Source organism: Saccopteryx bilineata, chromosome 7 (genome assembly GCF_036850765.1).
Source record: "Saccopteryx bilineata isolate mSacBil1 chromosome 7, mSacBil1_pri_phased_curated, whole genome shotgun sequence".
Lineage (NCBI taxonomy): Eukaryota > Metazoa > Chordata > Mammalia > Chiroptera > Emballonuridae > Saccopteryx > Saccopteryx bilineata.
Genome location: NC_089496.1, coordinates 70,990,149 through 71,130,451, shown reverse-complemented (window position 1 = coordinate 71,130,451; position 140,303 = coordinate 70,990,149). Strand labels below are relative to the sequence as shown.

The 140,303-nt window shown below is 48.6% G+C and overlaps 2 protein-coding genes and 1 long non-coding RNA gene across 9 annotated transcripts; 2 read left to right on the top strand and 1 right to left on the bottom strand.

Moving 5' to 3' along the window:
* The first annotated feature begins 58,680 nt into the window (after positions 1–58,680).
* Positions 58,681–75,932, top strand: IDH2 (isocitrate dehydrogenase (NADP(+)) 2). The gene is made up of 11 exons (XM_066238813.1): positions 58,681–58,893; positions 69,178–69,269; positions 70,185–70,350; positions 71,842–72,002; positions 72,086–72,229; positions 72,689–72,825; positions 73,002–73,153; positions 74,571–74,683; positions 74,846–74,943; positions 75,035–75,127; positions 75,595–75,932. The coding sequence occupies exons 1-11, from the start codon at positions 58,779–58,781 to the stop codon at positions 75,674–75,676; spliced, it is 1,353 nt and encodes a 450-aa protein (XP_066094910.1). The 5' UTR covers positions 58,681–58,778; the 3' UTR covers positions 75,677–75,932.
* Positions 75,933–77,159: 1,227 nt separating this feature from the next.
* Positions 77,160–136,787, bottom strand: ZNF710 (zinc finger protein 710). 7 transcript variants are annotated; one of them, XM_066238528.1, is made up of 5 exons: positions 135,243–135,376; positions 85,644–87,135; positions 82,486–82,677; positions 81,773–81,947; positions 77,160–79,832 (listed from the first exon to the last, which is right to left on the bottom strand). In XM_066238528.1, the coding sequence occupies exons 2-5, from the start codon at positions 87,105–87,107 to the stop codon at positions 79,663–79,665; spliced, it is 2,001 nt and encodes a 666-aa protein (XP_066094625.1). In that variant the 5' UTR covers positions 87,108–87,135; positions 135,243–135,376; the 3' UTR covers positions 77,160–79,662. The 7 variants fall into 7 exon arrangements, with proteins under 7 accessions (XP_066094625.1, XP_066094621.1, XP_066094624.1 ...); XM_066238524.1 differs by lacking the exon at positions 77,160–79,832 and adding an exon at positions 133,789–133,870 and having other exon boundaries at positions 79,894–81,947; positions 135,243–135,377; XM_066238527.1 differs by lacking the exons at positions 77,160–79,832; positions 135,243–135,376 and adding an exon at positions 136,703–136,787 and having other exon boundaries at positions 79,894–81,947.
* On the top strand, positions 134,291–138,956 carry LOC136310227 (uncharacterized). The gene is made up of 2 exons (XR_010726533.1): positions 134,291–134,620; positions 138,353–138,956. It is a non-coding gene; the product is annotated as an uncharacterized lncRNA (long non-coding RNA).
* The last annotated feature ends 1,347 nt before the right edge of the window (positions 138,957–140,303 follow it).

Below are 140,303 nucleotides of genomic sequence, written 5' to 3'. Positions count from 1 at the left end.
TTTGTTCTTTTTAAAATTGTATTTGTTGATTTATAGAGAGAGGGGAGAAAGAAAAGGGGAAAAAGCGTGAAGCACCAACTCGTACTAACTGCTTCCTGTCTATACCTTGACCAGAGAAGCTCAGGATTTTGAACCAGTGACCTCAGTGTTCCAGATTGACATTTTATCCACTGTGCCACCACGAGTCAGGCTGAATGTATTTAGATTTTAATCCACATGAAGTCCACCTTTTCATGTGATGATAAATTTGGGATCCAGTTTTATTTTCTCCCACAACCAGTACCACTTTTCCCCAGTACCATGTTCCTGTGGGCCTCAAACTTGAGCATCTATCAAAATTACCAGAAAGCTTGTTAAAGCAGATGGCTGGGCCCAACCCAGCTGATTCAGTCAGTAGGTCTGGGGTGGGACTTCAAAATTTGCATATCTAAAAGTTCCCTAGTGATGAGGGGATGTCCCTAATTGGGAGGGGAGGGGGGAGAAAGCGCACTTTGAGAATGACTGCCATAGGCCCTGGCCGGTTGGCTCAGCGGTAGAGCGTCGGCCTAGCGTGCGGAGGACCCGGGTTCGATTCCCGGCCAGGGCACACAGGAGAAGCGCCCATTTGCTTCTCCACCCCTCCGCCGCGCTTTCCTCTCTGTCTCTCTCTTCCCCTCCCGCAGCCAAGGCTCCATTGGAGCAAAGATGGCCCGGGCGCTGGGGATGGCTCCTTTGCCTCTGCCCCAGGCGCTAGAGTGGCTCTGGTCGCAACATGGCGACGCCCAGGATGGGCAGAGCATCGCCCCCTGGTGGGCGTGCCGGGTGGATCCCGGTTGGGCGCATGCAGGAGTCTGACTGTCTCTCCCTGTTTCCAGCTTCAGAAAATGCAAAAAAAAAAAAAGAGAATGACTGCCATAAACTAAAACCTTTCACCTGACTGATGTTTTTCTCTACCTAATTGGCACCCTCCTTACTACCCTACAAGTCCTGGCTCTGTTGCATGTGCCCGGCCCAGCCCTCTCCAGTTCCCTCTGCTCCTGAGGTTTCACCTCATGCTCCTCCTGAAACACGCTCTATCCTCCAGTAAAAGCCCTCAGGTTGCCCTGGCCGGTTGGCTCAGTGGTAGAGCGTCGGCCTGGCGTGCAGGAGTCCCGGGTTCGATTCCCGGCCAGGGAAAACAGGAGAAGCGTCTATCTGCTTCTCCACCCTTCCCTTCTCCTTCCTCTCTGTCTCTCTCTTCCCTTCCTGCAGCCAAGGCTCCATTGGAGCAAAGTTGGCCAGGGCGCTGAGGATGGCTCCATGGCCTTTGCCTCAGGCACTAGAATGGCTCTCGTTGCAACAGAGCAATGCCCCAGATGGGCAGAGCATCGCCCCCTGGTGGGCATGCTGGGTGGATCCCAGTTGGGCGCATGTGGGAGTCTGTCTGACTGCCTCCCCGTTTCCAGCTTCAGGAAAAAGACCAAAAAAAAAGCCCACAGGTTGTCCACTCACCCCCTGGCCACTCCCTTGAAGTTACAGAGACTTTGGGATGGCATGTGGTTCCCAGTTTTAGTCTCCACCTACAGCCCTGTCATTGCCTTGGGTGACTCCAGCATCCACACGGAACATGTGTCTGCATCAATTTTCTTTGGTCTCCAAGACCTTCCGCTTCCTCAACCACCCTTCCATCACCAAGATTCCAAACTCAGGCATCCATGCCTCTGTCTGTGCTCTGGTTTCACATGCTCCCTCTGACACCCCTTGGCCCTCACCCCTCTCAGTCCATCAGCGTTTCCTTCTCTTCAGTCCCTCCTTATGAACATGAGGTCCACTATTAATTCCAACAACCACAATTCCCTATATTTCTCTCTGCTCTATTTCTACCGGCTGTTAGAAACTCTGGACACCACCTTCTTGCAACGCCGCCCTGAGCAGGGGCTGAGCAGCCTCCTCAGGGAGGAAGGTGCCACTGCAAATTCAGGTTACCAGTCTCAAAGGGACCTTCCTCACAGCCTGCTGGCCCACTCCTCTCTCTGGTCATTCTCTGTACCACTGCTGCAACAACTCCTTTAAACCTTCTCCCCCCCTTCCAACGCACTCCCCTTCCCAAAGTCCTCAAGATGGGGGATCTCCCTTATCTTTTTCCTATTTGCATTGAGAGAGATCCTGGCTACTTTCATGAAAAGAATGGTAGTCTGGGAAGTGAGAGTATGCCAAAACCAGGTGACAAAAAAAAAAAAAATGCAGTTATTTTAAATATTTATTTATTTATTATTATTATTTTTTATTTATTCATTTTAGAGAGGAGAGGGAGAGACAGAGGGAGAGAGAGAGAGAGAGAAGGGGGGAGGAGCTGGAAGCATCAACTCCCATATGTGCCTTGACCAGGTAAGCCCAGGGTTTCGAACCGGCGACCTCAGCATTTTCAGGTCGACGCTTTATCCACTGCGCCACCACAGGTCAGGCCAAAAATGCAGTTATTTTAGACACATTAAATTAGTGCATCTCACACAGCCACACAAATACAATGGCTATTGGAACAAGTACATTTGGCAGTGACATCCAAAGTCTAAACCTGAGGCCTTCTTGAATGTGAGACCCAGCTGAAAAGGGTCCTCCCGGTCCTCACCCACTTCCAACCCTTCGCCCTTCAGCTCCTAGTATTTTCTCACCACTGTACTGGTTCTCAGCCCTGGGGGAGCTGGCTGCACCAGCAGTTGGGTAAATGAGTCCCTGGATATAGGCCCAGACATCACCATTTTTATTTATTTAGAAATTTTATTTATTTATTTATTTAAATTTTTTATTTATTGATTTTAGTGAAAGAGGAAGGGAGAGAAAGAGAGAGACAGGAACATCGATTTGTTCCTGGATGTGCTCTGACTGGGGATCAAACTGGCAATTTCTGTGCTTTAGGACAAAGCTCTAACCAACTGAGCTATCCAGCTAGGGCTTATTTTTTAAATTAAAAATAATTTTTTTCCATTGATTGGGGTTGGGGGGAGAAAGAGAAGCATCAACTCATCTCACTTAGTTGTATACTCATTGATTGCATCTTGCGGTGCCCTGAACCCCTGGCACCCTGGGTCTACGCTTTTTCCACTGAGCCATCTGGCCACAGCAGGCTCAGAGCATCATCACCATTTTAAAAATCTCCCCAGGAGGCCTGACCTGTGGTGTTCCAGTGGATAAAGTGTGACCTGATAAAGTGTGACCTGAGATGCTTGAGGTCACGGGTTTGAAAACCTGGCCTTGCTTGCTCAAGGCACATATGAGAGTTCATGCTCCCTGCTCCTTCCCCTCTTCTCTCTCCTCTCTAAAATTAATAAATAAGCCCTGGCCGGTTGGCTCAGTGGTAGAGCGTCGGCCTGGTGTGCAGGAGTCCCAGGTTCAATTCCCAGTCAGGGCACACAGGAGAAGCGCCCATCTTCTTCTCTACCCCTCCCCCTCTCCTTCCTCTCTGTCTCTCTCTTCCCCTCCTGCAGCTGAGGCTCCACTGGAGCAAAGTTGGCCCAGGCGCTGAGGATGGCTCTGTGGCCTCTGCCTCGGCGCTAGAATGGCCCTGGTTGCAACAGAGCAACTCCTCGGATGGGCAGAGCATCGCCCCCTAGTGGGCATGTCGGGTGGATCCCAGTCGGGTGCATGCAGGAGTCTGACTGCTTCCCCGTTTCCAACTTCAAAAAAAATACACACAGGCCCTGGCCAGTTGGCTCAGTGGTAGAGCGTCGGCCTGGCGTGCAGAAGTCCCGGGTTCAATTCCCGGCCAGGGCACACAGGAGAGGCGCCCATCTGCTTCTCCCCCTCTCCTTCCTCTCTGTCTCTCTCTTCCCCTCCTGCAGCCAACGCTCCATTGGAGCAAAGATGGCCCGGGCGCTGGGGATGGCTCCTTGGCCTCTGCCCCAGGCGCTAGAGTGGCTCTAGTCGGCCCCGGATGGGCAGAGCATCGCCCCCTGGTGGACGTGCCGGGTGGATCCCGGTCGGGCACATGCGGGAGTCTGTCTGACTGCCTCCCTGTTTCCAACTTCGGAAAAATACAAAAAAAAAAAAAAAAACACACACACACACACACACACAAAAATAAAATAAAATTAATAAATAAAATCTTAAAAAATGAAATCTCCCCAGGAGGTTTCAGTTTGGTTCCAGTCTGCAGCAGCGGGTGAGAGGTCTGCCCTATGGGGCTTGCACCTCCTCATTGCTCTGTTGTCTTTGTCTCCCACTCCCTCCCTCCCCTTGGTTTATTCCTAAAAGCTTTTAAGTATGCTCAATTCCCTCCCACTTTAAGAAAGTTTTTTAATATATACAAACATACCAATACCCCTTGACTTCCATCCACATCCTGCAGCAAGCTCCTTCCCACCCGGGTTCTCCTCCACTTCCAAGCTGTGCCTAGGTCAACCCTGAGCACTGCCTCTCAACCTTCATGTCTGTACAAATCACACGGGGGAGCCCGCGAAAGTGCGGGTTTGGACATTTGCAGGCCTGGTGTGTGGACGAAGGTTCTGCACTTTCAGAACCTTCCATGTAACACAGACGTTATGCCCCATCTCCTAGCAGCAAAGCTTGAGATCCCTGCTCCCTGCTTTTCCTCTGGAAAAGCTCCCCCGACCTTCCAAAATGAAGTCCCCAACCCTGGCCCTCGCAGCCCTGCTGGCTCCTCTTCCAGGCACCTGACTAAGCTCGTTGTATTCACAGTTACTCCCCAGGAGTGAGTATCCACCAAAGCCCCCAACACATGTATCTGGATTTACCGGGCCATTGTGTCACCAGAGCCTGACACAAGTGCCTGGCTTTTTGTGTTTTTTTTTGTATTTTTCTGAAGCTGGAAACGGGGAGGCAGTCAGACAGACTCCCGCATGCGCCCGACTGGGATCCATCCGGCACGCCCACCAGGGAGCGATGCTCTGCCCATCCGGGGCGTCACTCTGTTGCGACCAGAGCCATTTTAGCGCCTGGGGCAGAGGCCAAAGAGCCATCCCCAGCGCCCAGGCCATCTTTTGCTCCAATGGAGCGCTGGCTGCAGGAGGGGAAGAGAGAGACAGAGAGGAAGGAGAGGGGGAGCGGTGGAGAAGCAGATAGGCGCCTCTCCTGTGTGCCCTGGCCGGGAATCGAACCCGGGACTTCCGCACGCCAGGCCGACGCTCTACCATTGAGCCAACCGGCCAGGGCCAGTGCCTGGCATTTAGTAGGTGTCCTGAAACCATGGGTAGGATGAATGAAGGAACATGGCTCTGTCAGTTCCTCTCAGTGCCTCTCCTCCCACCAGGCCCTCTGTCCAGTCGCCCAGGCCCTTTGTCCCTGAGACCTGGAACTGAGAAAATGACGCCGAGGTCTCTGGGCAAAAAGTCTCTTCTGTGCCTCCAGGTGTGATCTACCTCCCCAGACAACCCCCAGGAAAACAGGCCCAACAAATCTCTCTCGTGCCTTGGAAACTGATTTCTTTGTTTTGTTGTTCAGGGTTGTGTGGAAAGGGTTAAAGCGCTAACAGAGAGCCAGGGACCTCCCTCCAGCCCTCCCTGACAACTCTTAAGATGCTCTGCAAAGGTCAGATGTTTCCAGAATCTCAACAGACTGCCTGTGTCTGTTGAAAGGGAGAGACGAGTTCCCGGCCCCCAGCCAGTTCTCGTGGGCAGTTCTCGCCTGCTTCTGCAGGCACCCGGCCAGATGCCCGGCCAAAGAACACCTCCCCCTCCTCCTCCAGAGGGCCCTAGGCAGGCCTGAGTTCTGCAAACCCCAGCCTGGAGTCCGGGCCTGGGAAAGGCTGGCACCCCACAAATAGGGCACAACAACTGTGCAGGCCTGTGATGCCCCAGGAATGATGGGGGAGGGGCAGCTCCCTGTGGACACTGAGTATTTTCTGCTGAAAGGGATGGTATTCTGACCTTTCATTGTAGAGATGAGGCGCAGAGAGGGGTGGCTGAGATGTTATGTAGAAAATCCTGGACCTGGAATCAGATCAGCTGGGTTCAAAATCCAGCTCTGGCCCCAGGAGCTGTGGAATGTTGGGCACATTATTGGTCCTTTCTGTGCATATCTGTGTCTGTCTGTAAAAATGGGGACAGGCCCTGGCCGGTTAGTTCAGTCGGTTAGAGCATCATTTCAAAACTATAAGGTTGCAGGTTCGATCCCTGGTTCGGGCACACATGGGAAGCAACCAATGAATGCACAACTAAGTGGAACAACAAATGAATACTTCCCTTCCCCCTCTCTTCTCTCTTCTTCCTCTCTCTGTCTCTCTAAAAATCAATCAATGTATAAAAAATTAAGTCCTGGCTGGATAGCTCAGGTTGTCTGGAGAGGTTGCTGGTTCGATCCCCAGTCAGAGCACATACAGAACAGGTCAATGTTTCAACAATGGGATCATAGGGTATGTGTGTGTGTGTGTGTGTGTGTGTGTGTGTGTGTGTATGTGTATATATATATATATATATATATATATATATATATATATATATATATCCTTTCACTTGAAGGAAGCACTTTCTGGCTTCTCTTTGGCATATCCAAATTGCCAGCATCACTACTCTTGAACTTTGGGGCCATTATGAGGTAATATCAGGGTCACTTGAACACAACACTGTGACACCTCAACAGTTCATCTGACAACAGAGACGGCCACTAAGTGACTGAGGGGTGAGGGGTGTGTACACTGTGGAGATGCAGACCAGGGGGATGATTCCCAACGGGGTGGACTGGCGGAGAGCTCACCTCACTACTCAGAATTCAGCACTTAAGAATTGTTTATTTCTGGAATTGCCCATTTAATATTTTCAGATTGTGGTTGCCTGTGGATAAGGAGGGACTAATATATATATCTGGGATTAATGTGTGTGTGAATGTATGTGCGTGTGTGTGTGTGTGTGTGTATGTGTGAATTTTAGATTCAAACCTAGTTCTGACTGCAAAATCTGTTACATTTTTACTTTTATTTAAAATTTATGTATTTTTAGAGAGAGAGGTGGAGAAATAAACATTGATTTGTTGTTTCACTTATTTGGGCACTCATTGGTTGACTCTTGTATGCGCCCTGACTGGGGATCAAACCTGCAACCTTGGGCATCCGGACAACACTCTAACCAACTGAGCTACCTGACCAGGGTCATCCCTCTTATTCTATTTTTTTTTTTAATTTTTTTTTTTTTTAGCGAGAGAGACAGAGGGACAGAGAGAGGACAGACAGGGAGGGAGAGACATGAGAAACATCAACTCATAGTTGCAGTACCTTAGTTTGTTCATTGATTGCTTTCTCATACCATACGTGCCTTGACTGGGGGGGCTACAGCTGAGCCAGTGACCCCTTGCTCAAGACAGTGACCTCGGGCTCCAGTCAGTGACCTTGGGCTTCAAGCCAGAAACCTTTGGGCTAAAGCCAGTGACCATGGGGTCATGTCTATGATCCCATGCTCGAACCAGTGACCTCGCAGTCAAGCCAGCAACCTCGGGGTTTGAACTTGGGTTGTCCGCTTCTCAGGCCGACGCTCTACCTACTGCATCACCGCCTGGTCAGGCCCTCTTATTCTTTTTTTTTTTTTAAGTTTTTTCTTTTTCTAGATATTTATTTATTCATTTTAGAGAGGAGAGGAGAGAGAGAGAGAGAAAGAAGGGAGCAGGGCAGGAAGTGTCAACTCCCATATGTGCCTTGACCAGGCAAGCCCAGGGTTTCAAACAAGCGACCTCAGCATTTCTGGTCGACACTTTATGCACTGCGCCCCCACAGGTCAGGCAGGCCCCACTTATTCTCTCTCTCTCTCTCTTTTTTTTTTACAGGGACAGAGAGAGAGTCAGAGAGAGGGATAGATAGGAACGGAGAGAGATGAGAAGCATCAATCATCAGTGTTTTGTTGAGACATCTTAGTTGTTCATTGATTGCTTTCTCATATGTGCCTTGACCACGGGCCTTCAGCAGACCGAGTAACTCTTGCTCAAGCCAGCGACCTTGGGTCCAAGCTGGTGAGCTTTGCTCAAACCAGAGGAGCCCGCACTCAAGCTGGCGACCTCGGGTCTCGAACCTGGGTCCTCCGCATCCCAGTCCGACGCTCTATCCCTGCGCCACCACCTGGTCAGGCGGCCCCTCTTATTCTTTTTTTTTTTTTTTATTCATTTTTTTTAGAGAGGAGAGGGAGAGACAGAGAGGGAGAGAGAGAGGAGAGACAGAGAGAGAGAAGGGGGAGGAGCTGGAAGCATCAACTCCCATATGTGCCTTGGCCAGGCAAGCCCAGGGTTTTGAACCGGCGACCTCAGCATTTCCAGGTCGACGCTTTATCCACTGCGCCACCACAGGTCAGGCCCCTCTTATTCTTAAAGCCGACTATTTCCTATGTCACTTTTCATAGATCTACCCCATTATTTTAACAGCTGCATAGTATCCTATTCCCTGGTTATACCATAATGTACAATAACTGACTGCTGTTGAGACACCTGTAGGTTGTTTCTGGTTATTCACAAAATACACTCTCTGGCCCTGGCCAGTTGGCTCAGTGGTAGAACGTCGACCTGGCGTGCAGGAGTCCCGGGAATCGATTCCCGGCCAGGGCACACAGGAGAAGCGCCCATCTGCTTCTCCACCCCTCCCCCTCTCCTTCCTTTCTCTCTCTCCCTTCCCCTCCCGCAGCCAAGGCTCCATTGGAACAAAGATGGCCCGGGCGCTGAGGATGGCTCTGTGGCCTCTGCCTCAGGTGCTAGGATGGCTCTGGATGCAACAGAGCGACACCCCAGATGGGCAGAGCATCACCCCCTGGTGGGCGTGCCGAGTAGATCCCGGTCGGGCACATGCGGGAGTCTGTCTGACTGCCTTCCCGATTCCAGCTTCGGAAAAATTAAAAAAAAAAAAAAAGCACTCTCTAAGGCTATGGCTAGACTGCTGCAACATTTATGAGAAAGGAAGTACTGATATTTATTTATCTTTTTCTGTTGTTTTATTTTTAAATTTTATTCATTAAAGAAAGAGAGAAAGGGAGGAAGGAGCAGGAAGAAGCATCAACTTCCATGTGTGCCTTGATCAGGCAAGCCCAGGGCTTCAAACCAGCAACCTCAGCGTTCCAGGTTGACGCCCCATCCACTGCGCCACCACAAGTCATGCTACCCTTTTCTGGTTCTTATTTGGCAGTTTACAGCTCAGCACACTCAGGAGGGTGCACAGGTGAATAAGCCAAGCGTGCCCGTGCCCTTCCCAGGAAGTATGGCTGAGGAGCCTGTGAGCGCCTGTGTGCGTGTGCATGCATGAAGCTGGGAGCCGGCCCCGGGGGAGCTGGGCGGGAAAGCACGTACGTACACAATCTGACCTGGACTGACCCTAATATTGGTTCAGGCAGATCAGTTAACGGCCTGGAAACTCCAAAGCTCTGAATGAGTTCTGACTCACGAACTATCATCCTATCTCCCACAAACCAGTCATCTCACTTGTTGGTTTTCTCTCAACACACGGGTGCAATCTTTGGGAAGGGCTTGTGATGTTAATCATTAGAATCCTGAGAAACACCAGAGCTGTTCAAAGACAGTGCCAAGAGGATTATAATCGTTGGCCTTATTCATAGTACGCTGTCTAATGAGTCCTTATTACATTAATATTTGGAATGCCCACCAAGCGGAGGGTCCATGGGTGGCTGACACACATTCTACCTGTATTACATCCCCAGAGCGATTTGACTGAAAACACTGGTCACACATCTATCAAGCTCTCTTCCTGGTCTTTTTTATTATTATTTAATTTATTGATTTTAGAGAGAGAGGGGAAGGGAGAGAGGGAAAGAAAGACAGGAACAGCGATCTGTTTTTGTACGTGCCTTACCAGGAATGAAAAAGGCAACCTCAGTGCTTCTGGATGATGCTCTAACCAACCGAGCCATCTGGCTAGGGCTCTTCTTGTTCCTTTATTTCTATTGAGGGGCTTTTTTACAATTGCTTTTCAAGATGAAAATGACTTTCCTCCTCTGCTATAAAGAAAATGCTTGTTCATTGTAAAAAAAAAAAAAAATTTAGATGGACCCTGGCCAGTTAGCTCAGTCATTTAAGAGTGTTGTCCCGAAATGACAAGGTTGAGGGTTTGACCCCCATCTGGGCACATGTGGGAAACAACCAAAGAATGCACAACTGAGTGGAACAGCAAATAAATGCTTCCCTCTTCCCTCTCTCTCCTTTCCTCTGTTGCTCTAAACATCAGTAAAAATTAAGCCCTAGGCGGATAGCTCGGTTGGTTGGAGCATTGTCCTGGAGGATGGAGGTTGCCGGTTCAAATCCCCAGTCAGGGCACATACAGGAGCAACTTCATATTCCTGACTCTTTCTCCCTGCCTTTATATACATATATTATCAGACCATATCAAAATACATAAAGTAGAGAGTGAAAATCACCCAGAGAAGCCACCATTGGCATTTTGAAGCACATCCTTCCACACCGTCTCTGTGAAGGCTGCATATCCACAAGGGCATAGTGATAAGGCTGCTAGTTGTTTAGATTTCTGCCCTCCTGAGCAGGACTGCCATATGTTCCATCAGCCGGCTGCAGACCAGAGCATCTCACTTCCTCCCTCCCTGCTGTAGATTAAGCAGAACTCCATGGCAAGACTTAATAAGCCCTTAATGAGCTAATAAAGGCGTCTAAATGTGGCGTTATGATTTTAACAATTTATGCCATGAAGAACACCACCTTCTGTGCAGTTAGAAGTGACTTCACAAACAGACAAGTGGGGTGGGAAGGATGCCCTGCTTCAGTCAGACCAGCTGGTTCTACCGTTGAGTTCTAGATTTGCCTTTGCTACTCTCCTGGTGGGCAGTCCTTTCCCCTCTCTGAGCCTCATCTGCAGTTGAATACATATGAAACTGAGAGTGATGGATGACTATGTAGAGTACTAGGTACTATAGACTTAGGTACTAAGTAGAGGCACTACTGGGATTCCAGAGCGGAAGAAGAGGGAAGACACTGGGATTGCTTAGCCATGGAAGAGGGCAAGGATTCTAGAATTTTTCTAGATGAGACTTAAGGTAATAACACATATCACAGAATCCTAGAAAAATTTAGAGCAGAAAAGAATCTCAGAGATGAGAGTACTACCGCATATGTGGTAATTTTGAATATGTATATGTCGATAACATGACCCGATGGAAACACAGGTTTGAAATGTGAATTTTTAAAAATTGAATTTATTGTGTGTCATCTCTTTCCTTTCCTGTCTCTTTCTCTCCCATCTCCCCTCTCTAAAATCAATAAGTTTTTTAAACTTTATTTTATTTTATTTAATTTTAATTTTAATTTTTATTTCTTAGTGTGTGAGTGCAAGACAGACAGGAAGGGAGAGAGATGAGAAGCATCAATTCTTCATTGTGGCACTTTAGTTGTTCATTGATTGCTTCTTATATGTGCCTTGACCGGGGCGCTCTAACATAGCCAGTGATCTTAGGCTCTAGCCAGAGACCTTGGGTTCAATCCAGCGACCATGGGATTATGTCTATGATCCTACGCTCAAGCTGGTGACCCTGTGCTCAAGCTGGTGAGCCTGCTCTGAAGCCAGCGACCTCAGAGCTTTGGACCTAAGACCTCAGTATCCCAGGTTGATGCTCTATCCACTGTGCCTCCACCAGTCTGGCAAAAAAAAATTTTAATTCATTGGGGTGACATTGATTAATAAAATGATATAGGTTTCAGGTGTACAATTCTATAATACATCATCTGTATATTGTATTGAAATGTGAGTTTTTTCTCTTAAGGCATTCCCATGTCTGGCGTGGGGTCCTGGAAAGTACTTCCTAAGATTCTGCCATCATGACACATACGACTTTAGGCAAGTTCGGTAAGCCTCTGGGCGCCTCAGTTTTCTCGTCCATAAAACGGAGCTTCAGACCTCGCCCTACCTGTCTTACAGGTAGCTCCGCGTGAGGTGCCAATGAGGCACCCACATGTGAAAGTGTGTTTTCACTCCAGGAATGCTGCCTCATCACATGTTTGGTCCACTGCCCAGCGCAGAGAAGCATGCTGGGAACAGACACTGGGACTTCTTACACAGGATTTACGTGGAGGGAAGGTATTCGACAGAGCGGAAGCAGTGGAAGGAAAGACACACAAGACCCTTGCTTTTTTTTAATAATAGATTGCTATAATTAGTTTTCTCAAACTTTGATTGATTGATTGATTTTTTGAGAGAGAGAGAAGGAGAGGGAGAAACATCAGTTTGTTGTTCCACCCATTTATACATTCATCGGTTGATTCTTGTGCCCTGATGGAGGATTGCCCGTGGAGAGACAGACAACAAAGGGTGAGAGAATAGTAACAAGATACCTTCAGAGAGAGACAAGTGCTCTGAGTGAAACGAAACAGGGTGAGGTTGATGAAAAGGACCAAGGCAGGGGCTAGTCTAGGTGTGACCAAAGAAAGCTTCTCTGAGGAGATAACACCTGAGAACTAAGACCTGAGCGACAAGGACAGCCATGCCAGTGCCCAGAGCACAAAATGATCCAGCACAAGGGGACAAGTGCAAAAGTCCTGAGGCAGGAACACATTCCTGTTCGAGGAGCGCAAAGGAGCTGGCAGCTTGGAGCAGCAGCAGGAGAGGGTGATGGGAGGCGGGCCAGGGCTTGCTGTTAAGACCGCCCTTGATTGGGTTCGCTGTGCCATCTCCCACAGGCCGTGTTGGGCACTCTAGAAAAAGTTTAGGGCCTTGCAAGAGCTTTATCTGTGAACCAGCCCAAATGTCTGAATCTATATACTAGCAAAACTGATATGCACAAAAAAAGGCAGCTGTCTAGGGTCACCCTTCTGCTTCATTACTAGGTTGGCATTCAATCCCAGGTCTCTGATCCTGGTCCCTGAGCCCCAGCCTCTATGCCCAAGGCCACCCAATCAGGTGGGTGTTTTCACTGAGGTCACAAGGCTGGAAGGAGGCCCAGTGCCCCAAGGCTTCCTGCTTGGGTCTCGGCCTCTGTGACCCACAGGCTGGGCTCCAGAAAGGAAGTACACTGCCCAGCCTGGCCTTGTCCTGCATCCCCGGGCCCAGGCGTCCGCCCTCAGCTGGTAGGGGCATCAAGGAGGGGCCAGCTCCATGAGCCCAGCCAGCCAAGAGCAATCTGATCAAGCAGGAAATGGGGCCTCAGCCAGACAAAGCACCAGCGGAGCACCTGGAGCCTTTGTTCCCTTTATTCTCTTTGCAGACTTTCCCATGCTCCTGCAGCTGGGCCTCAGCAGCACCTGGGCCTGGGACAGGACTCACATGAGATCTGGTTCTCCTGCCACAGGGAGTGGCCCGACTCGTGACCCTCAGGGAGATGTAATGGTATTATAACAACAACAGCAGCAGCATCCACCTTGAGCTCTTACTACATGCAGGTGTCATTTCATTTAACCCTCACACCAAACCCATGAGGCAAGTACAATTATCATCTCCATTTTACAGATTAGGAAATGAAGGCACGCGGAGGTAAGGTGACCTGTGCAAGGTCACAGAGGGTAAGGAAATGGGCTTTGTTTTTTTTTTTTTTTTTTTTAATTTTTGTTTTTAAGATTTATTTATTCATTTTAGAGAGACAGAGTGTGGGGGGGGGGAGCAGGAAGCATCAACGCCCATATGTACCTTGACAGGGCAAGCCCAGGGTTTTGAACTGGAGACCTCAGTGTTCCAGGTCGACACTTTATCCACTGCGCCACCACAGGTCAGGCTAGGAAATGGGCTTTGGACTCAACGTATCCCCTACCTACTTGCATCTATGACCTTGGACAAGGTGTACGCATTTTACCAAGTCTGTATTCTGATTCTGACCTCAGCGGATGGCTGTGCAGCTTTAATGATTCAAGGTACTCAAAGCCTCTGTCACAGAGGTCCCCAAACTATGGCCCCGCGGGCCGCATGCGGCCCCCTGAGGCCATTTATCCGCTCCTGCCGCACTTCCGGAAGGGGCACCTCTTTCATTGGTGGTCAGTGAGAGGAGCATAGTTCCCATTGAAATACTGGTCAGTTTGTTGATTTAAATTTACTTGTTCTTTATTTTAAATATTGTATTTGTTCCCATTTTGTTTTTCTACTTTAAAATAAGATATGTGCAGTGTGCATAGGAATTTGTTCATAGTTTTTTTATAGTCCGGCCCTCCAACGGTCTGAGGGACAGTGAACTGGCCCCCTGTGTAAAAAGTTTGGGGACCCCTGCTCTGTCACATGGCTCTTAATCCAGATACATCTTGCCACCCTCCTCCCCACCTCCCACAGCCCTGTGACCTTGGGCACATGACCATCACTCAGCCTCAGTTTCCTCATCAAAGAAATAAGTACAATAATATTGTATTACCTAACAGGGTATTGAAAGCCTGGAGCTCTTCTGAGAGAAATGCCTCGTTTTTTGAAATGACCACACTCTGGAGACCATCCGAAGATGTCATTTTACAAAGTTGCCTTCTTTGCTTTCTACCAAAATAAACACAGAAACACAAATAGAAAAACCAGTCTCTGAGCCATTCCCCATTTGAGACAGAAAGCCAGATTACTCACACTGCTGGGCTCAGAGGGTTTTCTCAGAAGGAAAACCAGAAGTAAAAACTGAGGTCATAACATGGCTACAGGCTCTCTCTAGTTCCAGAACTGAGACAAGACAGATGACCCCACCCAAGATGGAGAGTTGTAGCTTCATGCCAAGTAGGGGAGATCCACCAGGGTTTTTGGCCATAAAACAACAACACACACAAAAAACCTTCTTCCTAGAAATTAGCCAATATCCATCAAGCTCTTATTGTCCATAAAGGCGCTATGGGCATGTATGGCCCCCGTCCCCAATACCAGGGAATAACGTGAAAACATAAGCACTACATCTGTTATAGGTACACCTCAGGGTGAGGGTCCCATCTCTTCCCAGTGGCTTTGTCTGTTTCTCTGATGCATGTTTTGGGGTTCAATTGCTTCTTCTCTAGTCTAACGCTGCCATTCAAGTAGGGGCTGCCAACCATCCTACATTACTGTACCTAGCCACAGTGCTTGGTTCAAGGAAAGAGCGTGTAATATATAAAAAAAACCCACAAACAAGCTTATCAGAACTTTCACCAGGATTTAAAAATTGGAGACGAAGAGGAAAACCCTATTCTTCCTGGATTGCTGAGCTCAAAGGACGTTAAGCTGGACTGGCTGACAGACATGTTCTGGGTGGAGAAAACTTGTTTGCAGAAGCAGGGGATGAGGACACGATGAGTGGCAAGACAGAGCCATGATGATGGCAGAGGGTCTCCACACTAGAATACCAGGTTCCTTGTGGCTCCTAAGGCAGGCTCAGCCCTTCCTGTCCATCCCCTGGTGGTGTGGTTCAATGAGCCAATAAATTCCTTTCTATTCCTTGCAGCTCAAGAGCTTTGCCTAACTGGACCACCAAGCATCAGTCGAGTGGTCAGAAACACAACAGTTCAGTAGGAGAAAGGTCACAGGCAGGGCTTGAGGATTTGCCAAGTGAAAGTTTTAAGCAATCAGGCTGTGAAGTCAGACACAAACAAGAACACCTCATTCATTCAAGTCAACAAATATTTATTCAGCCCCTACTTGTGTTACGCACTTAGGATAAAAACAGCGATTGAAGACAGACGAGGTCCCTGTCCTCACTTGGGAGTAATTAGAAGGGACTTCCTAGAATTGGAGAGGTTTGAGGAGGTCACTGAAGGATGGTAAAATCTGGCCAGGCAGAGAAGGGTGGGAAAAAACACAAATAGGGACACAGAGGCATAAGGCTGTAGTGTCTGTGAAGGCAAAGACAACATCTTGTATCTCCACAGTGCCTGGCTACAGTGGGCATGCAGTAAGTGCTTACTGCATACGTGAATAAGTGAATGAATGAATGAATAAATGAATGAAGTAAAGTACAAGTCTTTTGGGAGAAAGGCAGGTCATCCAGCTGGGCTGGAGAAGAGCTACTTTTAGAAGAAGGGAGATTGAAGCCAGGCCACAGAGGACGTCGCTGAAAAATGTGGACTTTGCCTGGGCCACATCACACAGCCCCAGGGTGGAGACGGCTGGCCAGACAGCAGAGCGGCTCCTCATAGGCCCTGTGCAGCCCCCATCTGTGTTGTGGTTGCCACACCCAGCCAGGCTCCACCCAGCACCCTAACTAGCACCACAGCACCCAAGGTCATGCCCCAGATGCCACCGCCCTCCTGGCTCCTGGGCAAAGCTGCCAGCACAGCAGTTCTGCCCAGGCTGTAATTTAAATATGATCTCCTCCCAGTCTGACCACTCATGGCCCTCTGTACCCCAGATATACACCCGCTGTGGGAGCTGCCTGAGTAGGAGAAGAGGTCTGGTGTCCACCCCAACTCTTGCACCTGGGCTGCAGAAAGGAGGTTAAGTCAGCTACGCTGAGAGGCTGGGCACAGCCAGAGTCGCCATAGTTGGCTCCTTAGCCCAGGACTATGTAGACAGCGCCCCCTGGTGGTCAGGAGCCACCCTGAACCTTGGTCTTCCTGAACACTTGGGAATTTGCACCTTGACTTTCATTTTTTATTAAAAAGAAAACACTTTTCTAAAAAGCCAAAGAACACAAATAAATCATTTAAATTATACCGCTATTTCAAGGATTCTCATAGTAAAGACTTTTAGAAAAAACCCTTTTAAAATCTTTTTTTTTTTTTCTTTATTCATTTTTAAAGAGGAGAGAGAGAGGGAGAGAGAGAGAGAAGGCGGGAGGAGCTGGAAGCATCAACTCCCATATGTGCCTTGACCAGGCAAGCCCAGGGTTTTGAACCGGCAACCTCAGCATTTCCAGGTCGATGCGTTATCCACTGCGCCACCACAGGTCAGGCAGAAAAAACCCTTTTAGATTTTCCAAGGCCCAAGCAAATTCTTCTGACTCTAATTTCTTTCAACATGTATGTACTAAGGCAGGAGGATGAGATGCCCGAAAAGTGTTATTTTAGTTACTTGCCAGCTTCATGAAGAGTCTTCCCGGGTCAATATGTTCCATGAGGTTATGCAACAGGCTTCCCACATGTTTTGTAATTCTAACATCTCTATCAGGGCAAACAGATGCTTGCAAACAGATGCAAATAGATGAAATGTACAAGAGCCCTTTTGTACATATTCTGCAGCTTTGAAAACTCAGCTTTTCACCTATATAGTGCTTGTTTACAGTGCGGGCCAACCTCTGAATGTCTGTGATGCTAACTCATTTACAAGCATTTTTATCTGTTATGTAATGGCCTATTTAAATTCTAGTTGGGGTGTGTATGTGTGTGTGTGTGTGTGTGTGTGTGTGTGTATAGGAAGGTGGCAATTCCAAAACAACTCAAGATAGATTCTTATCTCAGGGGCCTAGATCCACCTTACACATAACATCCACACAGGATACAACCTGCAAACAACCACAAATGAACGGCAGAGTATAAATTAAACATGCACGTGCTGAAAGCAATTATCAGAGTGGGTGGAAGGCTGCTGGCAGGACCCTGCTGGAAGTAGAGTTTGAGAGGAGTCTGGAAGAATGCCAGCCCCACAGACGAAGGCCTTCTGGGGGCTGGAGAGATGTCAAGGAGAAGGCAGCATCTACACATCTTTGGACATACAGCCATTACATCCCCAAGGCACTGAGGCCCACCTGGACATCCTCTGAGTGTTGTATTCTTGCCAAAGACCCCACATGCCTTACACCTTCCTTCTGCCTACCACTGGCTGCAACATGATCAAACATGAACTACTACCAGGGACACCAGGCCCACCCGTACACCTCTCTCTGCTCCCACCACGTGAGGACCTAAGACGTGGGGACATCAGAGTACCCCATGCCAATACAAACCCTGGTGAGGTTGCACTGATTATACCTTTGTCCTGGCCCACCTGCATCTCTGAATAGAGCAAACCATGTCCTTCAGATCCACAGAGACACGAAAACTCCCAACTCCAGAAGCCACGAAATCTCATTGTTGCTGCAGAGAACACTTGGGCAGGGTTCTTGTGGACCTAATGCGGATGGGGCTGCAGTACACACGTGCTGCTGTCCACTCTGATGGTGACTAGCGGGGGAGTTGGTCCTGGTCCTTGGGTTCAGTTTAGAGGGCATGGACTATGAAATGCAGTACCTGAGGCAGAGGAGCTTGAGGGCAGGAGCCGGCTGTCTTTAACCACATCTCAGACAAGGGGAGTTATTAGTGAGGAATGTTGTGTGTGAGGACTGTGAGATTCCTCTGGGCCTATCTGTTCTTCATTAGTGATATTTCAAAAGACAAACAGAAGGCCAATACACTCATTCACAGTGGTATGGCCTTCAGAGTTTGGGGATACACAGGAACCAGAAAGGGGCTCCGTGAGGAAGAAATTCAAATGAAGACGATCAGACATACCAAATAGCTGGACACACTAGAATATCAGGTCAAGAAGGATCAAGGAAGACTTCTTATCACACCAGGGTCTAAGGTTCTAAGTCTTAGGATCATCTCTACATTTGGATTCCACCAGAACTATGAACCACTCAGATGCAACCCCATCTCATGATCACAAGGACTGAATGTCGCCCTAGGCAGTTGCCCACCCACTGTTTTTGAAATGGGCTCACAGCCAGCTCTCTGGAAGAGATTTTGCCCTTAGGAATGATCTCAGCTTTTGGACCTGCTGTACCTGTTTGAATTTGGTTCATCACAAAATGATGGACAGACTCTGGACAGAACCACTTGGATCCTTAGCTTGAGGGTTTGGGGATAGGGACATTATTTGGTTGCAGATAATGGAAACCCTACTGAAAAAAGAAACCCTACTGAACCTGTCTTAGTCAGTGAGGACATTTATTGTCATTTCGTAGGAATCAGCACGGGAGGGTGGGCTTTGGGTCAGCTGATGCGGCATCTCAATGAAATCCTTTAGAGATTGTGCCATTTTTCTTTTTAATTTTTTCCATGGATTTGAGTGAGACAGAGAGAGAGAGAGAAAGAGGAGGAGTGGGAGTGGGGGGGATAGAGAGAGAGAGAGAGAGAGAAGCATCAATTTGTTTCACTTAGTTTTGTTCCATTTAGTTGTGTACTCACTGATCGCTTCTTGTACGTGCCTTGACTGGGGGTCAAACTCATGATCTCTGGTGCACTGGGTTGACACTTTATCTACTGAGCTACCTGGCTAGGGCTGATTGTCCCATTTTCCCCTTATTCGTGAGAGTGCCAGCTTCCCCACAGTCTCACCAACCCAGTATGCTTTCAGATATTTGGATTTTTGCCAATCTGATAGGTGCAAAGGGGAGTTATGATGTTATTTCAATTTTTTAAATACTATATTTCCCCATGTATAAGATGCACACTTTTTAAAAAAATTTGGGCTCTAAAAAATGGGTGTGTCTTATACAGTGGTTGTAGATCTTCTTACTTGCATTTCTCATTTTTCATGCTTGTTTTTTTTTAATTTTTTTAAAATTGATTTTTAGAGAGAAGAGAGAGAGGGAGAGACAGAAAGAGAAAGAGGAGAAGCAGGAAGCATCAACTCATAGTAGTTGCTTCTCATATGTGCCTTGACCAGGCAAGCCCAGGGTTTCGAACCGGTGACCTCAGCATTCCAGGTCGATATTTTATCCACTGTACCACCACAGGCCAGGTTCGTACTTGTTTATTTTTTGTTTTTTTTTTTTTATTTACTCATTTTAGAGAGGAGAGAGAGACAAAGAGAGAGAGGAGAGAGAGACAGGGGGGAGGAGCTAGAAGCATCAACTCCCATATGTGCCTTGACCAGGCAAACCCAGGGTTTTGAACCAGCGACCTCAGCACTTCCAGGTCGACGCTTTATCCCACTGCACCACCACAGGTCAGGCCTCGTACTTGTTTTTGCACTCACTGTTGAAGACAGTGATTCATCATCAAACACAGATGAGGACAAGCTAATGGATGGGAGTTTTGACAGTGATGAGGAGTTGTATGAATTATATGATGAATAAAACTTGAGTTTAATAACTTTATGTAATACTTTTTTTTTCAAATTAAGATGTGTCTTATACATGGGAACGTCTTATACATGGGGAAATACGGTAAGTCTAGTGACCATCTGGCAGCAAACATTTAAAAAATGTATTGTTTTTAGAAAGGATGGGAGAGAGAGGGAGAGAGAAAAACACTGATCTGTTCCTGTATGTGCCCTAACTAGGGATTGAACCCACAACCTTTGCGTATCAGGACAAGGCGCTAGCCAACCAAGCTATCCAGTCAAGGCAAATTGATGATATTATGAGAGTTGAGCATGTCTTCATTTGCTTAAGGGCTGTTTGTTTTTCCTTTTTTGTGAACTTTGTCCCCACCAATGTTGCTTATTTGTCATTTGAGTTGTTGGTCTCGGGCTCAGGATCTTTCTGTGTCTTTGCTGGCAGTGGAAGCGAGGTGACAGCAGCTGTCCTGGACCTTGAAAGGCATAGACATTAGAAATTTTCTGTGTGTAGCTAACCTCATTCCAGTTCTCCCTTTCCTGTTTCATCTCCCTTTTCTGTTAACTTTTCCCTTTCTTGTTTCTTCTAGAGGTAAGAGGGGCTAACCACTCACTTTCCTAGTCCGCCTTGCATCTCAGAGTGGCCATGTGACCCTGTCCCGCTCAGTGAAGGTGGAAGAGTGCTAGGGTTATTTCTGAGAAGCTGCTGGTAGGAAAAGGGACAGGTGTCACTGGCATAGTCCCTTACTTTCTGCCTTAACCTGGATGGAATGGCTGGAGTGGCAGCTTTCTTGACACCATAAATAAAAGACCAAGAGAGCCATAGATATGTTGATCCTAATATTACTACCACCACCAAACCAAGGCCAGGAACCACCTATTTGCCGACTTTTGCACTGGGCTCATTAAATACAGTGTGTCCGTAAAGTCATGGTGCACTTTTGACCGGTCACAGGAAAGCAACAAAAGACTATAGAAATGTGAAATCTGCACCAAATAAAAGGAAAACTCTTCCAGTTTCATACCTATTCAGTGCAGTTCGATGTGGGCTCACACACAGATTTTTTTAGGGCTCCTTAGGTAGCCATCCCGTATAGCCTCTACAGACTCGTCACTGACTGATGGCCTACCAGAACGGGGTTTCTCCACCAAACTGCCGGTTTCCTTCAACTGCTTATCCCACCGAGTAATGTTATCCTTTGTGGTGGTGCTTCGTTATAAATGAGCCAATATTCACGTTGCACTTTGGTCACGGATTCGAATTTAGCGAGCCACAGAACACACTGAACTTTCCTCTGTACCGTCCACATCTCGACTGGCATGGCCGTGGGCTGCTCCGCTGTATACACGGTGTTATGTCTTCATCTGCACATGTGCACATGCTGCCACATCATCCTACAGAAATGGGGAGGGTTTTCCTTTTATTTGGTGCAGATTTCACATTTCTATCATCTTCTGTTGCTTTCCTGTGACCAGTCAAAAGTGCACCATGACTTTACGGACACACTGTATCTTTACTCTTTTTTATTTATTTATTTATTTTAATTAATTAATTTATTTTCTTAGAGAGGAGAGGGAGAGAGAGAGAGAGAGAGAGAGAGAGAGAGAGGAGAGACAGAGAGAGAGAAGGGGGGAGGAGCTGGAAGCATCAACTCCCATTACTCTTTTTTTTTTAATTTTTTCTATTTTATTAATTTTTAGAGAGGGGAGTGAGAGAGAGAGAGAGAGAGAAGGGAGAGGGAGGAGCAGGAAGCATCAACTCCCATATTTGCCTTGACCAGGCAAGCCCAGGGTTTTGAACCAGCGACCTCAGAGTTCCAGCCAGGTCGACGCTTTATCCACTGCACCACCACAGGTCAGGCTGTATCTTTACTTTTTTTTTTTTTTTTTTTTTTTTTATTCATTTTTTAGAGAGGAGAGGGAGAGACAGAGAGAGAGAAGGAGGGGAGGAGCTGGAAGCATCAACTCCCATATGTGCCTTGACCAGGCAAGCCCAGGGTTTCGAACCGGCGACCTCAGCATTTCCAGGTCGACGCTTTATCTACTGCGCCACCACAGGTCAGGCTGTATCTTTACTTTTAAACTGTTGCTTATCAGGGTGTGGGAAGTGGGGTGGGAAGGTGTTCTGCTACTTGCTGATAAAAACATTTCTAACTGACAGTATGTGGCTTTCTATTTTGTTGTTTTATTAAAATTTCTTTTATTAATTTGAGAGAGAGAGAGAGAGAGAGAGGAATATCAATCTGTTCCTGTATGTGCTCTGACCAGGGATCAAACGGTAACCCCTGTGCTTCAGGACAATGCTCTAACCAACTGAGCTATCTGGCCAGGGCTTCTAAAAAATTTTTAAAGAATTGATTTTAGAGAAAGAGAGAGAGAGAGAGAGAGAGAGAGAGAGGAAGAAAGAGAGAAAGGGAAAGAGAGAGAAACATTGGTTTGTCATTCCATTTATTTATGCATTCATTGGTTCTTTTTTTTTTAACAAGAGACAGGGACAGACAGAGACTGACAGTAAGGGACAGAGATGAGAAGTATCAACTCATAGTTGTGGCATTTTACTTGTTCATTGACTGCTCTCTCTTTCTTTTTTCTTTTTCTTTTTTTTTTGTGTGTGTGTGAGAGAGAGAGGGACAGATAAGGACAGACAGACAAGAAGAGAGAGAAATGGGAAGCATCAATTCTTTGTTGTAGCTCCTTAGTTGTTTATTAATTGCTTTCTCATATGTGCCTTGACTGGGGGGGCTACAGCAGAGTGAGTGATCCCTTGCTCACGCCAGTGACCTTTGGGCTCAAGCCAGCGACCATGGGGTCATGTCTATGATTCCACACTCAAGCCAGCAACCCTGCGTTCAAGCCGGCGACCTCAGGGTTTTGAACCTGGGTCTTCTGCGTCCCAGTCTGATGCTCTATTCACTGCGCCACCACCTGATCAGGCTTAATGTGATTTTTGCAGATATTCTGATCTTAGTTTCTTAATTTCTGAAGTTTCCAAGTTTTCTATGAGGAACATATGTTGCTTTTATAATCACAAAAATGTAACATGTGTTATGGGCTGAATTGTATCCCTTTAAATTCCTGTGGAAGTCCTAACCCCCAGTGCCTCAGAATGTGACTATATTTGGAGACAGGACTTTTAAAGAAGTAATTTAGTTAAAATGAGGTTTTAGGGTGGGCACTAATCCAACATGACTTTTAAGAAGATGCGATTAGGACACAGACACACACAGAAAGAAGACCTTGTGAAAACACAGGGAGAAGACAACCGTCTACAAGCCAAGGAGAGTGGCCTCAGAAGAAACCATCCTGTTGACACCTAGATCTTGGGCTTCTAACCTCCAGAACTATAAGTAAATACATTTATGTTGTTTAAGCCACCCAGGCTATGGTGCTTTGTTTTGGCAGCCCTAGCCAGTGAATACACTATGTAATTAAAAAGAGAGAGAAGGCAAGGGATACAACAAGCTGCGGGCATTTTGAATTTTCATACTGAAAGGTTTTGCTGCTCCTGAGAAACCCAAGGGCTCAGGGAGTAATTTGCACCTTTTTTTTTTCACAGCTAGAATTTGAGCCTCCACCTGTGGGACACATAGGGAGCAAGAAGAGGATCCAAGAGAGCAAAGATGAGGCATCTCTACTACAAACCGCTGCCAGCCACCACCTGCACACGTGCCAAGCTTGCTCCGAGAGCCCTAACAGCAGGTCTCTTTGGGATGAATGGTTCTGAATGGACAGCCCATGGCTGGCAGTGACGAGTCAGGAAGTGGTGGCTCTTGGCCAGAAAACTCATGCCAGGTCCAACCTGGTGGCTGCTCAGGCCCACCGGACTCCAGACCCTTGAGGGAAAATAAAGAACCTAAAATAAATAAAATAAGGAAGTTCCCTCTAGGAAGACGTACATAGGTTTTGCTCAGTAACTCAGGGCTTGTTGTGTCCTCCCTGCCAGCTTTCATGTGCCCAGGTTAAAAACCTCTGCTCTAGTTAAAAACTTAGAAGGGCAATTTATGGAACTGTTTCAGTGGGACTGCTGCCAGTGCAGAAACTGCCCGCTGAGTAAGAGATAAACCCGGGCTGGAAGAGAAAAGGTCAGTCGGATGGAAACTGGGAGAGAGCCAGGAGCCTGCACAAACATTTCCACAAAGCAGGAGGCTGAAGGCTCCTGGGGCTCTGAACGCGGCTTTCCTGACAGCAGGGGGCTGAATGGAGGACCTGTAGAAGCACCTTTTTGCATAATGTGTAGATATAGGGGAGGCAGCTCTGGCCAACCCTATGGCCCCAGAAATATTTCCTCTTGGGCTGAAGAGCATCAGAGCAGGAAAGTCAGCGAAACCAAGCGTTGGATGCAGATGAACTTGGTCTACCTGATCAGAAAGTGAAATGATGAACGTGAAGCACCAGGGTTTTAAGTGGCCAAGTGCAAGGACTCTTGTATACAGTGGTGGCTGGTCAGGCTCAGAGAGTTTGCTGGGCTCTCTCCTACATGATTTGAACATAAGATTATAAAGTAGTGGATAATACAAACTTCTTGGATTACAGGAAAACAAATTTTTCAAGAATGTTAAGGGGAACACAGGTGACATTAGAATCTATATAAACACAAATTAATTTAAAAAAAGAAAGTTCATTGCAAAGCTATGTATATTAGTGAAAAATTGTCCCCAAATAGGGACTGTTGAAATAAATTGGGGTGAATTGTTTGATAGACACTTAGGCAGCCTTGCAAAATAATGGTATAAGCACTTTTTACCTTCCCAGTTCAAGCCATGGGGTCATTTTCCCTTTGAACTTTTCAAAGTGGACTTAACCTTCAGTGTGAGATGCAGGTGGCCACGCCCAGTTTTCAGTCCACATAGGTTCACATCCCAGGGGGACCACCGGGAGGGCAAGCTCCTTTAGCTTCTCTTATGCCCAGTGCCTCCTCTGTAAAATGAAGGTAATACCAGCAGGTAGCCTTTCTCTGTAAGTCCTCAGGGGTAAGAGCCATATCATGGTGACAGCACAGCACAGTGGTTAGGAGACCTGAGACCCACAGTTACTTGAGCTTGGCGGTTCAGGTCCCAGCTCAACTGTTTTCTTTGTGTGTTTAACTTTTCTCATCTATAATATGAGAATCACAAAAGCATGGGTATGGGAACTAAACGAATGAATGTAGTAGCCAAAGTGCTTATGTTTAAAATGAATATATCTGGGTTACTCTGCTCAGGAGATCAGCCACCAGCCGGGTGCACCTCGTCCACAGTGAGATAGGTGGAGGAAGCATACTTTCACATCAGATTTTCAAGACAGTACAAAAGAGGATATAAAATATCTCGCTAATAATTTCTGATATTAATTGCATGTTAAAATAATAATATTTTGCATTTATTGGGCTAAATAAAATATATTTTCAATTAATTTCACCTTTAAAAAACTATTTTTTTTGACAGACAGAGAGAGTCAGAGAGAGGGACAGACAGGAAGGGAGAGAGATGAGAAGCATCAATTCTTCGTTGCACCACCTTAGTTGTGTACAGTATTATATTAGTTCCAGGTGTACACCATGTGATTAGACATTTATATAACTTATGAAATGATCATCCCAGTGAATTAAGTACCCATCTGATACCATACATAGTTATTACAATCTTATTGACTATACTCCCTATGCTGTACTTTACATCCCTGGGACTGTTTCTGTTGCTTTTTTGAAAAATAAAAAACACTCTGTTAAATTTAATTTTCTAAGTAGAATTTTTTTTAAAAAGAAAAGAAACCCTGGCCAGAGAGCTCAGTTGGTTAGAGCATTGACCTGATATGCAAAGATTGAGGGTTCAATCCCTAGTCAGGGCACATACAAGAATCAACCAACAAATACAAGAATAAGTGGAATAACAAATTAATGTTTCTCTCTCTCTCTCTCTCTAATCAGTAAATTAAAAATAAAATAAAATAAAATAAAATGTAACTACTTTAAAATGTGTAATTGTACCTGTGGCATACATTGTATCATTGTACGTCTATTAGACATTGCTGGTTTAGATTCTAAACTTTAGAACAACGCCTGGCATGCAGCAAGGGTAATTGTGGCTACTATCAGTGTTTAGTACCCAGCACATGGTAAGTGCTTATCAGGAGGCAGTTTTTGTTCTGAAGACTTCTCATCGCGCCCTCTCTGTTCCCACTCTGCAGGTCTATGCCTAGAACGCCTTGTCTGTTTACCCGTCCGGCTTCTCACATCCACGGTAAGACCTTTCGGTCATTCCCTTCATTTCTCACCCCCCAGGCCTCTCCAGGGGCTTACTCTCTCCTCTCCCCCCCCCGCCCCCGTCATTATCATTCTCTGTTTCCTCCCTGGACTCTGTACATCTGAGGCTTGATATGTGATGCTCAGACAGATGGAATATTGCCAGAAAAGGCTGTTGGCAGGCTGCCAAGAGGCTGCCCAAGGAAGCCTCTACCCTGACAAATTCACTCCTGGGGCCCCCAGGTCTGCCCTCAGCCTGGCAGCTGGTAGAGCGGAGTTTGGAGTCTCAGCTGTGGAGTTGGACTCCTCAGTCTCTCAGGAGAGCAATGCACACACCAGATGGCAAGTTTGCAATGCAGTTAGCAGGGTGAGAACAGTTTTGTTTGGGAAAATATCTTGATCAGCCACTTTGCTTGAGGAAGGGGAGGTGCCAGCGACATTGCTGAAGGGAGATGGTTAAACATATGAAGAAATAAAGAACTTTAAAAGGTTTGTTTGTTAACAGGAATTTGGGGGAAAGGGACCCCAAAAGGAAAGACTATAGGGGAGAAGTTTGAAGAATGAAGAGGGGAGAGGGGACAAAATGGCAGGAGCCATAGCCTAGTAGAAATTCCAGTTAGAAATTCCCAGTTGCCCTGGCCAGATAGCTTGGTTGGTTGGTGCGTCCTCCAGAAGTGCAGAGGTTGCCAGTTCAATCCCTGGTCAGAGCACACACAGGAACAGATCAATGTTCCTCCTGTCTGTCTGTCTGTCTGTCTGTCTCTCCCTACCTCTCTCTCTCAAATCAATAAAATAAACATTAAAAAAAATTCCCAGTGGCAGAGACACCAACATATTGTGGTAAAACATACATAACACAATTGACCAACGTAACCATTTCTAGGTGCCCAGTTCAGTGGTGTTAAGTACATTCACACGGGTGTGCAGCCATCATCACCATCCATCTCCAGAACTGTTTTCATCTTCCCACACAGAAAACTCCGTACCCATTAAACAGTAACTCTCCATTCCCCCAGCCCCTGGCAACACCATTCTACTTCCTGTTCTCTATGAACCTGCCTCCTCCAGGTATCTTATACACGTGGAATTATGCAGTGTTTGTCCTTTGGAGTCTGGCTTATTTCACCTGTTATTACCTCCTAAGGCCAATCCAATTGTAGCCATACTCCACAGTGTCTGTACTCTTTACATTCTCACCAACAATGCATAAGAGTTCCAGCTTCTCCACATCCTCACCAGCACTTATTATTTTATGGGGTTCCTTTTCCTCTTTCTTTTTCATAGTAGCCATCCCAAGTGTGTACAGTGGGATTTCATCGTAGATTTGATTAGTTATGTAGATCAACTTTTTATATACTTACTGGCCATTTACATATCCTCTCTGGAGGAATGTCTTTTCAAGTCCTTTGCTCATTTTTTAAAAAAGATTTTACTGATTTTAGAGAGAGGAGAGAGAGAGAGAGAGAAAGGCAGGGGTGGTGAGTTAGGTAGAGGAAGCATCAATTTGTAGTTGCTTCTTGTATGTGCCTTGACAGGGCAAGCCAGAGGCTTTGAATCAGCGACCTCAGCGTTCCAGGTTGATTCCTTATCCATTATGCCACCACAGGTCAGGCCCTTTCCCCATTTTTTAATTGGATGTTTGTTTTTCTGTTGTTGAGTTGTAGGAGTTATTTCTATTCTTTGGTCATTAAGCCCATATCAGATCTATGACTTCTAAGTATTTTCTCCCATTTGATGGGTTGTCTTTTCACTCTGTTGATCATTTCCTTTAGCACACAGAAATTAAAAAAAAAATTTTTTTTAAGTGAGAGGAGGGGAGATACAGAGACATACTCCCACATGCACCTTGACTGGGGTCCACCTGGCAACCCTTGTCGGAGGCTGATGCTCTGCCCATCTGAAGCCATGCTTGCAACTGAGCTATTTTTAGTGCCTAAGGTAGAGGGAGCCATCCTCAGTGCCCAGGGCCAATGTGTTCGAACCAACAGAGCCATGGCTGCAGGAGGGGAAGAGAGAGAGAAAGAGAGAAGAGGGAGAGGGAAGGGTGAAGAAGCAGATGGTCGCCTCTTCTGTGTGCCCTGACTGGGAATTGAACCCAGGACTTCCACATGCCAGGTTGAGGTTCTACTGCTGAGCCAACTGGCCAGGGAAGACATTAAAAAAATTTTTTTTTGACAGAGACAGAGAGAGAGTCAGAGAGAGGGATAGATAGGGACAGACAGATAGACAGGAAGGGAGAGAGATGAGAAGCATCAATTTTTTTTCCATTGTGGCATATTAGTTGTTCATTGATTGCTTTCTCATATGTGTCTTGACCGTGGGGCTACAGCAGACCGAGTAACTCCTTGCTCAAGCCAGCGACCTTGAGTCCAAGCTGGTGAGCTTTGCTGAAACCAGATGAGCCCGTGCTCAAGCTGGCTACCTTGGGGTCTCGAACCTGGGTCCTCTGCATCCCAGTCTGATGCTCTATCCACTGCGCCACTGTCTGGTCAGGCAAATTTTTAATTTTGATGTAGCCCAATTTATCTATTTCTTCTTGTGTTGCCTGTCATATTCAAGAAATCATTACCAAATCCAATGTCATGGAGCTTTTCCCCTAGGCTTTAAGAGTTTTATAGTTTTACCTCTTATATTTAGGTCTTTGATCCACTTTGAATTAATTTTTGTAAATGATGTAAAGTAAGTGTTCAGTTTTATTTTTTTGCATGTGAATATCCAGTTTTCCCAGCACCATCTGTTGAAAAGACTGTCTTTTTCCTATTGAGTGGTCTTGGCACCCTTGCTGAAGATTGTTTGACCATATATGGGAGGGTTTATTTCTCGGTTTTCTCTTCAATTTCACTGACTTATATGTCTGTTTTTATGGCTTTGGTTACTGTCACTTAGTAGTAAGCTTTGAATTCAAGAACTGTGAGGCCTCCAACTTTGGTCTTCTTTTTCAAGATTGTTTTGGCTATGAAGAATCCCTTGAGATTCTATATGAATTTTAGAATGGATTTTTCTATTTCTGAAAAAAAAAAAGTCATTCAGATCTTGATACCATAGGACTTTTAAAGACCAGGATCTGTAATATTCCATTCTAAATTGTTTCTTTTCCTGCCAGGGCTACTCTGTTGCCCCATGCTGTAACTTCTGCAAGAAGTCCTGGCTAAGGGGCTGACTCCCAGCCTAGGAAGGGCACGCAGCAGAAGGAAGAGAAGGGACCAGAAACTGAGAGGCAGGGGCTTAGGAGGTCAGCAGCATAGGACTCCAGCCAGGGGGGATGGAAAATAAGCCCACCTGAACCCTGGAAACAGTGAGGCAGATGCTGGGGCTCCCACTGCCGGTGAGATGGGAATAGGAGAAGATTCTATTTATTTTTATTTAAAATTTCTTTCTTTCCTCCCTCCCTCCCTCCCTCCCTCCCTCCCTCCCTCCCTCCCTCCCTCCCTCCTTCCCTTCCTCTCTCTCTCTCTCTCTCTCTCTTTTTCTTTCTTTCTTTCTTTCTTTATTTCTCTTTAAATATTTTATTTATTTATTTTAGAGAGGGGGGAGAGAGAGAGATAAGGAGGGGAAGAGCAGGAAGCTTCAATTCCCATATGTGCCTTGACCAGGCAAGCCCAGGGTTTCGAACTGGCGACCTCAGTTTTTAGACCTCAATTTTTTTGAAAAATGGTGCATCTTACCCATGGGGAGATACAGTATACCAGGATGATGCTCTAACAAACTGAGATACCCAGCCCAGGCAGAAGATTCTATTTAGATCTCAAAGACCAGGGCCATGCTAGCTGGCACACAGGTCATTGACTAGGCACTTTGTCATGGGCAGACCAAGCTGGGGACCAGACCAAGAGAGAAAGGCCTGGCAGACTTGGGTCATGGCAAGGGGCGATATGGGACTGCACACGTGGTGACTGGCTGTGGTCGAATGAAGGCTTCTCAGTCAGGGGCCCTGCCTGATGCCCCTCCCTGGGTAGACACTGCCACCTTCTGGCTCTTTGTTGACTGAATGTCCTGCCCCATTTTAAAAAGAGCTTTCTCCTGATAAAGAGCTTTCTCTTTTACCTGCTCGTAATCCTATCTTCCTGGGACCCACCCAAGTCACCTGCACTAGAGTCTGGCTGATCCCAACCATTTCAATCTTTTGGTCTCCTCCCACTGATGGCTTAACACAACTGTTACTCTAACACCTTTGCAAATATAGCTTTGTTTGCCTTCCTTTTCAGTTGACGGGGGGCAGGGCTCACTGTGGACAGACACATCACTGAGATAAAGGCATCCAGACCACAGCACTGTTTCTGGTCCTTGCCATTGTTTCTCTTTTAGATGGTTGGTTGGCTTTGTTTTCTGGGTATCCCCTGTACCTCCTCACGACTGCTGCCTCTCAGGCGTGCCTGCTTGGTCTCTGTAACCAGTGGGTCTATTTGTCCAATTTATCACAATGGTTTTCTCCCTTCCCTTCTACAGGGTGTTACTTCTCTCTCTCTTTCTCTCTCTCATTACCTGTGAGCAAACACTTTCCTCCTGCCCCCCCCCCCCCAGAATCACTCTGACTTGACCACGGCCGAACACCCTCTGTTAGATTGTCAGACTCAGCGCGGATGCCCAACCCTCGGTGCCAGCTGGCCGGCAGCACGGGAGAACCCAGCTCTTCACCACTGGGCCTGCCCATACCCGAGGCCCCACCACAGAAGTGGACTGGGGCTACCATGTAGATTGGTGTCTTGCCTTAGACTCCGAAGATGTTATCCTAGCCTGTGCAGGGAGGCACCTAGTCCTTAGAGATTCAGCTGGGGGTAGTGGGCGACCTGGGGGAAAGGCCAAGGCTTCTGCGGTACACAGTCCACGCATGTCTGTTGCTCGCCCTCCACAGGACCCCCTTCCCTGGCTTGAAGGCCCTCTTAACACTCCATGTTTTCTTTCCCTCCTCTTCACAAGCAGACCTATTCATTGGGCACCCCCACAATGCATCCCTCCTCCCTGCCCCCCCCCCCATGCCACATGCTTCCTGCTTGGGGTTGGAGCACCTTGGAGGTTTCCATGAGGTATCAGTCTGCTGGCAGCCCAGGACCACGGTGGGGGGGCATGGCTGTGCTGTCCAGGCAGACCGTGGCAGGGCTCTCAGACAGCTCACCTTCCTTTCCACGCCAAACGTGGCCATCGGACATTCTGGAAGTGGGTGCTCAATCCCAGACTCCTGGACTCCTGGAGTTGCTAAGAACACTGAGGATGACCCAGGCCTTCCGAAGCTGTCCAGACCCATGAAGCCCAGCAGTGCAGGTATGGACAAGTCCTTCTGTTCTCAAAATGCTCTGTGGGGTGAACCTGAGTAACAGGAGTGGCTTAGCAGAGGGAACCTCTGTGGGAATTGAGAGGAACCACCCCTCTGTCCTGGTGACTGTCCCCTGACTGCCAGACCTAGATGGACCAGGTCCTGCTGACACCCCACCACCCCCGCCTCCGCTTGCCACCCTCGTTTTGGAATTTCATGCAAGCATTCTCCATACACTACCATAATGCTCTTTTCTGTTAGCCTCATTGAAAAGCATTCAGTGGTTTCCCACGGATCCTGGAATAATGGTGTCCTTGCCAGGCCTTCAAGGCCCATGTGAAGCAGCGTGCCCATTCCTCTGAGCTCAGCGCCCTCTGCCCTGGCTCATCACACTCCGGGCACACTGCTCTCCTCCAGGGTCTGGCATCCTAAGCCTCAAGGCCTTTGCACTTGCTCGGAACGCTCTTCACACAGATGTCCCTTCGGCCAGCTCCTTGTCATTTGGTCTGCAGCTCAGAAGTCAACATCCCCCAACTACTCCAGTCTAGAGTAGCTGCTCCTGTCCTTTATGTTCTATACATCCTCATCCCATTTTATTTTCTCTTCTACACACACCCCCTTCGGAAGCATCAGGGCCCCTCACTGGCATGGGCCCCTTTCAAGCCTCAGTACCTAGTTCTGTATTCTTTTCTTAAAAAAGAGCCCCCCGCCTAGCCAACCCAGCTGTGTAAGCTTCGGGCCCCACAGAATCTAAATCCATTTGTACCCAGAGCACAGGACCAGGCTGCACTTGGTACGTCCTGTGCCTGCCTCTGGCAGGAACACAAACTCACCATTCCTTCTGCCAGGCTATTTCAACAGGCCCTTGGCCTCCCTTGTCTCTTCAGGGCTGGGTGCCAAGAGGCAGCCTTGCCCAGAAATCTTGGTAACTGCCTTGCTCACTGTGCCCTGAATTCAATAGGGGGTGGGAGACGTACAGGCGCTGAGAGCTTCTGTTTGTCCTTCTCCATTCTGGATACCCCTTGCCCTGATGTCCCCAAATTGACAAGAACATTCGCAATCAGCAGCCATTGCACCACTCAGCAGGGAGACTGAAAAACCCAGTTTTCTGTAGACTCTTTCACAGCTTCCCTTTTTTTTTTTTTTTTGTATTTTTCTGAAGTTGGAAACGGGGAGGCAGTCAGACAGACTCCCGCATGCACCCGACTAGGATCCACCCGGCCTGCCCACCAGGGGGCGATGCTCTGCCCATCTGGGGCGTTGCTCTGTTGCAACCAGGGCCATTCTAGCGCTTGAGGCAGAGGCCATGGAGCCATCCTCAGCACCCGGGCCAACTTTGCTCCAATGGAGCCTTGGCTGCGGGAGGGGAAGAGAGAGACAGAGAGGAAGGAGAGGGGGAGGGGTGGAGAAGCAGATAGGCACTTCTCCTGTGTGCCCTGGCCGGGAATCGAACCCGGGACTCCTGCATACCAGTCCGACGCTCTATCACTGAGCCAACCGGCCAGGGCCTCACGGCTTCCCTTTCCAAGCTTCTCTGCAAAGCCCATCCTTGCCTATCACCTGCCTTACTCTGTCCAGCCTGGGCAAGGCTTTAGCACCTGGGGTTAACTCTTGCACTGCCTTGCCCTCGGCAGAACCGGCTAATTGATCACAGAACTCTTTTTTTTTTCTTTTTAAAGATGGGCTGTTGAAAAATGTATTGATTGATTTTAGGGAGAGGAAAGGAGGCCTGACCTGTGGTGGTGCAGTGGATAGTGTCAACCTGGAACACTGAGGTCGTTGGTTCGAAACCCTAGGCTTACTTCATCAAGGCACATATGGGAGTTGATGCTTCCCGCTCCTCCCCCTACTCTTCTCCCTCTCTCTTTTTCTCTATCCTTCCTCCTGCCTCTCTGAAATGAATAAATTAAATTTCTAAAAAAAAAGAAAAAAATAGAGAGAGAAAGGAATAAAGGACGAAACAGAAATATTGATCTGTTCCTGTATGTGCCCTGACTAGGGATTGAACCGCAACCTTTGCATATTGGGATGATGCTCTCACTAACCAAGCTAACTGGCCAGGGTGAGCACAGAGCTTTTTCTAGGTGGCTCCTGTGTAACTTCTACCCAGAGATTAGAGAGGAAACCTATTTGCGTCCTCGGGAAACTCGAATCTAAATTATTGAAGAGAAATCAGGTTCACAGGAAAAGGGCCATTGCTTGCAATGAATTTTTACAACTAGACTAGCCCAGGGAAGCCGATTCCAAGGCCATATTTTCTGTTTGACTAAGTAAGGGGAGGCCTTAGGAGACCAGGATACCTTGTGGCACATCCCGTGACACAGTAGGAAAATCGCTGACCTGGCACTGTAAGTCCAAGATCCAGGTGCTGGCTGAGTCCGTGCCTGGTAAGAGCCCCTTTCCAGACTGCAGAAAACTGACATCTCCTTGTAACTTTACAGGCTGGGAAGAGATCCAGAGATACCTTCATGCAGTTTTTACTGGGGGTCCATGGTGAGCTGTCCTTCAAAACTGGAGAGAGCATCACCTCCTGGTGGCAAAAGCAGTAAGAAAGGCAATGATGAGTAAGTTTAATGGTCACAGACATAACCAGCATCCACAAAGGTGCTTCTGGGGCAATAACACCTGAGGGGAACCATCCTGCTCACACGTACTACTTCCTAGTTCAGCTGCACATCTCAGCAACCTCCTTATCCTGTCCTTCCAATCTGGATGTTACAAACTCCACCACTAGGCTCAGTGTCCCCAACTACTCATCCCCCTTACTCTCTGCCTCCTACTTATCAGAGGACAAAGAGGTCCCCAGGCAGCAACCAGCTCAGCTCCCTCCTCCCCAGGAGAGGGGCGAATGTTTTCGTCTGCAGTTTGGAGCCCCCATGTGTGTGGGCTCAGCCACCTCTTGCCACCACTGTCCTCTCCCACCGGCACCTTCCATCTCACCTCTGCTGGCTCCCTTTCCTAAGCATATTCATTTCCTGAAGGTGTTCCCAGCTTATAAAAACCAAACAAAACAAGACAACAAATCCAACCTGAAACCCAAATCCCAAAGCCCTCTTTTTGTCTAGCATCTCCCTCCTGCTTTCTCTTTCTTGAAAGAGAAGTCTAGGCCCTGGCTGGGCGGCTCAGTTGGTTAGAGCGTTGTCCTGAAGCACTAAAGGTTGTAGGTTCGGTTGCCAGGCAGGGCACATACAAGACTCAACCAATGACGGCATGAACAAGTAGAACAACAGATTGTTTCATTCTCTGTCTCTGACTCTCTCCCTACCTCTCTCTCTGAAAATCAGTAAATTATAAAAAAGTGGGGGCCTAAGAAAAAAGAAAAGAAAGAAATGTCTACACTGGCAGACCCCCAGCCTTTCCTCGACCCACTGCTATTGGGCTCTGCTTCCCCTGCCATAGCCTCCTCACCATGCAACAGAGAAATGAGGAAATAGCCCCTGCCGTCCCTAGCCGGTTGGCTCAGCGGTAGAGCGTCGGCCTGGCGTGCGGAGGACCCGGGTTCGATTCCCGGCCAGGGCACACAGGAGAAGCGCCCATTTGCTTCTCCACCCCTCCGCTGCGCTTTCCTCTCTGTCTCTCTCTTCCCCTCCCACAGCCAAGGCTCCATTGGAGCAAAGATGGCCCGGGCGCTGAGGATGACTCTGTGGCCTTTGCCTCAGGCGCTAGAGTGGCTCTGGTCGCAACATGGCGACGCCCAGGATGGGCAGAGCCTCGCCCCCTGGTGGGCGTGCCGGGTGGATCCCGGTCTGGCGCATGCGGGAGTCTGTCTGACTGTCTCTCCCTGTTTCCAGCTTCAGAAAAATGAAAAAAAAAAAGGAAATAGCCCCTGCCGAGGTCACCAACGGCCTCAGGATTGCTAAATCCAGGGGGCCTCATCCGTGCTGGAGCATTTCATAGCCTTCTCATTGTGGGCCATCCCCTGGACACCTCACATTTCTGTCGGTGTCCTTCTGGGTCTCCTCTTCCTTACGGGCTCTTAGGTGTGGGTGGCCCCCGGGGCCTCACCCCTGATCCTTCCTCTCGTCCCCTTCTCCAACCTCACAGCAGTCTCTCCGCGAGCCATCTTCTCAGACCCCCTGGCTCCCACTCCTGTGTCTGTGCTGAGAACAGTCAGTAGTGAGCAACATGCTAAAGGATACAGGATAGCTGTGTCTGAAATGAGGAGGCCATGTGAGGGAAGACAGTTGAGAAAGAAAGGGACAATCCTGGGTCCTTCCTGTGCCCCAAGCCCTAGATTTCTCACCCGCCAAACCGGGGTAAGAATAGTACCTACTTCATAAGGCTGTCATGACACCGAAGTGGGTTAATTCTAGAGTAAGTGCATGTCATCATCAACATTATGACTGTCTCTGTTGTTTGCCAGGACAGAGTAGCAATGGAGAGAAGTGAGGTTCACAGAGAAATGGTCATTTGGATGCAGATTTTGAGACATATGAGGGCAGTGGACCAGTGGGGTATACATGCTCAGGGCTTTCCTAACCCAAGAATATAGATTTCATGAAGCAGAGAGCTGGGGGTCTGGCCACTCCTCCCCAAAGCTCTGCTCTCCTTCCAGCCATCTGGATGCCCTTGCGAGCACCTGACATGGGTTCAGCAACTGGCTGACCAGGCTGCTGTAAGCGCACGTCCCGGGCATTCTTGACATAGTCTGTCCTGAAGAGGGGGGAGGTGCAGGTGGACTGGCATGATACACAGCCAAGAGCCAGGGAAGGAAAAGGTCACCTTTTGGGCTGTGTCCTGGGGGAAGGGACACAGTTACCAGGGGAACAAGCACTGGTCCTTAAGAAGTTCACTGAACCTGTGCTTAGCACTTGTCCAGTTGCCAGGGCCTGAACTAAACATGAATGCCATTTGTCATGATAACAGGCTCTAAGCAAGGACCCATAGATTGAATCAGCGGTGGCTAGAGACAGCTCACACAGGCTCATAGAGACAACTGTTAAATTTTCAGAAATTGCCCTGGCCAGTTGGCTCAGCGGTAGAGCGTCAGCCTGGCGTGCGGGGGACCCGGGTTCGATTCCTGGCCAGGGCACATAGGAGAAGCGCCCATTTGCTTCTCCACCCCTTCCTCCTTCCTCTGTCTCTCTCTTCCCCTCCCGCAGCCAAGGCTCCATTGGAGCAAAGATGGCCCAGGCGCTGGGGATGGCTCCTTGGCCTCTGCCCCAGGCGCTAGAGTGGCTCTGGTCGCGGCAGAGCGACGCCCCGGGGGGGCAGAGCATCGCCCCCTGGTGGGCAGAGCATCGCCCCTGGTGGGCGTGCCGGGTGGATCCCGGTCGGGCACATGTGGGAGTCTGTCTGACTGTCTCTCCCCGTTTCCAGCTTCAGAAAAATACAAAAAAAAAAAAAAAATTTCAGAAATTTTGCAAGCCAATTGTTAAACACAGTCATTATTAAAAATTAAGTTATAGAAACTTACACTGAAATAAATTAAAAGACTCAAAACTTATCACTTCCTATTTATTTTACTAACGCCTCTCCTCTTAAGGATAGTCACATCTACTGTGTCTATATGGTGGAAGCGATACTGTAGGACTCCAGCCCTCTGGGAACGACCAGTGTTGCATGGAAGAAACCTACTCAACACACAAACTTATGTCAAGAGGAAGAGAGGGGGAGGCCTGCCAAGGGAGGCAAAGAAGACCTCCTGAATTTCCTTCTCCCTTAGCTTTTATTATCAGAAGCAGAACAGAGGTAACAGGATTACAACGGAGGGAGGCCAGGTGATAAGGCAATGGTTCTCAAACTTTTTTCCTTTTTTGTAATTTTAATTTTTATTAATTTATTGTGTTTACATAGATTCTAATGTCACCCGTGTTCCCCAGTACATCACCGCTGTCTCCCTCCTCATAACACCCTCCCCCCTTCCCTCCGGGATTTTTTTTTCTGCTCTCGTCCCATCCTATCATCCTATCATCCCCTTTCCCTCTGTCCGCTTTCCTTCTGGAAACTTTGATCCCGCCTCTGTCTCTATTCTGCTCCTCAGTTTATATTGTTCGTCGGATTCCTCATATGAGTGAGGTCATATATTTTTCTTTCTCTGCCTGGCTTATTTCACTTAACATAATAGTTCCAGTTCCATCCATGTTGTCACAAAAAATAATATTTCCTTCTTTTTCATAGCCCCATAGTACTCCATTGTGTATATGTACCACAGCTTTTTTTAAAAATTTTTATTTATTTATTTATTTTTACAGAGACAGAGAGAGAGTCAGAGAGAGGGATAGACAAGGACAGACAGACAGGAACGGAGAGAGATGAGAAGCATCAATCATTAGTTTTCATTGTGCACTGCAACACCTTAGTTGTTCATTGATTGCTCTCTCATATGTGCCTTGACCGCGGGCCTTCAGCAGACCGAGTAACCCCTTGCTGGAGCCAGCGACCTTGGGTTCAAGCTGGTGGGCTTTTCCTCAACCAGATGAGCCTGCGCTCAAGCTGGTGACCTCGGGGTCTCGAACCCGGGTCCTCTGCATCCCAGTCCGACGCTCTTTCCACTGCGCCACTGCCTGGTCAGGCTGTACCACAGCTTTTTAATCCAATCGTCCACTGATGGATACTTGGGCTGTTTCCAATTCTTGGCTATTGTAAACAATGCTGCCATAAACATGGGGGTGCATTTCTCCTTTTCAAACTGTGCTATGATATTCTTGGGGTATATTCCTAAAAGTGGGATGGCTGGGTCAAAAGGCAGTTCAATTTTTAATTTTTTCAGGAATCTCCATACTGTTTTCCACAGTGGCTGCACCAGTCTGCATTCCCACCAGCAGTGCAGGAGGGTTCCCTTTTCTCTACATCCTCGCCAGCACTTACTCTGTGTTGTTTGTTGATGAGCGCCATTCTGACTGGTGTGAGGTGATATCTCATTGTGGTTTTAATTTGCATTTCTCTAATGATTAGTGATGTTGAGCATTTTTTCATATGCCTATTAGCTTTCTCTAGCAGCTTTTAATATTTTCCTTTATCACTTAGCTTTGGTATTTTAATTATGATGTGTCTTGGTGTAGATTTCTTTGGGTTTCTCTTTAATGTAATTCTCTATGCTTCTTGAACTTGTGTGACTTTCTCCTGCATCAATTTAGGGAAATTTTCAGCTATGATTTCATTGAACAAGGTCTCTAACCCTTGTTCTTTCTCTTCTTCTTCAGGAACCTCTATGATGTGGATGTTGTTTCTCTTTAGGTTGTCACAGAATTCTCTTAGAGTTTCCTCAGATTTTTTCAGTCTCTTTTCTTTATGCTGCTCCACTTCCGTGCTTTCACTTATCTTGTCCTCTAAGTTGCTGATTTGATCCTCTGCTTCATCCAGCCTGCTTTTAATTCCTTCCAGTGTAGTCTTCATTTCTGATTTTGTGTTTGTCATTTCTGTCTGGTTCTTCTTTATGATTTCTGTGTCCTTTTTGATGCTTTCAATTTCTTTACTGAAGTTTCATTAAGTCTATCCATTGTAGCTTTGAGATCTTTAAGCATCCTAGAAATCATTATTTTATACTCTGCATCCAGTAATTTGATTACTACTGATTCATCCAAGACTTTATTAGAGGATTTATCTTGTTGAAGCATATGACTTATGCTTCTCTGCCTACCCATTATTTTCTATGACTTATAGGCTTCTTCCAGCTGTGATCTTCTTACCTATTAGAGTCTCTTTGAAGTCTTGATTTGTTTGTTTTCTTTTCAGTTTTCTTAACTCAGTGGTAGTCTTGTTTACTGATCTCAGCAGGGGCCTTATTTGGAGCTGTATCCAGGAATCTTGAACTTTTTGAAGTCAGGGCACATTTAAAATCCTCAAATAGCCTGACCTGTGGTGGCGCAGTGGATAAAGCGGAGACCTGGAAATGCTGAGGTCGCCGGTTCGAAACCCTGGGCCTGCCTGGTCAAGGCACATATGGGAGTTGATGCTTCCTGCTCCTCCCTTCTCTCTCTCTCTCTCTCTCTGTCTCTCTCATTCTCTCTCTCTCTCCTGTCTAAAATGAATAAATAAAATCTTTAAAAAAAAAATTTAAAAAAAAAAATAAATAAAATCCTCAAATAATTGTAGGTGCACTATATACAAATTTCTGAGAAATATGTTGTAATAATTAAGTCAAATATTAAAGAAAAAAATATGAAGTCCAAGCATGCTTTTATGGTAATTAAACAAAATAAATATGACAAAATTAAAGTTATTCTGACATTAAAAAACATTTTTATGTTACATTTTATGTTATTCTTTTTAGAATTCCTCAAAAAGAGGGGTTAAAAAATAAAAAACAGCCCTGGCCAGTAGGCTCAGTGGTAGAGCGTCGGCCTGGCGTGCAGAAGTCCCGGGTTCGATTCCCGGCCAGGGCACACAGGAGAAGCGCCCATCTGCTTCTCCACCCCTCCCCTTCTCCTTCCTCTCTGTCTCTCTCTTCCCCTCCCACAGCCGAGGCTCCATTGGAGCAAAGATGGCCCGGGCGCTGGGGATGGCTTCTTGGCCTCTGCCCCAGGCGCTAGAGTGGCTCTGGTCACAACAGAGCAACTCCCTGGAGAGGCAGAGCATCGCCCCCTGGTGGGCGTGCCGGGTGGATCCCGGTCGGGCGCATGCGGGTGTCTGTCTGACTCCCTCGGAGTATTCGGAAAAATATAAAACAAAACAAAACAAAACAAAAAACAAGAAAAGGTTATCTTTTTATATATATAGATACATTCTTAGTAAGATTTAGTAAATTTGGCAGGTCCTGGCACAAATGTGTTAAGTTTTTTCATTCTTGTGTTTATGAGAAACATGAGCCTGATGTATCCTAGAGATTTCTTCAATGTTTGGGCATATATTTGAAAGGCAAACTCTCATTTCCTCATCAATACATTGAAGAATTCCTCTCTTTTACTCTTAATTGTGTTGAGTGCAGAAAACTCCCACCATACATATCATCTTAACTTTATACCAAACAAAGGATAGAAGAAACTTGCCTCCAGTCTTTCCGGGGAACATGGGTGCAGTGTAAACAATTCAGCACCACAGCTTAACAGCCTTTTGGAACCTAATCAGGCAAGTGAGGTAGGGGGTTGGGCAGACTGTCAGTTTATAGCCAATTTCCCACACCTCTGTCCCCCCAAAATCTAAACTCTAAAAACCCTGTTGGTTTTTTGGTGCCCAACAGGCACATATTTCTCTGGAATACCATAGGGCACACCTGGAAATCTTCTAGGGCACACCAGTGAGCTCTGGCACACACTTTGAGAACCACTGTGATAAAGGAAAGAATGACTAATGGCCGTTTTGCCAACATGGAGAAAGGGCTAATTTGGTCAGTACGTTCTTTTCTTTTGCTAATTAACAAGCACAAAGGAATGGGCAATATATAATCTCTAGGTTAATTTTCTAAAGCCCGTTCACATGCATTCCTTTGCGTCTGCACAAAGGTCACTCACAGTTTTTTGGTGTTTGCATCCAAGAGACATTCACTCAGGGCTCTTAACTAAAGTTCCACAATCCAAGTCCTACAGGGTTCAAGGTTAGATGGGTGATTCCCTACATGATACAACTCTGTGTTCAGTGATGTTATGTTGGTAGTTTGAAGTTGGCCATAAGTATTTTCTTTTAATTTGTATTGATTTTAGAGAGAGGAAGGGAAAGGGAGAGAGAGACACACACACACACATCAATTTGTTGTTCCACTTATTTATGCATGCATCGGCTGGTTCTTGCATATGCCCTGATCAGGGATCAAATCTGCAACCTTAACATATCAGGACAACGCTCTAACCAATTTAGCTACCTGGCCAGGGCCAGGAATAGGTTATCTACACCACAGAAATCAGCAAAGCCAGAAATCAACACACACACACACACACACACACACACACACACACACACACACACTTTCTCTCCCTCTCTCTCTCTCTTTCTTTCTCTCTCTCTCTCTCTTTCTCTCCATAAAGTGGTTGTTAAATATATTTACCAGCACCTTACTGGACAAATTGATGTCAGAATTTTGTCTGATCTGACCTGTGGTGGCACAGAAGATAAAGCATCAGCCTGGGCCTGACCAGGCGGTGGCACAGTGGATAGAGAGTCAGACTGGGACGCAGAGGACCCAGGTTTGAAACCCCAAGGTCGCCAGCTTGAGCGTGGGCTCATCTGGTTTGAGCAAGGCTCATCAGCTTGAGCCCAAGGTTGGTGGCTTGAGCAAGGGGTCACTCAGTCTGCTGTAGCCCCCCCTCCATGTCAAGGCACATATGAGAAAGTAATCAATGAACAACTAAGGTGCTGTAATGAAGAATTGATGCTTTTCATCTCTTTCTCTTCCTGTCTGTCTGTCCTATCTGTCCTTCTCTCTGTCTCTCTCTCTGTCTCTGTCTCTCTCTCTCTCTCTCTCTCTCTCTCACACACACACACACACACACACACACTCACAGCATCAACCTGGAATGCTGAGGTTGCCGGTTTGAAACCCTAGGCTTGCCTGGTCAAGGTACATATGGGAGTTGATGTTTCCTGCTCCACCCCCTCTTCTCTCTCTCCACCCCCATCTCTAAAATGAATTAAAAAAAAAAAGAAACCCTGGCTGGTTGGCTCAGTGGTAGAGCATCAGCCTAGCGTATGGATGTCCCAGGTTCAATTCCCAGTCAGGGCACACAGGTGAAGTGACCATCTGCTTCTCCACCCTTTCCCCTCTCCTTTTTCTCTACCTCTCTCTTCCCCTCTCACAATCAAGGCTCCATTGGAACAAGTTGGCCCAAGCACTGAGGATGGCACCATGGCCTCGCCTCAAGCGCTAAAATGGCTCTGGTTGCAACGGGGCAATGGCCCCAGATGAGCAGAGCATTTCCCCCTAGTAGGCTTGCCGGGTGGATCCCGGTTGGGGCACATGTGGGAGTCTGTTTTTCTGCCTCCCTGCTTCTCATTTAAGAAAAATACAAAAAAAAAAAAATTTCTCGTGAGTTTTAGTATTCTCCTCCCTCAGGTAGGGCCCAAGCCCCACCCCAGCCTTCAGGTTTCCCCTCTCCAGTGTGATGAGAGCAGCCTCACATGTACATGCGCATCTCACTGGTCCACACCCTACTTAGAGTCAGCATAATGACCTCATTATTGACCACTTAACACTCGACATGTTGTCCCTCAGCTAAGCACTCATTTAACCCTCACAACAAAGTACTGAACTTTTATTCTACCCATTTCACAGGGGAGAAAGTGAGCCACAGAGAAGTTAAGCGACTTTCCCACAAGGCAACCAGCTAAGACAAGTTTGGAATGTCTCATAACCACTAGCTCTACTGACAAAGAATAATCTGATCATCTGACAAGGAATTTGATTAAGTGGTTCAGTTGCCACCAACCCTGACATTACGTTCACCTGCCGAGGGCATTCATTTTGATGTAGTTTTATTGTTTTTAGTTACAACCAATAAAACTGTGGCCTCCCAAAAGGTGGACTATTCGACATCTTTGAGAGACTTTAATGAATAAATAAGGCTATTCTACAGTTAATGATCCACTGTTTCAGTTCATGTCGTGTTTCTAAATCAATCATTAGTTTGGAATTGAGATCTAACTATGTAACCAAATCAATTCAAGACCTGCGCATCTCCCATGAAAGCTAAAGCCCAGAGTGTTTAAATACTTGTTAAGTTAGGGGGCTTATGAGAGACAGTAACCAGATGTGGGGAAAATGGCTGTGTTAGGCTTGCTCATAGGTTTACTGGCTGCAAGCCCTTTGAGCAAATAGTGCAGGAGCACGTGACAGCACTATTGTAAGATGTAAATACTTCCCCTCAGGCGGGATAAGGGAGATCCTGCCCCCCCCTCTGAGAGGTGCGGGATTTGGGTTTCTTTTTTTCCTCCCTGATCCTTTGCTTTCCACTGTGAAAAGCAGGTTGCTGCTTTTCTCTGGTTTTCTTTTTTGGCTTGCCTGTCTTGCTGAGATGCCAATAAATCAGAATGGCCCACCATCCTCCCGCTCCGCTGTTTCTTTACCATCTGCCTGAATTCAATGAGAACCTGCATGGCCACTCTGGCAGCTACTGGCCTTACACCAGGTTTCTCTGACTCCAGAGCCCCTGATCCAGGGAGCAGCATATGATGACTCTTGTAGAAGTATATGTAACGGCAGAGAAAAATATCTGTGAAGTATTAAGTTAAAAAAGAGATTATGCCTAGCTGGGTAGCTAGCTCAGTTGGTTGAAGCGTCAGCCCTGATACACCAGGGTTGCGGTTTGATCCCCTATTGGGCTCATGTAGGAGGCAACCAATGGATGCACTACTGGGTGAAACAGAGAATCACTGTTTCTCTCTCTCTCTCACTCTCTTTCTCTCTCCCTTCCTCTATCTCTAAAATCAATTAACACTGTACATTTTAAAAATTTTTTAAAGGTTAAAAATGACTGTATTTTATCAATTCTTGAATACACATGGTTTTTCACTTTTTTTTTTATTTATTCATTTTAGGAAGGAGAGGGAGAGAGGAGGAGGAGCAGGAAGCATCAACTTCCATATGTGCCTTGACTAGGCAAGCCCAGGGTTTTGAACCAGCTACCTGAGCATTCCAGGTCAACACTTTTTTTTTTTTTGTATTTTTCTGAAGCTGGAAACGGGGAGAGACAGTCAGACAGACTCCCGCATGCGCCCGACCGGGATCCACCCGGCACGCCCATCAGGGGGCGATGCTCTGCCCACCAGGGGGCGATGCTCTGCCCCTCCGGGGCGTCGCTCTGCTGTGACCAGAGCCACTCTAGTGCCTGGGGCAGAGGCCAAGGAGCCATCCCCAGCGCCCAGGCCATCTTTGCTCCAATGGAGCTTCGGCTGTGGGAGGGGAAGAGAGAGACAGAGAGGAAGGAGGGGGGGGGGTGGAGAAGCAGATGGGTGCTTCTCCTGTGTGCCCTGGCCGGGAATCGAACCCAGGACTTCTGCACGCCAGGCCGACGCTCTACCACTGAGCCAACCGGCCAGCAGGTCAACATTTTATCCACTACGCCTCCACAGGTCAGGCCTTGCTTTTTCACACTTAACATCTGAAATCAGGGTACATCAAAAGTCAATTCTAGGTGAATTATAGATATTAATGTGAAACAGTAAAGTTTCTAGAAAATACTATAGGAGAATAGCCTTATAATTTGGGGGTGGAAAAATTTTTATCAAACAGAACACAAAACATAACCATAAATGATAAGTTGGACTAAATTAAAATTAAGAATATTAGTGCATCAAAAGACATATTAGGAGAATGATATAAAAATGCTGACATGTACATCTGAAACTAATATAATGTTATGTCAAATTATATTTCAATAAAAATAAATTAGCCCTGGCTGGATAGCTCAGTTGATTAGAGTGTTGTCCCAATATGCCAAGGTTGTATGTTCGATCCCTGGTCAGGGCAAGTTAATGTTTCTCTCTCTCTCCATTCCTCTCTCTCTCTCAAGTCAATTTTTAAAAAGATTTTCTTTATTTTACAGGGGGGGGGAAACTTATAGTTACTTCACTGTAGTTGTTCATTGAATGCTAGTCGTTTGTACCTTGACCAGGCAAGCCGAGGGTTTTGAACCAGCAACCTCAGCATTCCAGGTCAATGTTCTATCCACTGCGCCACCACAGGCCAGGCTCTCTCAAATCAATTTTAAAAAAGGAAAGAAATGAGAAGGCAAGCTATTGAGCAAGAGAAGACATTTGCAATACATATATCCCAAAAGGGAATTCATATCACTATGTATATCAAACTCCTACAAATCACAAACAGGCAGACAATGCAATGGGGGTGAGGTGGTGGGGAGAAGACTTGAAACAAGAGAATATTCAAATAGACAATAAGCACATGAAAAGGAACTCAATCTCATTTGTCTCCAGGGAAATGCAACATAAAACCATCATGAGCTACCACTCTACACCCATGAAAGAATGACTGAAATGGAAAAGAATGACAGTGCCCAGTGTTAGCAAAGTTGTAGAGAAACTGAAACCCTCATATACTGCTGGTAGAATATAAATTAGATCATCATTTGGAAAACGGTTTGGCAGGGTCTGTTAAAGCTGAACGCTTCCATGTGTGTGTACCCTATGACCAGTAATTCACTCCTCGGTTATCATCCAACAGGATTTCATACATATGTGCAGCAAAAGACAAGCACTGGAACATTCACAGAAGCATCATTAGCAAAAGCCCCAAACTGGAAAGAACCCAAATGTCCATCAACAGTAGAACGGATACATAAACAGCAGCAGCTTCATAAAATGGAATTTCATATAGCAACAGGATTAATAAATCATTACTACATGTAAAACCATGAATCGATTTCACGAATGTAATGTTGAGAAATGAGACACAACAGAGGCCGCGTACTGTGTGATTCTGTTTACATAAAAACAAAAACAAGCAAAAAGGAGTCCATTTTAATAGAAGTTAGGATAGCAGTTACTTTGGGGGAAGTTGGGAAAGATAATGCCCAGGAGGTGACTGGAAGAGAGTTTTGAGGGTTGCTGGTGATGTTACATTTCCTGTGATACACTTGTGTGTGTGTGTGTGTGTGTGTGTGTGTTATACTTAAGTAAAAGGTTTTTTTTTTTTTTTTTTTAAAAGACTGAAGGTAAAATTAAACCATTTGAGACAGAGAAAGTTGATTACTCACAGATCTTTGTTCAAAGACCTGTTTAGTGAAGCCCTATAGTTATTAGGAAATTGCACCCTGGAGGCAGGAGGGGAATACAAGGCATTGTGCTAAGCTAAGAAACAGCGAACATCTTTTTTTTTCTTCTTAACAGCAAACATCTAGATAAATCTCTTTGATAATGACTTTAGAAAGAGAGGAAGGGAGAGAGACAGAGAAACATTAGTTTGTTGTTTCACTTATTTATGCACTCATTGGTTGATTCTTTTCTTTTTTTAATTTCTATTTATTGATTTTATTGAGAGAGAAAGAGAGGGACAGAGAGAGACAGGAACACCAATCTGTTCCTGTACGTGCCCTGACTGGAGATTGAACCAGAGACCTTTGCACTTCAGGACGATGCTCTAACCAACTGAGCTACTGGCCAAGGAAAAGGGAGGAGTCTTTTAATAGCTTTTTCAGATATTGAAGATATTACCTTTTCTCTTCCTATTATCAAAGGCCAGTTAATTTTTAAATATCAGCAATACCAAAAGCATAGAGTATTTAAAAACAGTATATAAGCAAAAATTAAAAGCAATCCCCTTAAGATCAGGAACAAGGCAGAGGTGTCCCCTTTCACCACTCTTATTCAACATAGTTCTGGAAGTCCTAGCCACAGCAATCAGACAAGAAGAAGAAATAAAAGGTATCCAAGTTGGAAAAGAAGAAGTAAAACTATCATTATTTGCAGATGATATGTTATTGTATATAGAAAACCCTAAAGTCTCAGTCAAAAAACTACTGGACCTGATAAATGAATTCAGCAAGGTGGCAGGATATAAAATTAATACTCAAAATCAGAGGCATTTTTATACACTAACAATGAACTGTCAGAAAGGGAAATTAAGGAAGCAATCCCCTTCACCATTGCAACCAAAACAATAAAGTACCTAGGAATAAATTTAACCAGGGAGATTACAGACTTGTACTTGGAAAATTATAAAACATTGATAAAAGAAATCAAGGAAGATACAAACAAGTGGAAGCATATACCGTGCTCATGGTTAGGAAGAATAAACATCATTAAAATGTCTATATTACCCAAAGCAATTTATAAATTCAATGCAATACCGATTAAAATACCAATGACTTACTTCAAAGATATAGAACACATATTCCAAAAATTTATATGGAACCAAAAGAGAACACGAATAGCCTCAGCAATCTTGAAAAGGAAGAATAAAGTGGGAGGTATCACACTTCCAGATATCAAGTTATACTACAAGGCCATTGTAATCAAAACAGCCTGGTACTGGCATAAGAACAGGCATATAGATCAATGGAACAGAACTGAGAACCCAGAAATAAACCCACACTTTTATGGACAACTGATATTTGACAAAGGAGGTAAGAGCATACAATGGAATAAAGACAACCTCTTCAACAAATGGTGTTGGGAAAATTGGACAGCTACCTGCAAAAAAATGAAACTAGACCACCAACTTACACCATTCACAAAAATAAACTCTAAATGGATAAAAGACTTAAATGTAAGCCGTAAAACCATAAGCATCTTAGAAGAAAACATAGGCAGTAAGCTCTCTGACATCTCTCACAGCAATATATTTGCAGATTTATCTCCACGGGCAAGTGAAATAAAAGACAGGATAAACAAATGGGACTATATCAAACTAAAAAGCTTCTGCACAGCTAAAGACAATAAGAACAGAATAAAAAGACAAACTATACAATGGGAGAACATATTTGACAATACATCTGATAAGGGGTTAATAACCAAAATTTATAAAGAACTTGTAAAACTCAATACCAGGAAGACAAACAATCCAATCAAAAATGGGTGAAAGAAATGAATAGACACTTCTCCAAAGAGGACATACAGATGGCCAATAGGCATATGAAAAAATGCTCAACATCACTAATCATTAGAGAAATGCAAATTAAAACCACAATGAGATATCACCTCACACCAGTCAGAATGGCGCTCATCAACAAAACAACACAGAATAAGTGCTGGCGAGGATGTGGAGAAAAGGGAACCCTCCTGCACTGCTGGTGGGAATGCAGACTGGTGCAGCCACTGTGGAAAACAGTATAGAGATTCCTCAAAAATTAAAAATCAAACTGCCTTTTGACCCAGCTATACTACTTTTAGGAATATACCCCAAGAATAACATAGCACTATTTGAAAAGAAGAAATGCACCCCTATGTTTATGGCAGCATTGTTCACAATAGTGAAGATCTGGGAACAGCCCAAGTGTCCGTCAGTGGACGAGTGGATTAAAAAGCTTTGGTACATATATACTATGGAATACTACTCAGCCATAAGAAATGATGACATCGGATCATTTACAACAGTGGTCCCTAACCCCTGGGCCGCAGACCGGTACTGGTCCATGGGCCATTTGGTACCAGTCTGCAGAGAAAGAGTAAATAACTTACATTATTTCCGTTTTATTTATATTTAAGTCTGAACGATGTTTTATTTTTTAAAAATGACCAGATTCCCTCTGTTACATCTAAGACTCACTCTTGACGCTTGTCTCGGTCACGTGATACATTTATCCATCCCACCCTAAAGGCCGGTCCGTGAAAATATTTTCTGATATTAAACCAGTCTGTGGCCCAAAATAGGTTGGGGACCACTGATTTACAACAACATGGATGGACCTTGATAACATTATACTGAGAGAAATAAGTAAATCAGAAAAAAACTAAGAACTATATGATTCCATACATAGGTGGGACATAAAAATGAGACTCAGAGACATGGACAAGAATGTGGGTGGGGTGAGGGGGAAGAGAGGGACGGTGTTGGAGGAGGGGAGGGGCACAAAGAAAACCAGTTAGAAGGTGATGGAAGACAATTGGACTTTGGGTGATGGGAATGCAGCATAATCAAATGTCAAAATAACCTAGAGATGTTTTCTCTGAACATATGTACCCTGATTTATCAATGTCACCCCATTAAAATTAATAAAAAAAAGTATATAAGCATGATTTAATTAAAGCTCTTTATTCTATGCCTGACCTGTGGTGGCGCAGTGGATAAATCGTCGACCTGGAAATGCTGAGGTCGCCGGTTTGAAACCCTGGGCTTGCCTGGTCAAGGCACATATGGGAGTTCATGCTTCCAGTTCCTCCCCCCTTCTCTGTCTTTCTCTCTCCCTCTCTCTCTCTCCTCTCTAAAAATGAATAAATAAAATTTTTTAAAAAAAGCTCTTTATTCTCTCCCACAGTAGTTAAGCATAAATTTAAAAAGAATAAGAGATAATAAGAACAGGCAAGTGCAGACCACAGTGTAGGAGGAGCCAGCAGTCTGTGGAACCCAAAGTTTCATTGTAACAGGAAGGAGACCAGACACATTCGCTTTTTTTTTAATTAAGGCAGTTACTTTATTTATTCATTTTTGCAAGTTTTTATTTATTTATTTTAGAGAAGGGAGGAGGGAGAAAGAGAAAGAGAGAGAGAGAGAGAGAGAGAGAAAGAGGAGAAGCAGGAAGCATCAAATCCCATATGTGCCTTGACCAGGCAAACCCAGGGTTTTGAACCGGTGACCTCAGCATTCCAGGTCAACGCTTTATCCACTGCACCACCACAGGTCAGGTGGCAGTTACTTTATTTTGAATGAGCAAGTGGCAAATGTCAAAAGCAAGTCAGCATGTACCCCTAATATGAGAGCTCTTCCCACTTAAGACTGCAGTTAGCCGCGAGGAGTCCTGGGCAGGTATAGGCCTTCCTGAGGTCCACAAGAGGCACAAAGAGTGAGGTCCAGAAGGGTCCCAAGCACAGGAGCTTCTGTCCCAGTGGAAATGATGCTCAAAGGGATTGCTTATAAATAAGAATGGACACTCCTATCACTCAGGGAATTCCAAGGGTTGTAGGAACTCTGTGCCAGAACTGGGGCAAAGACCAAATATATTTCTATGCCTCAACCTTCTTATCTGACTGATACCTGGCTTAAAGTCATAGAATCATGTCTATACAGAATATCTAAACAGGTCCATTTCAGGAGATAAAATTTTCACCTGGGTCAAAGTTGAATGCATATCTGAACCACTGATTACCACCCCACATTTTTATTAGTATTTATTTTACGCTAAATTTACTCCTGGGTCGTAAGTTTTTGTTTCTTCCGTTTCTTCTGTGCAACCTTCTCTTCTGGTTTAGGAACAATCTGCTTTTTTTCAGTAAGGATCATCCAATGTGGCAGGAAAGCTCACATATGGGCTAATCTCCCCATGAGTTCTGCACCACATCTTGGGAACTTTGTTTGCCTGGATGTGCTCAATGACCAGAGAATCTACATCTAAATCCTTATGTTCAGCATTACTTACTCTCTGCATTTTTAAGCATGTGCTGCAAAAATTCAGCATTTTTCTTTGGGCCACAGACCCTGAGTCCAGCCCCACTGTTTGGCCTGGGCACACCTACCAACGTTGCCATTGTGATGATGGAATGGCACACATTGCTTCTGTAAAGTGAGATCTTCCAAATACTTGGTGGCATTTCAGATGTGCATTCCCTTGATGGCCTGGGCAGTTTCACAAGTGTTCTTAAAGTGAACCCAAGAATTTGAACCTTTGATTTGCATGACTTTGTGGGGTTTTCTGGGTCAAGTGAATAGTGAACCAGCTTCCAGTGTACACCTGAAGGCTGCTTATGAAAAGAGTGAACCACAGAGCTTGATTGAGTTAGAAAAAGGCGAAGGGATTAAGGGAAAAAAAACTTACAGACAAGGACAACAACATGGTAAAAGTGGGGCGGGGGAGGTAGAAGAGGGGGAAGGGGAGATACATGGTAAAGAAAGGAGACTTGACTTTGGATGGTGAACAGACAATACAATATACAGATGATGTACTATAGAATTGTACAATTGAAACAAACACAATTTTATTAAACAATGTCACCCCATAAATTTAATAAAAATAAACCGCAAAATATTCTTTTTTTTTTAATTTTTTAAATTTTTTATTTATTCATTTTAGAGAGGAGAGGGAGAGACAGAGAGAGAGAGAGAGACAGACAGAGAGAGATGAGGGGAGGAGCTGGAAGCATCAACTCCCATATGTGCCTTGACTAGGCAAGCCCAGGGTTTCGAACCGGCAACCTCAGCATTTCCAAGTGGACGCTTTATCCACTGTGCCACCACAGGTCAGGCCGCAAAATATTCTGATAAAAAAAAATCTTGCAAAGGGCCCTGGCCGGTTGGCACAGTGGTGGAGCGTCGGCCTGGCATGCAGAAGTCCCGGGTTCGATTCCCGGCCAGGGCACACAAGAGAGGCGCCCATCTGCCTCTCCACCCCTCCCCTTCTCCTTCCTCTCTGTCTCTCTCTTCCCCTCCCTCAGTGAGGCTCCATTGGAGCAAGGATGGCCGGCGCTGGGGATGGCTCCTTGGCCTCTGCCCCGGGCGCTGGAGTGGCTCTGGTCGCGACAGAGCGACGCCCCCTGGTGGGCAGAGCGTCGCCCCCTGGTGGGCGTGCCGGGTGGATACCGGTCGGGCGCATGCGGGAGTCTGTCTGTCTCTCCCCGTTTCCAGCTTCAGAGAAATACAAAAAAAAAAAAAAAATCTTGCAAAGGAAAGATAACGTAGCTTCAAGTCTACAATATAAAGGCACAGAGGAAATAATTGATTTTCTGCAGTTATCATGTTCAGGCTCTTTCCAAGGAGTGTGTTAGCCCGAGGAGCACAGCTACACTGTCTGCACCAAAAACTTCATGTCCTGTCCTTGGACCTGGAAACAGTCATCTGGCTGGTTGTCTGTGGTCCCCGCTGGCTCACCCACAAACAGCGCATGGCTGTCACACTGCTCTTTCTTTCACCCAGTGTGAAGCAGTGATCAAGCACTACAGAAAGTTACCGTGTCTCCTTTTGCCACAAAAATCCAGAACCCCTATTCCTCTTTATCTCTTACATCAAAGTGGCCACTGCCACCCAAGATGCAGCAAATCTTACATCCAAGTATAAGTGCACCTTGCAAGACACCTTGATATTTTCTTCATAATTTGGCAATTTATCTTTGCATATGGTTATTATGTCCATTCTGGAATAGTTTTTTTTGAACTTTTCTAATTCTGGATCATTCTCTTGTTTGTCAACTTCCAGGAAAGGACTCTGAGCCTCAGCAGCTGCTCCAAACAAACCAGGCAGCCAGCTCTGGGCCACAGGGCCACCTCAGGTCATACTGGGACTTGTCCATGCACCAGGCCTACACCATGGTAAAGGCCAGGGGTACATCTGGGCAAGGTGGGCACAGCAAACTTCCTGTGTGGGTGTGGGCCCAGGTGGCCTTTCTTTTCCTGGGCCTCAGGGTGGTTCTGACCAGCATGCCACTCCCTGCCCTTAGTTTCCTGGTTGCTGAGACCTGTGTATGGTCCCACCCAGCCTATTCTTTTACTATAAAAAATGAACAAGTGATAGGTTCTTAAAGGTTAATTGCAATGTGGAATCTGAAACATCAATGTGTCTTTCCTATTCTGTTCCATTCAAATCCAGTCTTTTTTTCTTTTTCTTATTTTCCAAGTGAAAGGAGGGGAGATAGAGAGGCAGACTCCCACATGCGCCTTGACTGAGATCCACCCAGCAACCTTCTGTCTGGGGCCAATGCTCTGCCCATTTGGGGCCATGCTTGTAACCAAACTAATTTTAGCACCTGAGACAGAGGTTCCATGGAGCCATCCTCAGTACCTGGGCAGATGTGCTCAAACCAATTGAGCCATGGCTGCAGGAAGGGAAGAGTGAGAGAGAGAGAGAAGGGGGAGAGGGAGGGGAGGAGAAGCAGATGGTTGCTTCTCCTGTGTGCCCTGACAGGAATCAAACTTGGGACATCCACATGCCTGGCCAACACTCTACCACTGACCCAACTGGCCAAGGCTCAAATCCATTTTTTTGTGTGTGACAGAGACAGAGAGAAGGACAGATAGGGACAGACAGAAAGGGAGAGAGATGAGAAGCATCAATTCTTCGTTGCAGCACCTTAGTTGTTCATTGATTGCTTTCTCATATGTGCCTTGACTGGGGGGCTACAGCAGACCAAGTGACTGCTTGCTCAAGTCAGTGACCTTGGGTTCAAGCTGGCAGGGTTTTGAACCTGGGTCCTCTGCGTCCCAGTCCGACGCTCTATTCACTGTGCCACCACCTGGTCAGGTCCACATCCATTCTTCAATGGATCTTTTACTCATGTATCATGAATTGTCATTCAGAAAATATTGTATTCACTGAGTTATGCAGCTCTTCTAAAACTTGACACATTTCATTATACAATGTGAAAAAACCCTACATTTGGTAATACCCCTAATTTCATTAGAAACATCTTTAAGAATTGGATGCTCTCAAGCTCAGGGTAGTATACACAAGTTTGTTTGTTTTTTCCCCACACAAGTTTTTTTAAGTATTAGTTTTCCCTTGAAAAGTCAAATTTTATCTTTGGGAACAAATACCATCAGTTATTCCCTTTCAGTGACTAGCTCATTCAATCAATCATTTTTTTTCAGAAAAAAAAAATCAACCTAATTTTTAAGTGTGAATAACTATGGTTTCTCTAACAGCTATTCTTTCCAATAAACATGTTCTTTCCAGAAAAAAGCTTCAGCTCACAACCTTAATAAGCCTAAGTGCTTTCCTAGGCGGTGACCATCTCACAGGGCTTTATTTATACTTCCCATTGTTATTATATAGGACATTAAGAAGATGAATACCCAAGAGTTAAAATTTAATAAAATTATTAATTTTTACTGCTTTATTAAGGCTATCAGATTAATAGACTTTCTGTTTTTTAAAGATGGGGATTTGCTTTTGCAAATGTTAACACAGTGAGGAAGGCAAGTGACTTCTTAGTATTATTATGAAAACAATTTTGACCTCAGGGGTACTCCTGCCCAGCCAGCCTTGTAGACCACACTTTGAGAAACATTGCTCTAGGTCACACTATTTGGTCCTACTCTCCACCTTTAAAAAAAAGTTTTTGTATTGATTTTAGAGAGAGAGGAAGGGAAAAAGGGAGAGAGAAACAGAAACATCCATCTGCTCCTGTATGTGCCCTGACCAGGGATCGAACTGGCAACCTCTGTGCTTCAGGACAATGCTCTAAAAAACTGAGCTATCTGGCTATGACTCTACCTAATTTTACATAGTGTTCAAATCGTTCATTGTCCTGTGTCCCAGGAACAGCCCGATGGCTTCCTCTAGAGAATGTGTGAGACAGTGTGAGACAGTGTGTGTGTGTGTGTGTCTGCCTGCTTGTGAGAGAGAGAGAGAGAGAGAGAGAGAGTGTGTGTGTGTGTGTGTGTGTGTGTGTGTGTGTGTATCTGCTTCCAGCTCCTCACAGCCTGGGCTCTGAAGCAGGGTTCAGCTGCAGGACGCCTCACCCCTCTTTCCCTGACCTCACTTCCTTTTCCCCTCCCAACAGCTGCTTTAACCCTTTAATTCCCCAAGGATGAAAACAATGCAAAAAGAAAAGCTTCAATTTAAAGGAATTGTGCTGGACACTCTGTACAGCACTAGTTACCGTGGCGATTTGATAATTTTTTTTTAAAACTTGTATACCTTCATTGTTCTTTTTCTGGTTACAAAAATAACAGATGTTTGTTATGTACAGTCAAATTCCAAAGAATTGTCTAAAGGAGAAATTGAGAGTCTAACATAATCTTACCCCCATACACTCTTTTATTTATATGCGTTCAATTTTTCATGTGTATTCTTTACAGATATACGAATGCACAGTAAGATGGGATATTTCTCTACAACTTTTCCTTACACTTAATGTATCTCAGAATATTTTTCCATACTAGCAAAAATATACAGCTACTTCATTCTTAGTACAACCAACAATGGACAATTAAGTGATCCCTAATTCTTTTCCTTTAATAAATAGTGTTGCAGCAAATGCCTTGAATTGATGTCTCTGCACAATTTGGTAAGTATATCTAGGGCGACAGTCCCTCAAAGTGGACTTGCTTCCTGGAAGCAAGGGTATGTGCAATTTTTAATAGAACAAATGCTACCCAATTGCCACCCATATACACTGTATTTTGAAATGACCTGGTTACATAGCCATCTCCCCAACTGCCCCAGGGGGGTTAAAGTTCTCTGAGGAAGGGACTGTGCCTTCTTTTCCATCCCTGGGTCACACCTGGCATGTTGTAGGAGCTTATAAACGGGTGTGGAGGGTATGTATGTGAATGGATCATTTGAACACTACTACCATAAGTTTCAATGTGTGCCAGGTACCATTCTAAGCATTTTTATTTTATTTTATTCATTTTAGAGAGGAGAGAGAGAGGGAGAGAGAGAGAGACAGAGAGAGAGAGAGAGAGAAGGGGGGAGGAGCTAGAAGCATCAACTCCCATACGTGCCCCGACCAGGTAAGCCCAGGGCTTCGAACCGGCGACCTCAGCATTTCTAGGTTGATGCCCCATCCACTGCACCACCATAGGTCAGGCCCATTCTAAGCATTTTATCTGCATGAATCTATTCAATCCTAATAATTATTAGGAGTAGGTGTTACTATGCCCATTTGCGGATGAAGAAACAGAGGCTCAGACAATTGAAGTGACTTGCCCAGGCAATGAGACAATCATAACCAATGACTTCAGTGACAGTGAGCAACCTGTAGGCACCAGGAGCGTAATGTTACCTTTCAATCATTTTCCTTTTGCTCAAACTTTGTATCTCTGGTTTTATTAGGAATTTTTAGAACTAACTTAAGCAACCTGTGAGAAATTTTGATGAAGTTAAATAATAGTATTTAAAAATCTTCCAAATTTGTTACTGTCCATGGATTTAGTGTACAAAGTTAAAATCAGAGTGGTTTTTTTTGGTCTCTTTTATTATGAGGGGGTCTGGGGCCTTGTTTACCTTGGTGATGACTCAGGTATAAATGAATGCTGTGTGTCTCCCCCCACTCAGGTTCCCACCCCAGTGTAGGCTGCAGAAGATAGGTCACCAAGGATGAGTTGGGTTGGCCACAGGGAGTGGAAAGTTCCCTTGATGGAAGAAAGGGACAGTGCAAAGGCTCAGAAGCAGGATGATTCCAGGCAATGGCTAAAGTTCGGGTTCTTGGGGAGAGGAAATGTAGATGAGAAGGATGGTGAGGGAAGTGAAAGCTAAGAAATGGTCTAAGCTATTCAGATTTTATTGTACTAGGTTGTGGAGAGTGACTGCGAATATCTGACTGTGAAATAACTGCTCAGGGCTGCAAGCAGAGGCCAGGGTAGATCTGGAGGAGGGAGGTAGCACAGACTGCTAGCAGGGAAATCACTCTAAAGATGACCATAAATAGCTCTGCTATCAGCACCTCCCCCACAGCCCTCCCTCCTCCTGTGTTCTGATTTCTAATAATGGCATCACCATTCTTCCTGCCCCAGGGATGCACATCTGAGTCACTCTGACTCCTCCCCCTGCAACAGGTCCAGGGGCTGCCCATTCTATTTCTATACCATTTCTGGAGTCTTATCCTAGGGAAGGAGCCTGTGTCAGACCTGCTCCCGGTTCAGGAACCCTGGCCTTTCTTCCTTCCCTAGGCTTGATCCCCTAACATCTCTTTACCGTTGTTACCAGATGTTACTCCCTGCCCACAAACACACCACAAAACAAATACTGTGGAGTGCCCACCTGGATAAAATGCAAGTCCATCACCTCTCCCAGCCTGCCTGTCCAGCCTCCACCCAGAATTTAAATATCCTTGAAGAGCCAGCTTGATGGGTGTTCCTTCCCTAAGCTCACGGGTCTCCTCTATCAGAGCTGACTTACTCTTTGCCAGATGCCTCATATCATTTAAACTCCTCTTGGGACACTTCCCTCTCTGCCTGCTTTGTGGCGTCTGCAATAGATGCGCTCCTGCATGGTAGTGACTGGGTGATATGCATTTTTGTGCCTCCATAGGGAACTTGCACATGACCTAGACTCAATAACTAATTGGATTTGATTACAAGTGTGGAAGAGAGGGACTTTCCAATTCTGCTGACCAAACTGGAGAATCTAAGCCTCTTTTCTTTAAACATCATCTTTCTATGAAGTGGCTTTCAGGGCCACCACCAGGAATTCCAAAAAGTACAATGAATAGGAGCTCTGCTTTCCCTTTCTTTCTCCTCAAAAGAGCAATGTTCTATGAACCAGGTATATCAGTATGAACCAGAGATATATTACTTTCCAGCTGTGTGACTTTGAGTAAGTGTCCTAACCTTTCTGAGCCAGTGGAGCTGACACTAGTCATGTTGCCAAACAGGCACTGTGTGAGGAAGGCTGGCTTGGAACTGGAGCCCTGGGTGGTGGGCAGAGAGAAGCAGTTTAATCTGAAGACTTTGCCTTTACTGCCCTGTCCTGCTGCTGTGCTTGCAAATGACACATGTGCCCCCACCCTGACTCATCTGCAGGCAAAGGTCAGACTCTGGGACACACTGAGGTTTCAGCACTGCCTCTGGCCAGCTCTCTGACTTACTGGTCCACCATGCAGAGGGAAAGATGAACCCCTGGGGCTGGACAGCAATTTCTTTATGACCATTTCAGAAGTGGCAATATGGTACACACAAATGAATCTGCATGTCTTTCAGAAGGATCCTTAGGGGGTGCATTTTCCTGTTTTATAGGTACAAACCCTGAGGTCCAGGAGCTGCATTATAACAAACACTAGGATGGCAGGGAAGCCACATGCCAGAGGCTTCCATGGTCTCTTTGTTTGTGTCTTCAGCAAAAGAATTGGGCCAGAGTGAAAGGAAAAATGGGTCATTCTGGGACATGCTGGCCCGAGAACAGGCATTTGACTGAGGCCTCGGATTTTGGGGGGGCCCAAAAGTAGCCTCCCTTTCGGCTCCATCTGCTGGACCTCAGGGCCAAAGCGGTAGCTGTGGCTGGCTGGGACAGGGAGAAGGAACTTTTGAAGTCAGTACTTCAAGGTCGCTTTCCTGGCCCAGCCCCATCTGGCAGCGTGGCCTGTGAAGAGGGAGCTGGGAACACAGAGCTGAAAGAGGTTGAGTGTATTTGGGGTGAGTTGTGACTGGGAAAGTGGGAGGCTGGGGTAAGACTTTTTTATACACAAAACCCCAGTCCTGTTTGGTGTCTCATTTCAAGAAAGTGAATGAAGAGAGAGAGAGAGAGAGACAGACAGACGGACAGACAGAGAGAGATATTTTGGTTGTTTATGATAGAACCAGTCAGTATTGTCTTTATAGGAAAACAGGCAAAAATGGAACTGTTTACCTGGGGAAAGGTACTCAGCCCAGGCCGCATGCTGAGTACCCCTGGAGTACTCATCTGGAACCAGAGGTGTCCTTGAGTCGGCGTGTGCCCGAGCCTTTCAGGCCCATACGGGAGGCAGGCCTGTTGCTGTTAGAATCCGTTCCCCCTTTGGAAGACAGTCTCCGGTTTGAATGACTTCGGGGACTAGCAGCTTGACCTTCTGGTGAGATGCAGAGGGGGATTCCAGTCAGTCTACACAACCCGTGGAAGTGATAGGAGGAGCTGAGAGTGAACTTGAGGAGACCTGAGGTGTCCCTGGTCTTACTTCAAGAGCGCAAAACGCGCACCTGTTGAACGCGCTTTAGGTTTAAGGCCCGGCAAACGCGAAGGACGCAGGTGTTTCCTTACATTTATCATTTTGGGTTTAAGCTATGTCAGCAGTTGACACACAGATTTTAAATGGGACGTCCTGGAGAGAGGGGCTACCCCTCCACCGCCGACCTTCACGTCGCGACCCAATTGCCTCTGGCGCTGATACAGCGGGGCTTCCCGCGGCGCCCGGGAAGCGCCGGCCGTGCGCCGGCAGGGGCGGGTCCAGCCAGGCCTGGTCCCGCCTCCTCTCGGCAAGGCCCAGTAGGGTGAGGGCCCCGGCAGCCCCGCCCCCGTCGTGCCCGCGCGTCCTGTGCCCAGGTCTGGGCGGCCCGGGGCCAGGCAACCGGAGTAGCGGCCGGCGCTCGGATCTCATCTGTCGGCTTGATTCCCTCGCCTGCTCGGGATGGCTGGCTACCTACGGGTCGTACGCTCGCTCGGCAGAGCCTCAGGCTCCGGGCCGGCCTGGGCGCCAGCAGCCCTGACGGGCCCCAACTTGCAGGACCAGCCGCGGCGCCACTGTGAGTGCCAGAGGGTCCGCGCGGGTGCGCGTCGGGGTCCGCGACGTGGCGGCCTCCGGGCGGGGACCAGGGAGCACAACCGGGACGCTCGCAAGCCAGGGACCTCGTTTGGGCACACAAAGAGCGGGGGACGGCCTCGCTCCCGGGTCCCCTGCCCCTAGCTTCCAGGCCGCGCCAGGTGCAGTGGTGGGGACATGAAGGACGGTGGCAACTGGTGGCCCAGGCGATGCCAGCCCTGCGGCCCTGCGCGGGGGTAGTTCCGGGCTGCCTCGCGTTCCGCGATGTAACTGTTGGGGTGCTGGGGTGTCCCGGACCAGGAGGGGGTCTTGCCCACTCTGGCGGGAGACAAGCAACCGGGTGGGGGCCGGAGCACCCCGTGAGTCGTCTCGGCTCAGACAAAGGCGAGAGGGAGGAGGCATCCACTTCCCCTTCCTTCTCAGCGGGGCGGGCTGTAATCCCTCCTCGCTGCTGGGCCCTTGTCAGCTATTTTTGGAGCCCTTTACACGACAGCTGGAGGAACGTGCTTTTCATTTTACCCTTTTGTTTGGACTCCTCCCTCCTCTCCCTGCCCCTTCTCGTTGTCGCCGTACTTGAGGCTCCATCCTAGGCCCTCTCCTTGGCTTGATCTGCCTTTTCCCGCCGTCTGTCTCCTTGCTCATTGGGCCTGCCTAGCTCACCGATGCAGAGATATTGCCGAATCGTTTTTCAGAACTTCTTTGGTACCCTTAGCTCCTGGCTTGGCAGAGAAGACAGCAGTTGGGTCTTGAGAAGCAGAACATAGCCAGAACCTCCATTATCAACGCAGGCTGCCTCTGCTGGTGTGTGGGTATTGCCTGCACCTTGGCCCTCCATCGCCAGCCACAAATGGCAGGGAACAATGTGGGTCCTTTGACCCTGTCTGGTGCCTGTTGTCACAGAAACCCCTATCCTGACCTGGCCTGGAGCCCCTTGGGGTGAGCCAGGAGAGTGAGGAAGAGGGGGTGGGGCCCAGGCAGCCTGGCCTTACTGCCAGGATAGGTAATCTTTAACCAGTGCGGAGTGTGGGAGCAGCTGACTAGAGCTTGGTCCCCAGCACTGCCCCCACACCTGCCAAGGAGAAAGGGGCATTTCTGCTTTTGAACTTCTAGGATTTGTGTCTAAAGGGTCAGCCTTGCAATCCCAAGGTTCCAAGTGCCCCCAGGCCCCAAACCAAGTTTCCCATAGGGAAAATATAGTATAAGTTAGATATGTTCTCCAATTCTCTTTTATTCAGCATTGAGATAAAACAACAACAAAAGAAACAACCCCCTCCATCTCTCTCTCTCTCTCTCTCTCTTTCTCTCTCACACACACACACACACACACACACACACACAAATAAGAAAAGAAAGCAGCTTTCAGGACCTGAATTTTGGTAGCACATAAAAAGAGAAGGCAGTTGCAGGTCCTTCCAGAAGTCCCCAAGCAAGTTGGTTAGTAATGGGATGAATGGTAGGTTTTGAGTTGGAGTTGAGACCATACAGTTGTGACCTCTGTTAGCTCGGTACCTGGCTACGCTGCCAGAGACAGAATAGTTGGTGTTCTCTTTGATGACAAGGAAAGAGTATTTTGGGGCTAAAACACCTAGTGTCTTTTTTTATAATTTTTTTTTAATTTTTATTTTTTACAGAGACAGAGAGAGAGTCAGAGAGAGGGATAGACAGGGACAGACAGACAGGAACGGAGAGATGAGAAGCATCAATCATTAGTTTTCATTGAACTTTGCGACACCTTAGTTGTTTATTGATTGCTTTCTCATATGTGCCTTGACCACGGGCCTTCAGCAGACTGAGTAACCCTTGGGTTACTGGAGCCAGCGACCTTGGGTTCAAGCTGGTGGGCTTTTTGCTCAAACCAGATGAGCCGGCACTCAAGCTGGAGACCTCGGGGTCTCGAACCTGGGTCCTCTGCATCCCAGTCAGACGCTCTATCCACTGCGCCACTGCCTGGTCAGGCAAAACACCTTGTGTCTTTGCTGCCTGATAATTCCCACATGTGTCTCTTTCTAGTTTTGCAACTCATAGGCCTCCAGCCACTGCTTGTGTGGTTCTGATAAGTTAGAGTTTGGGGATGGGAGGGTAAGCTCTGCCTAGCCACTCAATGGGAGAATTACTGATCTAGCCTTACTTTGCTCTACTCCTAGCAGAGAATTTCTCATTTTCTCAACTGCCCTTTAACTTTTCAGATCTTGATGACTTGCCTGCTTGATTCCAGGGCACATTACTTAATGATAGTTCAAGTTTTGCAAATCCACCAGTAGAGTTCTTACATGTTCTCCACTGAGATTTGTTTCAGCCATATCGGATAAGACCATAGCTGTCCCATCAGAGCTGTTTTTGGGTGGTTGTTTTTAGGTCCTGTAGATTTTATTTTTTTGGCGAGAGAAAAAGAGATAGACAGTCAGGAAGGGAGAGAGATGAGAACCATCAACTCATAGTTGCTGCATTTTAGTTATTGATTGGTTGCTTCTCATTTGTGCCTTGCTGGTGGGGGAGGGTGCCAGCCAAGCCAGTGAACCCTTGCTCAAGCCAGTGACCTTGGGTTTTAAGCCAGTGACCATGGAAGTAGATGATCCCACACACTCAAGCCAGCAACCCTGTGCTCAAGCCGGCGACCTCGGGGTTTCGAACCTGGGACCTCAGCATCCCAGGTCGACTATCTACTGCTCCACCATTGGTCAGGCTAGACCCAGTAGGTTTTGAGGAAAAGCCTGGACAACTTAGAGCCTGTCCCCAAATCTTCTCTGTGAGCTTGAGGCCTCGTTTGCTGATTCCTAGGGTATAAGGTGCTGGAAACTGCTCTCTGATTTCCGGAAGCTAGGCCCTGTGGCCTGCCCTGGACTTTAAACTTCTGTAAACCCAGGTTTAAAATGCCAGCAGATTGCAAGTATTAATACACTATAAATTGTGAGCTCCAGAGCGTGGAGCCCATTGGCTGGCAGAGTTGCCACTGTGTACATTTCTGATGGTCTGGTGCAGTCTGATGGGGAGACCTGATCGGCTTCTGTGTGGCTATGCATTCCAGGAGGGTAGGGTGAGGGAAGCACGTTTTATCCAAACAGTAGGTGAGGGCAGGGCAGCTCTTTCCTCAGACCAAATTGACCATAACTTGACATTCATTCATGCCTTCAGCAAATATTGTGCTCTACTATGTGCCAGGGACTGTGCATCGTGCTATGGACAGAGCTGGGAATAAGAGGCAAAGGTTTCTGCCATTAAAAGAGATTAAATTCTAATGTGGGGACAAACAGTAAGTAGGTTAGAGGTTGGGCCTGACCTGTGGTGGTGCAGTGGATAAAATGTTGACCTGGAACACTGAGGTTGCTGGTTCGGAATCCTGGGCTTGTTCTGTCAAGACACATATGGGAGTTGATGCTTCCTGTTCGTCCCCCCTTCTCTCTCTCTCTTCTCTAAAATGAATAAATAAAGTCTTTAAAATAAAAAGAATAGATAGAAGTTGGCTAGTGTTGTATAGTTGTATAGTAACGAGAACAAATGAGCAATGAAAGTGTGTGTGAATGTTTGGGTAGAGAAGCACTGAAGTGTCGAAGAAATAGGCCATTTAGTTATCAGGGGACGAGAACTGCAGGGGTCAAGGGCACGGTGGAGGAGCACACCTCTGCCTGTGGGAGAAGCAGAGAGGAAAGTGTGTGCTCGAGGCTGGCTCAGAATGCACAATGGCAAGTGACAGATGGGCCAGGTTGTCCAGGCCATGGGGGGCTTGCAGGCCATTTTTGAGGACCTCGGCCTTTACTCTGAGTGAAAGGAGAGGCTTTGTAGGATTTTGAGAGGAGTGTCCTGACCTGATTTACATTTTAACAGGAACACTCTGGCTTCAGGGACCTGGTAGGAGGCATAATATGGCAAGAGAGGATGTGGGGGTGGTGAGAAGTGGTTGGATTCTGGATGTACTTTGAAGGAAGAGACAGTAGGATTTTTTGATGGTTTGGATGGGAGTGTGAGAGAAAGGGAGGAAAATACTAGAATGTCTTCCAGATTTACTCACTGGAGTTGGGAATTGGGGCTCCGTGTTCTGCTGGGCCATGCTGGTTGAGCACCGGAGGAATGTGGTAGAAGCAGTTATCTTGGGCGTGGCAGTCTTTCAGGGGACCTTGAGCCTTGAATTCGGAGCAGCAGGCAGATTCTGAAACCGGGGATGGGTTTTGAAATCCTTGCTTGGTGTTGGGTGGTAGGAGCCCCAGATGGGAAGGACAGTTAGCCTAACAGGCCTCTTTATGACTGCTGTAATTCTACCCCACATTCTGGCCAAGCTGACAAAGTGTTTGTGCAGCATCTCATCTGAAGATTTCATGGTGTCCCTTGGAAGCTTTCAGGGAGGCCCAGACACTGTTCCTTGGATTTCAGGTTGCTTGTCACCACTTGTCTCCCAGAGGTGCAGGTGCTGAGGGTGTTCCCAGCATATTGACTGAATAACAGATAAGGTCTGGCACTCTGACGCCTGGGGCGCTCTGGACGGCACGTGGCAGGCCTGGCTACTTAGTTAGACAGTATTATTGACTGTATTTCCTATGCTATATTTTATATCCCCATGACCATTTTATACCTACCAATCCCAATGCCAACCTATACTTCTCACACCCTTTACCCCAGAGGCTGGATTTTTATGTAAAACCTCCTGTTTTTTTTGACTGATTTATTTTAATTTCTAGTTCTTCTTCTTCTTCTTCTTCTTTTTTTGTACAAATGCATAATGTCGTTCAGTAGCGTTAAGTGTATTTACATTATTGTGCAATCAATATTTGGAACTTTTTTCACCCTGCAAAACTGAAACTCTATACCCAGTAAACAGTAACTCCCCATTCCCCACTCCCTGGAGCCCCGGGCAGTCGCCATGGGACTTTCTGTTTCTATGACTTTGACTCCTCTAGGTACCTCATAGAAGTAGAATCATAAAGTATTTATCTTTTTGTGACTGGCTTGTCTCACTTAGCGTAATGTCCTTCAGGTTCACCCATGTTGTGGCATGTGACAAGATTTCCTGTTTTCAAGGGTGATTAATAATAGTCCATCATACACACATTCTGCCTTAAAAATATTCAAGCTCAAATTGATTCACCTTATGGGTAAGGTATAGGAATTGTGAAAAGCTTAGGGGATATAGTTTTTAAATCCTTACATATACATTTTTAAAATTTTATTTATTAATTTAAGAAAGAGAGAGAGAAATATCAATCTGTTCCTGTATGTATGTGTCCTGACCAGGAATCAAACTGGTAACCTCTGCATGGGGACAGTTCTAACTAATTGAACGATCCGGCCATGGCTAAATCCTTACATGTTTAATACTGCTTCTAATTTATCATAGGAGTTACTTCCCCAAAATGTTAATCCCAGCTGGATTGAAAGAATGTTTGGGAAACGGTGTAATGTTGTTTTTATAAGAATACCACATTGTAACTCTCCTGGAGGTACAAGTGAACTTGCTTTAGTGGAATTTGAAACAAAAAGAAACAGCAGCAGCCCTGGACGCTTGTCAGTAGGTTGGAGCATCCTTCTGATATGCCAGGGTTGAGGGTTTGATCTCCAGTCGGGGCATATCCAGGGGTCAATCAATGAATGCATAAATGAGTGGAACAACAAGTCAATGTCTCTCTCTAATTAATAAATAAATACATTTTTTTAAAAAGCAGCAAAAGCTACTGGGGTAGGTCCAACATCACTAAAACAGGAAGGCACTTCCTTTTTTAGTTTCAAAGCACCGAGGTACATCCATGGTTAAGGGGTGGGGAGCTCATTCTTTAAAAAGTTAGAATCATGAACATTGTTTAACCTTTAGGAGATTTTCTTAATTTTCCTGGATTAGCTTCCAAAGAGTCCTGTTATCCCCTTAAAGGTTCATTTGGTTTATTCATTCATCCATTGATGGACACTTGGGTTGCTCTCCAGTCTTTTTTTTTTTTTTTTTTGTATTTTTCTGAAGCTGGAAACGGGGAGAGACAGTCAGACAGACTCCCGCATGCGCCTGACCAGGATCCACCCGGCACTCCCACCAGGGGCGAAGCTCTGCCCACCAGGGGGCGATGCTCTGCCCCTCCAGGACGTCGCTCTGCCGCAACCAGAGCCACTCTAGCGCAACCAGAGCCACTCTAGCGCCTGGGGCAGAGGCCAAGGAGTCATCCCCAGTGCCCGGGCCATCTTTGCTCCAATGGAGCCTTGGCTGCGGGAGGGGAAGAGAGAGACAGAGAGGAAGGAGGTGGGGGGGGTGGAGAAGCAAATGGGCGCTTCTCCTATGTGCCCTGGCCGGGAATCGAACCCGGGTCCCCTGACACTCTACCGCTGAGCCAACCGGCCAGGGCTTTTTTTTTTTTTTTTTTTTTTTAGAGAGAGAGGGGTTGGGGACAGACAAGGACAGACAGACAGAAAGACAGGAGATGAGAAACATTAACTGCATCATCTTGTAGTGGCAGCAGTTTAGGTGTTCATTGATTGCTTTCTTTCTTTTTTTTTTTTAGAGACAGAGTCAGAGAGAGGGATAGATAGGGACAGACAGACAGGAACTGAGAGAGATGAGAAGCATCAATCATCAGTTTTTTGTTGCGACATCTTAGTTGTTCATTGATTGCTCTCTCATATGTGCCCTGACCGCAGGTCTTCAGCAGACCGAGCAACCCCTTGCTCAAGCCAGCGACCTTGGGTCCAAGCTGGTAAGCCTTTTGCTCAAACCAGATGAGCCTGCGCTCAAGCTGGCGACCTTGGGGTCTCAAATTTGAGTTCTCTGCATCCCAGTCCAACGCTCCATCCACTGCGCCACCGCCTGGTCAAGTATGATTGCTTTCTTATACATGCCTTGACCAGGGGGCTCCAGCTGAGCCAGTGACCTTGGATTCAAGCCAACAATCTTGAACTCAAGCCAGCGACCTTTGGGCTCAAGCCAGTAACATGGGATCATGTACATGATCCCACGCTCAAGCCAGCGACCCTGTGCTCAAGCTGGTGAGCCCACACTCAAGCCAGATGAGCTCATGCTCAAGCCGGTGATCTTGGGGTTTTGAACCTGAGTCCTCTGTGTCCCAGTCCAATGCTCTATCCACTGCACCACTGCCTGTTTAGGCCCTACTCTTGGCTATCATGCATAATGCTGCTATGCACATGGGTGAGACTCTGCTTCCAGTTCTTTTAGATATACGTATATCCAAAAGTGGGATTTGTGGATCATATGGTGATTCCAGTTTTAATGTGTGGGTCATATGGTGATTCTGGTTAAAACAGTGTGGAGGTTCTACTGTTTTCTCTAGCAGCTGCACCAATTTACATTCTCACTAGCAGTGCACAAGAGTTCCCATTTCTCCACATCCTCACCAACACTTGTTGTTTTCTGTTTGTTTTGTTTTGATAGTAGCCATTTTGATGGGTGTCAGGTGGTATCTCATGGTGGATTTGATTTGAATTTTCGTAATGATTAGTGATGTTGAGCATCTTTTCATGAGCTTGTCGGTCTTTTACATATATCACTTTGGAGAAATATCTATTCAAGTCCTTTGGCCCATTTATTAATCGAGGGTTTTGTTGTTGTTATTGTTGTTGTTGTTACAATATCCTGATTTTTAAACTGTGGCCACCAATTACTATTTAAGAGAAACACTACCAGGATCAAACAAAATGAGTCTCTGCTGCTTTGGTTCCCATCCCTGTCCCCAGCTCATTTGAGAAGCTGGTTTTTGGGAGGCTGCACTCCTTGCTCTCTCTTCATTACCTCTAGGTCTTTCCTTCCATACTCACTCCATGGGTGCAGGCACTTAGGTTTTGGGTGTTTCAGGAAGAGAAGCTTAGCATCTGGTTGTAAATAAGTGGGCCCTCCTCTCTGAGGGTTTGACTCCTGCATGCACAGCAGGACGGGCTGCCTGCTGTGACCTTGACATTCAACTCCCTTACGGAGGAAGTGTGTCCATAGCACACAGGCTGCCAGCCTGAAGCCCAAAACTTGAATGGAGCTCAAGTTTGAAACCTTTAGGACGGGTTCCCAAATGAATCTCTCCTTAAGGATCCTGATTATGGCTCAACATATTATTATTATTATTATTTTTATTTTTATTTTTTCCTGAAGCTGGAAACGGGGAGAGACAGTCAGACAGACTCCCGCATGCGCCCGACCGGGATTCAGCCGGCACGCCCACTAGGGGCGATGCTCTGCCCACCAGGGGGCGATGCTCTGCCCATCCTGGGCGTCGCCATATTGCGACCAAAGCCACTCTAGCGCCTGAGGCAGAGGCCACAGAGCCATCCCCAGCGCCCGGGCCATCTTTGCTCCAATGGAGCCTTGACTGAGGGAGGGGAAGAGAGAGACAGAGAGGAAAGCACGGCAGAGGGGTGGAGAAGCAAATGGGCGCTTCTCCTGTGTGCCCTGGCCGGGAATCGAACCTGGGTCCTCCGCACGCTAGGCCGACGCTCTACCGCTGAGCCAACCGGCCAGGGCTTCAACATATTATTTAAAAAATCCATTAGCTCTCATCAAGTTAACTCATAGGAGAAGCTCCTAAAAATTATGCTCGCCCTGCCACAGCGCAGTGAACTTTCTGCAGATCCTAAAGCCCATTCCATTCAAACTTTGGCCGGAAAAGGTGATGGAATTTATAACTTGCGTCCCAAATCCCTTGTTCTCTAGGGAGGGAAGTAGCTCTAGTCTGTGTTGCTTTCTCTTTCTCTGTATCTGACCTACAAGGGCATCTGAGGCTGCGCTTGAGCGAGGTGTCTGTGTTCTCGTCTATCTCTGCCACGAGCCAAGCTCCTTGGTCTCATTTTTCTTCCTGAATAACCGTTAACATTCTTCATACATTAAAAAATAAAACCTTTGTGTATCTTTGGGAAGTGGGTCGTTTTGCTGCACATATTAACCTTTTTCTTAGCAGGTCAGGAAGTCAACATGAATTATGGCTGTGGTTTGTATTCTAAGACACTAATATGGCGTCTGGTGGGCTATGGTCACCTTTGTTTTAAACATGCCTCGGTGGCCATGCTTTCGTAGTTTCTAGGGCTGCTTTTCATGGGCTTCGGTCCCATGTTGTCAGCCAAGCAGATGTCCTTTTTCCCAGTGTTGGCGTTTTCAAGTGAACACCCTCTTCTGTAATCTCTGCTGGGGTGAAAGACACCCTCTCTCCTGCTGTATCTGTAAGGAGAAGAGCACATGGTCCTTGTGAGGGTGTTCCTCCTGGCTGTCAGCAGTGAGTGAGGCTTCCCAAGGCTGAGGCCCAATGGCAGGTTTTAGCCAGGTTTCATGGTCCCGCTGGGCAGTCGCTATTTGCTCCAGGCTGTGGGCAGAGGGATGTTCTAGTGCTTGGGTGCCCCTCTCGGAGGGTCAACAAGCCTCCTCCAAGGCAGCCTGCTCTGATTAATTGGATGGGCCATTTTCTTGAGTTTTCCTTGGAATTCACTTCCCAGACTGTTGGTTTTTCTCACGAGTCAGAATTTCCTTGAAGCGCCTCCCTGGCTCCTGGTCCCTTCCCTCCACCTTCCCCCAGGACCTGGACCAGGCACTCATCCGGTCCTGTCAGGCTTCTGTGGCACGACTGGCCGACTTGAGCCACTCGTCCCAGGAGTTCTGAGTTGCATCCCCAGGTGCCCTAAGTCTGTGCCTCCTCTCACTCAGGGTGTGAAGCCTCCTGTTTTCAAACTGTAACCTTGGGCAGTAAGCTGGGAACCTCAGTCTCCCACATTTAAAGTGGAGATAGTAATACTCCCTTGGGGAGTGGTTGGAAGCTTGAACTGAATCAGGTAAAGGGTGGGGTACACTGTCAGGCACGGAGGAGGGGTTAACACACCCCTCCTCACTTCAAGTTAGTCAGGTTCTTAGGTTGCAAGCAATTGACCGAGTGAATGACTGGCTGACTTTGAGATGTTATTGGAAGGACACAGGTTAGCTCATAGAACTGCATGGATTAGACTAGAGGGGATTCCGGGTTGTCCTGGGGAACCAGGTGGCAGCAGCCCCCCACCCCCACCCCGGGGGTAGCCTCTCCTGACTTGCTGCTCTACAAGGCAGCCCCAGCCAGCTCTGGTTCTTTGCTGTCTCCTTTGCCTTCAGGTTGCAGGGAAGGAGATTGAACTGGTTCTAACTGGCTGTGCTTAGTGGGGGATCCAGGCCCTGAGCAGTCAGTTCCAGAGCGACTCCTGTAGAAGGGGAGTGGGCAGATAGCTGGGCCCTGGCTGACCAAGGCGCCTGCTTTGGCGAAGGGCAGGTCTGGTGGGGAGTAGCAGGGCTACCCTACCCACCGCCCCAGGGGCATCATGCACTGTCTGTGCCCTGTTCTAGATGCTGACAAGAGGATCAAGGTGGCCAAGCCGGTGGTGGAAATGGATGGCGATGAGATGACCCGTATTATCTGGCAGTTCATCAAGGAGAAGGTAGTTCCCTCCCGAAGTGGGCGGCTTTCCACAGGGCTGGCCAGGCACAGTGTTCTGCCACGCTTCAGGCCCCGACCAGCTGCCGGACTTGCCTGTCCCTTGGTGGGGAGCAGCAGTCCTGTTTCTCTCCTCCCGTCCATCCTTCTGTTGTGTCCAGGCCACTTGTTCTTGTGACGTCAGGCAGAGGCCTGTCCTCAGCAGACTGTGTCTCACACTGGTGCCAAAGCCTGCATGTTGTAAAGCTGTGTGCTGATTCAAGAGTGATCCTGCATCCTGTCCATCTTGACCCCCTCTCTCCCAATGTGCTTTCTCGAGGGAGTGCAAGGAACATAGCGCTGGTGTACAGTGCAGCTGTGCACGGACTTGACCTCTTCTGAGTGGGTCAGGGTGTCATCCTGAGTCGTGGCTGTGGTGCATGCTGTAGGACAGTGATATGTTTGAGCCACCTAGCACATGGTTCCCAGGGTGGCTTCTTGGCTTCTCCATGTCACCTGGGGTCTGCCTGGGAGAGTATGTTGTGTATGTGAAGACCCCACAAGTTATGTATGTCCACAAGAAGAAGGGTGAGAATCACCACTTCTGAATGGGGAAAATGAGGGGACCCAGTCTTTAGAGATACAGGTGCACATGGAGTTGGGTTCGGCTGAGTTGATGGGCTATCATGGGCAGGCACATGGGCCAGGCTAGGGGATGAGCCCTCTGAGGGGCTGTGGCCTGGTCCGCTGGCTTTGCTCCAGGGCCCTGGCCTCCAGCCAGCTTTGGCCTGGCCCCGCTGAAGAACGGCTGACTCCAGCCCTCTGCTGTGCTGCTCCTCCCTCTACCCTGCCCTGACTGAGTGTCCCCTGCCACAGCCAGCTCGTGCCCCTGAGTCTAGTCATTTGGGCTGACGCCTTGCCCTGGCCTGTTTGTGTCTAGCTCATCCTGCCCCATGTAGATGTTCAGCTCAAGTATTTCGACCTGGGGCTCCCACACCGTGACAAGACCGATGACCAAGTCACCATTGACTCCGCATTGGCCACCCAGAAGTACCATGTGGCTGTTAAGTGTGCCACCATCACCCCTGATGAGGCCCGTGTGGAAGGTGTGGGGGTGTGAAGGTGGGTGGGCTGGGACAACACAGGTTATGCTGTGACCGCAGTCTCCCTGTGGATGCCTGGTAGACAGTGGTCCCTGTAGAAGGAGCTGGGGAGGGGCGGTTAAGGGACTGGCCTCAGCTTCCACAGTCAGGGTGCGAGAGAGCTAAGTCCAGACTCCATTCCCTGGCCCCCAGGCCAGCAGCGGGGTTTCTGCTCCTCTGTGTGGCTCTGGGCAGTGGCGGTGCCATCAGTGACGGGGAGGAGGAGGAGGAAGCCAGTACGGATGCTGTCACACTGAGAATGGCCTCTCGGGGCAGCCTGCCCCTCTGGCCTCCTGGATGGTTTGGAGGCAGGTTGACAGAGACTTGGGGCCACCTCTGCCCAGAGGAGGACTGCGTGTCAGACCTGTGTCCTTCAGAACCCAGGGAGGAGGGCACAGGGAACATCACTAGTGTCCTGTCACTGTCTTGGCTTTGCAGGTCTGCCCCTGCCCCTGTGGCCATGGAAGGCTCTCAGAGAGGTGATCCCCTAGGCTTGGACTGGCTGCTGGTCCCTGGTTCTGGGGGCTGCTTTTTTTTTTTTTTTTTTTAATGTTTACTTTATTGACTTGAGAGAGGGAGAGACAGGAACATCAATCTGTCCCTGTATGTGCCCTGAGCGGGGATCGAACCAGCAACCTCTGCGCTTTGGGATGATGCTAACCAACCGAGCTATCTGGCCGTGGCTGGGGGTGCTCTGGAGGGTTCCATGAAATGGCACTGGATTGTGAATAAAGGGGCCAGATTGGAAAGTTCAAGAAAGGGTTGTTGAGGAGTTTGCAGAGTTCTGTCTCCCGACTTCCAGCAGTCCAGGGACCTAGAAGGAAGCACTCAAGACAAACCCTTGGGGTGTCCTCCTGTCTTTTGGGTTGTACTGATCTTAGGATATTAGAATCATTTTATAGCTAATCTCTTCTTGCAGGTTCTCTTTTATTTTCCCTCCTGAACCTTGGGATTTATATGTCCCCATTTTCTGGACAAGGAAGTCAGGGGTCACAGTCTTAGTAACTTGGGCTGAACCCTGCGGTTCGTGGCGGTTCTGGGGCCAGAATCAGAGCTGGAGTGAGGCAGTGTGTTGCCACAGTTCATCAGACTGAGCTATAACATCCCAGTGTGATGTGGGAGTAATAATAATCCCATGTGCCAGGCCCTGTTCTAGGCACTTAATGTATGAGCTCATTTAATTCTCACAGCCATCTAAAAGGCTAGGTATTCTATCAATACCTTCATTTTATAGCTTAGGTTAAAGCACTTGCACAAGACTCAAAGTCAGAGGTGGCGGAGCTGGATCCTGAAGCCAGGAATTCTGACTGTGGAGCCCACACATCCACACTCAGACTCTGTGGCTTCCCCGGGAGGATTTTTAGGGCCCTCACCTTGCTGCGTTCTTGCTTGGGGTTCAAATTCTGGTTGGAAGGTGGGGGCTGCAATGGGGCCACTTCATCTCTGCTCCGCTAGAGTTCAAGCTGAAGAAGATGTGGAAGAGTCCCAATGGAACGATCCGGAACATTCTTGGTGGGACTGTCTTCCGGGAGCCCATTATCTGCAAAAACATCCCCCGCCTTGTCCCTGGCTGGACCATGCCCATCACCATTGGCAGGCACGCCCATGGCGACCAGGTGGGCCCGGGGGGAGTTGGGCTCTGCTGTCCTGGGACCCCCACCTGGAGCCTCTGGCCTGAACCACCCTCTCGTCTCCACAGTACAAGGCCACAGATTTTGTGGCCGACCGGGCTGGTACCTTTAAGATGGTGTTCACCCCAAAGGATGGCAGCGGTGCCAAGGAGTGGGAGGTGTATAACTTCCCTGCCGGCGGCGTGGGCATGGGCATGTACAACACCGACGAGGTGAGGCTGGCACAAGGTGAGGCAGGCACGGAGCTTGAGCTCCTCTCCCCCCACCTGGCTTCCCTGCTGCAGGCTTATCCCTGCCAGTTTGGCTGGTTCCCGCAGAAGTTCTACCCTGTGTCATATGGCCATCTCTGAGCCAATCACAGGGGCCCTGAGAGAGAGTTGGAGCTCTGATTGGATAAGCCAGACACAATCAACTCTAGAAACAGGTCCCATCCCAGCCATGTGATCTAATAATTGTGGAGGGGGAGGTAGCTTTCTGAAGCAAAGCTGGAGGGCCATTTTCTCCCAGAAGGTGGGAGGGGGAGCTGGGCCAGCAGAAACAACAGAAGCTCGCTTAGGGTCACTGGGTTAACCCAGACAGCCAGAGAGGGTCATGTGGAGGGAAGGGGTGCCATTCCTAGGCGGAGCCTGGCCCTGGGGGACCACGCCAGGGACCTCTCTTTCTCCCTGCAGTCCATCTCGGGTTTTGCGCATAGCTGCTTCCAGTATGCCATCCAGAAGAAGTGGCCGTTGTACATGAGCACCAAGAACACCATTCTGAAAGCCTATGACGGGCGCTTCAAGGACATCTTCCAGGAGATCTTTGACAAGTAACAGCTTCTCCCTTTACTGCTCCCCAGGACGCCAGAGCCCATCCTCCTTGTCCCCTAGCCCCAGCCCTCCTCCCACCCGGGGAGGTTGCTGACCCCTTGCATTTGGCTCAGGGAGGGATCCCTAACCCATCAGCCTCCTGCATTCCTCCCACAACAGGCCCTTTCGCTTCCAGGCACTATAAGACTGATTTTGACAAGAATAAGATCTGGTACGAGCACCGACTCATCGATGACATGGTGGCTCAGGTCCTCAAGTCTTCAGGTGGCTTTGTGTGGGCCTGCAAGAACTATGATGGAGACGTGCAGTCAGACATCCTGGCTCAGGGTACGCCAGGAGAACACTGCACCCCGTGGGGATTGGTAGTTTGGCTTCTCTGACGGGGGTCATTTTCAGACACTTTTGGTAGAAAATTTCTCTAGCATAGCAGTAGGACTTGGGCTTCCTGGCTCATTGCAAGGTCCCCTGTGGATAGCAGGGGGCAGGAGCTCCCTGGTAGCTGAGTGAGGAAGGATCACAAATTAGGTTTGGACTAGTGTATTACTAAGGCTGCCATTGCAGAGAAAGGAGGATGCAGGAATTCAAGTTCTCAAGGGGCTGAGTGTGTTGACCTCAAGGTTCCTGTCCAGGAAGGGGCCAAGTGACTAGCTTTGGCTCCAGTAGAAACATGGGATTGAGCCTAACTGATTTCTCTTTAAATAACAGAGAATTTGTTTTGTACAGTAAACCTTTTGGATGTAGGAGAATAGCAGGGAAGATGGAAAAACCCCAGGCCCTAGTTTCCGGAAAGGTAAATCCGATTCTAGCAGAAAGCCTGGGCAAGCCATTAGAGAGGAACCATGAGCAATAGCCCAATTATGTGGGGAACAGGAACAGGAAAGACGGTGGGAAAAGGCAACGTGCAGCATAGAGAGTGGAAGAGAAACTAGGTTGTGTGTGATGGGTGAGGTCTAGGTCCTGGGAAGGAGAAAAACGAAGCCCAAGCCAGGTTGCGATGAAAAGGCAGAGGATATTCAAGCTTTATAAACCCTTTGGCTTTATTTTGAGAAGTTGAATGGTGATTCTCTCATTAGAACATTTCCCATCTAGGCTGGAAGTATGAAAAGCCATAGCAGAAAAGAGAAAGGCATGACAATCACCTCTAAATATATAAGGAATTGATGAGTGAGGAGGTCTAGGTAACAGCGGGGAAGGGACTCCCAACCTCTGTCCCAGCAGCAAAAATTCTTAGATAAATAAGTTTATCTATAGGAGTTGCCCACTTTTTCTTTCTTGGGAGTTGACATTCTAATTTTGGTGCTGTGGATGCTTTTGAAACTCAGGAGACCTTGACAAGCGAAAAGGTAGCCAGAAAGAGCAGCAGATCAAGTGATCACTATGAAATGCTGGCAGCTGCTTTATTCTTTCTGCTGAAGATGCCTCCTGGCCATGAGCCGGGCTGGCAAGGTAGAACTCTGTGCACTCTTGGGCCCTGCGGGCCGCAGGCTCTGGGACGCCTGGAGGTGGAACCACAGATGTATACTAACAGGCTAGTAATAGCCACCTTCGAGTGCTCCTCTGCCCCGTGCTGGACCCTGAAGACCCAAGACTGGGGTAGACATACCAAAAACAGTTCCTGTCCTCCCAGTTACAGTGGGGGTGGGTGCAAACGTAAGCTGAGCGACAGCAGGAGGGCGGGTGGGTTCAATCCAGGTGGTCCGAAGAGAGGCGCCAACCCTTAGAGGAGGGTCTTCCCACTCTTCAGGCTTTGGTTCCCTTGGCTTGATGACGTCCGTGCTGGTCTGCCCGGATGGGAAGACCATTGAGGCTGAGGCTGCTCATGGGACAGTCACACGCCACTATCGGGAGCACCAGAAGGTAAGAGTGGGGAGTGTGCCCACACAGTCTACTGCAGGGGCACAGAACCCACTGGATCTGAGGGCTGGGAGGATGGGCCCGGCCCTGTCAGTCTAAGGGTGGGAAGCTGTGTCTAGGTTGCTCCTTTGTTGGCTCTTAACTCCCCTGTGACCCTGCCCCCAGGGCCGGCCCACCAGCACCAATCCCATTGCCAGCATTTTTGCCTGGACACGTGGCCTGGAGCACAGAGGAAAGCTAGATGGGAACCAGGACCTCATCAGGTGAGCACGGAGGAAGCACCTGAGCCGGCCCAGCAGGTTCTGGACCCTGACGCTGCACAGCTGGGGTCTCACTCTGTCCGGCCCCCTGCAGGTTTGCCCAGACCCTGGAGAAGGTGTGCGTTCAGACAGTGGAGAGTGGAGCCATGACCAAGGACCTGGCGGGCTGCATCCATGGTCTCAGCAAGTGCGTGGCCTGGGTGGAGGGCAGGGCTGGCCTTCCGGGGCCTCAGGGACAGGAGGGAAGAAGCCAAGGACCCTTCTTAGAGGCCCCCTCCTGAGTCAGCTGTCCTGCCAGGAGCGTGGGGCAGGACAGGACCACAGTCCTGAGAGATGGCTCAGGCCAGGCCCAGTGAGTTGGTCTCCATCCCTGAGGCTAGTAGCTGCTTGAAGCCTTTTCCACCACCGCCCATACTGAGCTCCCAGCTTCTCCCAGGAGAGCATGTGCCCAGATGCCCATTCACCTGGGAAGGGACATACAGACCTTACCAGGTTCCCGTGGAATTTGCTGTGGCCCTAGGGCAGTGGGCTACAGGTCACCTTCGACTTGTACCCTGACTGTGCCCCTCCCTGCACGGACAAGAGAGAGAGGGCTGCTGTTAAGATGCCCAAGCTTGGGCGCAGCCCCTCACGTGAACGGTGTTTTCTCGGCAGCGTGAAGCTGAACGAACACTTCCTGAACACCTCGGACTTCCTGGACACCATCAAGAACAACCTTGACAAAGCCCTGGGCTAGCAGCAGCGGCGGGGCGGCGTGCGCAGTGGACGCGCAGTGGAGGGTGAGCCTCACAGCCCTCTCAGGAGGCCTTTCGAGGGGACATTTTTTATAAGCAAAATGTTTTTAAAAGTATCTGCGTTTCCCCTCATGGTGACATGAGGCAGGAACAGTGTGTTTTACCTCAGCCAGTCAGTATGTTTTGCATACTGTAATTTATATCGCCCTTGGAACACATGGTGCCATATTTAGCTACTAAAATCTCTTCACAAAACTGTCTGCTGTGTTTGTCCCTCAGGGGAAGGAGGCAGCTGGGGCCTGGAGGCAGAGGCCATCAAAGGGCTGGGGAGCCCCTCCAGGGACAGACTGTAGCACCTCAGGACACAACAGGTCTCCGTCCCAGACTCCACCCAGTCAGGGGCCACCATCCGGGGAGTGGGCCGGGTAGCATTCTATAGGAGCCACTGGAGTAGCCACTGTGACTCTGGGGTCACAGACCTATGGGCTCCCTGGAATGTCCTAGCACATTTCCGATATCATTTTGGGGTTATCACTTCTTTATAGATTCAGATTATATTTTTATTTCTTTCTGTGCTGGTTTTAACCTGAACATGTCCAGGCCTCTTGGCCCTTTTCTCAGTACTTAAAACAGGCTCCCCTCAGCAGCTGTCCTTGGTGCTCCACTCACAGCTGCCGGGGCTGGGAGCTGGGAGTATGAACAGGGCCCCGGTAGTCCAGGACAGTGGGTCCCAGGCTAGGGTTCATCTCCATTTTTTAGCACAACTAGAAAAGTAAGGTTATCAAGTTAAATAGATCCAATTTCCGGGCTATCCTTACATTATACTTTTGGTGTTAAAATATCCTGGAGAAGGGTTGTATCATATTCACTTGATAAAATAAATACTTGGCAACCCTACGTCCATTTCCCAAATTTTGGAGGGACTCTTTGCTCCTGAAATCCAACAGTAGGTAACCTTGGTGGCTTGGAGATGGGCTCTAGTTGCCCAACCACACTGGCCCCCTATCCTGTTCAAAGGGCCACTCTTCCCCAGTCATTGCCTTGAGCTCCCAGGGCTGTGGGAAGCTGGGGTGCTGATGCTGCTAGGCCCAGATCGTGGTGGGGAAGTGAAGGTTCCAGCCCCTTCTCGCCCATCAGTAGCCAAGGCCTGGCAGCTCCCCAGAATTCACAGCCTCTGAAGCCCAATCTGGCAGGGTGAGCCGGTTTCTGTCCCGGTGCCCTGGAGGTGGGTGAGGTGGCTTTTCTCTGTAAGGGGTGGACATTGGGGGGCGTTGGCTCATCCCCTTCTCTGGGGCTTAGAGCAGCTCTCTGTAGGCATCTGACCCTGCAGGGGGCCACTCAAGTGCAAAGGATGGTCGGGATCTTCTCCGGACCCCTGGACAGCAATGGGTAGGGCTATGCAGCTTTGTTGGGAGTTCCTTCCTGGGAAGGGGTGTAGACCAGGTCCCCAAGAATCGTGGGAAGAAGCACTCGCAGTCGCCTCGCTAAAGAATATTCATTTATTTATAATTATTGCTAAGTAAACTTTTTTTAAACAGGAACATAAAAACACAGTAGGGCTTTGCACAAGTGGAATTTCTAAACAGTTGGTTTGTATACACGTCAAAATAAGTTAGAATGAAATTCATCCAGGAGTTTCCAAGTCACCCGAGAGGCCATACACCTCTTTTGCAAAGGTTGGGGGTGAGGGGTGAGGACAGGAGCCTTGCCAAGACACCCCCAGCTCAAATTGAGTTGTGCTGTCCCCTTCTCTTAGCTTTGCCTAGGTCCAAGGCACAGGGCAAGGGCGTTCAAGTATCGAACCTCGCAGAGGGCTGGTGCTGATGGCGGGGCTGGGGGAGGAAAGGAGAGCCCCTCCCTGGGGCCCAGACCTTCTCCCTTCGGTTTCCAAGACCAAGGCCACTGCACTGGCAGGAGAGAGGAGGAGGTACAGGGTTCTTTTTGGTACCAGGGGAGAAAGACGTTGTGGGAAGAGGTAGTTTGCCGGGGAATGATGCTTCTGCTCAGCAGGAGAAAATGTCTTCTACAGTGACGGGGTCACTGCCACCTGAGGGTCATCATGGAGGGCACCTAGGAGACTGGGGGGCCTCGGGGTCTGGAGAACCACACCTGGGGAGAGGCTGCCATGGACTCCAGCCCTCTCTCATTTGCTGCTCAGTATGAACTGGAGCAGAGAAGGAAGGAGCACCTGGCTGCCTGATCCCAAGGCCACCTTGTCCTCCCCTCAGTCCTGATCACAGCCACCGAGGCCTGGCTTGGTCCTTCACTAAGGGTACAGCCTTGGAGGGGGGTGTATTTCAAAGTGGTTCCCACCACCCCCAGCTGTTTTCCCTCCACCTGGTTTCTGGGCTGGAGTTGGTGGCTTTACCTCCTTCTGTGCCTTTGGGGACAGCCCTGCCAGCCCCTCCCCACTGAGGCCTCAGGAGGCCAGTGGGCAGGAGTGTGGGTGCCCAGTGTTCCTGAATGTGCTATTTCCATGCTCCGAACCTGCAGCCTTCAGTTCTAGGGCAGGAGCCGGCAAGGGGACAGAGGCGATGAGAGCTGGCCAGTGAGGGAATGGGCTGCGGGCTGGGCAGTCAGCAGCTCTGGCCTCTGGCAGGGGATGCAGAGCAAACCACGGGCGAGGGGCTGGGCCGGGGGTGGAGGGCCTGCCCCGCTGCCTCCTGAGGCTTCCTGCCAGCTGCTGCACCTCCAAGCCCGAGCCCCGCCTGGCCAGGCTGCTCCGCTTGGGGGAGCACAAAGCACACAGCACACGAGAAAGCTTCCGTTGGGAAAAAAAAAATGATCTCCATCAGAAAAGATGACAGGCGACACAGAGTTGGAAAGGGAAAAAAACAGTAATAATAAATTACCTTCCAAATACCCCCATTTGCTAAAAAAAAAAAAAAAAAAAAAAAAATGTTCTCTATGGTCTTCATTTTCCTTTTTAAATGTTGCTCTTCCCGGGAACCTGCTGACTCTTGCCTGTCCCTGTCCTCAAAAGGGATATTTGTTATACCTTAAATAAGAAAAGTACTCCAGCTCCCCCCACCACACACACACACACACACCAGTGGTCCTTGGCCTCCTCTGAGGACAGCTCCCTCCGGTCCCAGTGATCTCTTTACTGTTCCCTGCCCCCTTGATCACCGGCCTCCATCTGTCTTTGTTAGCATGCGCCTGATGCAAGGCATGTCCCAGCTTTATTCATGTTGGGGACCCTGGCGTGGTGCCCCAGCTCAAGACAGAACTGGATGATGTCGGTTGAAATCCACCTTAGGGCTGGCTGTAAAATGGGGACCTTCTGGGGGTTTGTGGGGGGGCGGGGCTGCACCCTGCTTTCCTGCCAGCCAGGTCGGGGGCCACATGCACACCTGGCTCCAGGAGAGCACGAGGCACCAGGAGGTAGAAGGCAGAGGTCCTGCCTGGCTGTCCAGGGACAGGGTGGGGAAGACAGCTCTGGGGCCTGGGCTTTTTTTCCCAGCCTGGGGCCAGTGGGTGGGGAGTGGGCAGTGCTGATCAGCATAGGAGCTAACATCCCTAGAGGCAGGGGTTGGTCCAGGCCTGGCTCAAGCGGATCTCTTCTTCCAGTGTCAGGACCCCTGAGGTGCCACCAGGATGGCCCTGCCCACACTGGTCGCCCCAGCTCTGCTGGGCCTGGAGACACCTGAGAACCTGTGCCCTTGTGACCTGTCCCTAAACGGCCTCCATCAGCAATTCCCCATCCTTCTACAGCAGCAGGCCGAGGAGATGCAGACCTGGGCCTCCGTGTTACCCTTCTCTCCCTGGAATGCCTGGGGCCTGGGCCTGGTTCACAGCTGAGGCCAGTGGTACAGTCCATTTGGTCTAAAAGTCCCTAGTGGTGCAAATGACTCAAGTGGGAGAGGAGGGCTCAGGACAGTGGGGCAGTAGCTTGTTTCTCAGCTGCAGGAGGCACTGCCTGCAGCCCACGGGTCTCACCCCCACGCTCCAGGCCCTCCTCAGCCTGTCCTGGGCGGCCTAGCTTGTGCTATAGCACATTGTAGTAGGCCATCTCTTTCATGGCCTGCTCGGTGAGGACGCTGGCCTCTGCGCTGCTATCCACACTGGCATAGGCGTAGGCATTCTCCTCGAAGTCCTCCATCTCCTGCTGGCTATCAAGCTCAGAGGGGTCGGTGCCCGTCAGCTCCATCATGGGGTCTGCAAGAGAGGGGCACAGTTAGGCCCGGATGCCAGCTCTCCTGGGAGGAGGCTGTCTCCCCCCCACAGGAAGAGGATTACCTTGCTAAACAAAGAAGTTCACAGGCATTGCTTCCACAGAATTTGTAGCCGCCTCTCATCCTTCCCACCTGGGGAGGTTGCAGACTTTGTGGCTACTCCAGTGGGTCACCAGCCCTGAGCCCTAAGACCTGCACGTGTGTGTGTGTGTGTGTGTGTCCCAGCCTTGACCTGTTTTGGTCCTGCCTCTGTTGTCCCCTCCTAAGTTACTAAACTTATTTATTCTCTGCCAGGTTTCTCACTGGTCCCCTCTGCCATATGGAAGCCTGCAGCACTGTGGATTCTGTTTCTGCATCACCCTCAGTTAGCACCTACTGCATGCCAGGCACTGCACATGCCTCAGCTCATGAATATTCATTGCAACCCCAGTTAGGAGAGCAAAAGAAAGCTCAGAGAGGTTGCTTAGCTTGCCAAAGGGCACCCAGCACGGGGTGTTTTTCCCATCCACTGTGCTGCTCTGCCTCAACTGGCCAGGGGAGCCAATCTCCTGCTCCTCTGACCTGCAGCATTCATGCCTGAAGCCAGTTCTACCTGGTGGTCTTCCTAGTCCTTGCACTCCAAGGACAAACACCCACCCAAGGGAGGCCAACACTGAGGATGAGGCAAAAACTCTTAAGAGGCCTCCTGTCATTTTATCAAATCGAAATCTTATAATTCTGTTACTGATGGAACAAGAGCCAGATAGAAAACGCCACATGGGAGGCCTGGGCTGCCCTCTGTGAGTCACAGAGGGAGAGGGCCCGGGAGATGCTCTGGGGACTGGGGGGATGGCCACCAGGGGCTGGGGCAAAGACCCAGTGTGCCTTCTGCCCCCATTCACCTGGGGACGTGTAATGTGTTTTAGGGAGAAACGGATCCCAGAGCAGGGTAGCCCTGATGAGGCTAAGGCAGCTGGCCTTATTAACATTTGGGGCCATAACGACTTTTTGTGGGGACTGTCCAGTGCACTGTAGGATGTTTAGAAGCATCCCAGGCCTCTATCAGCTAGATGCTAGTAGTAGCAGCATCACCCTAGTTGTGACAACCAACCCAAATGTCCATTGGGGCAAACTCACCCCTCTATTGAGAATACTGGTCTAAGGAGAAATCCCAACGAGTGGCTTAGGAATAAGCTCGGGTCCACTTCTGGTCAGTGAATCATGAGGAAAGGCTGGCTTGTGAGTTCTTAGAATGTTCTTGTTGGTTTCATAGAGCAAAGGGGAGCAGGCTTTTACTCTCCCACTGGATGTAAACGAGGAAGTCTATTGCCTTGCAGACGCTGGCAGCCATCTTGTGGCCATGAGGACAGTCACACTCCTTGCCTTGGCTACTGGGAAGCTCAGAGCTCCCCTCATGCCTACAGGCCTCCCACGGTACACGTGGAGTTGTGAGCTCACCTGGCTCTCTCTCATCTTTCCAGTTGCCATTTTCCCATTTGATGCCTTCTTTCCCATCCTTTTTTTTACGTCCTCTCTCACTACTGAGATAAAGTGTCTTTCATCTCTTGTGTGTTGTGATTTTGCATGAGTTACCTAACTTCTCCGTCCTTGAGTTTCCACATTTTATTATAAAACGGCGATAACAACAGAGCCAACCCCACTGTGAGGGTCACATGAGTTAATAAAGGCCTGGCACACAATTAGCACTCAATACATGTTATTATTTTTATTATATTGATGTGAGCCCACTTAAATCTTTTGAAGAATACATAAACATCCCATCATCCCCATGATGGCCCTCCAGGGTGCCCCCTCTCCAGACCTGAGCCCACCCCAATGAGGTCTCAGGCCTGGCCAGCCTCCCACCTCCTCTAACTGGACAGGAGGCTCCTGTGTGTGCCATGAGGGTACCACTTCTCCGTCCACTGTGCGTGGCCCACCCACCTTGGCTGTCCAGGCCGATGTCCATGACGCCATGCTTGACCTTCATGTGCCGGCTCAGGTTGCCCTTGAGGTTAAACTTGCTGGAACAGTAGGGGCACTTGAAGGGCTTGCTGCCCGCGTGCAGGTGCATGTGGCCCAGCAGGTTGTACATGCGGTTGAAGGACTTCCCGCACACCTGGAACACAGCACTGGCACCGTCAGCCTACAGGGAGCCTGCTGTCCAGAATCCCGGCCCCCTCCCACCTCCAAGGCTGGGCTGCAGGCCCACTCACTACGGACAGCACTCATTTTGTTCTTTCCTGTGTGACCCCAGAGGCCCAAGAGGCAGAGAACTAAGCCTCCTCGTTGGTCACGTCCTGTGGGTCTGCCCCATGTTTCCTGAGCTGGAGTGGTTAGAAACCCAGGGCTCGGATCTCTGACTGCACTGAGTCCCTGGCCTCGGCTCTCCCTGTGGTTGCACCATCACCTTCACTCCCTCCCCAACTCTCTAAAAGTGCAACTTAATCAGCTTGTAGGATCCAAACTCCCCACCGCCCACTCCAGCTCTCCAACGACGCCCAGGCAGTTCCCCCCTACCAGTACCAATGGTACGCACTGCATGCAGACTTGCCCGCACTGGCCAGGCCACATCTCAGTGGGCTTCAGCTGCTGTAGTCATGCTGACCCCAGGCCCCCCGGGCACAGTCCTGCCTTGGGGCCTGATGGCTGGGTACCTTACACTTGAATGGCTTCACCGGCGAGTGTACAATCATGTGGGTCTTGAGAGTCTGCTTCTGCACGAAGGTCTTGAAGCAGATGTGGCACTGGTAGGGCCGGACGCTGGTATGGATCAGCATATGCCGCTTCATGTTTGCCTGCAGCGTGAACTCTCGGCCACACACCTCGCACTTGAACTCCTTCACGCCCTGTGGGGTTGGGGGCAATGGTCAGAGCCTCTGGATGTGTATGTGTGGCCCAGAGGCTCAGAGTGTCTACAGCGTCTGGGAAATGATTTCGTGGGGGTGTTCCAAACAGGTACTGCTTGTTTAAAACCACTGGGATAGGCCCTGGCTGGTTGGCTCAGTGGTAGAGCGTCGACCTGGCGTGCAGGAATCCCGGGTTCGATTCCTGGCCAGGGCACACAGGAGAAGCGCCCATCTGCTTCTCCACCCCTCCCCTTCTCCTTCCTCTCTGTCTCTCTCTTCCCCTCCCGCAGCCAATGCTCCATTGGAGCAGCGATTGCCCGGGCACTGAGGATGGCTCTGTGGCCTCTGCCTCAGGCACTGGAATGGCTCTGATTGCGGCAGAGCAACGCCCCAAGAGTAGAGCCCCCTGGTGGTCAGTCACATCTTCCACTTCTCTAGCAAGCCCCCTGGTGGGCGTGCCGGGTGGATCCCGGTCAGGCGCATGCGGGAGTCTGTCTGACTGCCTCCCTGTTTCCAACTTCAGAGAAATTAAAAAAAAAAAAAAAAAGCCACTGGGATAATGCCAGGGCAGGGCCACTTACTCCAGGAAGCCTTCTAGTATTGGGCAACGATCGGCTGGGCCTTATTGTTCTCATCTATACACCTGCTTTCTCCTGTTTACCTGGCAAATGTTTCAGTTCATTGATTCATCAGCAACCATTTACCAAGCACCAGCATCACACTGGGCATCGGGGGCCTGTGTGGCCAAGAAGACACAGCCTTAGCCTGGCAGCTGTGGATTATTCCCTCAGATCCAGGATGGGCACGTGTTTTTCCCCTTATGGCATCTCTCAGTGGTCTTTTCAGTTTACAGACCCCTTTGAGAATATGATTAAAGGTATGGACACCTCAGGAAAAATGACACTCGGGTCTGTGCAGAATTTAGATTCCTCAAACTCGTGGAGCCCATCAATGACCCTCGGGAGAGAGTTTTCCAAGAGTCCCTGGTGGAAAAGACCACAGGTAATTCTTACTGAACGAACAGCTGCTCAGATTGCTCCCTGGCGGTTCCCATTCAGTGGGATTTTTTTTTTTGTCTCAACAGGGTCCCATGGTAATTCTTATCACTGATGGGGTCTGGGACACGGTGCCAGGAGACAAAGACTCCAGGGAAAACCCTCTGGTTTAGACTGTCAGCATGATTTTCCCTGGTCTGGAGGTGGCCTCAGAGCAGGACAGGGTACTGGGGGCACAGGCATCCACTTCATTGTCTGGAGAGAAATATTAGGACACAACTCGGGAGCCGATCCCTTTGCTAGAACTCCAGAGACTGAGTAGAATCCCAGCAGGAGAGACATTTCTGTGGTCACAGCTGCTATCCCGATTGCTGCTCCATACAAAGTTTCGTATTATAATCTAATGGTTCCTGTGTCTATTTCTCTTAGGCAGGGCGTGTCTCTTGCCTTACATGCTTGCTAGAGAAGTGGAAGATGTGACTGACCACCAGGGGGCTCTACCCTTTGGGAGCTTAGTCTGCAAGGGCTGCGCACATTGCTGATTTAAACGGATGAGATTCTTCTCATCATGTTTCCAATTGTATTAGCCTTTGATTTTTGCTTTCAGCTTTTCTTCACTGCATTATTTATTTTTTAACACTCTGCAGACAGGTGGGGACTTTCTGTATAGGAGAGAGATGGTCCATGAACTTATCTTCACTCTCATCCACCGCAGACACTAATAGTCATCTGGTTTTTACTTCAGGCGCATTCCAGGTTTATAGCTGAACCCAGATTTGGCTTCAGAATCCTTCTTAACGTTATACTCTTGGCAGCTTCACCAACGGACTGGGAGCATCTGCACTGAGGCCTACAAATAATTTTTGCTCTCACAGAAGAATTTCCAGGGGTGGGAGAGCTGGGTTCTTGGCCTGGTAGGCTGGACATCCCCTGTAGTGGCCACTGTGAGAGACAAGGACACTAAGCTTGACCTGGAGCAACTCTCAGGCCACCAATACAAAGACTTCTACGCACATCAGCTTCAAAGTGTGCAGCTGATTGGTTTTGGGGTGGAAACCATGCTATGGGGCAGGCCAAGGGGGACTGTGGGACCCGAGAGGCCTCATTCCACCTGCCTGGACATAGGGCCTCTCAAAGTAGGCAGTGCTGGCTGAGAGGCAGGGTGGCTACCAGACTGAAGGGGCGGGGGAGAAGAAGGTGGGGGGAAAGTGGTCAAGGTTATGTCCAAAGGCACAGTGGGTAAGACCAGTATTACTCTATCTTCCCTCTCCACAAACCACTTTGCCAGTTTAGCTGTATTCTAGAACCAACTCTACTTTTGTATAACAAATATTTTTCCTTAATCTGTTCCCTTTCAAATGAAATATATTTAGTTTTTTCCTAAAGGGAAGTCACAGGTTTTCTTACACAGAGCAAAGGAACCCATCTGTACCCCTGACCGTCTGGTCTGTCTGCCTGCAGCATCCTGGCCTCGCCTCTCCCATCCATAAAGCAGGGAGGGTAGGCTGCTCCAACTGTGTTCCTTGGGTCCTGCTGGGGGCTCCTCAAACATTATTTTAGAATTTTATTTATTGATTTATTTTTATTTATATTTTATAGAGAGAGAAGGGGTGGGTGGGCTTGAGCAGGTAGCATCAACTCGTAGTAATTGCTTCTTGTTTGTGCCTTGACCGGGCAAGCCCAGGGTTTTGAACCAGTGACCTCAGCATTCCAGGTCAACGCTTTATCCACTGCGCCACCACAGGTCAGGCACCTCAAACATTTCATTCAAAAAAACCTTTTTTAATAAGTCAGGTTATACTATTTAAAAGACAACTCATTTCAATCATATATTTTTTTCTAAGTATGTAATTATAAAAATAAGAATAAATGTACTTATTGTTCATCTATATTAACGACCTGAATGACCCCATCCAGTGAGTTGGGAAGCCCCTGGGGCAGCTGGCGGGAGGCACAGGGCAGCGGCCGTACCTTGTGGGTGAGCGAATGCTGCTTGAGGTGGTGGATCTGGCTGAACTCCATGCCGCACTCGGTGCACACGAAGGGCCGCACGTTCTGGTGCTTGAGCATGTGGTTCTGCAGCTGGCTGCGGTAGTGGAAGGACTTGTCGCACTCGAGGCACTGGTACAGGGTGGGGCCCTGGTGGGAGGCCAGGTGGCGCTTGAGCTGGGTCAGGGTGGAGAAGTCCAGGCCGCACTCGACACAGACGTGGCAGCGGCCGCTCTCGTGCTTCACCTCGTGGGCCTTGAGCTCGCTGGGGTAGGCGAAACCACGGCCGCAGAAGTGGCAGCTATAGGGCTTGACCTCTGAGTGCAGCAGCATGTGGCGCTTGAGGTGGCTGGTCTGCGTAAAGGCCTTGTGGCACACCTGGCACTTGTGGGGCCGGGTGCCCTGGTGTGTCAGCAGGTGCGTCTGCAGGTGGCTGGGCTGCTTGAAGAGCTTGCTGCAGTGCGGGCATGAGTGTGGCTTGATGCCATTGTGGCCCAGAATGTGTGTCACCAGGTTGTACTTGGACGTGTAGGACTTCTCACACATGCGGCATTGCCAGCGTTTCTGGCGGTCGCCCGCCTCCACCAGGTAAGAGTCGTCGATCTGCACATTGATGTCCAGCCGGTCCAGCTGGGCCTTCTTGTGGCGCTCCACCGTGGAGCCAGCCGTGTCTGCCTCGAACTCGCTTGCCTCCTGCCACACGAAGCCCTGCTCTGGCTTCACGGGTTCTGGGGACTCCATGGTGGGGGCCTCGGGGTCACTCAGCGGGGCCATGTGGGGTGGCTCAAAACCACACTCTGTGGGCAAAGCCTCAGGCCCCGGCAGTGCCATGCTGGGCTCTGGGAAGCCATCCCGAGCCAGGTCCGGAAAGTGAGGGTCGTACGGGGCCATGTCCAGCTCTGGCCGTGGGGCTCGGGGCAGGGGCCGCAGTGTCCGGGGCTTGCGGCTGAAGGCGCTGAGGTCGATCATCTTGACGGCGCTGCTCTGCACCAGGGACTCGCAGCCACCACTGGCCACCTCGGCTGGGGCATCTGCTGGGCCTGTATCCTTGTCATTGCCGGGCACAGACACCTCGTAGACTTCCTGTTCCTCCTCTTCCTCCTCTACCTTCTCAAATTTAACCTTGGGCACCAGCCGCACAGGTGGCCGTGTCTTCCGCCGGGTGTGCTTCTCGAAGGCCGCCTCCACCTCTAGCACCTCTTCCTCTACTGGCTCTTCCAGGGCCCGCCCGTTGCAGGCCAGCTGGTAGACATCAGGGCCCGGGGGTCCGGGCTCCCCCATGGAAGCCCCGGATAGCTCGGGTCCCAGGTCCGGGTAGAAGGCTTCGGCGCTTATGGTGGCTCCAAAGAGCTCATTTTCCGAGACCAGGCCCAGCACGGCAGCCTGAGCCAAGGACAGCACCACCACGGCGTCCGTCTGTGTCCCTGAGTCCATGAAGCCCTCCATCCCTCGGCGGCTGGCTAGGAGGGCATCGCTGCGGGGGCAGGAGAGAAGGGAACATGAGTACTGCTGCACAGACAGATCTCACACACACACAGTCACACACAGTCAGCAGGGGAGCGGCTACTTTGGGGTGTGTTGGTCTCTGATGTCTTTTTTTTTTTTTTTTGTATTTTTCTGAAGCGGGAAACGGGGAGAGACAGTCAGACAGACTCCCGCATGCGCCCGACCGGGATCCACCCTGCATGCCCACCAGGGGGCGACGCTCTGCCCACCAGGGGGCGATGCTCTGCCCCTCTGGGGCGTCGCTCTGCTGTGACCAGAGCCACTCCAGTGCCTGGGGCAGAGGCCAAGGAGCCATCCTCAGCGCCCGGGCCATCTTTGCTCCAATGGAGCCTCGGCTGCAGGAGGGGAAGAGAGAGACAGAGAGAAAGGAGAGGGGGAGGGGTGGAGAAGCAGATGGGCACTTCTCCTGTGTGCCCTGGCCGGGAATCGAACCCAGGACTTCTGCACGCCAGGCCGACACTCTACCACTGAGCCAACCGGCCAGGGCCTCTGATGTCTTTTTACCCCTGCCTTAGGAACAGGACACACATAATTACAGGGAACAGCAACATGCTCTGTGTATCTATCTACCCATCTCCTCTTTCTCCCTGCCACTTTGCTGGCCTCAGTCTTCCCATCTGTAAAACAGGGAGGTTGGATTTCCTCAGCCGTTCTCAAATTGTGTTCTGTACATCCTTCAGGAGCTCCTTAAATATCTGATTAAAAATATCGCAAAAAACGATTCTTCTATTTTTAAAAGCCAATTTTAGAAAACCCATTTACTCAAATGTATACACAGTACAGCTCATTCCAACACATTCAGTGGCCCCACTGACTTTGTTGCTAAGGTGATTAATTTTGCACAGACCTTGAGACTACAGTGAGGTGTTAAACAACTGTCACCATTTGTAATGTCTTGTCCATATGAATGAGGTGTTTTGGTTTTGCAAAGAATATATATTGGAGAAAAAACAAGGCAACACACAAAAATAAATTAGGTGCCAAGGCCGACCCTCAGACAGCAGCTCCCACCAATCACCCCTGATGTTAAGAATGTGTGTCCCTCACAGGTCACGATTCTTGATTAGCTAAATATTACACGTTTAAGTAGCTAAAGGTATGCCAATTAAAAATAGAGCTGCTCCTCCCCACCCGATTTGCACACTGGAATTCCAAGTCCTATTTGAACGAAGGGCTCAGCAAAGGCTAACATGTTTGAGACAAGTGCCTGCAATGATGGCATTGGCTCCCAGCGTCACAACCATACTCTCTGATCTGAGTACTTTAAAAAGCCAATGTGTCGCCTGACCAGGTGGTGGTGCAGTGGATAGAGCATCGGACTAGACCCTCTAGCTGAGGACCCAGGTTTGAAACCCCGAGGTCGCCAGCTTGAGCAAGGGGTAACTCAGTCTGCTGTAGCCTCCTGGTCAAGGCACATATGAGAAAGCAATCAATGAACAACTAAGGTAGCAACGAAGAGTTGATGTTTCTCGTCTCTCTCCCTTCCTGTCTGTCCGTTCCTCTCTCTATCTCTCTCTGTCACAAAAAAAGAAAAAAAGAAAGCCAATGTGTCCACCTATCCAGGTTCTAACCCTGAGCGCATGGCCGTCCTACCTTCCCAGGAGGACCAGCCCCACCAGAGCTATGTAGCACAGCCCTGCTGAGCTCCTGGCTCCTCCCACTAGCTCCCAAGTGTCTCTCAAATTCTACCTGTTCTGGGGCTTCGCTGTCCTCCCCACTGCCTCCCAGTGCCCTATCCCAGACTCTCCAGGCCTCTGGGGGCGCAGGGGGCATGCCGGGATGTGGGAGGGCCTCCTCAGTGGCCTGAGCTGGAGACTCATGATCAAGCCCTCCACTCCCAGCTCAAAGCCTGGCACATCCGACACGGTCCACAGAGAAGAGAAGGACATTATTGGGGTGGCTCCTGCCTGCCTCGCCTGCTCCCCTCCTAGGGCCACAGTTGGCGCATGGCCCAGAAGCGGCCCTTCCTCAGGAAACAGGCTCTGGCCTACTGTCTCCTTCCCCCCACAGGCCACTGGAGCCTCCCCTTCCTGAAGCCAGCTAAAAATAAAAACACCCCGACAGGAATTTGGCCTCCTTGAAACGGACACTAAAGACTAAAACTATTAAGCTTAAAGTGGGGCTCTTGTGGAAGGGGTCAGATGGGACAGGCAGGTAGTGGTGACTTTAGGGCTGAGGATTAAAGGTATTTCTGGGTTATGAGCCTGTACCTGGGTGTCAAAGGGGACCTGCCCAGAGGCCTTGCTCTTGAGGGATTCATGCCCAGGTGGGGTGTGGGTAGAACACAGAGGTGCCAACAACCAGCCATAAACACCAGTGGAAGAGCTAGCTTTTCATTATTGGGTGCTCATGCTAGGCGAGCCATTTAATAAAACCACCTTTGGTGGTGGGGGGAGAAAGTGTGTATCCCATTTCACAGCTCAGGGATCAGGGGCCCAGTTACATGCTCCCGAGGGCCCCATCAGCGCAGGCAGAGTGGGGTCTGTACCAGGCCTGTCCGGCCCCACGGCCTGGCCCATCGTCTGTGCAAGAGGTCACGTCCCGGCTCTGAGCCCAGCCTCCGCTCCCAGGTGCTCTCCTGCTCCGGTCAGGTTGTGAGAGGCCAGCAGGAACGCCTGTGTCCACGCTGCCCTGCTCACTGGAGCAGCTGCGCGCGTGCATGTGTGTGTGTGTGTGTGTGTGTGCGCGCGCGCGTGTGTGTAGGAACGACTCTGTTTGTTGAGACAGAAGCCAAGAGAGAGAAGGCAGAGGGAATCTAATTTGCCTGCATTTCGAATGCGTGTTCTGTCTGTCACACATGGAAATGACTAGCAGGAAGCTAGGGCCTCTACAGCCCTGATGTCATTCTTCCTCCTCCTCCTGGGCCATCTTTTGGGGCTTTTTCTCCCAGGCTACCACCCTCCTGTTTCAGACCTTGGCACAGGCTGCCTAGGGCAGGAGGCGAGCCTGCCAGGTTCTCACCACCTGTGTGCCAGGGTGGGCCACTTGCCTTTGCCCGAGGCCCCCTCGCCGCCCCACCCTTCTCAGGGCACAGCCTCTTTCCACCACTGGAGCTGCGGGCTCAGACAAAAGCTCTGTACGGTGTCCAAGGGCAAGAGGAGCTCAGGCTGTCCCTTGACTGTAGGATGACGGGTATCCAGGGGACGCAGCTTGGCCTCCTACCAGTGCACTGGAGGTCCCCAGGGGGCAGAGAAAGGAAATAGCAGAAGCAGGGAAATAGAGGGACTGGAAGAGCTGCCTGGTTGTAGTTTAAAAGACTTGCACTGGGAGTGGGGGGAGGGAGGCCACAGCAGAGGAAGGGGGAGGGAGGGAGAGAAAGAGAGAGAGAAAGAGGCTGTGGAGGCTAAGAAACAAAAGCAGAGGGGGGAGGGGAAGGAGAGAGTGGAGAAGAGAGGAAACAGTGTGGTGACACCAGAGGCCCAAGGCTGCCCTATTTCTCAGGGCTCCGCATCACCCCCCTTCCTGGGCATGAGGGCCAGGCCAGCCCTGGGGAGGAGCCAGAGTCCAGGGTGGAGGCCCAACAGAAAGCCTCCCAGACCCAGGCAGGGACTCACTGCTACTTCATATGTTGCTGTAAACACTGACACAATTGTCAAATGAATTAATGACTGACTTGCTGTGTGATCCTGGACAGGTCGCCTGACCCATCAGGGTCTCAGTTTCCTCATCTGTAAATTTGGGTACAAGAGGCTTCTTGGGCCCGTGAAGGTGGGTTAATCCTTGGCCTTCCTGATAGTCATGGGGTCCCCTCCCCAGGATGTGACAGCACCTCCTCTCACCCCATGCTCCTTTAGAAACTCCTTTTCTCTTCACTGAAACTCCTCCAGACATCCCTGCTCTGACAGCAGGGGAGAGCCAGGTGACCAGTGTCCCTGGACAGAGACAGTGGGGCAGAACTCTGGTGGATGGCATTCAGGGCTTGGGGCTGGTGGGACAGGAACCATTTTGAAGGAAGAACCAACAGGATTCTTGACTAACTCCCACCAACAACATCTTCTCAAAAACCAGCTGAAGACATAGGAAGCCTCAGGGGCTTCTGCCAACCCATCTTTGGGATGTCACCTACCACTCTGCCATCAGTTGTACTTAGGGCCTTGCATGTGTCAGGCTGCTGCTGGGAGGACAGGGCTGCCCCTCAGCCCCTTGTCTTGGCTTTGAATCCCCAAGCAGCTCAGAGGCTGCAATCAAATGAGTGATTCAGCACACATTTCCTGGGTACCTACAATGGGCCAAGTACTGGTCTTGGTCATGGGGATACAGTGGGAAACAAAATCAAGTTCCCACCCTCAGGGAGCAGCCCAGAGTGAACTCAGTCAACATTTGAAACGCCAGGATATGCGGGAGTAGAAGGTGTAGGTGGGTTGGCTGGGGCCGGGCAGGGGCTCAGAGGAGGCTGGTCAGGGCCCAGCAGAGCAAAAGAGGGTCTCACTCCTTGGTCTGTCACTCAAGACCTCTGGGATCTGGCTCCAGCTTCCCTTTCTGCCCTCTCTCCAGCTATCCTGTTGGTGTGTATGTGCACATGCACATGTGTGTCCCATAGAGTCTCCCCCCCCAGGAGTCCCAAGTTCCCAGAGAAGGTGAACGTGGAGTGAGCATAGCAGGTGGCTGGGCCCAGGGACGGAAAGGAAGTCCCACGTATGGACAAGGCTGTAAATAACACTCGTGGGACTTCGGCTTGTAGCAAAACCACCCTCTTTGTTTCCTCTGCTGTTCTCACTGAAGACTTAAAGGTAACCTCTGCTCACATCTCCAGAGAGGAAGAGGAAGCAAAAGCAAAAGCTGGAGACTTGTGCAAACCTCAGGCTCTTAGCCAAAGTCTCACTTCTGCAGTGGACAGGGCAGTCGGCCGGGGTGGGGGGCAGGGGAAGTGTGTGAGTCTCTTCCTTGAAGGATTCTCTTTGCCTCAGCTTCCCCTTTTCTCTGTGGACAGATTTGCTGAGCTACCCATGCAGTGCCACCCATGCACAAACCACACGGGGGTCTGGTAGTCACTTGCCCAGCCACTTCTTTTTACAGATAAGGAAACTGAGGCTCAGGGAAAGGAAGGGACGGGTCCAAGGCCACACAGTGAGATGGTGAAGCAAGGACTAGTATACAGGGTGCCAGCCCAGAAACCCACCACTCAGCCACATGTCCTAGAGGCCAAAGTTCCCCAATTAGGCTCTATCTGACCCTCCATTAAGCCTCCTGCCCCTCTCTGTATCCCCCCATGGCTGTTTCCTACCCCAGGGCCTTTGCACAGGCTGATTCCTCTGCCCTTCTCTGCACTGAGTTCATATACTCATCCCGTAGGATTCAGGGTAGATTCTGGGGCAGGGCAAGGGCCTCTTTCATAGCCTGAGGATGTCAGGCTAGTGTGACTTGGCTAGGCTGTAGTGCCCAGCTGTTTGGTCAAACATTAATCTAGGCGTTGCTGTGAGCTATTTTGTAGATGTGTTTAACTTCTACAACCGGTTGACTTCAAGGAAAGCAAATCACCCTTCTTAATGTGAGCAGGTCTCATCCAATCAGTTAAAAGCCTTAAGAAAAAAACCAGAAATTTCCCAAAGAAGGAATTCTGCCCTAAGACCGTATCACAGAAACCCTGCCCAAGTCTGTAGCCTGCCCTGCAAATTTCGGACTTGCTAGCCCCCACAATTGCATGAGCCAATTCCTTAAAATAAATCTGTGTGTGTGTGTGTGTGTGTGTGTGTGTGTGTGTGTGTGAGAGAGAGAGAGAGAGAGAGAGAGAGAGAGAGAGAGAGAGAGAGAGAGAGACTGGTTCTATTTCTCTGGAGAACCCTGATACAATCACACCAATTCAAAATCGTATCTGTTTACAGGTCATAGGGAAGCAGAGTGGGCCCTAAGAGAAGAAAAGAGGAAGGGAAGAAATGCAGTCACTGAGGGGCCTAGAATGAATGAATGAGACACAGGGAAATCCTTGCCTGAGTGTTCTACAACTGAGTGCTTGCCTCTGCCTCAGACCTGCCTCCTCCCCAGGGCGGCCTCCAGGCTGCACAGAACAGCCTTGCTCTGGCAGTCTCCAAGGCTCAACCTAGGGGCTCTGGGCTCTCCCCACCCCACAGCCTCTGGACATCCTTTCCCTGAGCTTCGGGACCAGTGCCTGTTCCCAGGGCAGGGACAGTAGGCCCCATGTTTCGGAAAGGCATGTCCGTGTCTTTCCCCCAATTCCACAAGCAAAAAGCACACCTATCCCACACAGATTCACTATACAGGACGCAAAGACCATCAGCTTGATCCAACAAGGAAAATCAAAGACAACTTGGGCTCCCAGGTTCACGGGACAAGGTAAGAACCACAGCGAAGGAACACCAGGGGCTTTATCTTCCTTGAACTTGGTCAGGTCCTGCGATGAGTACGTGTGATTGCTAGGCTTCCAGGCAGCCCTCTGGGGTGGGGAGCATCACTTCCATTTTCCAGGTGTAAAGCTGAGCCCTGGAGAGAGGCAGTGAAGCAGATCCCAGCTGGTTCGGCCCAGGGCCCAGGGCCCAGGGCCCGGGGCCAGCTCCCTCCACCCTGCCAAGTCGAGTAGAATGAGCTTTCTGGGTCGTGTCTTCTTCCTCTGTCAACCTCCCTTTCCCCACACCAGGGCCAGCTTCAGCCTCGGGAGCGCCTCATGGCTTCCCTTCCTGCTCATTATGCTGGTCTTAGGCCTCTCCCTTGATGAGCCCTCAGCCTTCTCCATCCTGTCTTCCTCCATTCCTCCCCTCCTGTTTCCGTGGCAACCCCATCCTCCGCTCTGCTGCTCGGTCCTGTGCTCCTGTCTTTTTTTCTCTTTCATCTCTTCCCTCATCGCAGTGTATGGTCTCAGTCACCCTCTGTCCTTTGCTTCTAGTCTCTCACTCCTTTTTAATCTCCTTTTATCTCCTTCAGTGTTCTCTTTTCATCTCAGGGCGACATTTATTTATCTCTTGCTTAAGAAAAAAAAAAAAGGAAGGAGGAAAAAGAAACCCCATTTCTTCAACCTTGCTCCTATAGTTCAGTCCCAGCCTTCTTTCTGTCGGATCATCCACAAGGGCCAATTCAGAAATCCCAGAATGGACCTCCTGCCTGCCACGGTGCAGGCTTCCCACTGGTCTCAACTATGGATAGGAGGAGAAATTTATGGGGGGGGCACCGACTCTCTGGGGGAGGCACCCTAGGGGGCCTGGCCTTGCTTCCCTGAGGCTGGGCTGAGGACCTACCACTGGAGACCCCTCAGGATGAAGCCAGGCAGGACCTAGATGGAGGGTGAGCCAGGCCCATACTGCCTCCGCATCTGGCCCTGCAGGAACTCACCACAGGCCAGGGAAGCCACCGTACACAGCCCCTGACCTCAGGCTGCGGCACACAGCGGCCGCTCAGTGTACCCAGCTCCTCTCACGCCACACAGGATGGTGAGATTCATCTATTTTTTAAAATTCACTTTTTAGCATGACCCTAAATTGCCTCCAAGAAAAGCACCCTTTCATGGGCTCTCCTTCCCTGAAGTCCTGGGGCTCAAAGGTCATTCTGGAGCAGCTCTGGCCTGCCTGCCTGATGCAGCTCGCCAGGCCCAGCCCCCGGAAACAGCAAGGCCCAGGGCCAGGCCTGCTGAGCCTGCAGAGGGGCCAGTGCCGCAACGGCTTGGCTCCTCTCTGAAGGGCTGGCTTAGCACCTCAGGAACCCCGGGAGCAGAACCCGAGGAAGTAGATATGGGCGGCAGAGGGGAGAGGAACCTGGCTCTGCCACTCTGAGCTGGGCAGCCTTGGGCAAGTCCCTCAACCTCCCTGGGACTCTGTCCCCTTGTGTGTAAGATGGGAACAGCGATATGAAAAGGACCCACCCTGGACTGAGCTTGTCCTTCAGGCCAGGCTTGTATCCAGTGAGATCATGACTATAAAGCACGGAATCTTGAAAACAAAACCCACTTTACAGAGAAGGAAGGGACACCAAGGCACAAAGGATCGAATGACCTGCCGAAAGTCACAGACATACCAGAGAAGAGGTGGAGTTCTTGGATCTAACTTAAATGCTTTGCTCTTCATATAAAGGAGAATATAATACAGGAGATAATTAGGCTGGTGCATAGCAAGGACTCTGTTACCAGGAGCTAATTATTATTATTGTTGTTATCATCATCATTACCATTATTCCCATCATCACCCACTCCATCAGCCAGGCTGGTGCTGGCTGCTGGTCGGACACAAAGATCCCATTCTCAGGGACCTCACAGTTTGGTTAGAGAGACAAGACTAAGAACCACGAAGCAGCAAAAAATACCAGACAGGAAATTAACACTAAACATGCGGGGTACCACAAGAGGACAAAGTCATTTTTTTTTTTTTTTTTTTAAGCATAAGGGGTCAGAAACACTCTTCCATGTGAACTGACACATAGGAGGCAACAGAGGCTCAGAGCCCAGGCCCTACCCCTTCAGTCCCCATCTGGGGCATGGGATCACGGTCCCCCCTCCCCAGAATTGTTGGGAGCTTTAAAGGTCTAACTGAGCCCGTGACGTGAGGCCAGGGAGTGTGATCAGTGGTGTTCAATACACCAAGGTCAGCGGAGGGGTTGGGGAGGCATAGTGAAGGCAGAGCTTGGCTAGGTCCCTGTCCCCCAACACATGCAGGGGGAGATGAAGGGGACCTGCCCAGGTTGGCAGCACAGGAGGGAGGTGGGGCACAAAGGAGCAGCGGGCAGAGGAGGAGCCAAGGGATGAGCTGGGCAAGGGGTGTGGCCTGGGCGCAGAGCCCTCTCCCACTCCCGCAGCAGCCAGCTCCAGTGCGCCCGGGCCTCCCTCCCAGCAGAGCCCCGGCAGCCCCCGCCTCCTGGAGCTGCCGCTGCTGTAATCAACATTTATTTTGCAGTCACCCACACACCCGACTGAGTACAGATTTATGCCAGGAGAGGAGTCAAGAATGCCTCTCTCATTCACGTAATGCCGCCTTGGATCTCCTGGGGGAGGGACAGCTGGCGGAACGTTTAGGCTGACAGTGTACACACGCAGGCAGCAGACACACGCACACACGCACTCACACACACACCCGTCCACAAAGGCTGCCATCAGCCACAAGCAGGAACGACACAAAGATCCATTTCTTCGTCACCTAACAAATGATACTTTCGTACAGTCTGTTGAGGGACAGGGCCCCCGTGAGGGGTGAACACCCCGGTATGCCCACCTGTTGGACAATGTTCTGGTCCAGGAGCACTCAAGGCCCATGATGAAACACAAGTTCCTCTGGGACTTAGAAGAACAGGCCGGGCAGGGAAAGGAGCATGCCCGCTTGCTCAGCCAGGCACGGCCCTCTACAGTTTATAAAGTCCTTTCCCAGCATGATGCCACTGAATGGGCAGTGTTCCACAGATCACAAAACTCCAAGCTGGGCAGACTGGCTGCCTGTCCCGAGAGCTCCGGTGCCAGCCTGTGCCAACTCTCAGCACATTATCTAATTTAATACTGACCACTGTGTGGTTGGGGCTTGTACCATCCCCTCATTCTACAAACAAGGGAACTGAGGCACGAAAAGGTTAAGAACGCCTTTAGAGCAGAGTTCCCTGTGCCTGCTTCCACGGGGAAACTTTTATAGCAATTTCACATTGCTATGCCACCCAGGCAAGGCTGGTAATATTGGTCTACAAGGATTCGAAATGATAACTCAAGAAACAGGATGAAAAACACTGGTGTAGAGCGCAGACTCTGAATCTGAAGGCCAGAGTTCAATCCCTACCTCTGCTACTTTGCAACTGTGTGACTCTTTCTTATTAAGTGTGGGTGGTGCCGGGATTGTGCTGGGATCAGGATCCCGGTAGAACCTGGCAGCCTGCGTGCCACTATTATTAGCACTCACTAATGTGCCTGGGGCCACAAAGCTAGTTACCGAGCAGACAGGCTTCCTGAGGCCAGTTTTTGACGGGGGATTGCCCGTCTCGCCACCCAGATCCTCTGCCACGCTGGACACAGGAGCCCGGGAAACATGTCCACCTCCAAAGCCTGTCCCCAAGCACAGACCCCATCTCCCTGCCAGGAGGGGAGCTGCCTTTATGGGAGAGGCTTCCCTTTCATCTCTGGCCCATGTTGGCTGTGGGTGCCTTAATAGGGTGTAAAGAGGTGTTCTTGCCCAAACTGGAAAAACCTGATGGGCAGCCAGGCCCGCTCTGGCAGTCTCCAGGTTTGCCAGCAGGTGCCTGAGAAGCAGGTTGGGCCAGGAAGGGCACACAGGGAAGGGGGGGCCCTCCCTCACCTGCAGAGGCTGGGAGATTATGCAAGGATGGCACCTGCTCCCCAGCTGTCTCTATCCTGTCCCTGGAGCACAAATCCCCAGAAAACAAACCACACTCCCTGCTGCTTTTATCTACAGCACACCTTGCCTCAGTCACCCGACCTCCTTCCCAGCCCCAGGCTGTCCTCTGAAGATTATGTCATCCTTCAAACTGGTACACAGTAGGTGCTCAACAGGTGTCCCTGAATAAACCACTCTTCCTTGAGGCAGGGATGGGCCCCCCTCCTTTGTATGGGGCTTTCCAATTTATTGGACTGTGTCCCCTCCACACCTGCTAAGGACAAATTCAATTCATCCTTTGACAATACCATGGGCTGGCTGTGCTGGGTGTGACAGAGGACAGAGACACAGGGCTTGCCCTTGGGGGCTCCGGCCAGCCCAGACCTCCAGGCCTGGTGCCCTTGCTTCAATCACAGGCCACTCACACCCCAGGGCTCCTTCACAGAGATCCCTGTGTCCCTGCAGGTGCCCTGGTCTTTCCTGGGGCTCCTGGGCAGTTTGGGGCGAGTCTGTGGCTCCCATTGCTGGGAACCTGGAGGTGCAGATCTGGCCCTTTGTCCTATGCTCTGAGGAGTAGCTGTAGGCTGAGGCCCTTCCCTCCCAGAGGAGAAACGGGGCCCCAGAACGGGCACCTCTCTTGTTCAGGCTTGCCCGGCTACTATTCCACTTATGCCCCAGGAGCTGCCCCTGGCAGTACCTAATTTCTTGCCTTCTTTCCACCTCTTGAACAGGAGCTCCTGTACCTCGTCCACTGCGTCCTTCATGCCTGCTTTCTATGTCCCCTCCAGTGAAGCTGAATTGTCCTCTCAAAGGTCACAGAGGCTTAGATTCCAGCTTCCTGTTCCTAGTTGCATTCTGTCTGCCCCTCCTCTGCCTCCATCCCGGAGGCCCCAGGCTCAGGCCCCGGCCTCTGCTTTCGTCTTATGGAGGCTCCCTTGAAGAAGCCCTCTTCCTGTGGCTTCCTCTCATCTCTGTGCTGAGGTCAAGCCTCTACCAAGGTCCTTCGACGTTTCCTAGGTGTCTAACCGTCAATCAATCATCACCCGTCTAAACCACGGGCACCGCTCGCCTCCCTGGAGCCATTGCCACTCCCAGCTTCCTCCTTTCTGCTGATCCAGCTTTCTAGTCTCCGCTCCAGGACACCAGGTCCAGCCAGTGTGGGGCCGCCCCCACCGCAGGGGCCTCGCCAGGCAAGTCCAGCGCTGCGTGTGAACCCGGCCGTCTTCCTCGAGCTCAGCCCCTGCATGATTTTCCCACAGGCAGGAAGGCCCGGCTCCCACAGAGGAGGGAGGTTTGGGAGGTCCGCACCCTCCTCTGATCCTCACTCTCACATCTAGGCCATCCTTATCCTAGTCAGTAAGGGAGACCGTCCCTAGGGCCATGTCTGACTCCTGCGGGCGGCAGCACCAGGCCCTTCGCCAACTGCCCTGGAGACCCATTCGGGATTTCTCAGCGAGAACCGCTTGACCTGTGATGGACAGGTCCCTCTTGCCTAGCAGAGACCCACTCTCTCTCTGAATGCTGGGGTCCAGAGGAAATCAGCGTCCAGTGTAGCAATTTCTTTTTTTTAAAAAAAAACACATTTAGAGCAATGGAGAAAAATGCAAACATTCACTTTCTCTCTTCCTCAAATAAACCAACTTCTCTACTCACCCAGTCCCTTGAAAACAGAAGCACTATTCAAAAAGAAAAAGAAAAGTTAAAAGAGAGAGAGAGAGAGAGAGAGAGAGAGAGAGAGAGACAAGGAAAAAAAAAAAGGAATTGAATAGAAGAAAAGGGGGAAAAAGAGAGAGGAGAGGAGTGGTCCCTGAGGGAGAAGGAGAAAGCGGAGGATGAAAGGCAGGGGAGTGAAGGGAAAGAAAGCAGAGATACAAAGGGGAGAGGAAGACAGAGGCTCTGAAAGAAAGAACGCGGTGTGAATGCAGCAGGCAGGGGAGGCGGAGGGCTCGTAAAGGAGCAGCCAGCGCACTGACCCTCATTCACAGAAGGTGCCAATCACAGCGACAATACAGACCCTTTCTTCTTTTCTCCTTCTCTCCTTTCTGGGGAGAGAGGGAGGGAGGGCGAGGCTGAGAACTGCAAGTTAATTCTGAAAAGTATAGAAAATAAATTCAGTTCCACTGGAGAAGCATCAAAGAGGTTCTTTAAAGGGTTCCCCTGAAATTCACAACATTGCTGAGAGAAGGGCTCCCTCTCCGGGGGCAGGGGACACAGGCTGGCGGCCATCAGCTTTATGTCAGGGTCAGCGCCCTGTCCTGGCCCCAGCCGCCTGGCTGCGGTCTCCTCCCATTGGCCTCCTCTGAAGCCTGATGGGGACAGGGATGCTGTGGGTAAGGCCTGGTCCCCCGGGGCCTGGCCCTCTTGGTTCTGCTTTGGCTGACAGCCCAGAGCCCAGGTCGGAGGGCACAGGAGGAGAGTCTGAGCGCAGCAGCCATCCTGGCTACAGGCTGGGCTGCGCTGTGTCCACTCAGGTCTCCAGCTGCAGGGCCCAAACAGGAGGCACTCGCTGCATTTGGAACAAATGACATTCTAAAGGGCCTGGGATGGGGTGCTCTTTCCAGCAAATGCTCCGAGGAAGCCCAGCTGCCTGCTCAGGCCAGGCTCTCAGTCCAGGGAGGGGCAGGCCGATCAATGTCCTTAAAAGGGAGGGGCCTCTGTGGACACTGAGGCTTGTTGTCAAAACAGAGCAGCACTTCCCCGAGTTAGCTAGGACCCAACGACTACAAGATGTACAGGTGTCCCAGAGAAGCTCAAGTCTGCCTTTGAGCACAGGCTTGCATTTGGATTTCCGTCCTCCCCTCTTTCCTTCAACATCAGTTATCACTGGGGGTCTCCCGTGTGCTGGGCCCAGTGCACAGGATGGCCCCCGCCCACAGGCAGCCCTGTCTACTGACTGAATGTTCCCCAAGACGCCCCTCTGAGATCCCAGGTGAACACCCCTGGCTCCCCTGTGTCTCTCCTGCTCTTGCTCCTCCTTCCTTTTAATGTTCAGCGAGTCAAGACGAACCTGACGCGGGGTCACCTTTATGCAGAGGTTTCTTTTTTCTTCTAACCATCCAAGGGCTGAGCGATGAGAAGTGTCTGGGCACAGAGAGGCTGAGTGGAGGAAGACGGATTGGCTTATTGATTAATTGATGGATGAATTGAGCAAGCCTCAGCCTCACTCATCTATTGAGCAATCAGTCTGCTCCGAGCTCAGTGGCCTGGGTTGGGATTATAAAGTGACAAGGACCAGTCTGAAGCCCTGAGATGCTTGAGGCCAATCTAGTGGAGGCTTCAGGAGGAGGGGACACCATCTATCCAAGAAAGAAAACCCTGCCTTTGCTAGCTGCCTCTGGGAAAGAAAGGCTGTTGCTAAATTGAAACAGGCCCAGAAGGGTCTGCAAACCCAACAAGGAAGCTGAGAGAAGGGACACAGGGAATATGCCAGGGAGCAAGGGTCAGAAATGTCACTGAACCACCGGGAGCACTTCAGCCAACAAATGCAAATTCTAGCAGATACTTAATTGAGAACTTGTTATGCGCTGGCCGGCTCCTGTGCGTTCCTAGGGGTGAGCAAGAGGCAAGAGAACAAGGATTACAACCTATATGCTCAGCGCTGTGTGAGAACGAGAACGGGCGGGGGGGGGGGGGAGCAGATGAGGGGGAACTTAGAATGTGGGGGGTGGGTCATGGAAGCCTTTATAGAGGAGGCATATGGAGTTATTTTAATATAGTGACCCTGAACAACACAGGGGGCAGGGTGCTGACCTCCCACGCAGTCTAAAATCCATGTATAACTTTTGATTCCCCCCAAAACCAAACCACTAATTGCTTACTGTTGACCAGAAGCCTTACCAATAATATAGTCGATTAACATGATGTATATTATACATATTACAGACTGTATTCTTATAATACTTATCATACAGTAAGCTAGAGAGAAAATACATTCACAGTACTGAACTGTACTTACTGATACTGTAAGTTTAGTCATCTTTTAGGCTATGTGGTTCATCTGTGAGTTTTTTCAAACTGTCCACTGGAAAAAAAATCTGTGTATAAGTGGTCTTATGCAGTTCAAACAGGCATTATTCAAGGGTCAGCTGTAGATTAAACAAACTAAATTTAGATTTGTTTTGAAAAAGTTTTAAAGAATTTCCCTGGCAATATACCCCACTGTCTCGGAAAAAACAAAAAGGAATCGATCAAGGAACTGATAGATAAAACATCAGATAGATGTTCTTTTGATTTGGGGATATTGGAAAGAATCAGAGACAGACACTAAGTCAGTGAGAACAAAATAAACTCTTTTTAAAGACGTAATAGGTCAGTGCTAGGCTCAGCAGTGAACGGTATTTACATTGTGAATTTAACGCCAAATCGTGATAGGACAATATTAACAGGAAAGGCGAGAATATGGAGGCAACAGATAATGTCCAAAAATTGATAAATCGAGCCCTGGCTGGATAGTTTGGTTGGTTAGAGTATTGTCCCAATCGGCAAAGGTTGCCAGTTTGATCCCCAGTCAGGGCACATACAGAAACAGATGGATGTTTCTCTCTCTAAAATTGGTAAATCAAGAAATAGTAGGTTAAACATATTCTTTCAAAGTGTGGAGGAGAGTAACAGATGAGAGGAACTAAAAGGAATTGAAAACCATTAACTGGTCTGGAGGGCTGGAATGGGGGGAGTGAGGTGGGCGGGCGGGGCCGGGGGGTGTCTGCTGCTTTATCCTTACCAGCCCTCCAGTATTGTTTGACATAAAAAAAAAAAGATGTATGGATTACTTTGATAAAAAAAAGAAAAGCAAACAAGCAAAAAGGGCTTGGCAAAGTAGTCGCTGTGAAGTCAGGTGGGGATCACTCGACTCCTTGGAGCACTGGGCCAAGAATGAGAGAGGATGCCATGCTCACACACTTATGAGGACAGGAATTCCTTACAGAAAGCACAGACCTGCCCAAAGGAACACAATTAGAGGAAGAGAACAGGGTGGGGGAAAGTGCCTTGAAGGAAAACTAACAGAATATTGGCACGTGGCTTTAGCAACAAAAGCGGAAGCGCTAGGGACCCTTCCCTGGGAGACAAGGGGTAAGAGCTGCCCAGTGCTCGCATGCAGGGGCCCAGATCCTTAGCAATCTTGGTTGGGGGGCTAAGACAGCCGACTTGAGAAGGCAGCCTGAGCTACGTGCAGGGAGGACGGCGGCTGGAGCATGCCAGCCTGAGCCCTGGGACCCTTCACCACACCCCAGCTCAAGCCCACAAGGCCACTCAGCACTGTGGTCACGGTGCCAAAGTGCCCCGCGCTCTGGCACTCACATACACATGCTCACGTCCTCACCAGCCACTTCTGCTGGATGTTATGATCTTTTCTAGGTCTCTGAACTTGAAACATGTAACAGCAACACCCCACTTGTGGAAGGTCATCCTGGTGTCAAAGTCACTCTTCCCTCCCTAGATGGAGCCTCTCACTCTGAGCCTTTGGACTCAGTTCTGACAGGCTTGTTCTTCTGTCTTCCCAGATCACAGCACACACACAATGCAACTTCCAAGAAGGAGCAGGGAGGTGGGAGGGGTGCTGGAGGCTGTGACAGCTGACATATAGGACGCAGGATGAAAAATGACCAAATGGCAGCCTGGGACCATTTGGAGCGGGGCAAGCCATTCCAACACCTCAGTACACAGTTCAGTGACTGTACTCATAACTGCGACTCGGAGTCATCAAGCAGGTTAGATCACATTTGAGAACATCCAGTATTCAGTCTAGCGCTCGGGGACGCAAGTGTTGTGCCTAGGGCTGAGGGTCAGTGACACCACCCTGTAACTTGGCCAGCCCTGGTGTAAGCAAGCAAAGGTATTGATTCTGCCCCATCTCCCAGCTGCCATTGCAGAATGGTGGCCAAAGGGCCAGGCTCTGGTCTGGTTCTGTCTAGTGTCTGGTCACCCTCTCAGAAAGTCATCCACTAAATGAAGAGAACACCTAGCTAACCAGGCTAGGCTTGCTGTGGATCAAGTGAAATAATCTTTAGTCTGCTGAAACATTTTATAAATGTATTGTTACTCAAGTCACCTCTTTTTCTGGGTGGCTGGACAGGACATCCTATGACTCACTCAGGGCTAGGGGACAAAGGAGATACCCTCCGACTGTACCTTCTGCTTTAGGACCTTTTCAGACACAAATGAAGGAATTACCCGGGAATTTAAAAACTATGCAAACTTGAGCGTACTCAGACAAATCCAGAGTCCATTTCACAAGACAGCTGGCCTGCTGGACTCTTCAAAGCCAATGTCATACACACATTAAGCAGGTGGATTGTTCTAGATTAGAAGAAGCTAAGTAAACACAGCGACCAAATGCAAATTCATGAGCCTTTTTGCATCAGGCAAAGAGCCTAAAAAAAATTTTTTTTTTGGAAAGAGAATTGGGAAAATTTGAATAGAACCATGTTTTAGATGATACTATTAAATAATGGCAATTTTTTAGGTGTGATGATAGTATCATAGTTCTGTAGGGGAAAGTCCTTGCCGAAGTATTTGGGGGTGAACTATCATGCTGCCCATTTTATTCACTTATTTTTTAAATATATTTTTAAAATTTTTATTTTATTAAGTGAGAGGTGAGGAAGCAGAGAGACAGACTCCTGCATGCTCCCCAACCGGGATCCACCTGGTAAGCCCCCTACTGCACAATGATCTACCCATCTGGGGCCACTGCTCTGTTGCTCAGCAACTGAGCTATTTTAGCTGCCTAAGTTGAGGCCATGGAGCCATCCTCAGTGCCTGGGGCCAACTTGCTCAAACCATTCAAGCCATGGCTGTGGGGGAGAGAGAGAGAGAGAGAAAAAAAAAAGGGGGGGGAGGGGAAGGGGTAAAGAAGCAAATGGGCGCTTCCTCTGTGTGCCTTGATAGGGAATCAAACACAGGACTTCCACATGCCAGGCTGATGCTCTATTGCTGAGCCAACAAGGGCCCATAACTCACTCTCAAATGATTCAGCAAGACCATTTAAAGGAGAGTGAGATAAAGCAAATGCGGCAAAATGGTAACAACTCCAGAATCTAGATGGAAGGCTCTCAGCTTTCCTGACACTTGACATTTTCAAAACAAGAAGTTATGAGGAAACAGACCATGCAGGCTAGTTGTGCCTTGCTTTTTGCATTTGGCAGGCCAATCTTTGGTTTGTTAGCAACCTGCCCAATGCCGAATGTGACATGCTCACTGGTAATCAGGCCTCAGTTTCCTCTTTTGAACCATGTCCCTTCCAGCTGACTCTCCCGGCGCCCTATTCCTGCTTCGTGCTCACTCAATTCATTCTGGCCGGGGGCTTGGGGCCGAGGGAGCAAGGCAGTGTTACCATCAACAGGAAAGTCCCAGTGCATTCCTGCTGTGAAAAGGACTGACAGCTGGTTCCTGCCACCTTCCTAAAGTGCTCACAGCAGATTCCTGGACTGGTGGCCCTGCGGGAGCAGACGCAAATACTAACAAGGGGCCCACCTCAGAGACTTCAGTAATTGTTAAAAGCTCCTCGGGTGATCTGAAGGCACACCAGGGTTGAGTACCATCTCCCAAGGGACCAGGTTCTCTGAGCAGAGCCAGACAGTGGGTCACACTGCCTCCTCCTCCCGGCCATTTCCGACTTCTACCTTCTGGCTGTCCTCTGGGCCACCCCTTCCTTGTAATGGTCCCCTCTCCTTCCCTCCACTTTCCAAACCTTCCAAACCTCTTGCATTCTTCAGAGTGGGGCTCAAGTGTCTTTTCAGCAACCCTGTGGCCAGCCCCTCTCCAGGAGGGCAGGGTCCTGAAAGCTACACTCTGGGGCCTGGATGCCATTCTCAGGCAGCGGGGAACCAGAGGAGGGCTTTGGGGGGGGGGGAGTGTCATGATCCCACTCTATTGTGAAAATTCTCTAGTGACAGTGTTAAGAGGGTGAGGGAAGGCAGGACAGTGCCCCACTGGGCTTATCTATTTAACCCTCCCCTCTCCCCTCCCCCAGGCCTTCACAGAAGCCATTAAAGCCAACGTCTTTGGGAACTATGGCTAGGTCTGTCACCGGGGCTCATAGGGTATCACAAGAAAGAATGAAGCCAGCTTTCTTTCCACTGTGGCCAGTAGGGCTGACAGCTGAATGTGAGGAGGAGGTGGTGAGTGACTAATGCTAACAATGAGAATTCATTCCAAGCTCCCAATGGGCAGAGACCATCTGGACATAGCCAGAGGCCACTGAAGGGACGTCCCATGGTGGGGGAAGGTGCTCACTTGAGCCACACCAGTGAGAGGCTTCAGTATCCAAGGAGGGACGTGAGGACCAAACAGGACCAAACGAATGGCTAAGAAATGTCACACAGTGAAAACAGGGAGGGTTTTTTTTCTCCAAGAAACACAATGGAAAGAGGAAGAGAGAAATGGAGATGGGTGGAGGGGGGAGGGCAGCAAGGATGGAGGGGAAGAAAGAAAGGAGAAGGAATGGGAGGGAGAGATGGGGCTTTCTGAGTTTACAGAGAAAAGGAGAAGCGGGGGAGAGCAGGACAAAAAGGAGAAGTGAAGCAGAAGTCACGTCAACCCCTGACAAAAGCTGCTCACGGGACAGGGTGGGGAGGGCGCAGCTCAGGACTCAGATGGCTTGGATGTGAAGTCCCTCTCTACCAAACAGAAACCCAATCTTGCCACTGTCACCGGGTTTTCACAAAGGTAAGACACGCTGGCTGCGCTCAGGGTGCCTCCCCAGGCCACAGAGGACCTGCCTTGGTTTTATGGCTGTCGCCATCTTGAAATTCTTACTCATTTTTAAATAAGGGGTTTCATGTTCATTTCACACCCGGCCCTGCACATGAAGAAGCCGGTCCTGGCTGACCTTTTTAGAGGACGTTTTGCTAGAAAGGCGAGAGCAGGAGAGCAGTGGTGCGGCTCCGTGGCTGCTCCCTGTTTGCTAACCAAACACGCGTCCTCAGTGTTGTTGACTCAGCCATTAGGTCTGAGCAAGCACAGGGCTTCCCACCCTGGCTGAAGAGGCGGGTCTGACTAGGATGAAATGCGTGAGGAGCTACGCATGTGCTGTAAAGCACAATCATTGGAGGAGCTGTGAGGGTGTCCCCCCCCCTCCCACAGTGTGGTCCTAGCTCTGTCCCTGCGTGCAAGAAGCCAGTCCAATGACACCTGGTCAGTCCTGGGAGCACCAGGGTCCATGTCCTCGAGCACCTGGGCTGCTCTCTGTACAGAACAGAGATGCCACTTCTGTGGGAGCCAGCGGGTCTAGCAGGAAGCCTCAGCTCATCACTGATAGACCCTGCAGTTAGAGTGGGGGAGTGGGGGTCTTGGGACCAAGACCACAGCCTCCTGGCTGTGCCAAGCCCGGCCCCCTCCCCTGGCAGTGTACCCTTTCTCTGCTGGTCCTTTATACCAGGGCTGAGATATAGGCCAGCGACCCCACATCCTAACACTATACTGGCCTCTTCAACCACTTGAACCCTCTTTCTGAAGACCAAAGACAGAGTCTTTCCAGTCTCCCCTTCCACCAGCAGAGAAATCCTGGGGTGTGCCGCCTCAGTCTGGGCTCCTGCCATCGGGCCTCCTCTGAAGGGGTGGAAGACCCTAACGACATCCTGTCCAAGGGCTTACAGTTCAGATGATCAAAACCTCTTAGGCCCAAACTGGGGGTGACTTGGAAGAGGACTAAGTCCCTCACAAGGTGCCAGGTGGTGCTGAGGAAATGGACCTGCAGGCAAAATCCGAGGAAGGTGGAACCCAGGGGGCCCACCCACCGCCAGAGCAGAGCCAGGCTCAGCAGGCCTGCAAGTGTCCTGGGCCCTAGGGCAGCACAAGGGCAGGCAGGGCTCTTGGAAAGGACTAGGAGAGCACACGGGCGAGGCAGGAGGCCTCCCTCGCTGCTAGGGAGGACCCTCCAGGAACTAAGTTAATCAGCAGGAAACCAGTGGCTGCTTCCTGACAACCCCGCCACCAGCACCACCACCAAGGACACAGAACACACACACACACACACACACACACACACACACACACACACACACACGGGAATTCGGAAATGGGAGGGCAGCTGGCCACTTCCTGGAGACCCACAATGCAATCTACTCTTTCAAATAATGTAGACAAAGCAACCCGAAGAGCCCTCCCTCTCCCCAGGGCAGGCGGTGTGTGGAGCCGCTTGAGTGTGTGTCTCATTCCTATCTCGCACAAGAGCCCTTCCAGGACGGACTGTCGTTCCTGCTTTCTAAATTCTGAGGTGTGACGGAGGAAAGTAACCAGGCCATAAGCTGGAAGTGCCCAAGGTTTCAAGACCAGGTCTGACTGGACCTGGAGGTCATCTGTTAAGCTACCTCACTCCACAACCAGGGTTCAGATGAGTCCTATGGGACAAGTAGAGGGGCTCAACACTGAATGCCTTGATGGCATGGTGGTCGATGCGCTTCTGCATGAACTGTCCTGTTGGGATGGAGGGTGAGGGTGCAAAGTCTTCCGTCACTCAAACTCACTGCTTCTAACATGCTTACTGCTGCTCAAATTCCCTGCGGTAGAGGATCCCTTTTATGAATCCCTCAAACACCCAACACTAACGGGCAGCTTCCGATCCTGGGACTAGCCACATGAGGTCAATGACGCCCACACCGGTCCACACTCTGTTCCAGATGCAGCTGCCAATCACCTACTTGGGTGTCATTGTGGCAACATCAAACTATAAAAGTCTCTAAGCATCATTCTCAATTTCCACACTTAGCTCCTTTTGGCCACGTAACACCATACAGAACAGCTTCGGCACATGAACCGTACTTTTGTATGTTACTGGCCTTTTTTTTTTTAATCTTTTTTTTTTCATTTTTCCGAAGCTGGAAACGGGGAGGCAGTCAGACAGACTCCCGCATGCGCCCGACCGGATCCACCCGGCATGCTCACCAGGGGGCGATGCTTTGCCCCTCTGGGGTGTCGCTCTGTTGCGTCCAGAGCCATTCTAGCGCCTGAGGCAGAGGCCACAGAGCCATCCCCAGCACCCGGACCATCTTTGCTCCAATGGAGCCTCGCTGTGGGAGGGGAAGAGAGAGACAGAGAGGAAGGAGAGGGGGAGGGGTGGAGAAGCAAATGGGCGCCTCTTCTGTGTGCCCTGGCCGGGAATCGAACCTGGGGACTCCTGCACGCCAGGCCGACACTCTACCGCTGAGCCAACTGGCCAGGGCCATTACTGGCCTAAGAATGTATAATAGTGTATATAAATTTAAGAATTTTAAATGCAGATGTGTATATTTCCTCTTGGATGTAAATTCTACTCATAGGTAAGAGAGTCTCAAATTTACCTTTTCTTAATATTTTAAACATGCTTTCTTAATTGCCACTTTTTAGGGGTTGTTTAATTTTCCACGGTCATCTTGCCTCCCTTTGCTCTCTCTTAAAAACAGAAATTAATACATTTAAGTTTCTTTAAGTGTTTTTGGAATTTACATTCAACTACTTGTGGCCTGCTGAGCTCCACAGAGCTGAGGTTTTTAAAGAATGTTCTGTCAATGAGAAATTCGCAAGTATTCAGGAGAGAGTACAAAATTTGCAATCCTTAATCACGATTCTGACTCTGCTGGGTTCCTCCAGATAAAAATGGGTGTCAGTATATTCCAGCTCAAGCATGTGCAGGTTCAATCAGAAGACAAAAAGCCCTGGCCAGATAGCTTGGTTGGTCAAAGCATTGTCCAGAAACAAATCAATGTTTCTGTCTGTCTCTCTAAAATCACAATTAAAAAAGAAAAAAAAAAAAGGAGACAAAGACCACTATAACAGTTTGCAGTTGCTCCAAGTTGGCCACAGCAAAACTGCAGCTAGAACCACCTGAAAGTATTCTAAGATGCTGGGTCTTGGATCCTTCCCAAATCCCATGGATTTACAGTCAGACACTGGGAATTGCATTTTAACAATATCTCCCCAGCAGGGAATAACACAGTGTGGCCCCTAAAAATGCCCCTGCTACATAGGCACAATGGGGTGTGACCAGTGGCTCAAAATTTTGGTCTTAGGAAAGCAAAACAAACCTAAATAAAACCAACTGGGTTTGTTCCACTCGGGCAAGTGCTTGGCAAAACCCTGGCATCGAGACCAGTGGAACAAACCCAGTTTGTTTGCTGAAGCTGGCCTCACAATCTCCACTCAGCTGGGCCTGGCATGTAGTAAACACTCAGCTAATGCCAGCTGGTATTGTTCTAGACAAGGAAATTAAAGACCAGAGGCTTGTGATGTGGGGAGAGTCAAATTCTTAGCACAACCAAGATTCGCCCTGGAACTCATACCTCTTTCCCCTGTGCCTCAGTTTCCTCATTTATAAAATGGAAGTAAAGTTGCTAATTCTTATGGTTGTTGTGAACATTAAATGAGAAAATGGTTTTCTAATGCATTTAAGCCTAGCCTCTAGTAAACACTTGATAAATAGTAACTGTTCATATAATCATTATTATCAGTTTTGAAAGTCTGAAAACATAAAACCCATTTCTACATGGAGCTAGAGTTTGTCTATGCCACATGGTTCTTTTTTTCCCCCTAGATTTTATTTATTGATTTTTTGAGGGGAGGGGAAGAGCAGGAAGCATCAACTCATAGTAGTAGATGCTTCTCATTATGTGCCCTGACTGGGTAAGCCCGGGGTTTCAAACCAGTGACCTCACTGTTCCAGGTCAACACTTTATTCACTGCACCACCACAGGTCAGGCAAACATGGTTCTTATTAGCACTAAATGCCCACATGATGCTAAATGACCAGAATGGCCCCTACACGTTTGATGGGGCCTTTTTGGTTGGACCAGGACAGCTTACGATCCCACAAATACTCCACTCCATGACACCTGGCCAGTGCTTACTTTTGGGTAGACCAGCTGACAGAAGTGTGGCAATCCTGAGCCAAGCCTCTCTGAGAGGTTTCCTGGTGGGCACTTGTCTAGTACATTTATTGTGTCCATTATATGCCAGGCATGGGGTTAGCCATTGAAAAATAGAACAACAATAAACAGAACATAGCCTTCCCCCACGAGCTTAAAGAACTGTAAAGTGGGTACAAAGTGTTTTTCTTGATTAAAAATTTCTATGACAAAATTTTAATAAAACCACCCACTGCAAAGAGTTGGACAAAGATAAAAGAGAAGAAAATATGAATACTCCTTCTCACCCTAACCCAACCACGTCTTGTGTATTTCTTCCTGGTTGTCTTCAAGCACGTGGTATTTGCACACTTCTTCTAATCATGGTGTATGCAATCTGGTGTCCTTCTGGGTGATACAAGCCAATTTTCCACGTTGCTTGTTCATAATCAACAATCCACATTCATAAACACAGAAATTCTCGTATGAGTGCACAGAGCCCCATTTGCCTGCCCATTGTTGCAATGAAGAACATTCAGGCTGCTTCTAAGTTGTCCACACTGCCCCCGAAATGCCTTCATGCGTTCATGCAGAGAGAAAATGAAGGGAAGGGACAAATGTTGTGTAATTTGATGGTGTCAGACGGGTATAGGTTGAATACTGCCATTGTATGAACCTGGGCAAGTTACTTAACCTCTTTGAACTTCCACTTCCCCCCAAATGGGCATAATGCTTCTTTCATACCATTGTGGAGAGGATAAAATCAAGACCATCAGAAAAACACCCAGCACAGGGCCTGATACTTCATAAATATATACTTTCTCTTCTCTTACATATCAGAGGGTCATGATTGTGACTTCAGAATGCCTTCTCAAGGACCTGGACAATCTGCAAAGATACCCTTGCGGCCCAGGGGAGCAGCTTCCTAAAACCTCTGCATGGATTGCTAAATTCTGGGAGATTTAGGATTCTAAAGCTCAAGTATTCAGGGGAGAAGTGATATTTGTTCTGCAACTTCCTCCAAAATGAATCAGGAAAAAATGTATACACATGTCCAGATGAAGCAGAAATGGCAAATGTTAGTCTCTATTATATCTAGTCACGGGTATACGAGTATTTACTGTCGTGTTCTTTCAACTTTACAACATACTTGAAAATTTTCACAATGAAAGCTTGAAAAAAACTCTTCCTAATTTAAAAGGTAAAAAATGGTACAGTATTTTAAAAACTTGCATTGCATTTGTTCATGAGTTCAACAAATATTAACTCAGGATAATGTCTGCCACGCAGTGAGGTGGCCCAATATTAGACCTCACGGACCTTGCCTTTGTCTTCAAGTTCAAATTTGTTGCTCTTGGTAGAATTAAAATATTAACCCTATAGGAGTCTTATGATAAGATCTTTTCTCCCAGGCCCGTAAGTGCTTTTTAGCATTCACTTACAATGTAGTCAAATCTCTTGAATTTTTTGATGACTTTTCTTTATTTCTAAATTTTGAAAATCAGTCTGACCTGTGGTGGTGCAGTGGTTAGAGCATCAACCTGTAATGCTGAGGTCCCTAGTTTGAAACCCTGGGCTTGCCTGGTCAAGGCACATATGGGAGTTGGTGCTTCCTGCTCCTCCCCCCTTCTCTCTCTCTCTTCTCTCTAAAATGAATAAATAAAGTCCTAAAAAATATAAACTTTGGAAATCAACCTCTAGCTCAAGTTTTGGTACAGAGTAAATTGTACATACTGTTACACTTACCTCTTTATATTTCAGTATTATCGTGTAGGTTAGTATTTAAAAAGCAATGTTAAATAGTGAAGGTGCTGGCAGGCCTCCTTATTCTGTGACTGGTTTCAACAGGAATGGCCTGTAGTGTTTCAGTTAATTATAACATTGGCTATTGGTTTGAAATAGATATTCTTAATCATGCTAAGAATGCACCCTTCTGTTCCTTTTTCTGGTGTATTGATTAGGTAGAAAAGGTTGTTCAATTTTAATCAATTTCCCCTTGCATATAGTAGGATCAATCGGTTTTGCTTCTTTAACCCATTAGTATGACGTAGTTACTACAAGCTTTCCGAATATCGACAATTCCTCCCACCCCTTTCCCTACTGGGTAATGGTGGATGACTTGTTTAATATAGTATTGAGTTCTATTTCCGACACAGCATTTTCATTCTTTAATGTAGTCTCTTTGTCATGTTTGATATCAGGCTTATTTTGCTTTGCAGGATGAATTGCGAGCTCTCCATCTTTTGCTAAGCCACTGAACAGCTCAGCCTTATTAGTATTATCAAATTTGAAATAATTACCCAGCAAAAATGCTTGGGACCAGTGTTTTTGGGTAGAGGGGGCATTGTTTTGATAATGACTGCAAATTTTCCCTCAGTTGGCAACATCTACATTTTCAGAAAAGTATTCATTTAAGTGAGGTTTTCAAATTTGAGCTTACAGTGCAGTTTTATTATTATTTTTAAATCTATCTATTGCAATGTCTCATTCCTATTTTTTATTTTTTCTCTTTTATTTCTTAAATAGATTTGCCAGAGGTTAGTCTATATACTTTGTTTGTTTAAAATCAGAATCAGCTCTTGGATATATTTGCTACTGTCACTGTGTTTCTGTTTCCTAATTCATTTATTTCTGCCTTTATCTTTACTATTTTTCTTCTTGTTTTCCTTAGGGGCTGTTTTTGTTAAATTTTTTTTCTTTATGATCTCAGGCTAAATGCTTGATTTACTTTTTCTCTTTTTACTTACTTATTTTTTTTGTATTTTTTTTTTTTTGTATTTTTCTGAAGCTGGAAACGGGGAGAGACAGTCAGACAGACTCCCGCATGCGCCCCACCGGGATCCACGCGGCACGCCCACCAGGGGGCAATGCTCTGCCCCTCCAGGGCATCGCTCTGCCGAGACCAGAGCCACTCTAGCGCCTGGGGCAGAGGCCAAGGAGCCATCCCCAGCGCCAGGGCCATCTTTGCTCCAATGGAGCCTTGGCTGCAGGAGGGGAAGAGAGAGACAGAGAGGAAGGGGGGGAGGTGGAGAAGCAAATGGGCGCTTCTCCTATGTGCCCTGGCCAGGAATCGAACCCGGGTCCCCCGCACGCCAGGCCGACGCTCTACCACTGAGCCAACCGGCCAGGGCCTCTTTTTATTTACTTACTTACTTACTTACTTATTGATTGATTGGTTTTAGAAAGAAAGAGAGGAAGCAGGGAAAGAAAAAGAGAGAAAGGGAAACATTGATTTGTTGTTCCATTTATTTATGCATTCATTGGTTGATTCTTGTATGTGTCCTGACCAGGGATCGAACCTGAAACCTTCGTGTATCGGGACAATGCTCTAACCGAGAATTTAACCAGGGCTCTCTTTCTCTTCTTAATAAGAAAAGCATTTAATGCTATGAGAAGAGGGCCAGCCATCTCCCACTGGTTTGGTTATGTGGTATTCTGGTTTTCAATGCTTTCTAAATATTTGTGCCTATATACTTTATTTCTTCCTTGAACCAATATCAATTTAGGAGAGTCTAAATTTTTTCAAGTGGTTGGGTTTTAGTTTTAATCTGTCTAAATTTATAATAGCTTGGTTTGCTGCCTGGTGATCAAAGGACTCCCCAACTGGCACAATTTCTGTTTTGGGTAAAATGTGTATTCTTACAGTTGGTTACTGTGGCTGACAGAACTGTTTGCAAAGCATCAGCTCGCTGGCAAAGCCCAAGTGCTTTTTAAAAGTATCTGCTTGCCATAATGTTACGTCAAATGAAAAAGAAAAAGAATATAAAGTCCAGTGTGCTTATAATCATGTTTAAAATAAAATGAGCAACCTGGCCAGATAGCTCAGTTGGTTAGAGCATCATCCTGAAGCCCAGAGGTTGCCAGTTCAATCCCCGGTCAGGGCACATACAGGAACAGACTGATGTTCCTGTCTCTCTTTTTCTCCCTTCCTGTCTCTCTAAGTTGATTAAAATCAGTAAAATATTAAAAAATAAATAAAAGTAAAAAATAAAATAAAATGAGCACTGAAACAAGACTGAAGAAATATATAGAAGTCCTAAACAGTATTGGTAATTTCTAATTGATGAGATTATAGGCACTTTTTACTTTCTTTACATTTTCCTGTATTTTCAAATTTACTCTATAAGCATGAGAATTACAGCTTTAATAAGATCTCCTGAAATGTTTATCTACCTAAGGTTTGTTAACAGAAATGCTCTGCTCTGAGAATCTTTGTCTTTGCACAGATTCTCCGTGGCCAGACAGTTAAGGATGTCATCAAGAACTTGAGGAATAATTGGATGTGGATCCGAAACAGGGCTTGTGACTGGAGACGGTGGCCCTGGGAGGAATCGAGTGACTCGGGCCCCTTGGGACTCCATACTCCTTCCTCACTTTCACCTGGGTGTCTTCTCTCCCTCCTGTCCCCACCCCCCACCTCCATTATTGTGACGGCAGACTTTTCCTTCAAAGCGAAAAATTGTGAAATAGCTACTGCAGGTGACCTGTGAGGGCTTTTTTCTGTCTTCCTCAGAACGATCTCTGAGGTCCACTAAAAAAACCTGCATCTCAATCCAAGGTCAACTTCCAGAGCCCCTGTGAATTCAGAGGAACTTTGGCCCTTGGGCACAGAGAAGGCGCTGATGCTCACCTTGGCTGTCCCACCAGCCCCTGCCTCTTCCCAGTACCAGAAGCTCTGGAAGGGAGTGTAGCCCTATTTCCCCAAAACTACCTGGTCAGCATATGTGACCAAAAACTTCAGAGAGATCAAGAAGCCTGCTCCATGAATGCCCACCTTGAGAAGAAAGCAGGGATGAGAAAGGACAGGAGAGAGAGGTATGACAGGAAGTGGGGATGGGAGGGGAGCGAGGGTTCCATGGGGTTCCATGTAGTTCCTGGGAGACCCATCATTTCATGAGCACGTGACTAGCAGATGCGCAGGCTCCGCCACCTCAGCTAACTTCCCTCTGGTGTTTATTACCACAACCGGAGTCAGCTCACACTTGGGTCTTTCCTGTTTCTCTACCCTCCATCCTCAGTGACCTGAATCCTCTGTGCTAAGAGACCAAGGCAGAAAAGAGGGAGGAAAGGGCACAGGTGGGCCTTCAGATATTCCAGCTGGCTTCCAATAAGCCCAGCTCAGTCCAGTGGGGAGTGTGGGGCCACTGAATCAAAGGGAAGGAGACACTCTTACAGAGTCATGGAAGAGACTATTGACTGAGGTGCTCTTTCCTACAGGTAACTATTAAGGGATGGCCAAGTGGCCCTGGCCGGTTGGCTCAGGGGATAGAGTGTCCACAGGGAGTATGGATGTCCTGGGTTCAATTCCGGGTCAGGGCACACAGGAGAAGCAACTATGCTTCTCTCCCTCTTCCCCTCCCACAGCCAGTGGCTTGATTGGTTCTAGTGTTGACCCCGGGTGCTGCAGATAGCTCAGTTAGTCCAAGCGTCAGCCTTAGGCACCGAGGATAGCTTGGTTGATTCAAGGTTTGGCCCAATTCAGGGGATGCCAGATGGATCCTGGTCAGGGCACATGCGGGAGTGTCTCACTATCTCCCCTCCTCTCACTCGAAAAAAAAGAAAAGAAAAATAAAATAAATTAATTAATTAAAAATAAAAAAAGGGATGGCCAAGCAAAGATGGCAAGGGCCAAGAGGAAGGGCAGCGATGGGCAGAGATACCGGCATGTACGCAGCTCCTCAGTGAAGTATCTTGTTTCCTGGGACTGCTCAGTGCCTTAGTGTGGCTTAGGTGACAGGTGCAGAGGAGGGTCTTATGAAGCCACTAGGGAAAACAGCCAGACATCCTTTCTCTATAAACCTTGTCGCCCCCCCCCCCCCTCCACTTGTGGCTTTCTATGTCCAGATAGCTCTGCCCACTACCCTACTACGCTGGGTGTTCTGGGCAGCAACCTTCAAGTATGTCTACGTTTAATCCTGATGTCAGTTACTGGGGCACCAACTTCCTTTCCAATGCTCCATGCAGTGTCTAGGCTGAACCACCCAAATCAGGATGCAGCCAAGGGCTTGCAGTCACTCCCCCCACACCCCGGAAGAGTGTTTCAGGGAAGGTGTGTTCTCAGGGCACCAGCCAGCAGAAGTGCTGAGGGAGGAAAGCAGTAGGCAAGTATTTTAGCTGTAATTTTGGTCTAAAAGTCAAAATGTGGCTCATTGGACCCACTTTGGCTTTACTGTCTGGTACGTCCTGGGAATTTGGTGGCAGGGTGGTCCAATGGATGTATTTAAAAAGTTTTTTTTTAATTTTTAATTTTTTAGTGACAGAGACAGAGAGGGACAGACAGACAGGAAGGGAGATGAGCAGCATCAATTCTTCATTGCAGTACCTTAGTTGTTCATTGATCACTTTCTCATATGTGCCTTGACCAGGGTGGGAGGAGGTTTACAGCAGACCAAGTGACACTTTGCTTAAGCCAGCGACCTTGGGCTCAAGCTGGTGAGCTTTGCTCAAACCAGATGAGCCCGCGCTCAAGCTGGAGACTTCGGGGTTTTGAACCTGGATCCTCTGCATCCCAGTCCGACGCTCTATCCACTGCACTACCACCTGGTCAGGCCCAATGGATGTAGTATGAGCTTTGGACTCATCTGGATCAAACCTCACTACCATCTCTTACAGGGGTAAGGCCTTAGGAAAGTGGCCATCTTCATGAACCTCAGTTTCTCTGTCTCTAAAATGGGACAGGCATGCTATTTCTTATACGGTCATTGAATTAAGAGTATAGCCCAGTGACTGGCCTACAGCAGGTGGTCAACAATCACTGGTTCTCCTTCTTTTTCCCTTGCTTGGCCTGGGGGAAACCCAGCCTGAAGATCTCTCGCCCTCACCTGGAAATGCTGAGGTCGCCGGTTCAAAACCCTGGGCTTGCCTGGTCAAGGCACATATGGGAGTTGATGCTTCCAGCTCCTCCCCACCTTCTCTCTCTGTCTCTCTCTCTCTTCTCTCTCCCTCTCTGTCTCTGTCTCTCCCTTTCTCTCTCCTCTCTAAAATGAATAAATAAAATAAAAAATTTAAAAAAAAAAGGAGATCTCTCGCCCTCATGAGACATTTCAAAAGACCTTCCTACGTTCTTAAGTCGATGGGTACGTATTAAGAACACACCCTGGTGGAAACATTTCAGTTAGGGTTACTTCTTGATAAGCTTGAGGAAACACAATCAAGCATAGAAAACGTACTTTTGCAAATTATCTGTAAACAGCTGGTGAAAAGCTGACATTTTAGGTGAAATGAGAAAGAATTCAAGAAAAAGAATTATAATTATTCCTCTGAGGGGTTTCTTAACTCCCAGATCAACATTTCCAAGGGGATTTCCCCACATGGATTCAACAACAACACAAACACCAAGACCCCTGGTTTATGCCAGAGTGATCTGTCATATCACTTCTTTGCTCAGAACCCACTGGTGGTTCCTACAAGTCTCTGGATCAAGTCCAGGCCTTTGGACACCTTCTTAGATTGGCCCCTACCGACCAACCCTCCAGCTCTGTCTTCTACCATCCTACCTACACATCAAATCAAACCACCACTGACTTTTCAAGTGCACCTCTTCTTTCTGCCTTTGCTCCCTTTGTCTACTGGGATTCAGCTAAATACCACCTCCACCAGGCAGTCCTCCCTGCACATCTACTTGCCCTAGCCACATTCCAAGACAGAGACCATGTCATTTCCCTTTATATCACAGAGTTTAGCACATATTAGGTGATGATAAATGTTTGCTTGCTGAATAAATGAATAAAGAAATGCCTAAGGGAGATCTGTAAGAAAAAAGAGGACTCAGGATGACCCAGGCCTCTCCCTTGACTTCACAGGAAATAATGATAATCATGTATTACATAGCACAGAGAACAACTATGGAAAGTGGGTTTGTGAACCCATTTCACAGGCAGTGAAACCAAGGCCTGGGTGAGAGGGCTGTACTTCATCTGTGCTAGGAGATGGTGAGCCAAGATGGAAAGTCTTGGTTTAATGTCCTGTGGCTTAAAATAAGATGCACCCCTGCCTCTGGACCCACTTTTGTGGGAAGCAATCTTTTATATTCATCCCTGCTTGTGAAGAAAAGGCGGCTCTTGTGTTTCTGTGTTTAGTGATCTTTCCATGCTAAAGTGCCCAAGGCTGAGAAGGTGCCAGGTCAGAAGTTGGGACACACAGGGAGAAAACATTCAACTCCACCTCTGGTTACCCAGGCCTGACACCCTCACCGTGGGAGCCGGCACTCCACACACTGCTTAGAGTGGGTGCCATATCTCTCACAAGACACCAAAGTTGCCCACTACTTGTGCTTTTGGTGGGCTCAACACCATTAATGGACTAGAAAGCAAAATGCCAAGTTTCACGATAATCTAAGATTGTGGAATGGGATGTGTCACCAATGGGGTTGGTGCAGGAGGGAATGGGATGGGGAGGGCCACTCAGGAAAGACAAGCAGGACTGGGCAGATAAGAGATCTCATCCACCAGACAGATAACGGGGCTGCAATGACAAAGCAGCCAGAAACCATTGCTGGCATGTTGAGAGAAAGGAAGAGCATATTAAATTTTAAACAAAGCCCACCCCAGGGGAACCTCCAGCCTCCCTCTCCTAACCTGCACCTTGCATTTCTAACACATGAGTCATCTGGTTCATAGAAACCAAACCATCCCTCATCTCAAGGGGCTGGGTTTTGTGTTTTTGTTGTTTATAACCCAACAGGCAGCAGCTGGCACGCTGTGTCTCTGGAGGGTGGCATTTCGGGCCTCCAAGAGCCCATAGCCTTTCTACCAGGCCTGAGAGAGCCACACAGGCTGGGGCTGGACCTCCTGGACGGGAGGTGGGTGACGGGAACTGGGAGCCAGAGCAGAGTGGGTGCCAGAAAGAGCAGTGATGCACTGGGACGTGCCTGGTCCGGGAGGAGGACAAGGGCCCAGGCATTACCAGGAGCGAAGAGCAAAGAAGGCAGCTTAGAAGTAGGGGAGGCCCTCAGAGGCCTCGCCAACTACCATGAAGCACGTGCTGATGGGGAAAAGTGATTTAGCCTCAACAAATGTTTCTACCTTGGTAATGGCATCCCCTCCTGTCCCCATACCTCCCCAAGGCAATGACTGAGGAACTGGGCTGCAAGGGCTGAAGATCTGTGCAGGACTGAGGGGGATAAGTTTGAGGTCTGCACAGGAAACCCTCTGTTCCCCCATTATCCTCTACAAACTCCAGCACAGCCGTGGAGAACCAACTCTGGTCTCCGGAGCTGGGGCAGCATGCGTGTTTCAGGAGCATCCTCTTAGAATAAAGACCAGCCTAAGTTCCCTGAGAGACTCTGGAATCCTTGAAGCCAGATCTGCCCCCGGCTCCCTAAGGGTGGCACCTTGAGGTGTCCCTGCCCAGCTGCCTGTTGTCAGGAGTCCAGAAAGACCAAGTCATCCAGCAAACAAAAGGCAAAGCACGGGAGTTTCTCTTTCCCAGGTCAGCTGTGTCCTGGGTCCCTTCCCCCACCAGTCATTCTTAAAAACATGGGTGAAATATTTGGAAAGCGATGTCTTAAAAACATACAACCAGGTTTTAAAAAAGACTTGGTATTCACCCAAAAGGAGTAAAACATACTAGACAATGTTTCTGGAGGGCAATTTAACCCTTTAAACCCAGAGCCTTTAGAATGTGTCCTTGGCCCATTGATTCTCTTCTAGAAATGTATCAAGGCTGTGGGCAAAACTGGGCAAGGATGTCACCACGGGACTCTATAAGAGAGGACACAACCTCTATGTGGGAGGCTGCTTAGATATATACAGTCCATCTGTTCAAAAGAACTCCAACGCAACCCTCTAAAGTAACTTGCAGGAGAATGTTTAATCCAATGGAGTTTTTAATAACGTATTAAGTAAAAGTAAAAAATAAGAACATATAATATACTAAAATATTAATAGTTATAGGTGGTTTTTCTTTTCTTTTTTTGCTTGTTCCCTAAATTTTCTGCAACAATCATAAATCTCTTTGTAACAAGGGAAAAAAATCAATAAAAGCTATTTTCTAAAAAACAAAAGGAAGAGGTCCAAGATCCAAGAGGCATTCCTTGGACATTCAAGTCTGAACTCGAGTTGAAAAGAAACCCAAACAGAACTGGACAGAGACATCTCAAAACCACCTAAGATTATTTTCAAGGACTAAGAGGTGGTTTCCAAGGATGAGGAAATGAGACCCTGCAGAGGGCACAAGGCAGTGCAGGGAGGGTGACAGTCCCAGCAGACAGACAGTGACAGCTCCAGGAGGGGGCCACAGCCCCAGGACACCCAGGACCCAACTTTCTGTCCTTGGAGGAGGGAGACAGGAGCCAGCAGAGAGGTGTAGGTGTGAAAAGGCAAAACAAATGTTACTTCTGTCCTTGATCAACAAAAGGACAATGGCCATCTCTTCCGATAATGAATTCAAAGGGGAGAAAAAGAGGCCAGTTCCTGAGCCCAGATTGTTCATCTACCTGGCGACAGAGAATGAATTTTTCCAATGAAGGCATCAAGGCCCCGAAATAGAAGTTTGAAAGAGAAATTCTGACAAGTTAGTTCTACAATTGAAGCAAAAGCACTCAGTTGATGCGACTTGGAAGTTTTTTCAGATAACGAGCTAAAATGAAAGTCAATGACAGAGTGGACCACACGGGAGAGCGTCCAGACGCTTAGAGTGTACTATTTACAGAAGCCAGCTTGTGCATAGGAAAGGACCTGGGGCCCAAGGACGGAACGATTTCACAGGACGTGCACTTAATTATTCAAGTGACAGGAAAAACCTGAGGAGCAATGGGAGACGTCTGCATTTCTCCAGTCCCCTTTCTGACCAAGTCTCAAATATCAAAATCCATCCATGCAGTGAACAGTTTGGTTGCCTCAAATCCATCAGTGCATTCAGCAAAGAGCTGGGAGCAAACTTCACACTAGTCCAGTTCTGTGATGCTCAAGCACTTCTACTTCTGTCGGCCAAATAAAAATGGCCAGGGCGGGTCATTGGGATGCATTCCTTGTAAAGATGCCAGCGGCACAGATGACAGGGTACCGGGCGTGCCAGCTCAGGCCCACAGATCCCAAGGTCCTCCTACCCCCCACGAGCATTCCTTCCTCAGCCCCAAGGGCCCCTGCCTCTTTCTTAAGAGATGATGACTCTCCAACTTAGAAAATAAATATGACACCACACACGAGGACAGGTGGTGCTAGATGATTTTGTATCTCTTAAAGACATCAGTTTCTTCCCCCGAGTGAAGATGTACCCTATAAATTTCAGCCTTGTAGTATATGCAGCCAACACCATGAGCTTCATTCTCCATACAGCACTTCACTTCCATCAAGAGGAAGAAGTCAACACCCTACTTTGAAAACAGCACAGGTGTTCCTGAGACAAAAAAAACAACAAAACAAAACCCAAAACAACAAAAAAATAAAAACACAAAACACCTCTCCTTCCCTTTAATTAAAGAGATGCCATCTGATTGCAGCCATGGATAGAAAAACAGAAAGTTATTCTTTCAGAACCTGCCTTGAGCCCTGAAATGTCCCCCCACCATAAAACAAAGTAAAGGCACCAGCTCAGGCACCAGGAAGTGCTCCCCTCTGCACCTGGCAGCAGCTGGTGCCCACCTGAGGCCAGTTCAGAGACAGTAATAAAAGCTCCCTTGAAATAATGTTAAGGTTCAGACACTCTGATAAAAGCTGGGAACTTCAAATGTAGGACTCAAAGTCCATCCCTAATCCTCCTCATTGTGTCTGATGTGGCTGCCTGGGTTCTAGGCTGGCTCCCCCACCTGCTACCTAAGCTTTGCCCAGTAGGCACTCGTGGGCCAGCAAGCCAGCTGGTGGAGCGAGGAGATGAAACTCTACACTCCCTTCCTTGGGAGGGGTGGGCCTAGGCTGAGGTGTACAGCCATTGGTCCCTAACCTGGGAGATGTCAGCTAAAAATAAGAGAAGGAAACAAGAAAACACTGATCTCCAATACCATGTTCCAAGGCTCTCTCCTTGAGCTTGGGCAAGGCATTTCAGACTTCTGACCTTCGGTTTCTTGGTCTATGGAAATGGTAACCCTTCTGGGTCACAGAGGGGAATACCTAAAACAGCCTGCGTGAAATGCAAAAGTGAGATCCTTCTTCCCACCTTTCCACTCTAACCTCTTTTCCTTCTTTAAAAATGATTAAGGTAAAAAAAATGATTAAGGTATGTGCTTAAGGTACGAATTTCAAAATGTAGAAACAGATGCCATAAAAAGTCATCCCCACTGTGGGAAAACCACTATTATTAGTCTCTTAGGTATCACAGTAGAGTTATGGCGTAGCCAGGCACATTGTCCCTTACATTCTCACCTAAGAAAACAGCTTGGCGACCACATGGGTACAGAGGCAGCTTCCACATTCATTTTCACAGCTGCACAGAATTGCACTGTATGGCTGTAGGATAACGGACCAATTCTCTACTGATGGACATTAAATTTATCTTCTTTTCTTTTTGCTTTTACAAGCAATGATCTATCTTAAAAAATGCATCATGTTGCCTGACCAGGTGGTGACACAATGGATAGAGCGTTAGCCTGGGATGCCGAAGACCCAGGTTAGAAACCTGGAGGACGCCAGCTTGAATGTGGGGTTGCTAGCTTGAGTATGGGATCATAGACATGACCTCATGGTCGCTGGCTTGAAGTCCAAGCTCACTGGCTTGAGCGTGGGTTCACTGGTTTAACTAAACACCACCCCCCATCAAGGCACACATGAGAAAGCAATCAATGAAATGAACACTAAGGTACCATGACTAAGGGCTGATGCTTCTCGTCTATCTCCCTTCCTGTCTGTCTGTCTCTAAAAAAATAATAATGCATCATGTCACATACACGCAATGTGAGAGGAATTCCCAGAATTACATAGGCACTTCTGTCAAAAGGCTCCCTATGCAGGTTGTACTGACTGACTCTCTGTCAACAATTATGAGTATATGTTCCTGCTGTCGCTTCTTCATAATAGAGTTAAATTGAATTTCTCTTATTATTACTGGGCTGAACACGTTCTTATATGGTTAAAATTTAATTTTTCGTTTTCTGGGAACCATCCATGTTCGTATCCACTTTTAAAATGTGATCAATGGGTTTTTTCTTATTGATTTGTAAGAACTCTTTATATATTAAGGAAACAAGCTCTATTTCTTGCTATATGTTGCAAAAATGTTTTCCTAGTTTTGAGAACTAGGAGACTCTTGGACTCTGTTTATGGTGATATTTGACTTGTGTAGGGTCAAATATATTAATCTTTTCTTTTATGACTGCTGGGATTTAAGTCATACTTACTGTTTTCCTAAGTTCATTTTTTTTTTATATTTACCATCTTTAATCTATCTGAAATTTATTTTGTGACATGTTCATTTAAAAAAAATTAATTTAGAGAGAGAGAAGGGGAGAAAGACAGAAACATATATCTGTTTCAGTATGTGCCCTGACAGGGGATCAAACCTGCAACCTCTGTGTGTAGGGTCAATGCTCTAACCAACTGAGCCATTGGGCCAAGGCATCTGTTCATTTTCTTTAGACAGCCATCAAGTTGTCTCAGGTCACAAATTTTTAAATGACATTTTTATATTTCGTATTAATTTACCTCTGAGTTCCTTCTCTTTCCTCTCTTCCAAATCATGCTCAGTTATCTCAGAATCATGCTCTTTCTCTCCATGGTCCCCTCATCCTTTCATTCCATTTGTGACCCAAAAGTTGATCCATGTTATTGTGACCAACAGTCACACAAGTTACACTGAATGCCCATATCTTAGAGCAAGTGGAGATCTCAGAAGCAGCCCTTTGTTTCATGGCTAAGGACACTGACATCCAACTGGACTTGTCCCAGATCATGGGGCAGGTTAGTGCTTGTGATTTTCTTTTTATTACTATTCAAGAAGAAGAGAGTATTGATTTTGGCATAAATTCTCTTCAATCAATAGATATCTATTAAGCAACTACTCTGCTCAATAGTGAGCTAGGCATTGGGGTTCTAGAAATAAATGACACAGCTCTGAGCTTTTAAGAAGCTCAGAGTCCAGTGTGGGGTCTGCATACACACACCCACAGACTAAGAGGTAAGGCGATGGTGGCCAATGAATGTGGAAGGGAAGGCTAATTCTGCAAGGGGTGGCACCCAGAAGATACATTTTTTAATTGGGTCTGGCATGACTAGGACTTTGCCCAATGATGGAGAGAAGGCATTTGGCAATAAGGGAACAATGAACCAAAGCAGGGTATCTGGTAGTGTAGAGTCAGGAAGAAGTAATCTGGATTAGTTTGCTATGGATGGAGTTTTTTACAAAAAGGTTTGTGTGAGAATCCATGGTCATTGGAAGCCGTCAAAACTGCAAGCTAAGAATTATAAATAAATGGACCCATCGGGAGGGCCTTCAGGTTTCTAGCAGAAGGTAACATACTTTCCTTGGAACAATGTACTCTCATCCTGTGCCTCAAAGAATTCTCATAGGTAGAATTCTAGCAAAAATAAGCTCACAATCCAAAATCATGAAACACATCAGGAAGTAAGCCTTCAGGGGTGGAATCAGCATAAGTATCAAACAATGGAATTATACCTGCAAATACTTCAGATACTGGAATTACTGGATATAGAATACAAAGTAAGTATGTTTAATACGATGAAGGAAATAAAATGGGGAATTAAAGACATGAATAAGGAGCAAGAGCTTACTAAAAGATAAAAAGACCTTGAAAAAGGATAAAATAAAGGCACAGAAATAAAAAATATAATTATCCAGATTAAAAACTCAAAGAATATCAAAAAGAACAACTGTAATGGATTAAGACACATCAAGTAGTAATTTCTGAAAGGGCTAAACAGAAGATTAGAGAAAACTAAAGTGCCCTGGCTGGATAGCTCCACTGGTTGGAGCATCGTCCTGAAGCACAGAGGTTGCCAGTTTGATCCCCAGTCAGGACACACACAGAAACAGATCCATGTTCCTCTCTCTCTCTCTCTCTCTCTCTCTCTCTCTAGTCAATAAGCAAACATTTAAAAAAAATTTTTAAAGAGAAAACTAAAGAGAGAATTAGTGAACTGAAAGACAAGAAATTACTCAGAAAACATCACAAAAAAGTTAAGTGATTGAAGATAAAAAAGACATGAAGAGATAGAAAGGATAGAATAAGATCTCAATATATCTAGTAAGTTTCCAAAGGAGAAGCTAGAAAGAAATAATGACAGACAATATTCAAAGGAGTAATGCCTGAACATTTTCTAGACCTGAAAAAAGTCACCAATCTTTTATTTCAGGAAGCCCAGTGAATCATTAGCCATATAAAATAAAATACACTCTTAAGTACATTATACTGAACTACAAAATACACACATGCCTGTACACACACAACCACACAACCATCACCACCAACAACCAGAGAGAAGAAATTACGTAAGAACAATAATTGATCTACCAACTTTTCAACATCAAAAGCAAAAGCCAGGAGATAGTGAAATATTATTTTTAAATTCTAAAAGAAAATACCTGTCAAGCTAATATTTTATACCTAGTGAACCAACCTTTTAACAATAAGGATGGAATAAAATTTCAGCCAAACAAAAACTGAAAGTTTATAATTAAGACTTTTATCACATGATGTTCTTATCCCAGAAAGAAGACCTGAGATGCAAGGAGAAATATGAGATATGAGTAAACAAAATGGTAAATCTGTGGAAAATCAGAGCAAAGGTTATAAAAAGTAATGCCCAATTTGTAGGGTTAAAGAAAGATGCCGCTAACCCACTGTCTGGCAACTAAATATGAGCAGGGACAACACTGACTTTATATAAAGCATTCTGAGGTTCTTGCATTATTTGAAAAAGGATATATAGATACCAACCAACTTTAAACCTAATGCAGTCTGCATGCATCAAAAGAATGGAAATAGCCTGACCAGGCAGTGGTGCAGTGGATAGAGCATCAGACTAGGATGTGGAGGACCCAGGTTTGAGACCCTGAGGTCGCCAGCTTGAATGTGGGCTCATCTGGTTTGAGGAAAAAAAAAAAAAGCTCACCAGCTTAGACCCAAGGTTGCTGGCTTGAGCAAGGGGTTACTCGGTCTGCTGAAGGCCCGCGGTCAAGGCACATATGAGAAAGCAATCAATGAACAACTAAGGTGTCACAACGAAAAACTGATGATTGATGCTTCTCATCTCTCTCCGGTCCTGTCTGTCCCTATTTATCCCTCTCTCTGACTCTCTCTCTGTTCCTGTAAAAAAAAAAAAAAAAAAAAAAAAAAGAATGGAAATAGAGTGTATAAATTCCAAAGCAGTTCAGGAAAATAAAAAGGTGTTAAAAAAAAAACGACTTTCAATAAATTTAAAATGTATGTAGAAAAGTGAATTAGAAAAAGAAGAAACAGAAAGCATAAAACATGGTAGAAAGAAATCCATGCATATCCAAACTTTAACAAATATAAACCTGACTCTAAGCTGCTTACAGGTGACGCAAGGACAGGGATATAGGCCAAGAGTCCTCACCGTGCAGGCTAAAACCATAGACGGGGAGGGAAGCAAGTAGCAGAAGACCATGGCTCCAGCCCCAAAGTGTAGCCGGGAGAGGAGGAGGTGGTAGAAAAAGCAGAATCAGGAAGGTCTGAGGAGGATCCAGACTAAGGAGCCAGAACCCAGTGGGGGCAAGACTTTCCATGACAGTACCTGCCATGGAAATGTCAGGTAAGTAGAGGCCACAAAATGAGTTAGTTATTGTGTGTGACTAGGTGGTGGCCAGGGACCTCTGGGAGAGCAGGTTGCGAGTGCAGGGGGGTGAAATATTCTCTGGAGAGGAGAGCAGGGAGAAGTATGGACAGAGGGGACTCTGGGAAGGCCTCGCATGCAGAGAAGTGATTTGAGAGCGTTGGGGAGAAGCAGGGACAAAGGAGAGGGAGACAGGAGTGTTGTAGCTGGAGCGGGGAACTGGGAAGTAGGAGGATGTGGGGTGCTAAGTCCCAGGGAGGCGGCCAGGGCAAGACTTGGGAACGAGGGGTGGGGTTGATGGTAAGTCGTCAGAGGTTTCCCAACATGTGGCAGGGGTGGACAGGGATGCTTCATGCAGTGGAAGAACCAGCAGACTCCAGAATTTCAGAGGTGGCCTGCTTCCAGGTAATGGCAAGTCCACAGTGGTCTTTGTGGTCTGTAGCTAGTGAATGACTAGGAGGTGAGGCTGTGGGGCTGCGGGCTGGAAGTTCCAGGATCAGACATCATTGGGTGGGAGGAACCAACCAACCAGCATCACCAGCCTCCAAGAGTACCTGATGCTTACTGAGAGGCCAGCTAGGATGTGAACCTTGTGAGGCACATAAAACCACCATTAAAATTTGGCAACTGTTTTTTACCAAATAGCCTTCCCCATCCAGAAGCCCATTCCATTGCTGCCCCCGTGGGAACGAGATGGGGTCAGGAGTGGCATTCGGGCACCACTCAGAAGACAAACCACACATAACCAAAGTCATCACAGAAGCTCGTTTTCTGTGTAAATCCAGAAGGTGGATGTTCCTGCTCTCCTAGTGACCGGTCTTTTTTTTTTTTTTTTTTAACTGATTGATTTGAGAGCCATTGATTTGTTGTTCCACTTATTCATGCATTCATTGGTTGATTCCTTTCTTTTTTTATAAAGATTTTATTTATTGATTTTAGAGCAAGGAGAGAGACAGGAGGTGGGGGAAGGAAACATCAACTCATTGTTGTTTCTTGTATGTGCCTTGACCAGGCAAGCCCAGGGTTTCAAACCAGCAACCTCTGTGTTCCAGGTCAATGCTCTAACCTGAGCTACCCGGCCAGGACCCTGAAGTGATCATTCTCACACAATTTTGATTCCCTATTTATTACCTACTGGGGAGGGGGGAGGGGCAACAGGAGAAGGGAAGACAGTTGGGCCACAATGTGATCCTTTATTCTCAGCTTCCGACTATACTAAAAACCCTCACATTTCCAATAGTTCTCTTGGTACTCCCAAAATACACACACAATAGAGCATATATATTTAATATCAGAAACTGCTTTATGATGATGGTGGCAGAAGACAGAACCAACACCCCCTCCCAGAGGTCAACCCACTTCTAGTCCTTTCACTCCATTTACAAATATATAGATTTTAAAGATAATACATACTGATAAAAATTCAAATAGCACAGAAATGAATAAAAGACAAGACAAAAGGCCTCTGTACTTGGGGTAAGGCACTAGGGATGGGGGGAAGGGTCAGGTCTGTGAGCTCCACACATTAATTAGTAGGTAATAAAAACCAGTTATTTTACCTTTGGAAACTGTGGATTTGACATACATTTGGCCCTACTTTGGCCTCTAACCTCCTTTAATCCCCTCTTTCAGAATCTACACCAATTTCCTGCTACCACCTCCCCCCTTTTATTTGACAGTGCAGTTGTTCCAGGACCTTCGACTGGATTCTAGAATTTTCCATTTAGCTTGCAGTACGACACCAGTCACATTATCTCATTTGTTTTTCTTTGCAAACAAGCATGAGTTGAGCCAATGGTGACACAGGCTCTTAGGGGCTAGCCTGGCAACTTGAAGCATCAGAACACGTTTCCTTAGGAAAACCCTGTCTGTTAACTGTAAAGCAGGGGCCTCTGTAGTCTCAATTTCTGTTCTACCAGAGCTCCTCCATAGTCTCACCTGCCCTGTTACTGAGGCAGGGTCTGGGGGCAGGGGCTCTGGGGCTCAACTGCCTGGGTACCATCCTGGTTCTGATACTGACTAGGTGTGTGACTCCTGGAAAGTTATTCAAAATAAATGAACCAAAATATGGAAGGTGCGCCCTGGCCGGTTGGCTCAGCGGTAGAGCGTCGGCCTAGCGTGCGGAGGACCCGGGTTCGATTCCCGGCCAGGGCACACACATAGGAGAAGCGCCCATTTGCTTCTCCACCCCTCCGCCGCGCCTTCCTCTCTGTCTCTCTCTTCCCCTCCCGCAGCCAAGGCTCCATTGGAGCAAAGATGGCCCGGGCACTGGGGATGGCTCTGTGGCCTCTGCCCCAGGCGCTAGAGTGGCTCTGGTCGCAACATGGCGACACCCAGGAGGGTCGCAACATGGCGACGCCCAGGATGGGCAGAGCATCGCCCCCTGGTGGGCAGAGCGTCGCCCCTGGTGGGCGTGCCGGGTGGATCCCGGTCGGGCGCATGCGGGAGTCTGTCTGACTGTCTCTCCCTGTTTCCAGCTTCAGAAAAATGCAAAAAAAAAAAAAAAAAAAAAAAAAAAAAATGGAAGGTGCTTAGAATGGGGCCTTAGTAAGTGCTGGGGGAGAGGAGACAAGAAAGGCACTGGCCTCTCGTTCCAAGAGGCTGCAGACAGACCCGTGAGGCTGGCGAAAGCTTATGGGTTTTTCCCTTAGAAAAGTGCACACACACGTAATTCTCTGCACAGTTGCAGGTGCAACTGAAGCCCACCCACAATTACAAGGCTCAAGGACCCCTGGTTTCAGTCCTCTGGTCCTCTCTACAGCGATATGAAGATCGCAGGGATGAAATTCTGTGGCAATTTTTTTAAAATTTAATTTTCCATTGATTTGGGGTGGGGAAGAGAAAGAGAATTATTCAGCTTGCTGTTCCAGTTAGCTGTGCACTCATTGACTGCTTCTCGTACGTGCCCTGACTGGGGATCAAACCAGCGACCTCAGTGCACAGGGACGACACTCCATCCACTGAACTACCCGGCCAGGGCCCCATGGCAATTCTTAAAGTATTATGTTCACACGCACAAACGTTTCAGGTTCTGCTTCTGGCAGAAATGTTACACCGTTCTTTCCCAAGGCTCTTTTGACCATCAGTTTTCCTTTCCCTTCAGGCCAAATCCTACTGAGTTTCCTTAAAACAACTTCTCTGTGTGCAACAGAGCTCCACACTCTTTTTGTGAATTATTCTATTCCTTCTCGAACCCTCTGACAGTCTGGCCCTCTTCATTGCTTCCTAAAGTCAGACCAGACAGTAGACGAGAGCTGCTGGGCCCCCACCAAAGGCACCGCAGAGGTGGATGTTGTGTAAGCCCAGGTCCTCAATAAACTTGGAGGCTACACCAACCAGTAAGAGGGCCAAAGATCAGAGAAGACAGAAGGAGCCTGTGAGTTGATCTAACTCCCTCATTACCCAGAGCAGTGACTTGCCCGAGGTCACCCAACTCATTCAGAGCAAAGCCAAGAACCTCTCAGTTCAGTACTTTGATTCCATCAGCATTTCTCAGACCTTATCCTGCACTGGAATCTTGTTAAAATGCAGACTCAGCGGGTCTGTGAAGGGGCCTGAGATTCTGCATTTCCAACAAGCTCCCAGGAGATGGTGATGCTGCTGGTGCACAGACCACAAAGAGTGGCAAGGGTTTCTATCAAGGTTAATGGGCTGTCCCACCCTGGTTAAAGTCTCTCCACCCACCCTTCACGGGGCTGTTTAAATGCCCTTTCTGCAGGAACACCCCTCTGCGTGCTCCTCCCTGACTGGCAGCTCCCATGGCCTCTGTACTTTTTCCTTTGAAGCATTTTCTAACAACTGTAATTAAAGAGTGTTTGTGTAATTATTAGTTTAATGTCTGTCTCCCAGGGAGACTGCAAGCTCCACGCAGACCGGACCAGCTCAACAACTGGGAAATCATACGCTGTCAATAAAATGGTAGCTGTTGTGGTCTGGAATAGCCTGGATCAGCATCCTGGAGAAGGTATGGTTTACACAACCTGAAAAACACCTTCTGCTGGCCTCAAGAATAACAGTGACATATCTAGCTTTAAAATTCCTACCAGTGGCCTGCCCTGTGATGGCGCAGTGGGATAAAGCGTCGACCTGGAACACTGAGGTTGCCGGTTCGAAACCTTGGGCTTGCCTGGTCAAGGCATATATGGGAATTGATGCTTCCTGCTCCTCCCCCTTCTCTCTCTCTCTCTCTCACTCCTCTCTCTCTAAAAATCAATAAATAAAACATTAAAAAAAATATCACCTGCTTTATAAAAAAAAAAAATTCCTACCAGTTTAACTCTGGCCAGGTTGCTCAGTTGATGAGAACCTCATTCCGATACACCAAGGTTGTTGGTTTGATCCCCAGTCAGGGAACATACAAGAATCAACCAATGAATATGTAACTAAATGGAACAACAACTTGATGTTTCTCTTGCTTTCTCTCTAAAATCAGTAAATAAAATTAGATATAAAAGTTTCAAATACATGTCAACCATACTTTTAGTTGAAAAGCATACTACCCCCCCCCCCCAATAAAGGTCTCCTAAATCTTTATCAAGTGGGAAAATAGTCCTGAATTGGTACTAGTCACTCTGCTTGGGGGATAGTTAAGTCCCCAAATAAGCATCCCCTTCGAGTCTTCATTAGGTGAATGGTCTTCGGGCACTGTGAGGACCATGGCAAAGAAAGCAGAGGGCTCATTCCCTGACCAGCCTCCCTCCCCTGCAGACCAACAACTTCTTTTTGAGTTTTTCTGTTGCCATCCTTTCAAGGAACCCCAAAGCTCTGAATGCCCAGCTCCTTGGTGTGGTCAGAGATGTCTGACCTCATCCCCATTCTAGAGAGGCAAAGTTTGATATCAGTCTGCCTGGGTTCAGGTGCCAGCTTGTGCCCTTGGATGAGTCACTTAACTCCCCAATCTGCCAAGTGGGGAAAATAACATCGTAGCTAGCACCTACAAGGACTAAGGGGGATGATAGTCATAAAGCACTTAGCCAAGCATGTCCCAAGATATACAGATATAGATATATATAATTATTATTATTCTCCCATATCCAGTCCAATTTGAGACATCATTATTGTTTTGCACAAGTCTCCACCCAGTGGCTCCACCCCGTTCAGGGTTTACTCTTTGTAGCTCCTGCTGCCTTACCTGTCTGCCGCTTGTATGAAGCAATGACTCACTGCAAAACTCTGCAGCTCCAATCAATCACCTCCCTGTCCCTGCCTCCTTGTATCATTAGTGGGTTCCTTCTGGGAGGAAAATCTTTTGCCTAATGTCTAGAACATTTATTCAACCAGTATTTATTGAAGATTCTCTATGTGTCAGGCCCTGTTCTAGGCATAGGGGCTTCACAATGAACAAAGAAAGACTGCTGCCCTCATGAAATGATGTTGTACAGGACATCTAATCCACCAAGAGAGTTCAGGTCTCTAGTTCTGACATTCCTGTCTTCTCTAGACCAATCCTAAATAAATCTCATGTACCAAAGCATGAAGAAAACATTACAGATCAAAATGTGTGACTTGGGAACAGCTCACTGAACTGGTGGACTTTGAGGAAGTCCATGTTAAAACAAGCAGAAGCACCAGTTCCCCTAGAAGTCACATAGCCATCAAATCTTCCCAGACCTTATGTGTAAGACTCCATTTACCGTCTCCCGCACAGAGCACACACCCATGGTTTTATGTCCTCAGAGCCCTGTTCTCTGGAAGGGCTGCCCAGCAGGAACAGAGTCAGCAACCATGTGGAAAGAGCACTGGAAATGAACTCTGAAAGCTCAGGGCCACGTGCTAGCTCTGCCACTTACTGTCGGGCCACAGGCATGGGAGCTTGTCTCATGCCTCGGTTTCTTTTAGATAACCTCTAAGGTCCTCTTCCAGCTTTGAAGTCCAAGAGCTGAGATCAACCACCATTAACATGAGACTCAGCAGATCTCTTAATTCAACAAAATGAGCCCCTGCCCTGGGACAGGGGCTGTGGGTAAGGAAGCCAGATGAGGAGGAGAGCCTGTGGGGGCATCTTCTGAGGTGTACCTGACTCAAACTATACTTGTTTTCCACCTGCTAAAGTTAAACTCAAGCTTCCCAGGCACAACTCTCATAGAAATGTCTCTGGACCATAGGGCAAATCTAAAATTGAAGTTGTACAAACAATAATAATAATAAAATAGAAGTTGTACAAAATCTCTGGTGGTCCCATTTGTCTCCCTTCCTCCAATTCAAAAACCACTCCAGACCTTTGCCTGTCTCCTTGTCTCCAGACAGTGAACCTAAAATAAGTCTCACTGGTTGGAATGGAAGGGACCCACGTCCAGAACCAATGAACCTGCTGGCCACACAGCACAGAACAAAGACTCACCCAAGAATCTGCTCTGAGGAGAAGAGTGAGATTCTGCACCTAATTCAACTCACTGCATCTCCCTCCCCGGGCACACAGGTGAGCGTGGAGGAGAGAAAATGTGCCCCAAATGTCCAACTCCCCCTACCCAAAAGAAAGTAGCTCCACAGGCACTGCTCTCTTGCAGGAAAGCCAAGTCCTGCAGGACACTGGAGTACTAATCCAGCTGGAACTATAGGTGACCGACTAAGAGGTCTTGTTCCAAGACTGGCAGGTGCCTGGCACAGGGTGATGCATGGCTGGGGGAGCCACCTGAAGAAACCACCAGAAAAGCTCTAGAAAATAACATTCACTTTAAAACAAATGAGAAAGGGACAGCCATACTGAGTCTCCAAAATCAAAACCAAACAGGCCCATGGCTTTGATCACCAACATGAAAGATACATTTTCTAATGGCCAATGACAGTTAGGGGTGGTTTTCTTGCCCTCCCCACCTGGCCCAGAGGTCTTTTAAAGGCCCTCTACTTGGCAGACTGGAACTCTGTTTTTACTTACACGTACTCAAAGGCAGGGCTGAAAGAGTAGCTTCAAAGTTGGCTGGGTGACCCTCAAGGGTGCCAAGTCCTTCTCCGAACACCTGTGGGGAAATTTTGTATATCTCCCAGGAGCCCACTGGAACTGGCTATTTTCCCTCCATATCGACGCCGGCTGGGAGTTCCCATTTTGTATAGAAATCAAGGCGCTCTGGGCGTTCTTAGCAGTCACGGCACTCGGCCCGCAACTCCAGGGAGGTCCAAAAAGATGGTCCCTTACTGGAAAGAGAAGCACCTCGTAGTGTCCCCATGAAAACGCACTAAGACTAGGGCTGCGCCTTGCCCAAACCATCGCAGAGCTTGGAAAGACATTAATGACCGTTTTGGGTTAGTTAAAACCCACGCAAGCACCTCCCTCGCCTCTTAAATCTTCCCAAACTACAGCTCAGACTGGAGGCAAGCAGTGGCAGCGACCATAAAAGTCATCTTACAAGGCAAGTTGGAAAAAACCCGATACGCACTAGTTAGCAAGTCCGCGGCTGGGGGGTGGGGGTGGCAGAGGGCAGGATCTGTGGGATCTGCGTGCCCGAGGTGAGGAGGCAGGACTGCCCCAACGGTCTCCCGGCCCCCGCACCCACTCCGCAGCCTCGAGGCCCCCAATCTGACGCCAACGATCACCCCCCCACACACACGCCAGCTCTGTCCAATTAGGAAAATGACCGCGAGAAGACGCTGAGAGTGGGCGACGAGGAAAGGGACTGAAACTCGGGAGACTCAGGACAGGCCATGGGGACCCGGCCAGGCGGCAAGCGTCTTCAACAGGTCCCGGGCTGGGGCGCCCCGACGCTGAACCGGTGAGGGTCTCGCGGCGCACAGCTGCCCTCAGGGACCCTCGACCCCCCGGAGGCGCGATCCGCCCTCCCCCACCCCGGGTGGCGGGGACGCGCTGCCACCCACCCGCCCGGAGAATAAAGTTTGTGGGCAGCTGAGGGGCGGGGCGGCGCGGCGAGGGGGCGAAACTTTGAGTCCCCGGCGGGCGGCGGGGGGAGTGCACCGGCGCCGGGACACCCACGTGCGGGCCCCAGAGCCGCCGCCGCCGCCGCCCGGGCCTCCCGCGCCGCCGCCGCCGCCACCACCGCGGCGCTTTCCTTTCATTTCTGCTTTTCTCTCTCTCTCTTCCTCTCTCCTCAGTCTCTCATTCGCGCGCACTTCTCCCTCCCTTCCCCTCCCCCCCCACCTCAGACGCCATCTCTCCCTCTTTCCCCCGCTCTCCCTCTCTCCCTCCAGCTCGCCGGCATGAGGGAATGTGGAAGTGAAAGGGAAAGACGACATGTTTGCAGCGCGGCGCGGGCCTGCGCGCGGCCGTCCCCGGGGAGAGGCGGGGGGCGGGCCGGCCGCGGCCGCAGCGACCCACCCCCGCACCCCCCGCCGCCGCCCGCCCGGGGCTGCGGGGCCGGGGCCGCGCGGGACACTCACCCTGGTCCGGGCGCGGCTTCTGCGCTGGGGCCCTCGGCGGGCCGGGGGCTCCTGCTGCCCACCGCCCGGGCTGCCGCTGCGCGCCGGCCGCCGCCTCCACGCGCGCCCGCCGCCTGCTCCGCCGCCCGCCCTCCGCTCCTCTCTTTCTCTCCCTCTCTCTTGCTCTCTCTCTCTCCTCTCCTCTCCTCTCTCGCTCTCTCTCCTCCTCTCCCTCCCTCTCTCCTCTCGCTCTCCCTCCCTGGAAGAAGGGAATGAGGCAGGGCTGACGTGAAGGGATGCAAAACAGCTCCTCCTAAGCCAGCTCGCAGAGGAAGAGAGACAGAAAAGCAGCCTTTTATCTCTCTTTTGTTTTCTCACTTCCTTCCACCCCCCCACCCCCTCCTGTCAGCCCAAGTTTTCTTTTCTCTTTCCACCGCAGACAGGATTTTTTCTTCCTCTCTTTCTCTGCCTTTCGGTTCAACTCTCCCACTCAAATGGAAAGCCTGGAGGGTTTTCGCTACCCCCCCTTTTTTTTTCTTCCCTCTTTTCTTCCTTCTTCCTCCTTTCTTATTTCTCTAAAAGGGTTTTGTTTGCTGTGGGAGTTTCGTTTGAAAATCAAGTCACGCCTTTTTTCTTCCTTTTCTTTCTCTCTCTCTTTTTTTCTCCTCTCAGAAAAGGGGAACAAAGATGAAGTGAAGAGGGGGAGAGGGGCAGCAGCAGCGCCTCGCATGGAAATGGGGGGCCCGGCCCGGCACAAAGAGGCCCGGGGACTGCGCGCCCCCCGGCCCCGGGGAAGCCTGGGGCGTCCTCGGGAAGGCAGGCAGTGAGGTGGGGGGCGCGGCTCCGGGTGCCGCCCAGTCGCCCCTCCCTGGCCTGAGGTAGAAGGCTGGGTGTGTTCTTTACTCCTGTATTTTTAAAGTAGGCAGATGGGCTCGGAACAGACGTCCCCGCACCGCGCTGAACTGTAAGAGCCTTGAAACAGCTGTTTGCAGAGCCCTGGACAGCCAGGCTCGAGGGAGCGGCGCGGGCTGCGAGCGCGCGCCAGGCCCGCGTAGGGACGGGGCTGGAGGAGCCGGGGCCAGCCTTTCGTGGGCCCTCCAATCCCAGGGCCTGGGCCTCGGTCCCGCTTTCACTGCTGGGGGCGCCGAGGCGTGACCATTCGCCGCGCAGGGTCAAGTCCTTGCGCCCCCCTGCAGGGGGCTTGGCACACAGCCTGGCCTCCCCCCCCCCGCCCCCCCAGCTCTGGGGCAGGCTGGACCTTCGGCCTCCAACCTCCAGGAAGCTGGCGTCTCAACTCTGACGCTGTCCTCGGACAGAGCCGGGCAGAGCCGCCACGAAGGGTCAATTATTCATGGGGTGCCTGGGCGTGCTCCCAAGACCCGTTCTGCCCTCGGCTTATCTGGAGAAGTGGGGAGAAAGACAGGGGAAAAGTTCCCAGAGCAAAGTTGGCCACATTTCTCATTTTCCCAAGTATTGAGCACCTGCTGGATGCCTGGTACTCGGACCGGCGCTGCTGTCAGGGGCTGGGTTAAAATGTGAGGTCTTCGTGGGCCCCCGAAGTTTCCGCAGGAAACAATGCCTGAGGAGGCTGCAGCTCAAGAACAGGTCAGGGAGAGGAAGGAAAGCCTGGATCGCTTTGCCTCCCGCCTCTCTTCCTTCCCCTTCTCTTCCTTCCTCCTGGCTGCATCTCCTTGGCTCCACCCCTTCTCATCAATTCCTCCCACACTTCCCTGCTTTCCCTGGCTTTTCACTGGAGGGTCCCTTCTCCCAGCGAGGAGCAGATGCTGATCCCCATTGTCTCTCCCCCAGTGACTGCAGCCTCCCTGGGCCAGACCTGCTACTCTTCACCCCTCCCCCCAGCCAGGGGCCTGGGCCTTTAGAGACCAGAGCCCCAAGGCCACTGCCCCTCACCCCACTCTAAACCAGCTCCTGGTGTTGTGAGCAATGACTTCAGTCACTCAGAACATGATTTGTTTCTGATTGGGAGTGAGAAAACAACAGCCCGAGACTTTGCTTGAGCAAGGAGGACACCATGGTTTTAATAGCAGTACACTGAGCCTGTGATGACCCTAGAGGCTTCGCCCACTATGTCCTCTTGACAGGCTATACATTTCTGTCATTTTATATCCTCCCACTTAGTGCACCTAAGCTGTATCCTTCAAACAAAAGCAAAACACAGCTCTACTAGTCAAGCATTCATTTAACAAGTGCTTATTGAGTACCTACTCTGTGCCTGCTGTGCTGTGTGCTGAGATCATCAGTACACCAGGTCCTCATTTAGGCCTTGCAGAGGGGCAGGGGAAGAAGCAAGAAGACAGGCAACCACAATGCCAGGTGATGCATGCAAAGATGAACCAAGGAAGCATCTAAGAGGATACTCCAAACGGGGTGGTCAGGGATGGCTTCCTGGAGGAGGTTACATCTAGATGAGTAGGCCTGTGCCAGGCAAATGTATGGGATGGCACAACCTGTCCCAAGCCCCCAGGGCAAGAGAGCACATTCTTACAGATTCTTGGAACTGCTACAAGTATTTGCTGCAGTGTAGAGTGGACATGGGGGAGTGGAAAGTGAGGAGAGTGGCAGGGCACAAGTGGGGGAGGGGAGAGTGGGGAGTGTGACAGGGCATAAGGGGAGGAGGGCAGTGGGTATTAGGGAGGTGTTCAGATTTTAGCCTCTTCCACTTGCTGACTTCCTGAACTTGAGTGAATAATAGCCTTGGTGAATAGTTTAGACTTAATCTCCCCACTTATAAAACGGAGGTAGAAACCAACATTTGTGGTCTGCAGAGACAGCATCTTACATTTAAGGGCCCAGGTTTGCTTGCTGCACATCCTTGGGCAAGTTGACTTTTCTGAGTCTCTGTTTGCTCATCTGTAACATGGGGATGAAAACACCTTTCTTGCAGGGTTATTGTGAGGCTTAAATGAACCCATGCATAGCATAGCATCTGGTACATAGTAGCTTTTATTTGTTAGTTTTATAAATCAGGGAGTGACAGGGAGGTGCCCTTACAACCTAAAAATGAGATTATGTTCTGGGTTGAAACCAGAGTGACTCACCATACCAGCAACACGATGAGCTGGCTGTGGAGGAAGCATTCATTGAACGATGGATGCCCTGTGTCCCAACAGGTGGCATGGATTGGGAACATCTACATCTGTCTCATCAAGGTGGCCAAGTTGTCCTCTTAGGAGCATGGCCGGAACGTGAAGACTGGTTACGAAGGCCTGGCCGCATTAGTGGAGTTGTAGCCTGCCTGAAGAACGAATAGGAATCAGAAGAGAGTGGGCCTTGTAAAATCCCGGAGGGTCTTAGGAGCAGGTACCTGGTTCAGTTTGCTCAGTGGAGAGTAGACACAGACATTCACACTGGGAGGGAGGGCAGGGAGAAGGGATTACTGACTCTTCTGGAGTCCGATTTAAATCTTAGTCCTTTGCTTGAGCTCCTCATTCTCCAAGCAATGTGTAGATGGACTTGGCAACAGCAAAATGCCCCTGGATCCAGGCACACCAGTGTTCCAGTTCCTGCACTGTAAACATTTTACACTTCTATTATTTTTTTATGACACAAGTTTATTGTGAAAGAATTTGAAAATCAGCTAAACAAAACTGAAAGGGACCCCTATAGAGACATTATAGTTTGGTGTATATCCTTGGACATTTTATATCCACTTATTTACATGGAAATGCAAGTAATAAAACTATTATACAAAATAAATATTGTTAAACAAATGAATGACTACATGATGTTATTTTTACAAATTAACAAAAATGGCATAACCCTATACCTACTGAATTGTAGCCACTTTTGCCCAGTGATATGTCACAAATATCTGTCCTTTTCTATAGACATCCACATCATTCACATTATTGTTCCTTTTTTTTTTTAATTTTTCTGAAGTAAGAAGCAAGGGGTAGGCAGGCAGACAGACTCCTGCATGTGCCCGACCGAGATCCACCCAGTACGCCCACCAGGGGGCTATGCTCAGCCCATCTGGGGTGTTGCTCTGCTGCACCCAGAGCCATTCTAGCGCCTGAGGCAGAGGCCATGGAGCCATCCTCAGCACCCAGGCTAACTTTGCTTCAATGGAGCCTTGGCTGCAGGAAGAAAAGAGAGAGAGATAGGGAGAAAGGAGAGGGGGATGGGTGGAGAACAGATGGGCGCTTCTCCTGTGTGCCCTAGCTGGGAATCAAACCTGGGATTTCCACATGCCAGGTCAATGCTCTACCACTAAGCCAATCGGTCAGGGCCATATTATTGTTTTTAATGCATGATATTATTCCATGACATGCACATATCTTACTTTGTTTAAATAAATTATTGGACTGTGGGATATTTTCAGTTTTTCACTTTTGTGAACCCGCTGTGATCAACATACAGTCACCTTTGTGCCACATAGATGTCATGTTCCGACCATCATTTCATGATGAGGGGACCGAGGCTCAGAAATCAAAAAAGTTTTCCAAGGTCACAGCTATGGCGTGGCAGAGCCAGAATTTGCAGCCAATTTCCAGTTGGGAGTTCCTTTCAGCATCTCTGTTTTCTCTTTCCTTTAGAGTAGCGTTCCCCTCTCCCTCCCCATTATCTTTTTCTCTTACAGATTGCCTCCCTGGGAGAACCTGTCTGGGCAGGTGACCCACTTCCTTCTCTGACACCTTTTTAACTTCGCTAATGTCCACCTCCTGGGATTGGGAGGAATGAAGGCAGATAATATATGACATGTAATGCATGAGAGTATATTTCATCAATTGTGAAACCTGTGCAAATGTTGGGCCTAACATCAGGGTCAGACACCACCACAATTTAGCCAAAACCCCTGACCTGCGCAAACCCAGGAAGGAAGCCTTCAGATTCATACTATGGAGAAAGAAACTGTTCTGACGCAGAAGCAGTGTACTGAGGTCTTCCCTGGGCATTTCAGAAGCCCCACAGTTGCCTTTGCCAGAGCTGAAATGAGAAGGAAAGTTTGTTATTATAATAGGGTTTATCAACCCTCAGAATTTCCCTGAGGGAGGATGCATTTATGCCACAGACTTTCCAGAATGTTCATATCCATCTCTGAAAATCTGAGTTTTGTAAGAT

Bases quoted from the DNA above. Each gene is read 5' to 3' on its own strand.
- IDH2 (XM_066238813.1), top strand. From the start codon at position 58,779: ATGGCTGGCTACCTACGGGTCGTACGCTCGCTCGGCAGAGCCTCAGGC. The intron at 74,944-75,034 runs GTGAGCACGGAG...GGCCCCCTGCAG, and splicing joins GGGAACCAGGACCTCATCAG to GTTTGCCCAGACCCTGGAGA. The intron at 75,128-75,594 runs GTGCGTGGCCTG...TTTTCTCGGCAG, and splicing joins TGCATCCATGGTCTCAGCAA to CGTGAAGCTGAACGAACACT.
- ZNF710 (XM_066238527.1), bottom strand. From the start codon at position 87,107: ATGGAGGGCTTCATGGACTCAGGGACACAGACGGACGCCGTGGTGGTG. The intron at 82,678-85,643 runs GTACGGCCGCTG...CCAACCCCACAG, and splicing joins AGCATTCGCTCACCCACAAG to GGCGTGAAGGAGTTCAAGTG. The intron at 81,948-82,485 runs GTACCCAGCCAT...GCTGTGTTCCAG, and splicing joins TGAAGCCATTCAAGTGTAAG to GTGTGCGGGAAGTCCTTCAA.